Raw genomic sequence first — 144,179 nt, 5'->3', positions numbered from 1 at the left:
GGACATGATGTGGGCTTCACGACCGCTGTCTGGAACCTCATGCTGTGTATTTACGGCCTGGTACCACCGCTAGGTACCACAGCCTATTATGTCTCGCTACCTGCCTCATTGACTGCCTGCTGCCACACAATCATCCTCCTCCTGCTGCTGCTGCTGAATTTACCTCCTGCTGTCTGTGTGTTTCCACTGCCAGGGAGCACATACAATGGCGCTTCCACCATGCGCCACCAGCTATTTATTACGCTCAAAAATAGCTGCATTTCTTTAAAAAAACGAAAAAAATATATATACTTTTTAATACTTTGTGATATTATTTTTAGAGGTGTCCGGGTTGAAAACTGTGTTGTCCCAGTTGTGTATTGGACATGATGTGGGCTTCACGACCGCTGTCTGGAACCTCATGCTGTGTATTTACGGCCTGGTACCACCGCTAGGTACCACAGCCTATTATGTCTCGCTGCCTGCCTCATTGACTGCCTGCTGCCACACAATCATCCTCCTCCTGCTGCTGCTGCTGAATTTACTTCCTGCTGTCTGTGTGTTTCCACTGCCAGGAAGCGCATACAATGGCGCTTTCACCATGCGCCACCAGCTATTTATTACGCTCAAAAATAGCTGCATTTCTTTAAAAAAACAAAAACAATATATATACTTTTTAATACTTTGTGATATTATTTTTAGAGGTGTCCGGGTTGAAAACTGTGTTGTCCCAGTTGTGTATTGGACATGAAGTGGGCTTCACGACCGCTGTCTGGAACCTCATGCTGTGTATTTACGGCCTGGTACCACCGCTAGGTCGCTAGGTACCACAGCCTATTATGTCTCGCTGCCTGCCTCATTGACTGCCTGCTGCCACACAATCATCCTGCTGCTGCTGCTGAATTTACCTCCTGCTGTCTGTGTGTTTCCACTGCCAGGGAGCACATACAATGGCGCTTCCACCATGCGCCACCAGCTATTTATTACGCTCAAAAATAGCTGCATTTCTTTAAAAAAAAAATATAGAAGAGAAATAAGTGAAGAAGAAGAAGACGATATAGAAGAAGAAGAAGATATAGAAAAAGAAGAAGGAGAAGAAGATATAGAAAAAGAAGAAGAAGAAGAAGAAATAGAAAAATAATAATAAGAAGAAGATATAGAAAAAGAAGAAGAAGAAATAGAAAAAGAAGAAGATATAGAAAAAGAAGAAGAAGATATAGAAAAAGAAGATATAGAAGAAGAAGAAGAAGAAGATATAGAAGATAAAGAAGAAGAAGTATATACAGTACTGAACAGAATTTTGGACACAACTTCTCTTTCCACCTTTTTTTTTTTTTTTAAAGGAACATCCCCACATAATCACTTGCTGTTGTTACTTGGAAAAAAAAGATGTTTCTTGCATCATTCACCCCCAAAACAAGTGTTGGAAGCTATTTAAGGCCAATTCGAATAGTCAGCTCGAATAATGAGCTTGATTACCAACTCGAATAGTGAGCTTGAATTGCGAGGTCGAATCGAATAGTAAAAAATATTCGACTCGAATATTCGACCGAACTCGAATAATTTACTATTCAAATTCGACCTAACTTGAATAATAAAAAGGGGTATCCGAGCATCACTGGTGGAGACACAGCAATAATAGAATACGGGTGTGTTTGTTGCACAGGGTCTGTGTGGGGGGTGGTGTGCATGCACAGATCCAATGTTTTTCCTGGGACTGGGTATGCACGCGGCTCCTGCACACAGCACATATGGCTGTTTACTAATTAATTTTGTTTTACAGGGTGATGTTTATTTATATTTATAATTATGTAGATGATTTCACAGGCATGAGGCACTTTATTAAGCACATGTACATGGATTTATGATCCTCTTTTTTCCTTCGCCCTTCCTCTCCCCCTTTTTTTGCGTAGCTATCTGTACATAGTACCATTGTATATTTTGCATGAGACACCTTGCACTGGGCACTTTGCACCAGACACTTTTTTTATCTGACCTTCCTATATATTTCTGATTATTACAATACCAATGAAATATTATTTATGAGCTGGAATATAAATTACTTTTGATTTCAATCGGGAGATTTTAATTGGTTTTTAATTGTTTTATCTGGATTGTCTAATAAAGTTGAATATATTTTGCATCATACATGTGTGGAGCTGTTTTAAACATTTTGACCTAATTTCTGATCCATATTGGCACTTTTCTTAGAGTTTACTTCAATGGGGATCCCATCGGGGCCGGGAGATTTTTGAGGGGGGGGGGGGGGGGAGAGAGGATAGCGTCCAAGATTTTATCCTCTGTTATCTCTGCATCTAAGCTAATAACCACTTCTTCTTCTAGAGAGGGTAGCTTTATGTTCGCAAGTAGCTCAGAAAGCTCAGAGGTGGTACCCCGAAATTGAGAAGTATATACCGTATATACTCGCAAGCAAGCCGACCCGCATGTAAGCCGACCCCCCAACTTTCACCTGAAAAAGCAGGGAAAAATGATTGACCCCCATATAAGCCGGGGGTAGGAAATGCTGGCCGCCTTATTCCCCTAGTGTGTCCCAGTATAGCTAGTATAGTGCCCAGTATCGCTAGTATAGTGCCCAGTATCGCTAGTATAGTGCTCAGTATAGCTAGTAAAGTGCCCCAGTTTAGCTAGTATAGTGCTCAGTATAGCTAGTATAGTGCCCCAGTTTAGCTAGTATAGTGCTCAGTATAGCTAGTATAGTGCTCTGTATAGCTAGTATAGTGCTCTGTATAGCTAGTGAAGTGCCCCAGTTAGGCTAGTGAAGTGCCCCAGTTTAGCTAGTATAGTGCCCAGTATAGCTAGTATAGTGCCCAATATAGCTAGCATAGTGCCCCAGTTTAGCTAGTATAGTGCTCAGTATAGCTAGTATAGTGCTCTGTATAGCTAGTATAGTGCTCAGTATAGCTAGTGAAGTACCCCAGTTTAGCTAGTGAAGTGCCCCAGTTTAGTTAGTATAGTGCTCAGTATAGCTAGTATAGTGCCCAGTATAGCTAGCATAGTGCCCCAGTATAGCTAGTATAGTGCTCTGTATAGCTAGTATAGTGCTCAGTATAGCTAGTGAAGTGCCCCAGTTTAGCTAGTATAGTGCCCAGTATAGCTAGTATAGTGCTCAGTATAGCTAGTATAGTGCCCCAGTATAGCTAGCATAGTGCCCCAGTATGGGTGGGTAGGTGGTGCCCCTCCCCGCTCCCCCCGCGGCATCGCCGCTACAGGAAGCCGCTCTCTATGGTTTCCTCCATCATCACAGCAGCGAGGGGCGCGCTGCTGTGAATTAGTTAGATATCGGAGCAGGACGGGGATAGAGGAAGCGGCGCCGCCTAAGGTAATAGCGGCGGCCGCGGGGGGGGGAGGGGCACCACCTACCCACCCACCTACCCGTGACTCGCAAGCAAGCCGACCCCCCAACTTTTGGGCCACTTTTGGGGGGTGAAAAATTCGGCTTGCTTGCGAGTATATACGGTACATTTTTATAGTACTCATGAAATCTAGCCAGTATATCTTTAGGGGCTGAAATGATATCTCCAGTGTGTGATTTTATTTCGGGGATGTTGGACTGCTCAAGTGGGTCTCGCGCTATATTAGCCAGCAATTTGCCATTTTTGTCCACTTTTTCAAAGGTGGTTTGTTGCCATTCTATAAGGGATGTTTTAGTAAGGTCCGTCATGTGCAGGTTGAGAGATCTTTTAGCTTGCATCATAGCAGAGTATGTATAGTCAGTGGGGGTTAGGGCAAAGCTCTGTGTCGCTTTCTCCTCATCTTCTGTCAATGTCTTTAGAGTAGCATTATATTCTTTTCCACATATACTAATTTGATTTATATAGTCCCTCTTATTGTAGCCTTAAAGGCATCCCAAGTATTTTGCACAGTGGCTGAGTCTAGGTTTACTTCCCAATATTGGTTTATGGCAGAGGTGATGTTTTGGGAGATTTTATCATCATTTATCCACTTAGGGCTAAGTCTCCAGAGTGATTGGTTAATGGTGGCAGATAGCGAGCAGGTAATTTCTAATGGGGCATGATCAGACAGACCCCTGGGGAGGTATTTAGCGGCTACAGAAGAAACTAGCTCATTGTTCCCAAATGCTAGGTCTATACGCGAGGCAGATTTGTGTGTGGCAGAGAAGTGAGAGAAAGCTAGTTTCTGAGAGTTTTTCCATCTCCATACCTCTGTCAGGGCCATTGAATCAGCCCAAGCAATAAGTTCTGCATTGGCATTATGGGATTTATTTGTAGTATCTAAGTGTGCAGAGATAATGTCATTAACCTTCCTGGCGGTAACCCCAAACGTAGTTCGGGGTAAGCCGCGCAGGAGGTTTTCTCAGGCCCTGCTGGGCCGATTTGCGTAATTTTTTTTTTTTTGCTGGACGCAGCTAGCACTTTGCTAGCTGCGCCAGCACACCGATCGCCGCCGCCCCGCGCCGATTCGCCGATATCCGCGCCCCCGTAGAGCCCCCCCCCCCCCCTAGACCCCTGTGCTGCCTGCCCTATCAGCGCCAGGCAGTGCTAAGGGGTGGATCAGGACTCCCTTAGACGTCATGACGTCGGTGACGTCATCCCGCCCCGTCGCCATGGGAAGCCCTCCAGGAAATCCCGTTCTTTGAATGGGGTTTCCTGATCGCCTATCGCCGTAGGCGATCGGAGGGGCTGGGGGGATGCCGCTGAGCAGCGGCTATCATGTAGCGAGCCCTAGGCTCGCTACATGATTTAAAAAAAAAAAAACCGGCAGTGCTGCCCCCTGGCGGTTTTTAATAGACCGCCAGGGAGGTTAAAATCTCCTATTATAAGCAATTTGGCCGGCAAGTATTTCTGCAGCTTAACTGTTATTTCGTTCAGTAAGGTTAATTGAAGGGGGGGGTGGAGCATATAGGCCAACAATACAGTATATTGTCCCTTGAATTGAAAGTTGTAGAATAATGCATCTTCCCTCAGGGTCAGGGAGCGCGTGCAGAAACTTGTATGTTAAAGATTTATTAGTCAATATCGTAACTCCCCTGGCAAAAGTTGAGTACATGGAGTGCAGGCATGGTCGGAATTGATGATTACCGTTTCCGCGGTAATTCCGTGTTCCGTCGACCCGAAAATTCCGCTACCGGGTCATTCCGGCGGTATACGGAGCTGTTCCGCGGAATTCCGACAGTATACGGACTTTAACGCATGTATATTATGCGGACTTCCGTAATTTACGTAAGCGTAACTCAATCCGGTTTTTTTCTCATTTACTGATTGTTTTTGGTTTCTTCTGCCTTTTATGATGATATGGAGATTGTGTTTAAGAGTGTATAGTCAATAAAATTGTTGTATATAGTCTCAAATGTGTTAACAGCATACTTCCGTAAAAAAAATTCCGGAATTCCGCCCACGTGCGCTGGGGGCGGAGGTACCGTTGCGGAAGTTTGTCATTCTTTACTTCTGTGGCCCAGTGAGTGACCTCACCTGAGAGACTGCAAACTGTTTTTGTGGTAAGTGAGTAGTATACTTTTACATATATGTTTATGATGTGATGAATGCAATTAGTCCATTTTGTTTTAGTTAGAAAAATGTTACCATTTTTGTGTTTGATCCTCCCTGACCTGTACATCATTTGTATATGGCCCTGTTTCCACCATAGCGAATCCGCATGCGGTGTCGACATGCAGATTCGCTTAGTGTATTGAGGTGGCTGGGGCTGTTTGCACGTGTGCGGCGTGTGGGCGCGATTTGGCGGAGGGCCAAATCTGCACGACGGGATTGCAGATTTCGCGTGCGTCGGGAATCCGTGCGAATCGCCGCTAATGTATTTAATAGGAAAAACACATGCGTTTTTTGCATGCGTTTTCCCCCGCGATTTCGCGTGCGATTTCACACCTTTTCTAATCTTAAACTACCCTGGCAGTGTCATGGTTAATGTCGCATGGCACTGTGCCATGAAATTGCACCCGAAATCCCGGGTAAAACGCATGCAAAATCGCATCCGCATGCGTTTTTACCTGCGGGGGAATGCCGGCAAAATTGTGACGCAACAGTGGAAACTTAGCCTATAGGATATTATCATGTTGCATTTGATGGCGATTTGTGGCATGCACTTTCACGGAATGAAGTTCCCTTCGCGGGCAAGCTGGGCATGTTGGGCCTTTTTTATTTTTCCAGAGCACATGGTGGAGGAGGGCCGGCAGACCGACACAACCACCCCCACAGAGTACAACCAGATTGGCAGCAGATTTGCCCACAAGTGCACTCAGATTGGTCGCAGATGTGTCCAAAAAAATGCAGTCAGATTGATTGAAACCTGTGCCCACAAGTGCATTCAGATTGGTTGAAAAACATGTGCCCAAAGAGCAGTAAGATTGATCCTTGATGTTCCCACAAAGTGCAGTCAGATTGGTCGTAATGTGCCCACAAGTGCAGTCCGATTGGTTGAAACATGTGCCCACAAAATGCAGTAAGATTGGTCGCTGATCTTCCCACAAAGTGCAGTGCTATTTTTGTATGTGCAGATAGGCCGGTTTCCTCCCGGGTTCAGTGGTGCACTAGGATCTGAGTAGATCATAAAATAACAAACAATACTAGCTAAGCTATGTGCAGATAGGCCGTTTTCCTCCCGTTTTTACTCCACTGCACTATGATCTGACTACTAGGTCTGAGTGCTACGTGTGCATTCGCAACAGTAGACTATTGGCAACTGTGAGCGGCGGCCTTATATGTCAGAGGATATTTACAATCCCCGACCATGATCTCCCAGCCAATCTCCGTTATCAGACAGGCATGTCCCGAAGTCAGCTGACCGTCTTGTCAGCTGATATTCCTTCTCAACGCATAAAGAAGACAGCTGCGTTGATCGTGCGCGTGTGCATGCCGAGTCCTCCTATGCAGTGTGGACAAGGCAGAACACCGCACGTCGCCAGCTCCAGATGACACCAACTCTCCCTCCGCGTCCCCAGAGGAGAAAGCAGCGGCAGTGCTGTATTCCGCCACAACGGTAATTTTCTTATTTATTACAGATCCCTAGCCACGTCCGTAATTTCTAGCACTGTAGAAGCATATGAAAGTAGTAGATAATAGATATCCGTAGTACTGATTTGTAATTAGATAAGTAGAGATGTCGCGAACCACCGATTTTCGGTCCGCGAACTTCCGCGTAAGGTTCGATTCGCGCAAACTTCCACAAACCGCAAAACACTTCAATGGGGAGGCGAACTGCAAAATGTAAAAAACATTACTATGGCCATAAAAGTGATGCTAAACATCTTTCAAAGGGTCTAACACCTACAACCCCAGGTGGAGGAGCGGGATACATGCCAAAAGTCCCCGGGAAAAATCTGGAATTGACGCAAAGCAGGTTTGTAAGGGCAGAAATCACCTTGAGTGCTAAATGACAGGCCTAAAGTGTTTTAAAACATATTGCATGTGTATACATCAATCAGGTAGTATAATTAATTAGTGTACTGCTTCACACTGACAGTTCAAACTCACTGTATAACACACTGCAAACAGCTGTTTGTGTATGCAGTATGAATTGCAACGGCTGTCGCATCAACACAAGTGCAGTAATAATGGGTATTACACTGCTGATACAGTTAGTAACTGGATGTGGTGGGCCTGGCAGTGGCAGCCAGTATGAGTATTTGCAGCGGCTGTCAGCAGTAGACAAGTGCACTGATAAGGTTGTTACACTGCTAATAGTCACTGGGATGTGTGTGGTGGGCCTAACAGTGGCAGCAGGCAGTATAAATTGCAACAGCTTTGGCAGCCAGCAGCAACACAAGTGCAGTAATATATACAGTTCAATTCAAATCAACATATAAAAAAATAAAAAAAGAGGATTAGTTCTCAAAAGAACTGTTGTGGGGGGCTGTTAGAGCGACAGCAATTAGCCAGGAGCAACTTAACAAGCAAGGAGCCTAACTAATCTTTTCCTATGCGAGACAGTCTGCAGCAGCTCGCCCTACACTCACTAAAGCAGGCACACGAGTCAGCGTAATGGCCGCCGCTGCCTGCTTTTTATTAGGGGGGGATTGGCTCCAGGGGATAGCGTAGCCTGATTGGCTACATTGGGCCTGCTGACTGTGATGTAGAGGGTCAAAGTTGACCGTAATGGAGCATTTTGGGGCGAATCGAACTTCCGGGATAGTTCGCGGTCCGCCGCAATGCCGAACACCCGGAAGTTCGGCTTGAACCGTTCGCCGGCGAACCGTTCGGGGCATCTCTATAGATAAGCATTTATACAATAGTCATTGTACAGACTATATTATATAATGCTATGTTGCTGTCTTTGTCTCTAAACAGAAAACTCATTGCAATTATACATGTTTTGATCAGAAAAATGTTTTCGTATGTGCAAAAACATATTATATTTTTCAATGTTATTTTTCATTGACTTCTAGATAGCTGCTGCTGCTGAAGCCGTTGATGGAGGGAGGAGCAGGGCGTCTGCTGCTGCTGCTGAAGACGCCGCTGATGATGGGAGGAGCAGGGCGTCTGCAGCGGAAGCCGCTGATGGTGGGAGGAGCAGGGCGTCCAACAATCGCCGACTAAAAAAGAAGGAGAAAACCATCATTAAAGTAATTTTTTTTATATATTTTTCCTCACTGTATTAATCCATGACTTGCAATTTAATTAGCTGGACTGCAATGCATGTTGCATCTGTAGCTAATTTACTACAGCGAGTGCAGAATTATTCGGCAACTTGTATTTTTGAGGAATTATTTTATTTTTGAACAACAACCATGTTCTCAATGAACCCAAAAACTCATTAATATCAAAGCTGAATATTTTTGGAAGTAGTTTTTTTTTTTTTCCGCTATTTTAGGGGGATAGCTGTGTGTGCAGATGACTCTTACTGTGCACAATTATTAGGCAACTTAACAAAAACAAATATATACCCATTTCAATTATTTAATTTTACCTGTGAAACCAATATAACATCTCTCTCCAGTGATACCAGCCCAAACCAGTACTCCACCTCCACTCTGCTGGCATCTGAGTCGGACTGGAGCTCTCTGGCCTTTACCAATCCAGCCACAGGCCCATCCATCTGGCCCTGTGGCCCATCAAGAAGACTCACTCTGATTTCATCAGTCTATAAAACCTTAGGAAAATGAGTCTTGAGATATTTCTTGGCCCAGCCTTGATTTTTCCACACGCTTCTTGTGACCCTGTTGACTATTTTGAATGAAATGCTTGATTGTTCGATGATCACGCTTCAGAAGCTTTGTAATTTTACGAGTGCTGCATCCCTCTGCAAGATATCTCATCTATTTTTGACATTTCTGAGCCTGTCAAGTCCTTCTTTTGACCCATTTTGACAAAGGAAAGGCAGTTGCCTAATAATTATGCACACCTGATACAGGGTGTTGATGTCATTAGACCACACCCCTTCTCATTACAGAGATGCACATCACCTAATATGCTTAATTGGTAGTAGGCTTTCGAACATATACAGCTTGGAGTAAGACAACATGCATGAGGCCTCTTTTCCACGAACTGTTGATAGGCAGTGAAATGCCTTTCAAACTCTCACAACCGCTCGCTGACGCTTGGTAAGTGCTCCCTGCTGGCTGCTGCCTGGCAACTGCTCACTGCTGCCTGGTAACTGCTTGCTGAGCACACAGCTCAACAGTTCGTGGAAAAGAGGTCTAAGGATGATGTGGTCAGAATACTCATTTGCCTAATAATTCTGCACTCCCTGTAGTACCCCGAAGATTTGCAATGGATGGGCTTAATGTTCAGACTACACAACTACGCCCCACACACACTCAAGTCAACTCAACAGCGGTCTTTTAGGCTCTCATAACTTTGATTTAGAATTCACTTACAGATAATCTCCTTGTATTGTTCACACAGTTGATAATACTGATAATAAGTCAATTTAACATTTAATTTACTTTCATCAGTGTTATCATTTGTTAGTACCATAGCAAGAGATGTATGTATTGTAAAGGTTATTTTTGGCTGATCATTAATGTATTTTTTTTTATGTTGCAGGCTATGTTACGGGAGGGCGGTGAAGAGGGAGGTGATGGACCGGCTGCTGCGGGACCTGGAGACTACTTACCACCGCACGTGGTCGGTTAAGAAAACTCAGACGATGTGGTCGGACTTTAAGTCCAAGACCCCACGTGCGGTGGAGAAAATAAAGTCTGACCTTGAGTGTAAGTAATAAATGGTTTTTTCATATATGTAGCGGGATGTGTAAGTTTTTTTCAACCTTGTTAATCCTCACGATTTTCAAATGTATCAGTGGCTTTATACTCTTATTGTTATGCAATGCACTGTTTAACCTTAGGTAATATCTTCTTCCATCTGTATTTTTAAAACAATCTCTCTTTTTTTTTTAGTGGATCGGTCTCAGCGATGCAGGCGGTCCCGTCGTGCCTCTGCTCCTCCCTCTTCCAGACAGGGATTGGATCCTGCCTCCCCTGAAGATGATGATGAGGAGGCTGGACCCAGCACCAGCCACAGGTCCAGAAGCCGTCAGCGCCGTGGGCAAAGGCGTGCCCGTGGCCGGAGCCTGTCTGTAGCATGTAAGTATTTTATAACAAAGTTGTAACATTAATCAAATGAAAGTGGTACGTCTGTAAGGAAGATTAGTACATAATGTAATGTTGCACAGAACTGTATTTTTTTTTTCTCTCCAAAAAAAAAAAAAAAAGTTGCATGATACCATGTTTTCTTTTTATCGTAGCCTCTATCTCTGCGCGACTTCGCAGGCGCGGAAGCTGACAGCAGTCTTCCGGCAGGCCAGAATCTGGTCAAAGTGGCACAGCTGTGTGTAAGTAAAATGTACTGTTGTACAAAGAAGTACACGCAAGACGGAATGTATCCACATATTTATAACAGTACTAACTTAACCCTTTTTTGTGTGTGTGTGGGGGGGGGGGGGGGGAAATAAAAGTTGTTCCGAGTGTTTAATGTGAAAAAAATTCCACTTTCAAATCATCTGCTGGCCAGTGACCAGTTGGTTTTCTGTACACGGTTTTTGTTAAAAGTCAATATTGATTACAAATGTTGTTTGCCACTACCAGGCCCAGGGAACTAACATGCGATGTAGTAAATTTGATAGTTACAATGATATAGTAGAGGTTCTTTGAGAAGTGTTATTAGCGTTATTGCTAATGTTCATTATGTATATAGCGCCAACATCTTCCTCTGCGATGCACAGAGTATATTGTGTTGTCAGTTATCTGACAAAGACTGTACGTGCACACAATGTACATCATACAAAAGTCCTATGTCTGTAGTGCCCTCTATTCAACTACCTTTATCAAACAGTGTACAAAGTTTCTCATAATTTACCACATCAAATTTTGCTTTTGATAAAGTCTTATCGATGTGTATAACATTGCATCTAGAAAACATTCAATAAATATGTAACACCTTACTGAATGCAAAATTAGATTTTGCTTGTGCGTTACATTATTAAACCTTTTACATGGTATTTGATGCAGCGTATTGATTTGCGGCCGTTGTGTAGTGCATGTATCGTATGGTAGTCTAGAAGAATGAGTTATAGGAGGAAAACAATACAGACAGAAGGAAGAAATTAAAGGAACACTATCTTGAAAAAAGTAGGCAGTTAACATGTGACAGATGACAGGTTTTGTGCCAGTCTACCTGTTTTTAGGGGTGATTCTCAAGGCTTTATTTGTTTTCAACAGCATTTACTGAACAACAGTTAACAAATGTAACTGACATCATTGTGTGCAAGTGAGTAGGGAGACCGGCTGGTATCTTGCTATTTTGGCAGTTCAACTGCTGTTCATGAAATGCTTTTAAAAGCAAAGAAAACCATGAGAATCACCCCATGACGGTGATGGATTGTGCCAAAAGCCGTCGGTTCTGTCAGATGTTTACTGCCTACTTATTTCAAGATAGTGGTCCTTGAAGAACTCCAGCCCGAAGTTGAATGGATTGGAATCGTAGCAAAGTAAGAGCACTAACCCACCACCACATTACCCTGCTTCCAGATTAGAATACCTCATCCAGCCAGTGATTATGTCCATCCATAGTAAAACTAGTGTATCATCCCTAAATATTATGTAAGCCCATGCTTTAATTTCACAATGAAACTTTATTCCAAAGTGGCCATAAATAAATTGTACATACTGGGCCAACATATCACTTGAAGAAATGTTGACAAGCTTCAGTACTATGCATGTGTGGAATGGTAGTTGAAAGGTATTCCTCATCCACTAGCCACAACAATTTCTTCCACATTTATGTGTCTTTTTCAGATTGTGATTTTGCGATACACTAATTTTGGCAATCATATTTCATTACTCATACTTTTGGAAAAACAATGAGTTTGTATTTTGAATCTGGATGATATCATTCATTGGCAAACTTAGACATGAGTAAACAGTGAGCTTTCGGTTTATAAAAAGCCTTCATCGGAGTGGTTCCTGACTAAAAATGAAAAACACACTTTCTGTACACTGACATACAGTTGAACAATTTTTCTGCAAACATACATGTAATTATACATGACTTAAATGTTACTCAGTCAGAGAACACTTTTCCTGCTATCCTAGCTGAGTTGATAAGATCAACATTGCCCTCAATGTAACGTAACGTACACTCTGGTGACTGGCTAGCCATTGTAAATTCCAAGTTCAAATTGAAACTGGGCTAGTCACATCACATCACATGCACCATTAATTCTAAGCTAAAGAGAATTGTGGCATTTCAAACCAGCGTATGCATGGGGAAAAAAAAGAATAGTGCCAGTAAACACCATCTTACACAGCATATGACACAAACAATGAATGAAAAAAAATTAAAGAAATCAATCATTTTTGGCATTGATAAACCCATTGTACCAGCATGAGAGGTTCTTAACAAGAGTCCTGGTTTAAACCAGGTTGTACAGATTTCATGAAATGTGTACATTTTGATTCTTGTTTACATATAATTTTTTCCTTTTGAAGCCACCCATGAATACAGTGAATGTCAATGTATAAGTTGTGTTTTCAATGTGTTTGTCAGGGAATAGTACGACAAAAGTATTTATAATCTGAAAAATCACTGTTTACTTTTCTCGAATGTAGCCTAGCCAATAAATGCTATCACTGGGTTTCAAAATGCCTTGCTTTTACTGATGGCTGATACGGTACCACACTCTACTGTTTATTCTTTTATTATAAGTTATTGTTCATGCGTAGTGTAATATTTTAGTTTTCTACATCTTTTTCTTTACAGCTTCTTCTCATTCCGACATTCTGGCCGGCCAAGTCGCAACCCTGCAGCAGGAAGTGGTGGTTCTGACTTCCACTGTTCAACAATTAGAACAGTGGAAGTCAGAACTACAAACGACTCTTCAACAGCAGCAGGCGGACTTTGAGGAGCGCCTTCGGCAGCAAGAGGCAGCTTTCCGACAACAACTGCTGCAACAAAGGCAGGAGATGGAGGGCCAAATTGAGGAGCAAAGGCAACGTATCCTCGCTTTCCCGGGAGGAGGCAGGACAGCTTCATGACTACTTTGGCCAACTTGCGGGTACAAGGAGGAAGTAATGCTGGTCCTGACTCCTCCTGGTTTTCGAATTATATCCAGTGGCTTGCAAAAGTATTCTGCCCCCTTGAAGTCTTCCACATTATATCATCTTACTGCCACAAACATGAATCCATTTTATTGGAATTCCACGTGAAAGACCAATACAAAGTGGTAGACATACATATTATTTCTGTAAATATGAGCTACAAGGTGTAGAAAAGGGCACCCGAGTTTTGATATAGGCTACAAGCGCTGGAAGCCGAAATATTTCATTCCCCACTATCCATGGCGGCCTGGAGGGGGAATAGTAATTAACACGGCCCTGGGCTTTTTTTGTAGCCAAAGTTTTTATATGGGTACACGTGAGAAGTGGACTTAAAATCATACATGATTACAAACATTTTTTAAAAAGAAATAACTAAGTGGGGTGTGCGTAATTATTCGGTCACCTGAGTCAATACTTTGTAGAACCACCTTTTTCTGCAATTACAGCTGCCAGTCTTTTAGGGTATGTCTCTACCAGCTTTGCACATCGAGAGCCTGAAATCCTTGCCCATTCTTCTTTGCAAAACAGCTCCAGCTCAGTTAGATTAAATGGACAGCGTTTGTGAACAGCAGTTTTCAGATGTTGCCACAGATTCTCGATTGGATTTAGATCTGGACTTTGACTGGGCCATTCTAACACATAGATATGTTTTGTTTTAAACCATTCCATTGTTGCCCTGGCTTTATGTTTAGGGTCATTGTCCTGCTGGAAGGTGAACCTCCACCCCAGTCTCAAGTCTTTTGCAGTCTCCAAGAGGTTTTCTTCCAAGTTTGCCCTGTATTTGGCTCCATCCATCTTCCCATCAACTTTGACCAGCTTCCCTGTCCCTGCTGAAGAGATGCACGAGCATGATGCTGCCACCACCATATTTGACAGTGGGGATGGTGTGTTCAGAGTGATGTGCAGTGTTAGTTTTCCGCCACACATAGCGTTTTGCATTTTGTCCAAAAAGTTCAATTTTGGTCTCATCTGACCAGAGCACCTTCTTCCACATGGTTGCTGTGTCCCCCACATGGCTTGTGGCAAACTGCAAATGGGACTTCTTATGCTTTCTGTTAACAATGGCTTTCTTCTTGCCACTCTTCCATAAAGGCCAACGTTGTACAGTGCATGACTAATAGTTGTCCTATGGACAGAGTCTCCCACCTGAGCTGTAGATCTCTGCAGACCAGAGTCACCATGGGCCTCTTGACTGCATTTCTGATCAGTGCTCTCCTTGTCGGGCTGTGAGTTTAGGTGTACGTCCTTGTCTTGGTAGGCGAACCGTTGTGCCATACGCCTTCCATTTCTGAAAGATCGTTTGAACATTGCTCTGTGGAACTTTCAAGGCTTTGGAAATCTTTTTGTAGCCTAAGCCTGCTTTAAATTTCTCAATAACGTTATCCCTGACCTGTCTTGTGTGTTCTTTGCACTTCAGGGTGTTGTTGCTCCCAATATTCTCAGAGACAAACTCTTGAGGCTGTCACAGAGCAGCTATTGACACTGACACTGAGCTACTGACATTACATTACACACAGGTGCACTCTATTTAGTCATTAGCACTCAGACATCAGGTAATGTCTATGGGCAAATAACTGCACTCAGATAATTTTTTTCTGTTTTAAGAAACAAAAGTTTAAATTTTGTTTTATGTTTTTTATATTTGTTCACTTTTTAAAAAAAAAGTTTAACGAAGTTGTTGCAAATTGCAATACATTTTTTATTAAAAAATGTTCCTTGTTGGATTCTATGTATTGAACAATGTACAGGATCTTCTCAAAAAAGTAGCATATTGTGATAAAGTTCATTATTTTTTGTAATGTACTGATGAACTTTAGACTTTCATATATTTTAGATTCATTACACACAACTGAAGTAGTTCAAAGCATTTTATTGTTTTAATATTGATGATTTTGGCATACAGCTCATGAAAACCCAAAATTCCTATCTCAAAAAATTAGCATATCATATAAAGGTTCTCTAAACGAGCTATTAACCTAATCATCTGAATCAACTAATTAACTGTAAACACCTGCAAAAGATTCCTGAGGCTTTTAAAAACTCCCAGCCTGTTTCATTACTCAAAACCGCAATCATGGGTAAGACTGCCGACCTGACTGCTGTCCAGAAGGCCATCATTGACACCCTCAAGCAAGAGGGTAAGACACAGAAAGAAATTTCTGAATGAATAGGCTGTTCCCAGAGTGCTGTATCAAGGCACCTCAGTGGGAAGTCTGTGGGAAGGAAAAAGTGTGGCAGAAAATGCTGCACAACGAGAAGAGGTGACCGGACTCTAAGGAAGATTGTAGAGAAGGACCGATTCCAGACCTTTGGGGACCTGCAAAAGCAGTGGACTGAGTCTGGAGTAGAAACATCCAGAGCCACCGTGTACAGGCATGTACAGGAAATAGGCTACAGGTGCCTCATTCCCCAGATAAAGCCACTTTTGAACCAGTAACAGCGGCAGAAATGCCTGACCTGTACTTGACACTGGACTTCAGGCATTTTGGCATTTCCCTCTCCCCAGTCTTCCTCCAGACTCTGACACCTTGATTTCTGAATGACGTGCAAATGTTGCTTTCATCTGAAAAAAGTAGTTTGTACCACTGAGCAACAGTCCAGTGCTGCTTCTCTGTAGCCCAGGTCATGCGCTTCTGCCGCTGTTTCTGGTTCAAAAGTGGCTTGACCTGGGGAATGTGGCACCTGTAGCCCATTTCCTGCACACACCTGTATACGGTGGCTCTGGATGTTTCTACTCCAGACTCAGTCCACTGCTTCCGCAGGTCCCCCAAGGTCTGGAATAGGTCCTTCTCCACAATCTTCCTCAGGGTCCGGTCACCTCTTCTCGTTGTGCAGCATTTGCTGCCACACTTTTTCCTTCCCACAGACTTCCCACTGAGGTGCCTTGATACAGCACTCTTGGAACAGCCTATTCGTTCAGAAATTTCTTTCTGTGTCTTACCCTCTTGCTTGAGGGTGTCAATGATGGCCTTCTGGACAGCAGTCAGGTCGGCAGTCTTACCCATGATTGCGGTTTTGAGTAATGAACCATGCTGGGAGTTTTAAAAGCCTCAGGAATCTTTTGCAGGTGTTTAGAGTTAATTAGTTGATTCAGATGATTAGGTTAATAGCTTGTTTAGAGAACCTTTTCGTGATATGCTAATTTTTTGAGATAGGAATTTTAGGTTTTCATAAGCTGTATGCCAAAATCATCAATATTAAAACAATAAAAGGCTTTGACCTACTTCACTTGTGTGTTATGAATCTAAAATATATGAAAGTCTAATGTTTATCAGTACATTACCAAAAATAATGAACTTTATCACAATATGCTAATTTTTTGAGAAGATCCTGTATGTATAACTAGCTGGTGATGATTGATAACCATCAGGCTCTTGCTTGCCTGGGATATTTTTATGTCGGTTGTATGCACCACAAAATATATTTACTGTAAGACACAAATGTTCATTTGACAAGGTTTAGAGATTTGCAATATTTTTCAGGCATAATTTGCTTGTTGCCTTACATCAAATTTGATGATATGGGGGTCAAACACCTCTCCTAGTTATTAACAAAGAATTCACGGTATCGGTTGAAAAGGGCACCTGGGCTACATCTATGAAAAGGGCGCCGCCATAGAGATCAATGTTATTTCTGGAAATATGGGCTACAAGGTGTATAAAAGGGCGCCTGGGGTTTGATATAGGCTACAAGCCCAAATTAATTCATTCCCCGCTATCCATGGCGGCCTGGAGGGGGAATAGCAATTAACACGTCCCGGACTTTTTTGGTAGTAGAAGTTTTTATATGGTTTACAAGTGGGGGAAGCCGAATTATTTCATTCCCCGCTATCCATGGCCAGAGCCGAAGTTGTTATATGGGCTACACCTGGTGCCTTATTTGTAGCCGAAGTTGGTATATACAGTGGAGGAAATAATTATTTGACCCCTCACTGATTTTGTAAGTTTGTCCAATGACAAAGAAATGAAAAGTCTCAGAACAGTATCATTCCAATGGTAGGTTTATTTTAACAGTGGCAGATAGCACATCAAAAGGAAAATCGAAAAAATAACCTTAAATAAAAGATAGCAACTGATTTGCATTTCATTGAGTGAAATAAGTTTTTGAACCCTCTAACAATAAAAGACATAATACTTAGTGGAAAAACCCTTGTTTGCAAGCACAGAGGTCAAACGTTTCTTGTAATTGATGACCAAGTTTGCACACATTTTAGGAGGAATGTTGGTCCACTCCTCTTTGCAGATCATCTCTAAATCCCTAAGGTTTCGAGGCTGTCTCTGTGCAACTCTGAGCTTAAGCTCCCTCCATAGGTTTTCTATTGGATTAAGGTCCGGAGACTGACTAGGCCACTCCATGACCTTAATGTGCTTCTTCTTGAGCCACTCCTTTGTTGCCTTTTCTGTATGTTTTGGGTCATTGTCGTGCTGGAACACCCATCCACGACCCATTTTCAGTTTCCTGGCAGAGGGAAGTAGGTTGTCGTTCAGGATTTCACGATACATGGCTCCGTCCATTTTCCCGTTAATGCGATTAAGTTGTCCTGTGCCCTTAGCAGAAAAACACCCCCAAAGCAAAATGTTTCCACCCCCATGCTTGATGGTGGGGACGGTGTTTTGGGGGTCATAGGCAGCATTTTTCATCCTCCAAACACAGCGAGTTGAGTTAATGTCAAAGAGCTCTATTTTGGTCTCATCAGACCACAGCACCTTCTCCCAGTCACTCACAGAATCATTCAGGTGTTCATTGGCAAACTTCAGACGGGCTTGCACATGTGCCTTCTTGAGCAGGGGGACCTTGCGAGCCCTGCAGGATTTTAATCCATTGCGGTGTAATGTGTTTTCAATGGTTTTCTTGGTGACTGTGGTCCCTGCTAATTTGAGGTCATTCACTAACTCCTGCCGTGTAGTTCTAGGATGCTTTTTCACCTTTCTCAGAACCATTGACACCCCACGAGGTGAGATCTTGTGTGGAGCCCCAGAGCGAGGTCGATTGATGGTCATTTTGTGCTCCTTCCATTTTCGAACAATCGCACCAACAGTTGTCACCTTCTCTCCCAGCTTCTTGCTAATGGTTTTGTAGCCCATTCCAGCCTTGTGCAGGTCTACAATTTTGTCTCTGACATCCTTGGACAGCTCTTTGGTCTTTCCCATGTTGGAGAGTTTGGAGTCTGCTTGATTGATTGATTCTGTGGACAGGTGTCTTTTATACAGGTGACTAGTTAAGACATGTGTCCTTAATGAGGGTGACTAATTGAGTAGAAGTGTCTAACCACTCTGTGGGAGCCAGAACTCTTAATGGTTGGTAGGGGTTCAAAAACTTATTTCACTCAATGAAATGCAAATCAGTTGCTATCTTTTATTTAAGGTTATTTTTTTCGCTTTTCCTTTTGATGTGCTATCTGCCACTGTTAAAATAAACCTACCATTGAAATGATACTGTTCTGAGACTTTTCATTTCTTTGTCATTGGACAAACTTACAAAATCAGTGAGGGGTCAAATAATTATTTCCTCCACTGTATGTGCTCCACCAGGCGCCCTATCCTTTTCAAGAAGATCCAAATTCACCCTTTGAGCAATTGTAGTACCTCTTAAAATTCTACAAGTAACATTGTCAAAATGGCAGCTGTTTACATTTCACAATTCTCCATTCTTTGTCAGGGGTGGATACAATAATAAGTAGCCAAGATGTAATGTCTTTGTTCAGATTTTTGAACAAAATCTTTCGTGCCATATTATATGATCTTGTTTAAAGCGGATCCGATATGAAAAAGTAAATATAATAACAAGTCACTTGTCTATGTATCTTGTCTAAAGTTTAGATAGTTTACACAGCAAATCTAGCTGCAAACAGCTTCAACAGTGTATTTTTCTACAGTACTATTTTTTCCTGTGATACAATGGGATCAACCATGTTTTCTGCTTGTCAGTCACTATTACACAATTACACTCAAGGCAAGCTTATCTAGGCATGCTATTCTGCATATCTGCATATTCTGTGAAAAAAACACTCCTATCTCCTCTATTACACAGAACACTGATCTGTATCTGCACTGCAACTCTCAGATTGTGATTACTCTGCCTCTGAAATCTATAGCTAGCAACACCATTTTCACCTGCCCAGACTGAAATCACACAATCCCTTGCAAACGCCAAGGCGTTCTCGAGAAGCTGTGGGCATGGCTTGCTTAGTTTATAGGAAATTAGGGTATTAAAAAACACAAGTATTTGCCTTAAGGAATGCCCTATAAACTATATGTAAGGAATACAATTATGCAATGAGTAAAAGTTCATCTCGGATCCACTTTAATAAATCTCTGACATCACTCGTTGTTAGAAGCACAGGGTATAACGTCCATAAAATGGCTTGGCAGTAGCGTAAGTAAATATTGGTTTTGAGGCAGCAGGTAACGGCTGCAGGGTAGACAGGCTCTTGCCCCCTAGAGACCTGGGTGAAAGCCCGGAAGGATATAAAGTCCAGAACTTGAAGTTGTCAAAGCAGCAGAAGTAGGTATCATAAGGTTTGACACAGAAGCAGGTAATAATGGCAGCAGCGGTACAGGCCCTCGGCCCCTAGAGAGACCTGGATTGAAGGATATAAAGTCCAGAAGTTGAAGTTGTCACAGCAGCAGAGGTAGGTGGCATGATGATGTTTGACACAGCAGCAGGTAATATTAAATAATGGCAGCAGTGGTACAGGCCCTCGGCCCCTAGAGAGACCTGGATTGAAGGATATAAAGTCCAGCAGTTGAAGTTGTCACAGCAGCAGAGGTAGGTGTCATGATGAGGTTTGACACAGCAGCAGGAAATAATAAATAATGGCAGCAGCGGTACAGGCCCTCGGCCCCTAGAGAGACCTGGATTGAAGGATATGAAGTCCAGAAGTTGAAGTTGTCACAGCAGCAGTGGTAGGTATCATGAGGTTTGACACAGCAGGTAATAAGAAATAATGGCAGCAGTGGTACAGGACCTCGGCCCCTAGAGAGACCTGGATTGAAGGATATAAAGTCCAGAAGTTGAAGTTGTTACAGCAGCAGAGGTAGGTGTCATGATGAGGTTTGACAAAGCAGGTAATAAGAAATAATGGCAGCAGCGGTACAGGCCCTCGGCCCCTAAAGAGACCTGGATTGAAGGATATAAAGTCCAGCAGTTGAAGTTGTCACAGCAGCAGAGGTAGGTGTCATGATGAGGTTTGACAAAGCAGGTAATAAGAAATAATGGCAGCAGTGGTACAGGCCCTCGGCCCCTAGAGAGACCTGGATTGAAGGATATAAAGTCCAGAAGTTGAAGTTGTCACAGCAGCAGTGGTAGGTATCATGAGGTTTGACACAGCAGGTGATAAGAAATAATGGCAGCAGCGGTACAGGCCCTCGGCCCCTAGAGAGACCTGGATTGAAGGATATAAAGTCCAGAAGTTGAAGTTGTCACAGCAGCAGAGGTAGGTGTCATGATGAGGTTTGACACAGCAACAGGTAATAATAAATAATGGCAGCAGCGGTACAGGCCCTCGGCCCCTAGAGAGACCTGTATTGAAGGATATAAAGTCCAGAAGTTGAAGTTGTCACAGCAGCAGTGGTAGGTATCATGAGGTTTGACACAGCAGGTAATAAGAAATAATGGCAGCAGCGGTACAGGCCCTCGGCCCCTAGAGAGACCTGGATTGAAGGACATAAAGTCCAGCAGTTGAAGTTGTCACAGCAGCAGAGGTAGGTGTCATGATGAGGTTTGACACAGCAGCAGGTAATATTAAATAATGGCGGCAGCGGTACAGGCCCTCGGCCCCTAGAGAGACCCGGATTGAAGGATATAAAGTCCAGAAGTTGAAGTTGTCACACCAGCAGAGGTAGGTATCATGAGGTTTGACACAGCATGTAATAGCAGCAGTACAGGCCCTCACACACTAGAGACCTGGCAGAAAAGTATAACGTCAGGTAGCTGAGTTGGCGGCAGCAAAAGTAATTTTGTTTTGGTTAGAGGCAGCAGAAATTATTTTTAAATAAAATACATTAGTTCCAGCCAGGCAGCGGTTGGGAAGCCGCAGTTGGACCCTCGCCACAGCTCGGACATCACTATTTTTCAACCCGGACAACACTCAGAGTTATGAATTTTTTTTTTACAAAAATGCAGCAGCAGTCAACAGACAGTGTTGGAGTAGTATCAGCAGGCCGTGAACCCTCACTGTGGTACCACGGCACTTATTTTTATAACAAAATAATTGGGTTCAGCAGGAGTAATTTTTTTGGGCAGCTGAGTATGTATTGTAGCACCCAAGCCTTTTTTTTTTATTTTTTTTACTTTTAATTGGTTACAGCCAGTTGGGCCCTTGCCACAGGTGGGACATCACTATTTTTCTGCCCGGACACCACATAGAGTTATGAATTTTTTTTAAATAAATGCTGCAATAGATGTTTTTTGGATGAAAGTGGATCCGAGATGAACTTTTTCTCGTTGCATAATTGTGTTTGTTACATATAGTTTAAAGGGCATTCCTTAAGGCAAATACTTGTTTTCCCGTATCTTGCAAAAAATTGCGAGCAGGTCGAAAAATTATGCACTACTCCTAAGGAGGAGAGCTTGCCCAGTAGTACAGTCTATGGAAATATTAGAAACCTGGACGGCTCTTCATGTGCTATAGAATTTTATTGTACAAAATTGCGACAGACAACACAGCAACTGGGTTTCCCCTTTAAAACCAATTAAAATATTATAACAGAACTGGAGGGAGCGCTCCTTCCCCTATTTTTCCACCCCTCACTGTCCGGTTATTGCAGAACGCCGGTCGCCCAGCCTAGGCCTATGCAAACCGCGTCTGCCACCTATACAGTGAGTGTGTAGGTGGACCCACCACCGACGCACACCTTGAGGCCTCTATGCAGCTGCAACTATCACCCCCGTAAAGTTCACAATTTTCAAGTGTCCTGGGAATAAGTCCTTTACCTCCACTACACTGATTCACAAGTCCACCTTATAATGCAGTTGCACTGACTTCACTATGATGTTAACCAGCGGTATGAACTTAGATTAGTGCTTTATTCCCTCAGGCATCAGTATGACATGTCTATTCCATCACAGCGTGTGTTGCAACTCACGGCTCCCTTGGTCAGGATTTTCCAGAATTCAGAACTCAGCCTCTTTACTGCTGTTACCTCCGGCGTGCTGTGCTATTCAGTCTACCGTGCTCAAGCTCTTGCAAGCGAGCCTCAGTTTCTGCCGTTATGGCACCTCCGCGTCTTTGCACCTCCGTTTACAGCTCCCAGTCAAGGCCTTGACCGTGTTCCGTGTTGGCGTCCGGGGGTCACGTGAGCGCTCACTGCAGTTCTGATTCCTCCCGCTGACGCGTTTCGCCCCGCCCACGGGGCTTTCTCAAAGCGAAGGAGAGTTACACTGCTTGTCATGGACGGTCCTCTTATTCAGATTTCCAAGGGGCCGGACAGCATGATAGGGAGGGACTATCCTCTATTGACATCACTGCCAATCTTTTTGATATATAATCAACAGCAAGGCATCTTCAACTTGCGCAAAGCTCATGGAGTCTAACTTTCAATGAGTTCACACTCATGACTCATTATTCCTCTGCTCCTAATGATAAGTATTGCAGTCACTAGGACTTTTTTGCCTATCCATCATGTTCAGCTTAGACGGAAACCGTTCCTTTGTTACGGAATTTAGTGCACATTGTTTCAAAGGTGGAAATAACACAATCACATTGGCTTGTCTTTCAATTGACGATATTGTAATACTTGTTTTGTTTAAATACCCTAATTTCCTATAAACTAAACAAGGCACACCCACAGCTTCTCCAGAGAACCTTGGCGCTTGCAAGGGATTGTGGAATTTCAGTCTGGGCAGGTGAAAAAGGTGTTAAGGTAGCCATACACTGGTCGATTTGCCATCAGATTCGACCAACAGACAGATCCCTATCTGATCGAATCTGATCAGAGAGGGATCGTATGGCTACCTTTACTGCAAACAGATTGTGAACCGATTTCAGCCTGAAACCGTTCACAATCTGTTGTGGTGGTGGTGGTGCTGCTGCCGCCGCTCCCCCCCGCCGCATACATTACCTGCTCCGCCGGCGCGACTCCCGGGTCTCTCTCCGCTCTTCTTCTCCGCTCTGGTCTCCGGCTCCAGCATGCTTCACTTCTTCCTGCCCGGCAGGAAGTTTAAACAGTAGAGCGCCCTCTACTGTTTAAACTTCCTGCCGGGCAGGAATAAGTGAAGGCATGCCGGACCCGGAGACCAGAGCGGAGACGAGCGGGGGCAGTCGCGCCGGCGGAGCAGGTAATGTATGCGGCTCTATTGCGTCGGTCGTCGGGCACTCGAACGCCGCTAGTGATGCGCTCTTTACCCGCGGGCGATCGACGGTTATTTTCCGCACGGCGCGGTTGACGGGATCGGATGAAATGGATCGAAATTCGGCGTGTAGCGTGAACGATTGGCAGCAGATTCGATCCCAGTGATCGAATCTGCTGTCGAAACGGCGGTAAATCGGGCCAGTGTATGGCCAGCTTTACTATCTATAGATTTCAGAGGCAGAGTTTTCACAATCTGAGAGCTGAAGTGCAGATACAGATCAGTTGCCTTTGTAATGGAGGAGATAGGAGTGCAGTTTTCTCACAATATGCAGATTTGCATGCCTAGACACAGATAAGCGTGCCTGTGTGTGTAATTGTGTAATAGTGACAAGCAGAAAACATGTCTGCTCCCATTGTATCACAGGAAAAAATAATATTGTTGAAAAATATACCGTTGAAGCTGTTTACAGCTAGATTTGCTGTGTAAACCATCTAAACTTTAGACAAGATACAGTATATAGACAAGTGACTTGTTAAATTTAGTTTTTCATCTCGGATCCGCTTTACATTAAAAAATTTTGGGAGATTGTATCCAATTAATATATAATTTTGCGGGAGAGCGTGCGAGGGATTATGACCGGACCCTTTTACTCACTCTCTGGAATCAGTGACAGGGCCTTTGAACTGGTCACTGATCCAGGACTCATTAATTTTAATAAATGTGAGTCTGTCCACATTTTCTGCGGACAGACGGGTCCGGTAGTCGGTGACCACCCCACCTGCGGCACTGAATACCCGCTCAGAAAGCACACTGGAGGCGGGGCATGATAGAACCTCCAGTGCGTACTGAGCGAGCTCAGGCCAGGTGTCCAGCTTCTTCACCCAATACTCCATGGGGTCATCTGTATCCATATTGTCTGTTGCACTGGATGACCCCAAGTAGTCATTCACCATGCGAACCAGCCGTTGGTGGTGATGACTACTGCTGCCGATAGTGCTGCTGCTGGTGGGAGTATTGGGTGATTGGGGCGTGTAAAATCCCCTCATCACAGCCAGCAGATTAACAGGTCGGGTGGGGTTGCTGCTCGTATTACCGCCACCACACCTCTGCTGGCTGTGACTAGCTGGCTGTCGCTGAGTATGGGAAAGCGGAGGTTCAGGTGGTGGTGGAAAGGCCTGCTCCACTCGCCTGATTAAATCCTGCCGGATCGCTGACATTCGGGAGCTAGATTGTTGGGTACATCCCATTAACTCCCCCACTTTCCCCTTGCAGCGTGGGTCCAATATGGTGGCCACCCACAGATCATCCCTCGCTTTCAGTCGGATGATCCGGGGGTCCTTCCTGAGGCAGAGGAGCATGTGAGCAGCCATGTGGGAGAGATGACCGCTTTCCACCTCTTCCTGGCTGTCAGAAAGGGCATTTTCTGCTTCATGCTCCTGCTGCTCATTAAGGTCGTCCCACCCCCGGACGATTAGCTCTCCCGCATGTTCAGGCCCTGACTCTGTCACCACCACCTCCTCCTCCTCCTCCTCCTCCTCCTCCTGGGCCTGAGCATCCTGGGGCTCTCCCCCACTTGCCCCAGCATGGCCTTCCTCCGCCAATTCTATCAGGTGGCCCAGTGTCCTGTCCAGCATTAGCACAAGGGGGAGCACTTCGGAAATGTTGCAGTGCTCCATGCTGACCACCTTGGTAACCTCATCAAAAGGCGCCAAAACATTGCAGACCTCCCTGATCTGCCGCCACTGGTCCCCAGTCAGATTCTCCGGAGGTGGTCTTGACGAATGGGAGGAGGAGGCTGAAGACAGGTAATGAATGACCACCATTTTTTGCTCCAACAACCTTCTCAACATGTACAGTGTGGAGTTCCACCGCGTCTGGCAGTCAACCATCAGCTTGTGCTGCGGCAAGCTGTGGACGCGCTGCAGTTTGGCCAAGGACGGGGTGGCGGTTGCGGAGCGTCTAATGTGGCCACACACTTTACGTGCCAAAAGCACCACGTCACTCAAACCCTCATAGGTTTGCAGAAACCGTTGCACGATGAGGTTGAGGACATGTGCGAGGCAAGGCAGGTGTGTGTAGCCACCAGTACGAATGGCAGCCAGAATGTTGGTGCCATTGTCTGACACCACATTACCTGTCAACAGATCTCGGGGGGTCAGCCACTGCTGGATCTGCTCCTGTAGGACAGACAGGATCACATCTCCCGTGAGACTCCTGTGTTGCACTGGCTCCATCCTCAGCACAGCTTAACAGCGCTTGTGCTGAAGATTAGCGTAACAGCGTGGCCGCTTGCTGGGAGGCTCAGCAGCGGCCTGACCTGCTACAGGAGAAGTGGCAGAAGGGAGGGAGACGGGCCTCCCCTTGACCCCCCGGGGCGGCACCACCAGATCCCCACAGCTCATACCCTCCCCAGCGCCATGAAGGGTGACCCAGTGAGCTGTCACGGTCAAATAGCGTCCCTGCCCATCGGTAGTGAGGTGCACCCTTCCACAAACCGTGTGGTCCAACGAAAGGGATACACGCCCAGCTACATCCAGGTGTAGGGCAGGGATAGCAACTCGGGAAAAGTAGTGGCGGCTGGAGACCCGCCATTGTGGAGCCAAACAGCTCCTCAGTTGGCGGAAGGGGGCACTTTCCACAAACTGATAGGGCAAGAGCTGTTGGGCCAACAGCTTTGCCACGAGCCCATTGTTGCGGAGCGCTATGGGATCATTAGGGGGGAGAGGCCTCCTCCGTGCAACCATCTCAGTGAGAGTGGCCTGGCGCTGGACGGCAACATTTTGTGGGGAGGAGACAGCTGGTGATGAGCACACCGCCAAGGTCTGGTTGCCGCCACCAGCCTGGCGTGCAGAGGGAACAGCCATGCAGTGGGACTGTGCTGGTTGCACAGGACGCACAGAGGAACGGCTGAGAGGAACTGCTGCATCTCCTGCCGCACTCTGTGCACTGCTGCCTTTACCTTGGCTGGTATTTTTTTTTTATTAAGTCCCACTGCACAATATGACTCGTTTTAAGGTGGGAACGCAAACCTGATGTCCAAAACCCAGATGCTGCTTTCCCTCTGCTCACCGTCACACTGCACAGGTTACACACTGCACGGGAAAGATCCTGTGAGTGATCAGTGAAATAGTCCCATGCTTGGGAGGTCCGGCCCTTTCTCTTGGTGTTGACCGGTCGCTGACCAGCATGGGACTGGGTGCTCACAGATGGTGCTGCAGGCTTCTGGACAAGCTGCTGCTGCTGCTGTGTTTGGCCCTGCTGATTACGCATGCTGCTGCTGCCTATCACACCACCAGCGGAGTCCATGCCCCCCCTAGACTCCACCTGATGCACCCTCTTGACCGATGGACGCCTAACTGGTTCACTTTCACTGCTGCTGTTCGGTGAATTAGTTGGCGTCCAATTTTTGTCGGTCACCTCATCATCACCCACACAAGACAAATCGTCCTCAAAATGGGGACTTGACAATTCACGACGAGTGACTGGGGCCTTTCTTGGTGGAGGAGTGGATGGAGAAAAAACTGGAGCCACTTCATTCACCACATCCTCCACCAAATTTTGTGAATTGGGTCCCATTGTCTCATGCAGGGCTTCTCCCTACACTTGTCCAATATTATCATCGTCCAAAAGATTGGGGGAGAAGCCAGACTCTGCAACATGACCAGCTGCCACAGAGTCTTCCCTGCTATTTGCACTGCTGCCACTGCACATCAGCTCTTCGGATTGGGTGGAGGGCTCTGCACCGATCCAGTCAACCACTGAGGCCACATGCTGCTTGCCAATGATGCGGCGCCCAGTGGTTGGGAACATACAACTGATCCGGGGAGTTCCCCTGCTACGCCCAGGAAGAACCTCCACCTGATCAGTTTCTTCTACATTGCTGGGCCCTGCCTGTTGCTGGCGTCCTGATGAGGAGGACCCACCCCGTCCACCAACACTCTTCTTGATGTGCCTCATTTTTATATTTTTTTTGGTAGGGGTCGGGGACAGTAATGAAATTAAATTTTATTTAAGAAGAGGGGAGGGGACTTACAGGCTGATACAAACACAAACAAATAATAACAATAACAGTACTATGTAAAGTGTACAGTGTACCTCTTCTAGTTCTGAACAATAAAATGTAAAAAAAATTTAAATCACAAATCAAATAAAATATAAAAAAAAGTGTAATAAATGAAATGAGAAACTAAATTATAGTTAAAAAAGAAAAAAAAATCAAAAAAAGAGTTAAAGTTGAAAGAAAATACAAAATGAATTAAAATGAACACACCAGAATAAAGTGAAATCAATGAAGAAAAAAAGTATCAAAGAAAAACTGACACTATGAAAAAGAAATAAAATACACTACACTATCTAGCTTTGTCTAACCACTCTCACTGACTTACTAATTTCAAACTACTCTCAGTCACTTGTCACTCAATACTATATCTATCACACTAAATCTGTCTCTCACTCACACTACTAATACCGGCCTGATCTAACTTCAAACTGCTCTCACACTGTCTACAATCACACTACAATCTAATCCAGGCTTTTTCAACCAGGGTTCCCTGGAACCCCAGGGTTCCTTGAGGACTCTGCAGGGGTTCCTTGGCATTTTACCCCATCGTGGGGGAAGTATAATAAAGCACACTATAATAGGTGGTACTGTAAGAAGAAGCACTAAATTGGGGGTTCAGGAGACATTATAATGAGTGGCAGTGTAATAGAAGATAGTGAAATTAGCAGCCTAACCTATTTAAAGACCATGCCTCCTGAAAAATAAATGTAGGGGTTCCTCGAGACCCAAAAATTGTTTGCAGGGGTTCCTTGAGATCCAAAAGTTATTTACAGGGTTCCTCCAAGGTAAAAAGGTTGAGAAAGGCTGATCTAATCTATCTCTCACTTCTACTAGTTCTACTAATTCTACTAGTATCTATCTAATATATATAGCAATAATAGCAAATAGCAATCACAGTGAAAAAAAATGTCTCAACAGCACACAATATAATACTGCAGCTCTCTCTTTCACAATTCTCCTCTAACTAAAACCCACACATGACATCAGCATAAGCCTGTCTTATATACTAGATGGGTGGGATAGACTCTGATAGGTAGCTAGGATGTGGTTGCTAGGGCCTGTGATTGGTGTAAATTTATGAGGACAGCTATATTGGACAGTACTTTTCCGTTTACATCAAATTTTCCGTATATTTATACGGATTTCCACATTAAATACACGGAATTACGCATTTTTTTTTACCGCGCTAAATTTCCTCTGATCATGATTGGTCAACTCATTCCGCATCTCCTCATTGATCAATTCATTCCGGTTCCGTTTTGCCGGAATTCCGCATTCCGGATTGTAAATTCCGGATTCCGCGTAACGACTCAGAAACCCAAATTCCAACGGAATTCGGAATTTTAGCTTCCGCGGAATTCCGGAAGCTCATGCCTGATGGAGTGGAAGGACCCGTGGACCCACGGTCTGGATAGAGATTTAACCGATGCCCCATCCATATGCGTCTCCTAAAGGATTAAAATATGGGGCTTGTTTTTAGCAAGATATTGAAACATCAGCGACCTTTTAAAGGGGGATCGTAATCCTCTAATATTCCAAGAGGTTATTTTTAAGGAGGCCCCATTTCCTAATATGTTTATTCAAAGCACCCAGGATTCTAGAGTCATATATAAAGTTGAGTAGGATACGGATCTTATACCAAGACCAACAGTAAGCCATTATCGATTGTGACCGACATATCAGAATTGTTACAGTTGAAAGGAACCTTCTTGTAACTGAAAGGAAAACAAAAAACCCTTGCTGCAGTAATACAAACATTAACATAAACACTTACCACAGCTTATTCCCTAAACAATAACTGAGACCTGGATCTCTTCTATGACCCAGACAGAACTAAATATAGGGATATTCCCTAAAGAGGGGTGGCAGCTACCAGGAGTGAGGGATCCGCTGCCCAGCTACACCCGAGACTGGGAGGAAACATTGCTTAAACAGAAAATTCCATGAACAATACACTTGCAACGATTGTGGAATTATTTCCGTGGTCAGCGCACAGCATGCGCGCTGACACTGTGGAAATCCTCCACAAATGTATAATCTGAGAGAACCCAGCAATGGTGCTATGCACCTGTAGAGGGGAATTCCTGCCAGCAGATGGAGCTGTGGAGAACCAAGGAACAACCCCTCTGTAGATGCCAGATAGGAATTGTCAGATGCCAGATAGGAATAGTACGAGGGGAAGCAACGCAGGGCAAGATAGCCCTAAAAGAGAGAGAGCACAGAGACAGGATGTGTGTGTGACCTCCAATCTAGTCGCCACCCAGCGACGGCAAACACACAACAGCGGAAACCAAGTGAGAACGCAATCGCAAGAGATGACGATTGCTAACAGCGAAACAAGACTGAGTAAGCACAGAGAAGGAATGTATGTATGTCCACCAATCTAGTCGCCACCCAACGACGGCGAACATACATATTGGGTGGCCTCATAGAGCAACTAGTAGTGATCATGAGATAGTTTTGTATGCATAGCATATATAATTTTCTGCCTATTCCAATATGGAATGTACTGTGCAGTGTAGAAAAGCATGCATGTAGTATCCTTGGATTGATAGAGCCTTCACTAACTTGAGAAGATTTGGAGTTGGAGATATTAGATAGCTCAGTACCTGTAAGGTGTGTGTGGGTATTCCATCAAGTTGTATTCCCTCTAAATGGCTGTTTTATCAGGAGCTAAGGACTCTCGCCTCCCCCTTTCACGATCCTGATTGTTTTAACACATCAGGAAGTGAGAGAGAGATGCAGGGATTGGGGAACTCTGGATTTCAGCTATTAGTGCAGAGCTGGGCACTGGATGGCTGCGCTGCGGGACCAGAAGAGATGATTTACTTTGACATATGACCTCTTCTCTCTCCAAGTCATGCCCCCCTTCTTATCTTATCTAATTTTATCGCCCTAGGCCGCGGCCTTCCCAGAAATCCGGCCCTGTGCCCTCACCACCATACTTCACAGTTGGGATGAGGTTTTCATGTTGGTGTGCTGTGTCTCTTTTTCTTCACACATGGGCCCATATGCAATTCACTTTTCCTCCTTAGTTTTCTCCTAGGATATAATTTTTCATCTTCTATTTATAATAACTTTTAAGCACTTTGCAATTGAAAAAGTACCAAAAATTTGGTGTACAACTACTAGCAAAATCTACCCCCCCCCCCCCCCCACGCTTTGCTGACGCTGCCGTTCGCGGTTGTACCCCCCTGCCACGCTTACTGCCGAGACCCACAGGGCTGTGATTGGGGAAAGGGAAGAAGCCTTCCCTAAAGCAATCGGAGTGGCCGTAAGCAAAGCTCATTGCTTCAACGAGATTTGCTCTTACAACACCCTGTTTCATAGAGATCAGTGTGAGGACATCTAGTAGTCAAAAAAATGTGAAAATAATAAAACACATTTTACACTAAAATTTACATTTAGTAAATGAAATAAAAGTAAATTTATACCTCCATCCCTCTCCCTGAACTCCCCCACCCCCATAGTTACCAAAATAAATGCAAAAAATGACAGCATTTAAAAAAACAAAACAAAATTGTTACGTTAGGGACTCTGCTTTTCTACTATGTATGTCATGAGGGTATATTACTGTTATATTTGCATATATGGGCTTGTAATTTGCGACGGATGCAAAACTGAACAAATGCATCTTTATTTCCAAATAAAATATTTTTGCCATACATTGGCCTCAATTCACTAAGGCCCGGTTCACACTTGCGGTTCTCTGCCAAACGGACCGGATGACCTGACCGGATCCGGACCGGATCCGGATCGGAACCGTACGGTTCTGATCCGGATCCGGTCAGTTTGCATCAGGTGTTCATCAGGATGCGATCCGGATCCGTTTGGCAAAAGATAGTAGAAAAGGAATAAAAATGTTGGGGTCTGGGAGGTCAGCAGAAGGTGGACCTGTGGAATCAGGCCCTCCGCTGTTTAGCACTCACCTCCACCTCCGACATACTGCCAACATCTCCAGCACGTTAAAAATCACTGCTGCTCCACTCCAAAATGCTTGCCCATGTGTCCCCATCCAAAATCGCCGCTTCAATACGCATAGGAAGTGGGGTAGAACATCCGGATTTTTAGCCAGTGTGTTGTGCGCTCTCCGGTTCTCATAGCTTTGTATTGGCCGGATGGTGCAGTCCGGCTCCGCCCCGGATACGGCTGCCGGAGGAGCCGGACCAAAAAATAGCGCATGTTGGAACGGACGCCGGAGTCCGGATCCGGTCCGGCTCCGGTCCGGCTCCGGTCCGGCAGAACGGACGCATGTGAACGGACGCATAGGCTTTCATTGCTATGCCGTGCGTCCGTTCCGTCCGTTCTGCAAGCGGTCCGGCTCCGGCACGGCGATTCCGGACGGCCACCGCTAATGTGAACCGGGCCTAAGATCATGCTGGAGATAAGGCAAGAGTAAACTTGCTACGACACAGTGAGAGAGTTATCTTATCTCTTAATTCTTTAAGTTACCTCCTCTGTAGTTAAGTTACCTCTTCTGTAGTTATTTTCACACGCAGTTAAATAACAGCCTCTCTTTAACTTTAGAGTTATTTTAAGGATTGAAGAGTTAACTTAAGGACAGAAGTGTTAACTTTAGGTTTGCCTGAGGTAAAATGTTTCATGAATACTACATGCCTTATCACCATGGTGATAACTTTAGAAACATTATTAAAGACAGGAGATAAGCATAGTGAATTGAGGCCATTGTACAAGGGATATAATTTAAATGTTGCAATTACCAGGACAAATGGGCAAATAAAATATTTGGGTTTTATTCACTGTAGAACATTTTATTTTAAAACTATAATGGCCAAAAAGTGAGAAATAATGAATTTTTTCAATTTTATTCCATTAAAATGTATTTAGAATATAATAATTCTTAGCATAATTTACCACCCAAAGAAAGTGTAATTGGTGGCAAAAAAACAAGGTACAGGGTGGAGCCTGGCAGGACCGTAGATGCTGAGATTGTCCATTGCAACTCAATTTTATGCACATTTTAAACTACAATTGTAAGTGTACTACTTTTTTATGGATTTGTAATAAATGGTTTTACGCTATGGAAGCTGTTTTTTTTTTTAGTTAAAGGCTGCTTATCAGTGGAGAGAAGCTAAACATTGCATTTGAAGCGAATTTGCCTGGTCTGAAGTTGGGTCAGCAAGTGTTTGGTGAGAGGCTTAATATTTGTTCGGTGAAGGTTCCCACTACTGCTGTTGAGGTGGATGGGTGCACCTGTGGTGACTTATTTATCCGGAAATACTGCACCAGAGATGTGTGTGTTTTATAGCCCCATGTGCTGGAGTCTACGAGGAGAGCATTGAAGTTAAGGCGTTTGCTGGCTGGGCCAAAAGCGGTTTTGCTGATCTTGACCAGATTAGCCACAACATCTGGTGAGCGCACTCTGTGTATGTGAGGACGGGAGGTGCACACGCATTAGACATTCTACACCATTTTTGTGTGTTTTCTTTGTTTCTTTAGAGCCATTGAAGATACGATCCAGGATCAAGTACACGGGCTGGGCCACAAGCGTATGAGCTGATCTGCAATCGGTTCGCAATTGAATCTGGTGAGCGTATTGTAAGACTATTTTGCACTGAAGATTATTTCTGTAATATGAGAAGTAAACTGTACCTTGTGGAAATATAGACTGTTGACATTTGGGACTTGTTGAGCGCTAAGCTACCTGCTGTATAAATACCGTATTTTTCGGACCATAAGACGCACTTTTTTCCTCCTATAAAGAGGGGGAAAATGTTGGTGCGTCTTATGGTCCGAATGTTGTGTCACAGAACATGTTTCCTCTAAATCCCCGGCACTCTTATGATCAGAGATACTCATCGCAGCTGCAGAACTCGCCCTTTAGCCGATCGCCCTTTTGTACCCGCCAGGACCCCAATCATTACCCCTTTAAGGTCCTTGCAGCGCTCTCTTTCCCTGTAAACCACTCATCGGCTTCCGGAAGTGTCTTGAAATTTCACCGCGACCCTCTCTAGCCTCCATTACCACGAGCCGCTCTTCCAGAGTAGCGGTACGTACCTCCGCAAAGCCCAGACTGATCCCAGTTGTTGCATGACCTCGGCAATGCAGCGTAAAACTGCGTGAGACGCTCGTCACCTGCCAGCTTCCGGTATAATCCAGTCTGGACTTTGCGGAAGTTCGTACCGCTACTCTGGATGGAAGATCGGCTTGTGCTAATGGAGGCTAGAGAGGGGCGCGTTGGAATTTTAAGACACTTCCGGAAGCCGACTGAGTGCCGGGGATGATCATCGTGATGAGTGGTTTACAGGGAAAGAGAGTGCTGCAAGGACATCAAAGGGGTAATGATTGGGGTCCTGGTGGGTGCAAAAGGGCGATCGGCTTACAGAGTGTCAGGGTGATCATCGGGTGATGAGCGGCTTACAGGGAAGGAAAAGACGCTGCCGGAAGCTGACAGAGTGCCGGGGGTGATCGGCGTAACGAGCGGCTTACAGGGAAAGAAAGCACTGTAAGGATTACCATACGTCAAAGAAGTGATGATCGGGGGTCCTGGCGGGTACCGAGGACGAACGGCTTACTAGGAAGGACACATGCCGCACTGCAAGGATTACCATACTATACATCAGAGGGGTGATTAGGGAAGTCCTGGCTGCACCAGAGGATGAGTGGCTTACAGGGAAGGATACATGCTTCACTGCATATTACATCTGCAAGTAAGGTACAATAAGTATCTGAGTTTTGCTACTCACGTACCCTATGTATTTTCCCTGAGCTATAATATATATATATATATATATATATATATATATATATATATATATATATATATATATATATATATATATATATATATATATATATATATATATTAAAAAAGTACTGTAGCCACTGCTGTTTGGCAGAGTTCAAGTATTGCTCCACTCCATACAGCCCTTTAAATGGATTTGAAAGGCATCATATACAGAGCATGGGTCAAAACTACTGGGGACCATCTTTTAAGCCACTTGTCACCAACTACTTAGGTACTATTCCTTTACATTTACACTGGGACTGTTTATCTTATTGTAAGCACCCATGCCTCACAGCACTGACCTCAGGAGCCTGGGGGAGATGCACCACAAGATGCTCCTGCACCATGGATGCATCAGGTTTAGTATTTTTTTTTCTCTCTACTTTTTGTCCTCTAAACTTAGGTGCGTCTTATGGTCCGGAGCGTCTTATGGTCCGAAAAATACGGTAGATTGTTTTGTTGTGACAATAGTGATAAATTTATTGGCGAATGAAAGCGAGGAGCGCTGACAGGTGAACATTTCTCTGGTCCGTTAGGTTAAAAATCTTTGGGTGTGAACATAAACCATTAAACCTACATCACCGGCATACATACAGTGGAGGAAATAATTATTTGACCCCTCACTGATTTTGTAAGTTTGTCCAATGACAAAGAAATGAAAAGTCTCAGAACAGTATCATTTCAATGGTAGGTTTATTTTAACAGTGGCAGATAGCACATCAAAAGGAAAATCGAAAAAATAACCTTAAATAAAAGATAGCAACTGATTTGCATTTCATTGAGTGAAATAAGTTTTTGAACCCTCTAACAATAAAAGACTTAATACTTAGTGCAAAAACCCTTGTTTGCAAGCACAGAGGTCAAATGTTTCTTGTAATTGATGACCAAGTTTGCACACGTTTTAGGAGAAATGTTGGTCCACTCCTCTTTGCAGATCATCTCTAAATCCCTAAGGTTTCGAGGCTGTCTCTGTGCAACTCTGAGCTTGAGCTCCCTCCATAGGTTTTCTATTGGATTAAGGTCCGGAGACTGACTAGGCCACTCCATGACCTTAATGTGCTTCTTCTTGAGCCACTCCTTTGTTGCCTTTGCTGTATGTTTTGGGTCATTGTCGTGCTGGAACACCCATCCACGACCCATTTTCAGTTTCCTGGCAGAGGGAAGGAGGTTGTCGTTCAGGATTTCACGATACATGGCTCCGTCCATTTTCCCGTTAATGCGATTAAGTTGTCCTGTGCCCTTAGCAGAAAAACACCCCCAAAGCAAAATGTTTCCACCCCCATGCTTGACGGAGGGGACGGTGTTTTGGGGGTCATAGGCAGCATTTTTCTTCCTCCAAACACAGCGAGTTGAGTTAATGCCAAAGAGCTCTATTTTGGTCTCATCAGACCACAGCACCTTCTCCCAGTCACTCACAGAATCATTCAGGTGGTCATTGGCAAACTTCAGACGGGCCTGCACATGTGCCTTCTTGAGCAGGGGGACCTTGCGAGCCCTGCAGGATTTTAATCCATTGTGGTGTAATGTGTTTCCAATGGTTTTCTTGGTGACTGTGGTCCCTGCTAATTTGAGGTCATTCACTAACTCCTCCCGTGTAGTTCTAGGATGCTTTTTCACCTTTCTCAGAACCATTGACACCCCACGAGGTGAGATCTTGCGTGGAGCCCCAGAGCGAGGTCGACTGATGGTCATTTTGTGCTCCTTCCATTTTCGAACAATCGCACCAACAGTTGTCACCTTCTCTCCCAGCTTCTTGTTAATGGTTTTGTAGTCCATTCCAGCCTTGTGCAGGTCTACAATTTTGTCTCTGACATCCTTGGACAGCTCTTTGGTCTTTCCCATGTTGGAGAGTTTGGAGTCTGCTTGATTGATTGATTCTGTGGACAGGTGTCTTTTATACAGGTGACTAGTTAAGACAGGTGTCCTTAATGAGGGTGACTGAGTAGAAGTGTCTAACCACTCTGTGGGAGCCAGAACTCTTAATGGTTGGTAGGGGTTCAAAAACTTATTTCACTCAATGAAATGCAAATCAGTTGCTATCTTTTATTTAAGGTCATTTTTTCGATTTTCCTTTTGATGTGCTATCTGCCACTGTTAAAATAAACCTACCATTGAAATGATACTGTTCTGAGACTTTTCATTTCTTTGTCATTGGACAAACTTACAAAATCAGTGAGGGGTCAAATAATTATTTCCTCCACTGTACATACAATATAGGAGTCCTTGAATTCTGATGCCATTGCTGAGTTGATCCTGCACAGCCACAGACTCACCATGGCAAACTCCTAAGGTAACCTGATACTGGAATTGAAGAACTGGGAGTCAATAATCCAGTGGATTAATAGGCATTAAGAGTAAAAAAAAAAAAAAAAGGGAAAATAGTTTCAAAACATCAGAATGATGATAGGCAAGTGTACAACACATAGCTGTGATAAATCGTGTCTAACACAATCAGTTGCAGAACTACAATAAGATTGATTATCTGATACTGCTTTCCACAAGGCATGTGGATCTGTGGCTGTAGTTGTAAAAGATGACAACAGGTGACACGATTAACCACAGTTATCAGTTATATGATTGTCTATCACTGAGTTTTGTAATTAACGTTTTAGTAGTTAAACACTGACATTTTTACAGTATTGTACACTCTTGTTAATAATGGTGCCAGACCATAATAATATATAATAATAATAATAATCCGAACATTTGTATAGCGCTTTTCTCCTTTCGGACTCAAAGCGCTCAAGAGCTGCAGCCACTGGGACGCGCTCAGGAGGCCACCCTGTAGTGTTAGGGAGTCTTGCCTTGAACTCCTTACTGAATAGGTACTTGACCTAGCCAGGATTCGAACCCTGGTCTCCCATGTCAAAGGCAGAGCCCTTAACCAGTACACTATCCAGCCAGCCACCAACAACGGTTCAATTCATAACCCCAATTATGTTGGTAGGTGGCCAGGGTGAGTGCGGGCACAGTATGGAGTTGATAATGATTTAGAGAGATACATAATGATTATGTTTGTCTCTCTCATTTGTGCATAAAGTAATGATTAGCATTTTCTATGATGGGACACTCTGTCCCATATGTAATTCACTTTTTCTCCGGAGTTTTCTCCTAGGTGATATTTTCATACTTTGTCAATAAAATGTCTTTTAAACAACCAGCAAGCAAAATAATACTCAAAATAATTTTAATAGTTCTTTTTCACCTACTTTTTGGTACTTTTTTCCACTGCAAAGTCCTGAAAAGTTATTCTAAATCAAAGATAAAAAAATTTCTCCTAAGAGAAAAATCAGGAGAAAAAGTGAATCACAAGTGGCCCCCTGTATCCTTGGCTTACGTAGCTGATCCTTGGCTTACGTAGCTGATTAAAGGGAATGTCCAAGCACCTGAAAAATAAAAAATCTACTTGCCTCAGGCTTCCTCCAGCCCCTGGCAGCTGTCCTGTGCCCTTGCCGCAGCTCCCGTGGCTCCCAGTCCCCTCCGGTGCAGATGCTGACCTCGCCAGGTCAGGGAAACCTTTGGATTATTCAGAATCTTCTCCCTACTATCGTATGTTCATAACTTTTGTGTGGTTTTTTGTTTGTTTTTGTTTTTTTCAAAGACCTAAGAATATTTTAATCTTTTTTTTTAAAATTTAACTTTTTATTGATGCTTGTTAGAATACAATTACAACATAGGCATTATATTGTACCAGTAGAATTTTCTTTACATCAAACATTCAGTGAAAATATATACTACAACTGTTGTTTTTAAAGTTACACGTTTACTTTTATATTTCGAGCATTTAGTAATACCAACACTAGATGGCGGCAACATGTCATATGTGACATCTCTGGTGTGTAGGACTGTAAACAGCAGAAGTTGTGTGAGTGGGAGTAGAACTCTGATCACCATTTACTCCACGTGCTGCCTGCAAGAGGGGGGCTTCACTTTATTCCACTGACCAGTGATGATGATGGCTCAGTTTATTGGAGCGAGAGCTGAATGCCACTGCTAATTCTGGATCTCCATACTGCTATACACTAAGTGGCAGACCCTGCCTATGGAGCACCTGCCTGCAGGGCTACAGGACGGAGCATAGAAACACGTAGGAGCAGATCCAGCAGGAAAGGGTGTGTGTGAAGGGAAGGGAAGACACCGTGGAATGAGTCCAGGAGCAGCAGCCGTCTATGAGGACTCTTGTCAGATGTGATCTGCAGCTCCTGGGGACATGAGTGCCCTCCCAGCACAGGCTGGATAGAGGTCGGATCATGTGAGTTCCCAGGCTGGTTCTCCACATCATGATCAAGCCAGATGGCTATGAAGGGAGACAGGTGGAGCCAGCGACCCTGAGCAGCATCCTCTACTGCATCCTCCTGCTGTGGACCACACAGGTCTCTGGTCTAGCTGACTTCTCAGGTAAGAGCAGGAATAGTGCTGGGACAGCTGAGGGTGACCTTAATGTACGATCGCTGATCTGTCTGCTGACTGAGACTTTCTGCTGCTTGTCCAACTTTTAATGTGACATTAATTTGTAGAACTTTTTATGACTTTTCAGCTTGAATGATATGTATTGCCTGGGATGTCGTAGCAATATATATATATATATATATTTATATATATATATATATATATATATATATATATATATATATATATATATATATATTGTGTTTCCCCAAAAATAAGACACTGTCATATTAATTTCAGCCCCAAATAACATGCTAGGTCTTATTTTCAGGGAGGACTTACAGTTTTGTTCCCCAGTGGCAGCCCCAGCCCAGTAAAGCCCTTCCCTCCCTCCCTGATGTGCTGCCCTGTAGTGCTCTGGTCCAGGACGGCAGCCCCAGCCCAGTAAAAACCCTTCCTTCCCTCCCTCCCTCTGCAGAGTTGCGAGTGGAGCATTACAGCAGAGGATACTCACTGGCTTCCGACGTAGCAACAATAACTTCTCTCTGTACATACAGTATATATATATATATATATATATATATATATATATATATATATATATATATCTCAAGGCTAGGAAAACACTCTAGGCAGAGACACTGTTTTACATTGTGTGTTTTTGAAAACTGCATATCTTCTAAAATGCACATAATGTATCTCAATGGTGACGCAAAGGTATCCATTTTTTGAACAGCGAGGAGAACGCCAGCGCATACCTCTAAGGCTGCATCTGAAATGACCACCAGCTCATGTGTGCAGCACCTAAATAGACTTTCTGCACACTTCGCATTCAATTCAGATGCAAATCATATGCAAATCTGCTACTACTTATCATGCAAACAGGAAACTCAGGAGGAGGGGCTGGGAGCAGCTAACCTGATAGTTACATACACAGAGTCAAAAAACAGCGGGGGAAAGGCTGCGCATCCCTAAACACATGCTGCAATTGAATGGTTAATCGCACAGTCATACTCTGCTAGACTGAAAAATGCATGCCCTGCATCCAAAACAAGTGCTAACATTTATTACGCTAGGAGGAACTTTAGCTTCCAATATGGTTTGCATGCAAAGTATAATGTACTAGACACTTGCGCCACGGTGAGGCAAACCTCCTGGCAAGTGACCTAACCTAAGTTTAAAACCTTGGGAGCGGCTAAGCAAAAAAAATGTGTAACTTACATTTTGTTGAACAGCGAGAAGAACACCAGCGCATACCAATAAGGCTGCATCTGAAATGACCACCATTTTATGTAAAAAAAATAAATAAATAAATATATATATATATATATATATATATATCTGTCATTTATTCCACTGATTAGGAAAATTAATAGAAATGCAAATGCGGAATGCACAGAAAAAGCATGAAATATGCATTAGAAACACACAGAGCAGAACACACGTGTTTTTTTTTTGCACTGCCTGGTGCTCCCAGCCTCACTTATCTGAAAAATTGGCATCCTAGTAGCATTGGAGCTAGAGGTGGTTATCTTGCCTAGGGTAACAAAATGGCCAGAAACGGCCCTGTCTCCATGGGTCAGACTTGATTTTCCAGCATATTTCACAAATAATTGCATTCAGATTCGGGTCATTTGGTAACTAAAGAAAACCTGATTCATCGGACCAAGCCATCTTTTTTTCCCCATTTCTCCATGCTCCAGTTCTACCACTTTTATGTATGTTTGGCATTGGACTGGAATCATAATGGACGCCCTGTGGAGTATTGTGTGTTTTGACACCTTTCTTTCATAGTTGGCTTTTTTAGCGAATTGTACTATAGTAGTTCTATGGGATCAGACCAAATACACTAGCAGCGGCGTAGCAATAGGGGGTGCAGAGGTTGCGACCGCATCGGGGCCCTTGGGATAGAGGGGCCCCGAGGGACCTTCCCTCAACTGCAGTATTAGCTTTTTATTGGTTTTGTGCTCATAATAATCACTTCTATGAATATTTTGAATAGTGGTAAACATTAACAAACTGTTACCCAGCCCATTCTTGCACTGACACTGTAATTGCCATTGGCCCACAGCTCCTTAGCTACGCCACTGTACACATATCCTTGATTTCCATTCTCTTCAGTGAGTCTTGGTAATCCATGACACTGGGGACGGTTAATCTGTTATCCTTCGCTGGACCACTTTTGGTAGTTACCAAGCATTACATGCCAGGCGCCCACCCATTAAAGTGTACCCGAAGTGACAGTTTCTCTCTTGCCAGACCCATGGCGGATTTAAGGATACCTCTCACTGATGAGGAATTGCAGCTATAAAATTGTTTCCGAAAGAGCAGCTGAGTGCAGGGGATAGATTTAAAAAAAAGGTCAATCATTCATGTATTTTAGCTTTGGGACACTTAATAGGCTGCCATTGAGCTGAGCCAATGAAATGTTAAATCTACTTTGTAAATGTTTAAACATAAAAAATCTTTAAAGAGAATCTGTACACTAAAATTCTTACAACAAAAAGCATACCATTCTATTCATTATGTTCTCCTGGGCCGCTCTGTGCTGTTTCTGCCACTCCTTGCTGCAATCCTGGTTTGTAATTAACAGTTTTAGGCAGTGTTTACAAACAAACTAACAGCTAGTGATAGGCTCACATAAGCAGAGTGTGTGAGTCATACAGAGCCTGCAGGGGGCCTGGAGAGGGTGTGTATAGCTTCTATCCAATCACAAGCAGCCCTGCACATTCCAGTCTGACTGCCTCAGCCCGACAGAGCCAACAGAGGAGAGAAGATTAGATCATATAACAGAGATAATACAGTCACTGTGCAAGTAGGAAAGGCTGCAGTAAGCCAGACCACATTAGAACATGTATAGGAACTTATAGGAACTTATAGGATAGAAGAAATAAGGATGAAAATTTTGTTACAGAGTCTCTTTAAAAAAAAAAAGTCATTTTAGGAGAAGAACGATAGATGCAACTGTTTATCTCATCAGTTCAGTTTCACCTTAGGTTTACTTTAAAGTGGTATGAAACTCTGACATAACATTCAATAAAAAATGTGTTTTCCTACTTTTTATTACTCATACAGTTATCATATTTGCTTTTGTGCATAAGTAATATTGTCTGAGTACAAATTACAAGTTTACAAAGTGTAATTTATCTTGCCATGAAAGCTGCCATTGCATTTTATTCAAACTGCTTTTTATTATATATCAACATCTTTTAATAAGCTTTTCTGAACTGTGTGTTTGTCTGAAGCACAGAGCTTCACAGAGAGCTCCTTTTCACTTGTTACACTGTGTTTACACACATTGGGTATCATTCATGAAGCATTACCGCATGCGGTAATGCTGAAAACAGCAGACTTTCCCGAGCACTTAACAAAGTGTACATTCATAAAAGGTGTTTCCGCATGAAAAGCTGACATTCCCGAGCAGGGAGATAAATTACTGCCTTGTGTGGTGAACACCTCCAGCACATGTCGTAAAATGTCATAAGTGTCAATTCATAAACATAAGAGCAGCCGGTATTGACACGAAGAAATGCCGCCTGCTTTGAAGTGATAAGCCAGCTGAAGAAGCGATAAGCCAGAAAGTTAATGGGGACAGATCTCCCCCAGGCAGCAGCAGTGTGAGCAGAACAAACAAGGCATCCCGGAATACCCAGGCTATGTTTTTACCTTTTGGGTACCTGTTTTCAAATATATTTCACTTCAGAAAGCCAGCATGTATAATGTTTCTTGAAGTTTTTCCAAGTTGTGGCAATTACATAGATTGTTTAGAAAGTCTAACAGACAAATTCAGAGAAGATTCAGGGCTGTCAAGAGAGGCAGTCAAAAAAATTTTTTTTTTTAAAAATGCACATCTGAAGGGATGCTGGGGCTGCCTTTTATTGTAACGCTGTCTCTGCACGGAGACCAGGAATGTCACAAATCAACCAGCCGCTCATTAATGTAACAACTCCCGACAGCTCAGTTCGGAAAATTCCCGCATCTCTACCGCAGCTGTTAAAATGTTTAAGAATTAGCACACAGAAATCTATAATACAGAATGCGGTATTTTCCCTCCCAGATTTTTTTATTGCACTGCCTTTATGAATGATAGCCATTGTAACAACATTGGAATGTAAACAAAGATACTGTTATCACCAGTTTAGTTGCAAATTTGAAGCTGAATAGCAGGACAAAGTGCTTTGTTTATCCATTTTAGTGATGTTCTGCACAAAAAAAAAAAATCTGAGATAGTAGCTTTCAAGCTGTGAGGAATCTTTTACAGCAAATTAGAAATGCTGACTTTCAGACCGTTGGACGGAGCCAGTGTGCCTGACATCAGTGAGGAAGTGATACTGCCGAGATGTGTCAAAGGAGGAGGCAGCGTGAGGAGTGTGGTGGTTGTGTACGGAATGCCATGGCCTACTTTAGACACCAATGCGGGTGCATATGATATGCAAGATTACCTTCTGGAGACATGAGTGCGCACTGAAGCACAGGGAATGAGCAGTGCAAAAACTATGGGAAGATGCATATCATTTTAAAGCTCTCTTTCTCCTCTTTCCAATGATATATAAACCGCTGCCCTACACCTTTTAGTTTTCGCTATTTTCGCGATTGAAATTGTCGCGGCCGCGATTTTGATTGCGAAAATAGAGAAAACTAAAAGGCGTAGGGCGATGATTTAGGGGTCGTCAGAAAGAGGAGAAAGAGAGCTTTAAAATGATATCCATCTTTGCATAGTTATATTGTATTACACAGGACTACTTTTTCTCAAAGTCAGCAGCTCCATTCAGCAGAAAAAGTCACCCTGTGTAATACAATGTAACTATGGAAAGATGGATATCATTTTAAAGCTCTCTTTATCCTCTTTCTGGTGACACCTAAATCGTCACCCTACGCCTTTTAGTTTTATCTATTTTCGCAATCGAAATCGCGTCCGCGGCAAATTTCAATCGCGAAAATAGCGAAAACTAAAAGGTGTAGGGTGGCAGTTTATATATCATTGGAAAGAAGAGAAAGAGAGCTTTAAAATGATATGCATCTTTCCATAGTTTTTGCACTGCTCGGAGTCCCTTTAAGGATTTTATGCTGTTTATTTGTATTTTATTCATGTTACTGGATGCTGATTTAAAGTATTTTTGGAGAAGATTGAGACCACATAGCCTGAATTTGAGTACTGAGCGCTAGACCAACCTGGATTTGAGGTGGCCCTCATTTGGTGAGCATTATACCGAAGGGTGTGCAGTGCTGGGAAGCACCGGATTGGTGGACAGTGTGTGGAGTTTGTGCACAGGTGGAGAAGTCAAATGGAACAGTAATGCACTACGGATAGTGTGTTTCTTTACTTTTAGATCTCAGTGGAGTGCACAGTCAAGCATCTTTAGTCTTTCAAATAAAGCCAAAGATGTTGCAACTGGCAGTTACACTTTAAGCGGTGGAGTTGACACGCTGTATCATGCTGCTTTTTCAGTCGGTCCAATAGTTGAAGCTAGAGCACCCTCTACATTTTCCAGCTGCTGCAAGCGATTCCATTGTGTGAACACACCTAATTATTAGACACTCTTCTGGGAAAAATACTCAACTCTGTGAGGAAGTCTTTAGAACCTGACACTGCCGCTGGAAACTGAAGACATTTGGCACCTATTCTGGGGAAATAACAATTCATGTCTTTTGTTAGCTGAGCAGGTCGGCCTTGCTTTGAAGCGTGTCTCTCCTTCACCTAGCTGCAGGTCCCACAGTGGCGCAGAATGAAACCGTTTCCCGGAGACTTGTGATTGGCAGGGGAATTATTGAGGGGAATTCTTTGCTGGGTCATTTGGTTTTCCGCTTGGTGTAATCTGCATGGTCAGATCTGTGATTTAGCTGCCCCTGTGTCGGCGTGCTGCTGATCTCTCCCCTGCACACTCTGTGCCTCGCTCTAATCTCCTGCAGGCCTGCTGGGAGAGAATGCATAGAACAACATCACGTTTGCCCTCCTTGGCCTGTCCTCCCCTGAGCATTTTCCAGTTCTCACACTACCAGCCAGGAAGTTAGCTTACAACCGGGCCATCACTTATTTCTTGTTATTATTTTTCTTGTGCCACCAGTTTGAACAGTAGGGGCAAGTTTGCCAGATTTTCCTACCGTAAAATAGCATCATACAAATAAATAAAAACTATGATTCATAGAGCCTGAAAGCGCGATAATACTGCCGCGCACAGACATCGCACGGCAATATTACCGGCGCTGTGTACCGCGAGGAAGCCTATTAGCGCCACTCTCTAATAGCGGTTGTTTCTAACAATGTTGCTGCCGTTCACATTAAAGCCGCGGTAGATCCAGTCATTGTGTCCAGAATCGGCTATGTTTAGTGTTTCCACCTCCCCCTGTCAGGGCCTGTTTTTGCCCCCCCACCCCACCCCCGCAGCAAAAGTAGCACTGGGGTTCCCTACTCTGCTCTCCCACCAAATTCAGCATTTGAGTGCTGCCAGGCCTGCATGCTGCCATATTCCCCCCTCCTCTATGCCCCGCCTCAACTCTATCAGGTCTATGCATGATCTGCATTGCAACTCATCTGTCCTGGGATGGATCCAGCAGAGCGGGGGGGGGGGAGGGCATCAACGCTTAGGGGTCCTGGGGCTATTGCCCCCTTTTACCCAATGGTAGCGCCGCTCAACACAATGGCTGAACAATGGGAATCGATGCCAAAGGTTGCCAAATGTAAATTAGCCACGGCCGCTGCTGCTCCCTGACATCCGCATGAACTAGGCCTTACTTTCCTCCATAACTGCATTAATGCGAATCAAGATTTTTGAGGCTTAAAAAAAAACTCAACAACAATCCTGTTTTGGTGTCCAAAGTGCATCCCAAAATCACAATTGCATGGCCTCATTAGGGTTCAGAAAACATCTGTGTTGGTGTCTATTCTTCTCCTCCCATCCCAATAGCTGTGCTTTTTTTTTGTAAGCTCAAAAGACTTATCACAGACGCAGCAGATAAGAGACAGAGAGAGTAAAGGCTAGTACACACTAGCAATTTTGATTGACCAATGATTGCTCAATTTTACCACCTCCATGTAGTATGACCATTTACCTATATAATCTGCATAGAATTGAAAATCTGTTTGGCCCTCATACTACATGGAGGTGGTAAAATTGAGCAATCATTGGTCAATCAAAATTGCTAGTGTGTACTAGCCTTTAGTACACATTTGACATTCCTGTCTCCCGAAATGATCATTTATGAACGCCATGCATCGTATTTGCGCTGGGTATACAGGGGGAAGATCTGCAGCTGTGACAGCCATGTTTTCCTTCTAATCACCAGTAAAAGTATAGGTGAGCATTGCATATGCTATGCCCCTTCCTAGATGTCACTATGAAACGCTGAGTCTTTGTGATGTCACAGCAGCCCACCTCCAACACTCATTGATGGTGGCCATACATGGTACAATTTTTTCATACAATCTTACCATTTCTATGTAGTATAAGGGTAAATTAAGTGAATATACTGAAAGGATAATTTAGGCAGTTCCCTTATATTACATAGAAATGGTAAGATTGTATAAAAAAATTGTACCATGTATGGCCACCATTAGAACGATCTTCAGTGCAAAGAAAAACAAGGAGCCCTGGCCTGAATGCATTGGTAATCTCTAGGAATTTTAGGTCCAGGATAGGAAAATACTGTTGTTTTGGATAAAGTGGTTAGAACGTCTTTTGGGCGTTTACTGCTTTCTGTCTCTCCATTAAGAAGATTTTTTTTCACTTTCTGTCTTTGTGGTAATAATTTAAGGCCCAGACCGGAAATGAAGAATAACAATAAAACCTGATGAGGAATGAAAATCTTTCCAACGTTACGAAAACAAAGGTCTCTGTCCCTGTTGGATACATTTAACTTCCTGTCAGGACAGGAAATGAGGGAAATTCTCTTACATGAGGACACAGATGGCAATAAAAGATACAACAGGGGTTTTACCTGATTTTCACACTATCTGAAGCTAAAACTTGAATGGCACTTAGGTCCATATTAAAGAGCACTTAAATTAAAGAATACCAGATGTGAAAATAAAAATAGTTGTATTACTTGTATGTCCCTTGCCACCCTTCTGGTCCTCCTCCTCGCTCAGCTGTTCATCCCGCTCCTGCAACTGAATCGCCCAAGTTGCGCAGTACTGCGCATTCCTTTGTCCGGCAGCATGCGCCCTTGATAGCGGTTCCATGGTCGGGAACGCTCTGCACATGTGCAGCTACGAGACTTGACATGCACAAAACGCTCCTGGCCATAGGAGCGTGATCAAAGACGCACACTGCTGGGCCAATGCATGTGCAGTTCTGCACGACTCGGACGGGAGCAGGATGAACAGCTGACACACAAAGCCTATGGGGGCTGTAAGAAGCCCCAGGTGAGTAAAATAAAACATTTCATCCTCACCTCTGGTGTCCTTTAACAACTGAAAAAGTACTAAAAAAAGTACATAAAGTAGTATCAAACTTATTTTGTGTAATTCCTTGCTTCGTGGGAATCTTAAATTAATATCTCCTTAGAGAAAAACGCAAGAAAAAACAGGATATGGAACTGTATTTTGTTGTCTGCTTACAAGAGAACTTTGAGGTTTTCTAAAGAAACCTTCGTCATGCCAAATTCCTGATATCTCACCGAGTCAAAAGAAAAGAAAAATACCCAGGTGAAAAATAAAGCCTACAAATTGGCCTCAGCAGGTCACGGCAACCCGATCCTTAAAAGCATCCAGTCAAGTAATAACAATTTGTTGTAGCTAATTGAGTGAGGTTAATGGCTTTCTATAAGGAAATGTTAACAGGAGACAGATTAATGTCGGGCTGAATTGATGGCATACCAGGCGAAACATGGCTGCACTCCCAGCCAAGAGATAAAGCAGGATGGACCCGGGATCTGTACAATGGTCTGTCTGTACATAATACAGGATTCTCCATTACAAGCTCACTCACCATTGAACAGAGGGAAGGTGATTGGAATTTAGGAAAGGAAAAAAATTGTCTTGAGGCTGCTTTCACAGTAAGACGTTACAGGTGCACGTTAGTGCAGCCTGTAACGCAGCCCCACCGCACAGTAATGAAAAATCAATGGGCTGCTCACAGTGCCCACGTTGTGTTACATTGTAACGCAGGACATCCGTTGAGAGTGCTGCATGCTGTGCGTTATGCGCGGCTAAGCCGCGTTAGACTGTGCGCACATGCTCTGTAGTGTTGGGGAGGAGTGGAAAGCGGCCAGGCACATGGCTAATTAATATTCACTGCACGGTGTGACGTGCAGTGTTTACTTCCTGGAGCGGCCGCTCTGTGCGGCGATTGGCCGGGCTGGACCACGTGATGCTGCATGCGTCCAAGAGTACGCATCACAGCATCACGGACGCCATAGTGAGCTGCACAACGCGTTTAATCCCAGTACAAAATTGGAATTGAAATGAGAGATCATTAACTAGTAAACGACCGCCTAACCTCCGCTCCGTCATCATCTCCCAGTGGCGATCGCCGATAGGAGACTGTTAGACGGCAAAACCACATCTATTTACATTGTACAGCGCTGCGATCTACGGCAGCGCTGTACGTCAGCTGTGTGACACGACTGTCCCCCTGGCAGGCTCAGGAGTGATTGGCTGTCATAGGCTGATGCCTATAACCGCCGATCATGGTGATTGGCTGGCGAGCCTAGTAGGAAAAAAAAAATAGAGCAATTTATTTAAAAAAAATAAACAAAAGTAAATAAATAAAAAAAAAAATAAACATGCCGGTGGGGATCAGACCCCACCAACAGAAAGCTCTGTTGGTGGGCAGTAAAGGTGGTGGGGAATCACTTGTGTACTGAGTTGTACAGCCCTGCAGCGAGGCCTTAAGCTGCAGTGGCCTATTTTGTAAAAAATGGCCTGGTCACTAGGAGGGTTTAAAAAATAAACAAAATTGGTACTTACCTAGGGGGGCTTTCTGCAGCCCACCATAGGTCGGGAGGTCCCCCGGCGTGGTCCTGGCTCCTCTCCCGGTCCCTCCACCGCATACCGTGATTTAACCGCGCATGCGCAGTACTGTCACACCGGGCGCCGTGATGACGCGCAGCAGCAAACGTGGTGACAAAGAGCATCCTGGTTCAGGAAGTGGGAGCCCGACACCTGGCCCGGGTGTCGGCGGTGCGGTATGCGGCGGAGGGACCGGGAGAGGAGCCAGGACCACGCCGTGGGAACTCCCAACCTACGGTGGGCTGCAGAAAGCCCCAGGTAAGTACCAATTTTGTTTATTTTTTGAACTCGGAGTTCCTTTAAGCCTATGGTCCTCAAGAGGTTAAGAAAAAGTAATCGATTTACCACCTTACACCACTTGATCTTTGTCAGGTTTCATCTGAAATCTTATCCAGACTTAATAGACTTATTGTACTTTTGCTTCTGCTATTGTTGTACAATGTAAAAACTATGTACTGGTAGATTTTTTTTTATTTTTTTTTAAATGTTCCTACCCCACCCTGTAGACAAGAGCTTCCTGCTGTATCTAATTTTACTTCTGAACATACATTTTCAGAAATCAATTGAAGCTTCTCGTTTGGACTTACAGGGTGAGTTGTCAGAACCTCGAACCTGTACATAGTCACTTTAAACCAAACTTCACTATATTTTTGGTGCTAAAACTAATGCTTTGCTCCCACAAAACCCACTTAGATGTTCAAAGATCCAGTGAGGATATTAAATTGAAACTCCCAGCTTGGTGTCTGTTATCTTCTGAAGGTGGGCAACCATGTCATCACAGTAGTATGGCTTCCTACTGTCACTGTTTGTAGGGAGCGTGCCACTTGTGCCACTCACCAACTCTCTTCACATATGACTGGAGGGGTAATGAAGCTTGACAGCTACTATCACCCAATATATCTTTTGGTCAAAGGCATTGCTTTGCTTTACATCTGACATTACACATCATGGGGGAGGGGTTGTAGTGTATTGCAGAGGCTCCTAATATGCAACGGGGGGGGGGGGGGTGGCGTATTTTGGGAAGGAATGAGGGGGAAGAGTCCGTACGGCACCAATCGGAGCTGAAGTGGCTCAGTGTGACTAATGCCAGTTAGAATATCTTTTCTGCAAAGCACTGTTGTGAACAATGATCAGTGCAATTGTACCTTCCCAAAACAAAAAAATTCAAAAGCATTACCTTCACACCATCACATAAGCGAGACAAAATGTCCATTATACATCATTTTAGGAATGTAGATAGAAAATGAAAATAATGTCGTCATATCATTGTTAACCACTTCAGCCTGCAACTCTCACCTCCCATTCATTTGCCAATAACTTTATCACTACTCGGCACAATGAATGGATCTATATCTTGTTTTTTCTGTGGGTGATACATTTTGCCGAAAATTAATTTATTCTAAATCAATTTTAACAGGAATAATAACCTTCCTGGCGGTAAGCCCGAGCTGAGCTCGGGCTATGCCGCGCAGGAGGATATCTCAGTTCCTTGTGGGGCGATTCGCCCCATTTAAAGTGCTGTGCGCGCAGCTAGCACTTTGCTAGCCGCGCGCACAGCTTGAGCGCCGCCTCTCTGCGGCGATCGCCCGATCGCTCGCACGCAGCGGCGGAAGAGGGCCCCCCCCACCAGAGCCCTGCGCTGCCCGGACCAATGAGTTCCAGGCAGCGCTATGGGCTAGAACGTCCATGACGTCATTCCGATCGTCGCCATGGCGACAGGAGAAGCCAAACAGGGGAACACGTTATATACGCGTTCCCCTGTTTTCTATTGATGCCGGCGACGATCGCACTAGAGGGACACATGCGCCCTCTAGTGGTGTTTCATGTAGCTACCACTCTGGTAGCTTTACATGAAACAAAAAAAAAAATTAAAAAAAAAACGGATTTCTGCCTATTTGGCAGAAAAAATCAACCGCCAGGAGGGTTAAGAAAGAAATGGAAAAAAATTATTATTTCTCAGCTTTTGGCCATTATAGTTTGAAATTCATACATGCTACCATGATTAACCACTTGAGGACCGCCCCCAGCCGATGGGCGGCGGCAAAGACTGGGCCTAAACGACCGCAATACGCCCATCGGCGGCGGCGGGCGTGGTTATGTGCGATCGCATCATTCGTGACGTGATCAGCCGCCGGCGACTGGCTCCGCCCCCCTCGCGCTGTAACCCGCCGGCCGTTCGGAAGCGGCGGCGGGTTACTAGCACCCGGATCGCCGCATGACACGCATATAATAGGCTTTGTAATGTATACAAAGCCTATTATACAGGCTGCCTCCTGCCCTGGTGGTCCCAGTGTCCGAAGGGACCACCAGGGCAGGCTGCAGCCACCCTAGTCTGCACCCAAGCACACTGATTTTCCCCCCCCCCTGTCCCCTGATCGCCCACAGCACCCCTCAGACCCCCCCCCTGCCCACCCCCCAGACCACTGTTTGCACCCAGTCACCCCCCTAATCACCCATCAATCACTCCCTGTCACTATCTGTCAACGCTATTTTTTTTAACCCTAAACTGCCCCTGCTCCCTCCTGATCACCCCCCCACCCCTTAGATTCTCCCCAGAATCCCCCCCCCCCCCCCGTGTACTGTATGCCTCTATCCCCCCTGTAATAACCCACTGATCACCTGTCAATCACCCCCTGTCACTGCCACCCATCAATCAGCCCCTAACCTGCCCCTTGCGGGCAATCTGATCACCCACCCACACCAATAGATCGCCTGCAGATCCAACATCAGATCACCTGATGTGATTACATCTGTTGTCTCCTCTAAACACCCACTAATTACCCATCAATCACCCCCTATCACCACCTGTCACTGTTACCCATCAGATTAGACCCTAATCTGCCCCTTGCGGGCACCCAATCACCCACCCACACGCTCAGATTGCCCTCAGACCCCCCCTTATCAATTCGCCAGTGCATTATTTACATCTGTTCTTCCCTGTAATAACCCACTGATCACCTGTCAATCACCCATCAATCACCCCGTCACTGCCACCCATCAATCAGCCCCTAACCTGCCCCTTGCGGGCAATCTGATCACCCACCCACACCAATAGATCGCCCGCAGATCCGACGTCAGATCACCTCCCAAGTGCAGTGTTTACATCTGTTCTCTACCCTAAGCACCCACTAATTACCCATCAGTCACCCCCTATCACCACCTGTCACTGTTACCCATCAGATTAGACCCTAATCTGCCCCTAGGGCACCCAATCACCCGCCCACACCCTCAGAACGCCCTCAGACCCCAGCCCTGATCACCTCGCCAGTGCATTGCTTGCATCTATTTCCTCCCTCTAATCACACCTTGAGACACCCATCAATCACCTCCTGTCACCACCTGTCACCCCCTAGCACACCTACCCATCAGATCAGGCCCTAATTTGCCCCGTGTGGGCTCCTGATCACTCGGCCAAACCCTCAGATCCCCTATCACCACCTGTCACTGTTACCCATCAGATTAGACCCTAATCTGCCCCTAGGGCACCCAATCACCCGCCCACACCCTCAGAACGCCCTCAGACCCCAGCCCTGATCACCTCGCCAGTGCATTGATTGCATCTACTGTATTTTCCCCTCTAACCACCCCCTGAGACACCTATCAATCACCTCCTGTCACCCCCCTAGCACTTCTATCCATCAGTTCAGGCCCAATACAACCTGTCATCTAAGAGGCCACCCTGCTTATGACCGGTTCCACAAAATTTGCCCCCTCATAGACTACCTGTCATCAAAATTTGCAGATGCTTATACCCCTGAACAGTCATTTTGAGAAATTTTGTTTCCAGACTACTCACGGGTTTGGGCCCGTAAAATGCCAGGGCAGTATAGGAACCCCACAAGTGACCCCATTTTAGAAAAAAGACACCCTAAGGTATTCTGTTAGGTGTATGACGAGTTCATAGAAGATTTTATTTTTTGTCAAAAGTTAGCGGAAATTGATTTTTTATTGTTTTTTTCACAAAGTGTCATTTTTCACTAACTTGTGACAAAAAATAAAATCTTGGCGTGTCTTCTTTCTAAAATGGGGTCACTTGTGGGGTTCCTATACTGCCCTGGAATTTTAGGGGCCCTAAACCGCGAGGAGTAGTCTAGAAAACAAATGCCTCAAAATGACCTGTGAATAGGACGTTGGCCCTTAGCGCACCTAGGCTTCAAAAAAGTGTCACACATGTGGTATCGCCGTACTCAGGGGAAGTAGTATAATGTGTTTTGTGGTGTATTTTTATACATACCCATGCTGGGTGGGAGATATCTCTCTGTAAATGGACAATTGTGTGTAAAAAAAAATCAAAAATGTGTCATTTACAGAGATATTTCTCCCACCCAGCATGGTTATATGTAAAAATACACCACAAAACACATTATACTACTTCTCCTGAGTACGGCGATACCACATGTGTGACACTTTTTTGCACCCTAAGTGCGCTAAGGGTCCCAAAGTCCAATGAGTACCTTTAGGATTTCACAGGTCATTTTGCGACATTTGGTTTCAAGACTACTCCTCACGGTTTAGGGCCCCTAAAATGCCAGGGCAGTATAGGAACCCCACAAATGACCCCATTTTAGAAAGAAGACACCCAAAGGTATTCCGTCACAAGTTAGCGGAAAATGACACTTTGTGAAAAAAAACAATTAAAATCAATTTCCGCTAACTTGTGACAAAAAAAAATCTTTAATGAACTCACCATACTCCTAACGGAATACCTTGGGGTGTCTTCTTTCTAAAATGGGGTCATTTGTGGGGTTCCTATACTGCCCTGGCATTTTAGGGGCCCTAAACCGTGAGGAGTAGTACTCATTGGACTTTGGGCCCCTTAGCGCAGTTAGGGTGCAAAAAAGTGCCACACATGTGAGATCGCTGTACTCAGGAGAAGTAGTATAATGTGTTTTGGGGTGTATTTTTACACATACCCATGCTGAGTGGGAGAAATATCTCTGTAAATGGACAATTGTGTGTAAAAAAAATAAATCAAAAAATTGTCATTTACGGAGATATTTCTCCCACCCAGCATGGGTATGTGTAAAAATACACCCCAAAACACATTATACTACTTCTCCTGAGTACGGCAATACCACATGTGTGGCACTTTTTTGCAGCCTAACTGCGCTAAGGGGCCCAAAGTCCAATGAGCATCTTTAGGCTTTACAGGGGTGCTTACAATTAGGCACCCCCTAAAATGCCAGGACAGTGAACACACCCCACAAATGACCCCATTTTGGGAAGTAGACACTTCAAGGTATTCAGAGAGGAGCATAGTGAGTCCGTGGCAGATTTCATTTTTTTTTTTTGTCGCAAGTTAGAAGAAATGGAAACTTTTTTTTTTTGTCACAAAGTGTCATTTTCCTCTAACTTGTGACAAAAAATAAAATCTTCTATGAACTCACCATGCCTCTCACTGAATACTTTGGGATGTCTTCTTTCCAAAATGGGGTCATTTGGGGGGTATTTATACTATCCTGGAATTTTAGCACCCCAAGAAACATGACAGGTGGTCAGAAAAGTCAGAGATGCTTCCAAATGGGAAAATTCACTTTTGGCACCATAGTTTGTAAACGCTATAACTTTTACCCAAACCAATAAATATACACTGAATGTTTTTTTTTTTATCAAAGACATGTAGCAGAATAACTTTTGCGCTCAAATGTATAGGAAATTTTACTTTATTTGAAAAATGTCAGCACAGAAAGTTAAAAAAGTCATTTTTTGACAAAATTCATGTCTTTTTTGATGAATATAATAAAAACTAAAACTCGCAGCAGCAATCAAATAGCACCAAAAGAGAGCTGTATTAGTGACAAGAAAAGGAGGTAAAATTCATTTAGGTGGTAGGTTGTATGACCGAGCAATAAACCGTGAAAGCTGCAGTGGTCTGAATGGAAAAAAAGGCTCTGGTCCTTAAGGGGCGTAAAGACTGTGGTCCTCAAGTGGTTAAAACCCATGTACTTTATTGGCCAATTTGTCCTGCTTATTACACCATTTAAATTATGTCCCTATTACAATGTATGGCACCGATATTTTATTAGGAAGTAAAGGTGCAATTTTTCAATTTGCGTCCATTACTATTTACAAGCCCATAATTTTTAAAAAAATATATTAATACTCTCCTTTGACATGCAGACCCTTAGGTAACTATTTGTTTGTTTTTATTATTATTATTAATATTATTATTGTAAAAAAAATTTTTTATTAAAAATTGTATGTGGGAGGTAAACAGTTATTTTTTAATGTAAAAAAGTGTATTTGTGTAATGTAAAACGTATGTGAGTGTAGATTTACTATTTGGCCACAAGATGGCCACAGTCAAATAGTCCTGGGAGCGATCGAGCTCGCACCCAGGAAGAAAATTGAAGCAGGGGAACTTTTTGGAACGCAGAAAATCTGCAGCGTCTGGAGAGACGCTGTCGGCTTTTCTCCGGCGGGGGGGGAGGGGGTCCGATCAGTGAAAGGGATCTATAATCCCTTTCACTGTTCGCTGGGCTAACGGCCGGTAGCGGGAGCGTGCACGGGGGGCCCGCGGGAGCGCGCGCGACCCGCAGGAGTGCACGCAGCCTAACTGGATGAAAAATTTCGTCCAGTTAGGCTGAAGTGGTTAAAGAAAAACATAAACCAAGGTTTGAACTTTATCAGTAGCTGACACCCCCTTTCCCATGGGAAATATTTTCCTTTTCTCAAACGGATCACCAGGGGGCTCTGTATGGCTGATATTGTGGTGAAACCCCTCCCACAGTGTGATGTCAGCACCAGGGTGCTGACATCACACTGTGGGTGCCTTGTTGCATTGCGGGAAATAACAGCTGTTTCCAACTGCCAAAAAAGCAGCATCTCCTTCCACAGGGGACATCAACTGTCAGCAGTAAAAATGTCGCCATGTGATAAATGTCAGAATGTATATAAGGGAGAGGAAAGATTTTACAATGGGAAAATATTGACTAAATCATTTACAAATAATTATTGTAAATATTAAGCACTTTTTTTCATTTCGTTTTTTTCATTACGTTATACATCCAAAATTGTGGAGCACAAGAATAGCTATGACTTAATACTTTAGCAAAGTTTGGTAATCCCGCTTGCATACAGCTGTTTTAGGCCATTTTGATGACTGTTCACCAGTGCAAGGTCTAGATTAGATTTAGCTCTATGGGTAGGGTAAGTTAGAGTGGTGTTACAGAGACCCCAATTACATTATGTTTCAACCTGCTGCCTGGAATCATAGGCAGCAGGTTGAAACACTTAAAACACAGATATACATAAAGGACAACTATCGCAAAAAACGTAGGCAGTTGTTAAAATCTGACAGAACTGACAGGTTTTGGGCCAGTCCATCTCCTCATGGAGGATTCTCAGGGTTTTCTTTGTTTTCAACAGCATTTCCTGAACAGCAGTTTCAAAGTCTAACTGACAAAATAGTGTACAAGTTAGTAGGGAGGCTGGCTGGTATCTTACTATTTTGGCAGTTAAAGTGGATCTGAGATGAAAAACTAACTATAACAAGTAACTTATCTATATATATCTTTTCTAAAGTTAGTTTACACAGCAAATCTAGCTGCAAACAGCTTTAACAGTTTATGATTATTTATTCCTGTGAAACAATGAGGGCAGCCATGTTCTGTTTGTCACATTACACACAGACAAGCTGATAGCATCTCCAGCCCTCAGCCTGTGACAAACTCACTCCCCCTCTCCTCCTCCCTCCGCCTCGGAAATCTCTGGCTAGTAATCTCCTCCTGCCCAGAGTGAGCTCCCATAAGCCCTTGCTACATGGGCCTTGGCACTGGAGGAGCTGTGAGCGAGGCTTGTTTAGTTTATAGGGAATTAGAGTATTAAAACAAAAAAAGTATTTGGCTTGAGGAATGCCCTATAAACTATATGAAAGGAGCACAATTATGCAAAGAGTAAATGTTTATCTCGGATCCACTTTAAACTCCTTTTCAGGAAATGCTGTTGAAAACAAAGACAACAAATAACATTTAACCACTCAGAGCATTTTCAGACCTATAATGAAGTCTGCCTGGCCTCAACATACCTGTTTCAATACTCAGACCTACCCCTCTCCCACCCACCTGACTTGCCTAAAAACAAGGTGAGCACCAACCCCACCACAACCCTCGTAATACAATTCTAAAATCATAAGCTAAACTAAAGTCCAACCCAATGTCTGAAAGGCGCTCTGCATCTCCCCTGTACAAACCATGGACCACTCCCTTCAAGTCCACATGCCTGTAAGAAAACCTGTTAATCAGTGGCATGAAGCGCATTAATTGGATATTTACCTTCTTGCTCATTATCTCTTTAAATGTTAGTTGTGGCTGGGCCAGCCACAGCAACCTGGTACCAATCTCAGCAATTACAGTGCACTCAGCGGGGCAAAATGCACGAAACTGTGCTAAATATCTTTTTATGTTGTATATCAAATCCCAAGGTTTGCAGCGAACCCACATGGTTGCCTTCCAACTGTACCTCTAGCACATCCGGGGTAGGCTACAAATCAAACATTTCACAAAGCTTCACCATAAAGTTGCAACATCGTAAGCCCTGCACAACTCCCCGAAAAACGGAACCCAGAAGACGCCTCCTCTGCCCTGGCTCCCTCCAACTGCGGGAAACCTCTGAAGGCAAGTAGGAGCAGGACCTCTGCAAGCGTGCTGAAAACTGCTCTCCAGCCATGGGGACACTAAACTCATGACCAGGAACCACCACAGAGGAGAAGGATGACCCTGGCTGGGCTCCAGCTAACAAATGGGGCACTTGGGCTAGGCAATCCCTCAACCAGCATTCTCAAGCAGCCTCCTGGGCAGGACACAGTTCAAAACTTCAAAGCAGGACACCGCTCAAAAGTTTTATCTCTGCTGTGACTAAACAAAATGCCATTCCTCAGGTAGACAGGTGTTTTTATGCTCTAAACTGACATCCAATTCATTAACCTCGCTGGCCACTGACGTAACCCTTGACTTGTCATTGGTTACTTGATTGAAAACTTCCCCAGCAACCTGTCTATTTCCTATTACCTCACAGTAACATTCCTAACCCTAGCAGTTCTAAGCTCCCATGTGTCACAGCCCCAATGGTGCTTGTTCCATTACATTCCATTGCCCCCCCCCCCCCCCATGAAAAATCTGGTATTCGGAGTACCCCGTAACCGGTCTCATGCATCTTACCCTCAGAGCCATATTCAGTCTATATCCTGCACTGATAAAGAGCATTTTCAGTCCTAGGGCTCACTACCACAGTTTCTGGTGGCTCTGGTTCTGATACCCTATTTATCACTCTTGATTTGTAATGTGCTTGACTTCAGTTGAAGCGCAAAGTAAGTTATATTGTTTGCAAGAGATTTTGCTGCTTGATATAAACTCTCACAGATAATGTTAAATTTACCACCACATAATAACATCTAGTAATAAAAGCACAATGGCTGGTATGCAGGTTATGTTATTACTGAGGCGGGGAGCCATGCAGGTTATTTTCTGTGAGACTATGTTGGCGCCTTTCTAGATGCAAACCTGATAAAGGAAAAAAAAGATACAGGCTCCACAAACATGCTTCTGGCTGACACCTCCTCCTCCTTTCTTCATCCCAGCGCTGGACCAGTGTGCTCTCATCTCATGTCTCTATACTAACTACTTCTATTACCCTATTGGTAGAAACAGGTGCAGAAAATTAAAACCCAAATCCAAGCAGAAACAGAACTTCCAAGGTGACTAAACAAATACAGTTTTACTTACCTGGGGCTTCTTCAAGGCCTATAGGAGTCATTTGGGTCCCTCCCCGCTGCTCCAATCCTCTCCAGTGTCCCATTCCCAGCCTCTAAGGATTGTCAACCCCAGATGGGTTGGTGTCTTCTGCACATGCACGGCACATAGGCCCACGTCATCTGTAGCGTACTGTGCCTGCACAGTACTACTGCACAGACGCAGTATGCTCCCGGTGACGTGGGCACTTTCTTGTGCGGGAGCTCGTTCGGGTCCACGCGTGCACAGAAGACGTTGGCGATCCTTAGAGGACTGGAGCGGCGGCAAGCCCCAGGTATGTAAAACTTCATTTCTTTAGTCGTCTTGGAAGTCCTTTAAAGATGGAATTTTCATATGTTGATCTATGGGCCAGGCTTTTGTTTTATACAAATTGTGTGGCATGTATCATAATTTGCAGTTTTTGTGGGCAAGAACCTGAATTTCAGAAGAGACGGTATCGGCACCAGTAAACATTTTTTTTTTGCTAAAATTAAGACTTTTTTTTCCTCAATCCTAGAAATAAGACTTGGAGGGCAGGACTTCTGCAGGTAAAGCGTAAGTGGATTTGTATGCAGTGGCCCTTTGATTTTAATTTTGATTTTTTTAGTCAACTGTTTCCATCCTGCTGCCCAGCCTGTAAAACCATTTTTTGCCTTTAGTTTTAATTAACTTTTTACCCATTATAGTCTGTACACTGTATGACCCTGATATAAATGGAACTGTATCCAAGCACCTTTCTATATTGAGTAATAAGAGGGTTAATGGCCACCCTCCCCAAAAGAGTAAAGAGGAGATAGATGGTGAGTGGTGTGTATGCGCTGGTAATTACAGTCGCAACTCACGAGATGATGGTGAAGAGTTTACTCACCACTCTATGCCAGGACCTCTCTTCGGCCATGTTGTAAAGTTCCCTCGCTGTGACTCCTCCTGCAGCATCTGTCATTTTATGACGCTGCTAGAAGAATCATGGGGGGGGGGGGGGGGATGCTGCGAGGCGGCTGAAGACCGCTCCCTGCCCAGAGAGGTGAGTAACCTGTCTATCACATTCTGCTTGCGACTCTGCATGTTGGATGGGCTGCCTGTGCTGTGGGGGGAGGGGGGACATACCCAATACTGGTATCTGCTATTTATTTAGACAGCAGGGAGAGAAGGCAGCGCTTCCCAAAGCAGGCTGCATCTGAATGCCTGCCTATAATTAGGCTCTGCACACCTACGCTGGTAATCATTCAGATGCAGCCTGCTTTGGGAAGCACTGCCACCTCCCCCTGCTGTCTAAAAAAAAAAAGTAAGTTTACCCTATGTAAGTTTACCTTTGGTATTTATGTTTGCATTCCGTTTTATTCAGAGGTTAGGGTCTTAGTGCATAATTGTAGCATCTGTTGTGAATACAAGGTGTGTATGTTGCCTCTAGATGGCTCTGCATGCCTCTTTTGGTAGTCATTCAGATGCAGCCTGGTCTTATGATGCGCTGCCATTTCTACCCTGTACATCTGCTATCTATACCGAGCAGGGGGGGGGGGGGGGGGGGCTATCTGATACTAGGGACACATCTGGCTACCAAAACTGTAGGGAACCTACATAATACTGGGGGCACATTTGGCAACCTATAGTTGATGGAGAGGAACATCTGGCTACCTACAGTGGGGGAGGGGGGACCTACTTAATTTTGGGGAAACACCAGCTACCCATTGGGGCAGGCACAATTTGGGGGAGGAGGCACACTTTGGAAATCTCTGTCTTCAGCTTCTGTGTAATGTTCTCACTAGACCTACGGGAACATGAATTTACAAAGTATGTGTTTTTTTTGGTGGGAATGGGTATTTAGTATTGGGAAGAGGGGACCTGAGGAGATGACCAGGTTAATATAGCTTCCCGACCATCAGCTTTATTATATCCCTTCTTGTATTTTGTGTGACCTCTCCACGAATGCCAGGCATTTTTCAGGAGTGATGAGAGTATATTGCAGCTTTGGTTCGGGAATGAGATACTGCTTACATTCAGACAGTACGTCTTAGTAGCGGTGTAACCCATCTGTTCCTTGACTGGAGTTTACATGATGTAAAGGAGATTATAGCGGGCCAGAGGGGCTGCCAAGAATGGCAGATACAATCATTAGTAGACATTTGGAAGGGAAACAGAGGAATTCCTCTCTCAGAGCTCCTCATTGTACCGATGACATTTCTCTATCAGATAAACGCTGCTGGCACAATCCCCACCCTCCATTTGATGTATGCTCTAAATGGCCGTTTCAGTATAGACGTCGAATGCGAACAATCTGACAAATAACATGTTTGAGGGCGTCTGGATTTCACTGTTCTCCTCCGGGGTCTGAGCAGAGCGTTAGGGGTTATTAGAGGCACAATGGCCATGGACTGTTACTTCATTATAATCAATGACAGGCGTTCCCTAATGACTGTGCTAGAAGTTATGCAAAAAGATGCAAAGCATGTTCTATGCATGGAAGCTTTCTTCTCCGATACTCCAATGCGATAAATTCTCCCTAGAGTATATATGTTATAAACTGTTGGACATTATAATGGCTGCACCGTTATGGGGACCGTGGTGGCTACACTGTTATGAGGGGACCAAAGTGGCTGAACTGTTATGGGGGGACCATGGTGGCTGCACTGTTATGAGGGGACCAAAGTGGCTGCACTGTTATGGGGGACCGTGGTGGCTGCACTGTTATAGAGCGGCCATGATGGCTGCACTGTTATGGGGGGTCATGATGGCTGCACTGTTATGTGGGGATCATGGTGGCTGCACTGTTATGGGGGCCCATGGTACCTGCACTGTTATGGTGGGACCATGGTACCTGCACTGTTATGGTGGGACCATGGTACCTGCACTGTTATGGTGGGACCATGGTACCTGCACTGCTATGGGGTCACCATTATGGCTGCACTGTTATGGGGGGACCATGGTGGCTGCACTGTTATTGGGTTACCATGGTGGCTGCACTGTTATTGGGTTACCATGGTGGCTGCACTGCTATGGGAGGGACCGTGGTGGCTTCACTGTTATGGGAGGGACCATGGTGGCTGCACTGATATTGGGGGACCATGGTAGCTGCACTGTTATAAGAGGACTGTGGTGGCTGCACTGTTATTGAGGGAACGTGGTGGCTGAACTGTTATGTGAGGACCATGGTACCTGCACTGTTACAGGGGGCTCAGGGTGCTTCACTGTTATGGAGGGCTGAACTGTTATGGGGGACCATGGTGACTGCAGTGTTATTAGGGAATCCCTCAGTCAGCATTCTCCACAGACAAACAGGACATCCTCAAACTGTGGTGGCTGCACTGTTATAGAGCAGCCATGGTGGCTGCACTGCTATAGGAGGACCATGGTGGCTGCACTGTTATGGAGGGACCATGGTGGCTGCACTGTTATGGGGTCACCATGATGGCTGCACTGTTATTGGAGGACCATTATGGTTGCACTATTATGGGAGGACCATAAGTGCTGCACTGTTATTGGAGGACTATGATGGCTGCACTGTTATGGGGGGACCATGGTGGCTGCACTGTTATGGGGGGACCATGGTGGCTGCACTGTTATGGAGGGACCATGGTGGCTGCACTGTTATGGGGTCACCATGATGGCTGCACTGTTATTGGAGGACCATTATGGTTGCACTATTATGGGAGGACCATAAGGGCTGCACTGTTATTGGAGGACTATGATGGCTGCACTGTTATGGGGGGACCATGGTGGCTGCACTGTTATGGGGGGACCATGGTGGCTGCACTGCTATGAAGGGACTGTGGTGACTGCAGTGTAATGGGGGACCATGGTGGCTGCACTGATATTGAGGGACCGTGGTAGTTGCACTGTTATAGGAGGACCATGGTGCTGCACTGTTATGGGATGACCATGGTACCTGCACTGTTACAGGAGGCTAAGGGTGCTTCACTGTTATGGAGGGCTGCACTGTTATGGGGGACCATGGTGACTGCACTGTTATGGAGGGGCCATGGTGGCTGTATTGTTAGGAAGAAGTGATGGTGGCTGCACTGTTATTTGGGGACCCCGGTGGCTGCACTGTTATGGGAGGACCGTGGTGGCTGTACTGTTATAGGAGGACCATGGTGGCTGCATTATTATAGGAGGACCTTGGTGACTGCACTGTTATGGGGGGACAATGGTACCTGCACTGTTATGGGGGGCTCAGGGTTCCTGCACTGTTATGGGGGGACCATAATAGTTGCACTGTTATGTGGGGATAATGATGGCTGCACTGTTGTGGGGCTTATAGTGGCTGCACTGTTATGTGGGGACCATGGGGAATGCATTGTTATGGGGGACCATGATGGCTGCAATGCTATGGGGGACTGTGGTGGCTCCACTGTTATGGGGGGACTGGTGGCTCCACTGTTATGGGGGGACTAGGTTGGCTGCACTTAAGTGACCTCTGATAGATGAGACCCCAGGCCATGGGGGTCAACAAAGGGGCATCAACGTTTTCTGCAGGGCCCCATGATTTGTTATCGCGTCCCTTCATGACAGGACTGGAGCCAGGGATTGTGTGACCACGGTAATGGGAAAATGGATGGTAATGGCTGAAATGACCATCCAGGAAGCAAGCGCCAAGTGCAGTTTTCACTGCAGGTGAGCAGTTATGTGTGACTGTATTGTACTTTTAAACATAACTTTATCCCTGAGCCCAATCAAACCCAGAGCTGAAAAGGACAAATTCTAATAGCAGTTAGGTTGATAACTGAATGCAAATGAAGTGGCTACAAATACCCCTTATTTCAAAGTAACCCAGGCCAACAGTGACATAGAGTGCTGTAACAAAGCAGAGTTGCTTATATAAGGAACACTCAGCTTCAGACTACGTAGTTATCATGGAAGTTAAAGTCAAAATGGGTAAGTCTTTAAGTTACTTAGAACGAGGGATGATCGTCTGTGCAAAAAGAGCTGAGTGCTAGTAGCATCTCTGAAAGGATGACTCTTCTAGGATTTTCTTACCCACAGGACCCGGATTTACCATAAGGCACATGCCTACAGGCGCCTGATGATGGAGGGGCAGCTCACTCCCCTCCTCTATCATCTCTTTCCTTCCCTATGCCGAGTCCCGAGCAGAGCGTATATGAAAGGCTCTCGGCATTCCACTAACAAGCTCTCCCTTCAGTCAGGGGAACAACTATCTACGTAATACTGAGGGTACCTCAGGCTACCTAATGCTAAGGGACACCTGTACCTACTCATGATGGGTAAGAGAGAAGTGACAGCTGGGTCAGCCAGCACACTTGCGGTGCGGTTCAGCAGGGGTTTGTGGGTTCCTGGAGGGTGTAGTCTAAGCTGCCAGGACATCTGTGCCTATAGGCTTCTGTGATGTATATCCAGGCCTGCTTACCCAACAGCATATTGGGTGTTACAATTAAAGGACAACTGTAGGGAGAGGTATAAGGAGGCTGCCATATTTATTCCTCCTTAAGCAATACCAGTTTCCTGGCAGCCCTGCTAATTTGTTTGGATGCAATAGTGTCTGAATAACACCAGAAACAAGCATGCAGCTAATCTTGTCAGTTCCGACATTAATTTCTGAAACACCTGATATGCTGCAAGCCTGTTCCGGGTCTATGGCTAAAAGTATTAGAGACAGAGGATCAGCAGGACAGCCAGGCAACTGGTATTGCACAAAAGGAAAAAAAAACATGGCCGCCTCCCTACAGTTGTCCTTTAAGGCGAAAAACGTCAAATGATTAGGACTATCCTGGTCAAAAAATCTGATGTCCGAGAGAGGTGAAAGGCAAGTAGCACGCATACAGACTGATTCATCAGGCTAGGCTGAGTCATAGACACTTGTTGCTGTATGCTCCACCCCCTATTGCCTAATGAAGCGGGGCCACACCTGCAAAACGCGTTGCTTTGACCCTTTGGAGTGTATGTATAAATAAATTTGCTTGTTGCAATAATATCAACCTGATTTTGTGTCTGCTTGGAGGAGGTAAGTCCATCACTGCCTCCCCCGTTTTTTTTTTGCTACTTTTATCCTTTTGGTGCCTCTGTTCAATTCCAAATCATTGCTTTTAGAATTCACCATATCTAACTTTGGGTTTAGTTGGGCTATAAACATGGTAACTGCTGTGACTTTGCTACATGCTGGGTAGAATTTTTTATTATTATTATTTGACTTTAGTTTTTTCTTTAAAGTTATGGGTTTCCCACAGCAGTGGTAACTACAAGTTCCAGCATGCTCTCTGGTGTTGCAGTGATTTGCAGCAGAATGACAATCACAATCCGTTCAGAGTCTCAGATATGCAGAATGTCAGCAGATAATGATAAACTGCCATTTAAGCTTGCTTTGAAGGCAGAGCCCTGACACTGATTTCACATGTCCGCATCTCTGTCTGGGCGGCAGATTCAGGGAGTCGTCCAACATTCCCGGATGTCACCACTTCACTTATCGCTGGCTCCCAGCTGCGGACACAGCTTCCAGCGCTATTTATAACTGTCATACTCGCAGGGCTTACGCAGTGCATGAAAATAGCCCGGCTGCTGTTGTGTACTGGGAACAATGATGCCCATTAGATCCTGACTCTGTGACTAACTACAGACCTGTGGCGAACTTACCATTCCTATCAAAAGTTATCGAGAAAACAGTCACCAACCAGCTAGAAGCCAGGCTTGCAGATAACATTTTTGATATTTTTCAGTCAGGATTCAGGTAAAGACACAGCACTGAAATGGCATTAGTCCGAGTGATGAATGATCTACCTACTGCAAGGGACAAGGGTGTTTGCTCAATTCTGATTCTTCTTGACTTGTCAGCAGCATTTGATACTGTGGATCATGAAATACTAATCCAGCGACTGAAGAATTACTGTGGCCTAAGGTGTGCTGTTTTTAGCTGGTTTCAGACTTTCTTATCTGGCAGGTCACAGCAAGTATGTCTGGGCACACACTACTCTAATCCAGTGCCACTTGCCTATAGCGTTCCACAGGGTTCTGTGCTATCACCATTACTTTTTGCAGTCTACATGCTCCCAGTGGACAAAATAGTCCAGAACTATGGCCTTGGATACCATTGTTATGCAAATGACACACAACTGTATCTGTCCTTCAAGCCTGGCACCCGAGACCCATCAGCATCCATAAACGCGTGTCTAGTGGATTTACAAAATTGGATGAACACCAGCTCGTTAAGGCTGAACTCTGACAAAATAGAGGTGTTGGTGGTAGGTGGTCCACACATGATGGATAAAGTTCAAAACGCTCACCACCCCAAACTAGCAATTGGGGAGATACCGTACAGTATAAAGACTCTGTGCGAAACCTTGGGGTGATCCTGGATGGAAATCTAAAACTCAGACAGCAGGTATCAGCTGTCGTCAAGTCTTCCTTCTTCCATCTAAGAAATATAGCGAAAATCAAACACCTTATTCCAGCTGAAGACCTACCTGCCCTGGTTCATGCATTTGTATCCTCCCGAATAGACTTCTGCAACACCCTGTTCATCAGATCTACAGATAAGGTTCTGCTCCCCTTACAGCTAGTACAGAATGCTGCAGCCAGACTCCTAGCCAATGCCCCCCCCCCCCGCAGCTCACACATCACCCCAGTACTGCAAACTCTGCACTGGTTGCCAGTAAAATGGAGAATCCATTTTAAGATCTGCCTGCTGACATTCAAGGCTCTAAACCATATGGGACCCAAATACATAGCGGATCTATTGGAACTTTATGCCCCTCCATGCACCCTTCCCTCTGCCAACAAGATGAAGCTGGTTATTCCCAGGACACACTTAACATTTGGTGCTCGGGCCTTTTCCTATGCAGCCCCTACTCTATGGAACTCACTTCTCCAATCAGTACAAGAGGCTCCTTCTCTGGACAGCTTTAAAAAAAGGCTAAAAACTCACCTCTTTTCCCTAACCTTTGAGACTGCATAATGCAGGGTCACAGAGCTTTGAGTCCCCAGGGAGAAAAGCGCTATATAAATATTATTGTTGTTGTTATTAACAGTACAATACCGTGGACAATCGATCATATCCGATCGCCAAGGTAACCGATCGGAAACGATCAGTCGTACCCATTAATGGCCGAATTCCCACTAGCCAATCCGAACAAACCAATGGGATAGATACGTTTTTTAGACTCCTCCGATTGGTTAGTAGGAATTTGGCCGTTAATGGGCACAACCAATTGTTTCCGTTGGATTACCATGGCAATTGGAAATGCTCGATTGGCCACGGGATTGTACTGGTAATCGGCACCCAAACGTATCTATCCCGTGGGTTTGATCGCATCAACTAGGGGGAATTTGGTTGTTAATGGGTATGACTGATCATTGATGATCGATTACCAGGGTGATCAGATATGATCGATTGTCCACGGGATTGAACTGTTAATGGCCACCTTTAGTCATAAGGTATGATCTGAACGAGCATGCAGATCAGATGTACAGAAGTCTGTACACCTCTCTCACATTTTTGAGAATAATTTATTTTATCTTTTCATGGCACAACACTGAAGATATGAGGTACAATACAGTCAGTGTACACCGTGTATAACAACAGCAATATCTGACTAAAGTCTGACTGGATTATCAGCATGCTTGTTTCAGGTGTGTGATCCAGATACTACTGCAGCCCAAGAGATCAGCAGGACTGCCAGGCAACTGGTATGTATTAAAAAGGGAATAAATATGGCATCCTCCATATACGTCTCAGTTCAGGTGTCCTTTAAAAATACGAGAAAGAAAGGTTTGCAGTCGATAGACATTCTCACTGCCTCCCAGGTGGCACAGGTGAGATTTTCATCAGCATTCCATGGACTATTTGGTAACTTCGATAGAAAAGCAACAGACTGAATAAAGTGGATGTTGATGGCTGTTGCTGGGATATCAAACCTCAGGAATCTGTGACCTGATACATGGAGTTGTAAAAAGAAAACAAAAATAGTGCAGTCTCGTTAGAATAGCCACTCAGCCTGGATTCACTATTGTTTCAGCGCGTTACGTCGATAAGCATGCAATCGTTAATATACTGCATCAGTCAGAAATAACAATTGTGCTATATATAGTAAGTAACAACAGCAGCTTTTCCCACTACGTGTTGAAGTACAGAACGTAAAACTGCGTCAAGACATTTCTTATCCTCCCCGATCTGTCTAGACACGAAGGCATCTCGGCATCAAGAGGCGGAACTTGCCAGCGTTTTGGTTGTGTTGATAATTGTATTGAAAAGGAATCTGCAAAGGGTAGTTCTAAATAACAACAGAGAATAATAAAGTTAAATTCTGAATGCCTGTTAGCCAGCTGCCCTTTATTTGGAGAAATGACAGGTTTTTAAAAGTGTAATAAAGGCAGAACAATTATAGCTTGGTCACGCCCACTGCACCAAATCACTTATGTACAAAATCCCATTTAATAAACAATACATAGCCATGTGACCTCAGAGGCTTGTACTTCCTGTGGCCTGCAGGTGACCAGTGAGGCTTGTACTTCCTGTGGCCTGGATTAGTGAGATGGTATCCCCTGCCAAAGTGGTTGCTGTGACCAAGAAATGCTGAGAGCATCTTCTACATCATAAGGACTGTGACTCTGGGCCACTGCATTTGGTAGATCCTCAGAAAATCTTTTTGGCTTCTTGCATGCTGTGTCGCACCACGTTACTTTTCCCTGCCGCATCCCCGCCGCAAGGACCAGGCATGTCTATGGAGACTCACACACGTCATGTGATACAACACGGTGCGCCGGAAGTATCCAAATCAATGCAATGCCACTGCAAAGGCTGCAGCATGTTAATGCATGACCTGTACCAACCAAAAGGATTAGGATGCAGGTCAATGGGCGATGCGGTAAGTGTGCACGATGGGAGCGTGGTACGACGCGGCACACATGTATGGACCGTCAGGAAAACCTAGTGACGTACTTTCTGCCCAGTAAGCTGCTTTACACATGCCTGTTACGGCCCTAATAGCCACCTCGGCTGGGAACAGTCTAGTTTGTTTATGGATCTTTAGTCACCAAAAGAATCCATAGAGATATTTTGTGAACCCCATACAAAGTCCACTTCATAGACACTCTTGGACCCACCATGCAAATCCAGATTTTGGTCCTGTGATGAATAGCGGAAAAGCCGCCGCATGTTCTGACAGTAAGGCGGCTGATTCCGCGTTTGATGCGGTGGTTTGTCCGCGTCGGCATGCGCCTGGGTTGTCTGGAACTGGTGGTGCACATGGGAGGAATGGCATGGGGGCCGCTGCGTGTTCTGACGGTAAGGCGGCGGATTCCGCGACCAGTGCGGCGGTTTCCCCGCAGCAACATGTGTCTGGGCTGTCTGGACCTAGTAGTGCACACAAATGGAGAGCTACGCGCGCTGCAAGGCAAGCTCTTTATACCAATAGGAGGAAGATCAGCTGATCAGGGCGGTCAGCTGATCCCTGATCAGTCAGTGATTGGTTGATGGGAGCTGGGCGGCGCTGTGGATCGCTTTACTATATATATCTCCTGCTGTTCAGTTGCTGGTTGTCTGGCGTTGCGAATGCCTATGTGTTAGCACTCAGACCTTAGTCAGATCCTTCAGTGTGGTGGAACCAGGAGGCCCTGGGAATCCACACTTAGCCAGTTACTGTATATCATCTGTGTTATTCTCTAGCATAGTTCCAGGGTGTTGAGATCACGGCCCTCACACCCCAGACTAGGAATACTGTATGTCATCTGTGTTATTCTCTAGCATAGTTCCAGGGTGTTGAGATCACGGCCCTCACACCCCAGACTAGGAATACTGTATATCATCTGTGTTATTCTCTAGCATAGTTCCAGGGTGTTGAGATCACGGCCCTCACACCCCAGACTAGGAATACTGTATATCATCTGTGTTATTCTCTAGCATAGTTCCAGGGTGTTGAGATCATGGACCTCACACCTCAGACTAGGCCTTGTTCTGATATCTGTTATGACCTGTAGCTTTCCTGACTATTCTTCTGATCTCTGATTTGGTACTTTCCAACAGCAAATGGATATACTGCGCTCCAATGGATTATTTACTCCTTTCAGTACTCAGGGGTTCGCAGATAAAAACAGCAGGTCACTTCACCACACTTTACAAACAATCCAATCGATTTACTGCGCTTCTCAAACCCTGTAAAATCAATTAAAAAACGCACATAGTGCAAAGTATTGTCTAAAAAAGGCTACAACTTGCACCCCGTGCTCGCACTCCTGGGGGTAGTGCCTCCACCGGATAAGGGAAAAAACTGCGTCACTCTCCCCCTCGTGAATGCACTTACCAGAAGTGCATCTTGAATGTCAGCATATCACAATCATCCAGTAGTCAGCCAAGAAGGACCAGATTGTAAAAGTAGCATCCAGCTTTAATATAGCACTTATGCAGGATAACAGCGGGTACATACGCTCCTTACCATGGATACAATGGAGCCACACGCCACCACACTGCCTTTCCTGCTCGTAACTTCGTGACGTCAGCGCGCACACCTCCGACTCAGCCCTACGCGTTTCGTCACAATGCGTGACTCATTCAGGGGCTGGAGATCGCCGCTTGACGTTGTTCTGATATCTGTTATGACCTGTAGCTTTCCTGACTATTCTTCTGATCTCTGATTTGGTACTTTGCATATCTGATACTCTGTTGCCGACCCGGCCTGTCTGACCTTCTGGCTGTCACCCCCCGCAGGGTGTCCAGCCTTTCCGCAAGGGTCCCCTGCTCTACAGAGGGGACACTGCTCCTTATCAGTCAGGGACTCCCCCTCCAGGTGTCCTTGACTTCAGTAGGGTCTTCTCTACTTATTGGACCACCTGCTACCCCGGTGGTCCAAAGGTTACTGTTGCACCAAAACACTCACACACTCAGGTGTCTAGAGGTTAGACATATTTGATTATTGGCGATTCTGCAGATCCCCAATAATCAGGTATATCTGTATTCTTGGGGATACTGCAGATCGCCAAGAATCGGATTCTCTCTCTGGTTGCTGACACCTATCGTTACAGAACGCCAGACCAAAACAATATGGACGCACTTAGCACTCGTCTGGACACACTCACCACCTCGGTGGAAAATCTCATCAGAGTGATGGACGGTCAGCAGGCCCAGATCTCTGCTTTATCTGGGTCACTACAAGTCCTACAGACGACTGTCAATTCAGTGCGATCCCCTCCAGTCACAGACTTGAGAATGTCTGTACCGGAAAAGTTTTCTTGCCATAGATCTGACTTTCAGAATTTTAAGAATCGTGTGATGTCATATTTTGAATTGAGGCCTAATCTGTCAGGGACAGAGGCACAGAGAATTACCTTTATCAAAACCTTACTCTCAGGGGATGCTCAAACCTGGGCGTATAATTTACCAACAGGGCATGAAGCACTTAGGTCAGTTGAAGAATTCTTCAAGTCCATGGCCATAATTTATGTCGACCCAGACATTGCATCTACCTCTGAGCGGAAGCTAAAAACCTTGCGTCAAGGCAAGGATCCAGTGGAGGTCTATGCGGCTGAGTTCAGGAAGTGGTCAGTGTCGGCTAGGTGGGAGGCTTTTGCACTACTAGATTGTTTTTTATCGGGGTTGTCAGACGCAGTTTCTGGGCTGATGTTGGGATACCCTGAACCTAAGACACTTGAGGAAGCAATCTCTCTGGCAGTGCGTGTGGATCGTCGGTTACGATACCAAAAACAAACCCGTGGTAAAGACAGGGTTAGATATGTCTCTTATGCCACGTCTCCCCCTACCTCACCACCACCTGAGCCAATGCAAATTGGTCACTCCAAATTAACTCGTTCAGAGAAGAATCGTAGGAAGACGGAGCAGCCTTGTCTATACTGTGCAGAGGAGGGTCATATAGTGCGGAACTGTCCCAAGAAGTCGGGAAACGCTGCCGCCTAGGTGTAGTCAGAGGTAATACCCTGGGCGCGCAGTCTTTACCTCTACATAATGATCGTCTGTTACTCCCTTGTTCGGTCACATGGGAGGGTCAGACTGCTTCTACGGAAGCCTTTATTGATTCCGGTTCAGCAGCTAATTTTATCGATTACGAGTTTGCAAAAAGAATGGGTATACCCATGCTTCCCTTGAATCAACCAATCTTGGTCACTGCGGTAGATGACTCTCCTCTGCAGAGTAACCACCCTTTGTCCCAGACTCCTAATGTGCATCTCAAGGTGGGGGTTTTACATGGGGAGAGTCTGCAATTTCTGGTCTTGCATATGGCAACCTCTACCGTCATTCTTGGCATGCCCTGGTTACAAATCCACTTACCTCAGATAGACTGGGTTACGGGTCAGCTAACGAGCTGGTCGTCCTACTGTGATCATCATTGTTTAGCAAAAGTAATCCTGGGTAATACCAACGTTCAGGTTGAACCAAGACAATACGCAGAATTTGCTGATGTCTTTTGCCCAAAGTCAGCAGACAAACTCCCCCCCCCCCCCCCATCGCGCCTTTGATTGTCCTATCGATCTGAGATCTGGTTGTATGCCGCCCAGAGGTCATCTTTATAATCTATCTGGGCCAGAGAAACTAGCTATGCAGGAATACATCAGGGAAAACTTGGTTGAAAGGGTTCATACGTCCCTCTCGGTCTCCAGCAGGGGCAGGGGTTTTTTTTCGTGAAGAAAAAAGACGGAGGTCTCCGCCCCTGTATTGATTACAGAGGACTGAATAAGATCACTGTGAAAAATCGCTACCCTTTACCATTGATTGACGATTTATTCACACAGGTGACCAACGCCAAGATTTTTTCTAAGCTAGATCTCAGGAGTGCATACAATCTGGTTCGCATCAGAGATGGGGATGAATGGAAGACGGCCTTTAACATACCCGATGGGCATTACGAATACCTGGTGATGCCCTTCGGGTTGTGCAATACGCCAGCCGTCTTCCAGGAGTTAATCAATGAAGTTTTAAGGGAAGTGTTGGGGAAGTTTGTTCTGGTTTATTTGGAAGATATACTAATCTTTTCGTCCAACCTCGCTGAACACCGCATGTCAGATGGGTATTAGAGAGGTTACGACACAATCAGCTGTATGCCAAACTAGAGAAATGCCTATTTGAGGTAGAGTCGGTAGCCTTCCTAGGTTACATCATCTCCACTTCTGGTCTCTCGATGGACCCAGGGAAGGTTTCTGCTGTCCTGGACTGGCCTCAGCCCGTGGGGCTGAAGGCACTCCAGAGGTTCCTGGGGTTTGCCAATTACTACAGAAGGTTTATTGAGGGGTACTCTACCATCATCTCTCCTCTCACCAGTCTCACCAAGAAGGGGGCTGATACTCATCATTGGTCACCTGAGGCTCATACGGCCTTCTCAACTTTAAAGAAGCTGTTCTGTTCTGCCCCAATACTGAGGCATGTTGACATCGCCTTTCCCTTCATTGTAGAGGTTGATGCCTCAGAGGTGGGGGTAGGAGCGGTGTTGTCACAGAGGTCAGGATTGCAGGGCAAGCTACATCCATGCGCTTACTTTTCTCGCAGATTTTCACCTGCCGAGAAAAATTATGACATCGGCAACCGGGAGCTCCTAGCCATTAAATTAGCTTTTGAGGAATGGCGACACTGGCTGGAGGGTGCAGAACATGTTATCACGGTTTACACAGTCCATAAGAATTTGGAGTATATCGAGGGGGCTAAGAGACTTAGCCCCCGTCAGGCCCGGTGGTCCCTGTTTTTTGCTAGATTTAGATTTATAATCACGTATACTCCCGGAAGTAAGAATATCAAGGCCGATGCACTCTCTAGGTGTTTTAAGCCCGAGTCAGTGCAGTCTACTGATCTGGAGACTATCCTGCCTCCAAAGGTAGTCCTGGCAGCCACTGAGACTTGGAGAGATTGGTCAACCACTTTGAGTCCCTATCAACAGAATGTTCCAGAGGGGAAGCCAGAGGGGGTCATGTTTGTGCCACTGCCCTTTCGGTTACAAATTCTACAGTTTTTTCACTCTCACAAGAATGCCGGTCATCCTGGAGCCACCAGAACTCAGGATCTACTGGCTAGATGTGCCTGGTGGCCTAGTTTGGCGTCTGATTGTAAGGAATTTGTAAGGGAGTGCACGATCTGTGCGAGGAGTAAGCCCTCTCGTCAGGCCCCCGTGGGCACGTTACAGTCTTTTCCAGTCCCCAATGAACCTTGGACTCATATTTCCATGTATTTTGTGGGTGAACTCCCTCGGTCTGAAGGCAAGTCGGTCATTTGGGTGGTAGTAGATCGTTTCAGTAAGATGGCGCACTTTGTCCCTCTGAAGGGACTCCCCTCGGCCCAGGAACTGGCTGATCTCTTCATCCAGCACATCTTCCGGCTGCATGGCATTCCGGAAAATGTAGTGTCAGATCGGGGAGTCCAATTTGTTTTGAAATTTTGGAGGGCCTTTTGCCATCAATTAGACATGGAACTCGCATTCTCATCAGGCTACCACCCTCAGACCAACGGCCAGACTGAGAGAGTTAACCAATCCCTGGAACAATTTCTCAGGTGCTATGTTGCTGATGCGCAAACAGATTGGGTAAAGTTTTTGCCGTTTGCAGAGTTTGCGCACAACAATCTGAAAAGCTCTTCTTCTGGGTATTCCCCATTTCAAGTGGTGTCAGGTAGATCACCTAAGTTTGCTCCTTTGTCAGTCGCACCAACTCCTTTTCCAGCTCTGGAGGACTGGCAGAGGGCCTTGAAAGAGATTTGGGGAATGGTTAAGAGGAACCTAGGGAAAGCTTTCCAAACCCAGAAGAAGCAGGCAGATAAACATCGGTCGGTAGAGTGGAGATTCTCCCCTGGAGATCTGGTGTGGGTATCCACTCGTCATTTGGCCTTGAAACAATTGTCACCCAAGCTGGGTCCTAAATTTATAGGACCATTTCCAGTGGCCAAGAAGATTAATAATGTCACATATGCTATTGATCTCCCACCCAGCATGAAAGGTGTGAGATCGTTCCATGTGTCCCTGTTGAAACCAGCTGTACCCCCGTGTTGGTGGATGACCAACCAGAGTATTAGATTGAAAAGATTCTGGATTCTCGCCTGGTGCAGAATTCCGTGCAGTATCTGGTCCACTGGAAAGGATATGGCATAGAGGAGAGATCTTGGGTGCCAGATTGCCGCATGCATGCAGAGGATTTGAAGAAAGAGTTCCATGTTTTACATCCTGGAAAGCCTGGTGGAAAGTGTCCGGAGTCCACTCCTCGGGGGGTACTGTGATGAATAGCGGAAAAGCCGCCACATGTTCTGACAGTAAGGCAGTTGATTCCGCGTCTGATGCGGCAGTTTGTCCGCGTCAGCATGCGTCTGGGTTGTCTGGAAAAGGTGGTGCACATGGGAGGAATGGCATGGGGGCCGCCGCGTGTTCTGACGGTAAGGCGGCGAATTCCGCGTCCAGTGCGGCGGTTTCCCCGCAGCAACATGTGTCTGGGCTGTCTGGACCTAGTAGTGCACACAGATGGAGAGCTGCGCGTGCGCGCTGCAAGACAAGCTCTTCATACCAATAGGAGGAAGATCAGCTGATCAGGGCGGTCAGCTGATCCCTGATCAGTCAGTGATTGGTTGATGGGAGCTGGGCAGCGCTGTGGTGCACTTTACTATATATATATCTCCTGCTGTTCAGTTGCTGGTTGTCTGGCATTGCGAATGCCTATGTGTTAGCACTCAGACCTTAGTCAGATCCTTCAGTGTGGTGGAACCAGGAGGCCCTGGGAATCCACACTTAGCCAGTTACTGTATATCATCTGTGTTCTCTAGCATAGTTCCAGGGTGTTGAGATCACGGCCCTCACACCCCAGACTAGGAATACTGTATATCATCTGTGCTATTCTCTAGCATAGTTCCAGGGTGTTGAGATCACAGCCCTCACACCCCAGACTAGGAATACTGTATATCATCTGTGTTATTCTCTAGCATAGTTCCAGGGTGTTGAGATCACGGACCTCACACCTCAGACTAGGCCTTGTTCTGATATCTGTTATGACCTGTAGCTTTCCTGACTATTCTTCTGATCTTTGATTTGGTACTTTGCATATCTGATACTCTGTTGTCGACCCGGCCTGTCTGACCTTCTGGCTGTCACCCCCCGCAGGGTGTCCAGCCTTTCCGCAGGGGTCCTCTGCTCTACAGAGGGGACACTGCTCCTCAGTGCAGTTTCTAGGTGAAAATTTTCCCAGGGCGAGTGTCAAAAAATACGCCCCCCCCCCCCCCCTACCCTCCTAACACCCGCCCGGTTCGAATCCAAGCCAGGGCACTATTTGTATGTTCTCCCTGTGTCTGTGGGTTTCCTCTGGGCACTCCAGTTTCCACCAATCTCAAAAACATACAGATAAGTTAATCGGCTTCCTCCTACAATTGGCCCTAGATTACAATACAAACACTTCACTAAATACATAGACGTAACTATGGCAGGGATTAGATTGTGAGGTCCTATGAGGACAGTCAGTGACATGACTCTGTACAGTGCTGCAGAAGATGTCATTGCTGTATAAAAACATATTAATATGGGCGGACAGTAGACTATGACTATGGAAGGATTCGATTGTGAGCTCCTGAGGACAGTCAGTACTCTGTAAAGTGCTGCAGAATATATTAGTGCTTTATAAATACATAATAATCAGATAGGGCACACTACGGAGAGGGTGGACAGGCACACTATATAGAGAGAGGGGACAGGGCACACTACGGAGAGGGCGGACAGGGCACACTATGGAGAGGGCAGACAGGGCACAGTACAAAGAGGGCGGACAGGGCACACTATGGAGAGGGCGGACAGGGCACAGTACAGAGAGGGCGGACAGGGCACACTATGGAGAGGGCAGACAGAGTAGGTGATGGGAAAGGGTAAGTAGAAAAAAAGAAAGGGCTAAAGCCATATGAAGTTATATAAAGTACGTGTAGGTTTTGTAATACAGAACAATATGCAGCTAAGTACTAAACTTAAATGTACACACATTTTATCCCCATATATCTATTCCAATGCAATCATATAATTGAGCTACTGCCCCTATTGACTTATTGTGAAAAACGATCAAAGCCTGCATCCCCCACTCACTGTGTCCATTTGTCACCATAATTATCTATTCAGGGAGATGTGCAGCTTGATCATAGGAAGAGCAGAGTAGGGAGGATCATACTGTCAGTCAGGCATTCACAGTGCCTGGCATTCCAGCAGAGCACATGCTGTCTGTAAAGTCTTTCTGAACAAAACCATTTCCTGTGTGCAGCACTTTCAGATACTATTACTAAATGCTTATTGGCAGCCCAAAATGTTCAAGATGCCATACTTTTACTTTTTACAAGTAGATGCCAGTACACATGTATTTGGCATAAGCCTTATATGCCCCCTCTCCCCTGATGTGCGGAGCTGCAGCTTACATGCACTACAGCAGTTACTTGGTGCTGCTGGCTTCATTCTTTGTCCTCCGGCTCCGAGTCTTGTGTACTAACTCAGCTTACGTCTTCTCTGCTCTCAATACCTCCGTGCAGCTGAGGGAGGGGTGGAGCTAGAGAACAGCTGACAGACACGGAGAAGAGGAAGAGAAACAGGCTGCAGTGAGTCAGTTTGTGACATGAACAGCCGCCCTGCCCGACTTCTATGAACAGAGGGAGATAGTGGAGTAGCATGGGGCTACGTGAAGTGCACATCAGCAGGAAAAGAAAGCCAGGACTCCTCTATTTGTGCTGCGCCCTCTGTATACTATCAGCCTGCACTGTGCGTCAGGCTCCCTCTAGCAGTCACAGTATCTCTATCCTGCGCCCTCCTTCCTTCACCTGCCGACCTGCGCTCAGTGCAGTCGCACTGCTCGCACGGTGGTAGAAACGGCCATGCTGCTCCTTATCAGTCAGGGACTCCCCCTCCAGGTGTCCTTGACTGCAGTAGGGTCTTCTCTACTTATTGGACCACCTGCTACCCCGGTGGTCCAAAGGTTACTGTTGCACCAAAACACTCACACACTCAGGTGTCTAGAGGTTAGACATATTTGATTATTGGCGATTCTGCAGATCCCCAATAATCAGGTATATCTGTATTCTTGGGGATACTGCAGATCGCCAAGAATCGGGTTCTCTGGTTGCTGACACCTATCGTTACAGGTCCATCCATATAAGTTTCTGTGCAGGAATCAGGGGCGTAACTACAAATAATGAGGCCCCAAAATGTTCAAACTCTTTTCATTCAGGGCCGAGGCAGAGGCGAGAGAGGCTTCAGCCTCAGGACACAGTGTAGGAGGGGGCGTACAACTCACCCAGAGATCATTCCCCTATTGTGTTTGAAGGAGAGAGAAATAATAAAAGGGGATACATGGCAGTGACTGCAAGCCAGATAACTAGAGATTAAGGTGTTGTGGGCTCTGGGGTGCCTCTTAGTCTAATAGCAATTAGTGTGTGACGACTAGGGTGGGAGGGATGGAGGGGCGCACTTTGGTGTCTCAGCCTTGGGTGCTGGAGGACCTTGTCCCGGTGTTGGGCCCATCTACCCACAAGTGTAGCCACAAAAAAAACGCCTGATCTGAAGGATGGACCCCATTAATGCAGGGAGTGAAGAAATATTTACAGCTCTGGGCCCCCCTGCAGTCGAAGGGCCAGTCCCCTATAGTTATGTCCCTGGCAGAAATACAACCTGTACTGGTCTAATGGCCCTGAAAGTAAGGCTGTTGGTAAATGTCGTCTGACATCTATTTTTCTCTCTGCTTTGAGTGTCACATAATCACATTTGCTTGATCCACCCAGAAGCTAAATCCAAATGGGAGAGGAAGTAAGCTGCATTGCAGTTCTAAGCACCTTTGGCCAATAAAAAAAGCTATTCTGTCAACCACATTGCTCCTGTACACTCTTTGTGTTTATCTGAATCCTGACTGCCTTCTTCAATTTGTGGTTACGTTGGGCTTGTCGGCAAGCATTACCTTTACACTTGTGCCGGCTGTTTCCAGTAAGGACTATGAGCCATGTGAGAAGAGATTTTATAGTACAGATAAGTGCAAGTGGGAACACAATGTGAGGAAATAAAAATAATAATAGCAAGTCATCAGAATGCAGAGCTGAGGAAGCTGTATGTGTTGAGCTGGCAGGGAGCGCGTGTGGAGAGGTTCCTGTAATGTAGGAATCAGAGGGATGAAGGTGAGAAGACGGAAGCCGGGTCAGGAGTAGTCGCGGAAACCGGGGCAGCAGTGATGAGGGCGTGTATGTGAACAACCAATGCAGTGGGAGAGAGGAAGGGAGGAAGACGTAGCCTTATGTTTATTAATGCAGGGGAAACTGGGATCATTAGTGCAGAAGTGGATGATTTCATAATTCTATCCGATAGCCGTAGACATACGTGCAGACACAGTACAGCTGCCGGTGGGTATCCGCAGAGGGTCATGGGTAGCGCCACCTGCCTCCAGAACTGGATGCCTGCAATGTCCACGTAGGCAGAACCTATGGGGGCAACACAGTAACAACTTGCTCTACCTAAAGACACTCTAAATGAAATTTCTATGGGACAGCTACATCAAATATGAAAATTGTGTCATTAAAACCATAGCCTCTTATTCGCTTTTACTAACAATGAAAAATCTGGGAGGACGAAGTGGTTATTACTCCTTTGCATCAGAAATTCCTGGGCTTGCAAGTGGGGTCATTCAGTGTCTTACAATTTTACAGCGGTCACTACATCTTGTAACCTGGCAGTGGTCACTCATTGTCTCCAGTACCACAGCAGCAGACAACAGTCATCCAGTCTCCTGTAAGCAGGCCGCTACCTCCCGATTGGAAAGCTGAACATTTGATCATGGCATCAAATGAACTGCTGTTCCCACTTGTACTGTTAGATGATGTCAAACGGATGTCAATCCCGGCTGCTTGCTACATGAAAAGCTACTATTCCACCCAACCACACTTTCAACTGATAACATGTCCAAAACCAGTGGAAAGTTCATTGACTGGTTATGTAGGAGTCAGTAGATCAGGTCAAGTGTTGGCGACCTTAACGTTTGAGAACAATGGTAAAGATACTGTAAACGGTCCTTGAAACCTAGTCTGAATTCTCTGCGGTTGGATGGCAAAAATGTCCCTTTTGCTTGAGTCATAGCAAGACCATAGTGAGGTCTGATCATAGGTGAATGTTTTTTTGCCTTACAGCAACTCTGAAGTGAGAAATTCACTTCAGGTTTCATACATACCTAAGTAGAAGCCAGGGCTGTTTCTAAGCCAAATAGCCCAGGGTGAGGGTGTAAAAATTGCCTCCGGTACAGGTAGCCAGGTATAAGTGCCAGCAGTATATGCAGCCAGGTATAAGTGCCTCCAGTACAGGTATAGCACATGACACAGCCGCTGGGAGGGGGGCCGACTCCTCCGTCCCTCTCCTTGGGCTACTCCTCCATTGCATCACAGCGGGCTCGGGCAGGGAACACTAACTCACCTCTTCTGGCCTCCATGCAATAGAGCTCCATGTGCCACCGATCTTATCTGTCTCCAGTGCCGCTAACTCTACTTCCTGATTAGAGGAGATTAGCAGACACCTGCTAAAGTGGGTATAGCCAGAAAAATAGCAAAAATCAGAATGTCCTAACTAGAGGCGATGTGCCTGGATTTATGTGTTTTTTTCTTGTTACAGACCCTTGTGGCCAGGGTTTTAATCTTGTGCACTCCCTCCCTTCCCCTGTTTGTGTTTTTTGTCAGCATGCACACAGCTTATGCTGGTGTATGGGCATTGTGCGCATGGATACATTACGTTTGCTCCCTTGTGCGATTGGTAAGATGCGCTATCTGTCCCAGGAGAGGACGTCAGGATGTTTGCTCCTAATCCCTAGATAGGTTTGATGCAATTAATGTTTGCATGTCTGCACTATGCATGTTACAGGGCCAGAGTTAGGACACCTACGTTTACCTGGGTACTTCTGTGCAGTGTAGGGGACTAAGCAAGAGAATGCATTCCTTTGTGAACTTAGACCCCGGATCTTAACTTAGCTGTAGGGATAACAGTGGTGCCTGGATGAGTGAATCTGTGAGTTGCATTTTTGAGTTGCAATTTGCATGCGAGTGTGCGAAGGGTTACTGATTTTTATTAGCAGACACCTGCCTCGCCCAACCCTAGAAACGAGGCTGGTAGAGGGAAGGCCCTGCATACGATAAAGCCTTCTTGGTTCTCGGTTCATCCTGTCATTCCACCACCCTCCCTGGTTGAATTTACTCGACTTGCGAGGTCGAATAGCTCTTTGGCACTCCACTCTGCATAGCTATTTATAACACCCTAAGTGAGTTTCTTACTTGATATTCCCGCTAATAAGCAGAGGTCATTTAGCTTCTTGGCGGTTTTATAAAGTTTCAGGTATAAAGCCTATGTTTTGGTTTAGTAGAAATAATATGCTGCCCTCTGGTGGGAGTGGGGGAAAACACACTTTCACATCTCATTGGGATGTAGAAGACTATTATACCAAAGTTATTCATGGATCTCCCAAGATCTTCAGGCATCTCCGATGGGGATATTATAATAAGTGGACCCACAAACCTGTATTAAAAAATTATAATTATTCCATTCCAGGTTTAGTGGATCACTCTTTATATCCTCTCGTGCATGAAAAAAGGGCCCAGTGAAAAAAGGGCTTGGCTTGATAACGAAATGGCGGGGTGGATAACAAAATCTAATAACGACAAACATCAGTGTCAACCTTGGTTAACGATAAATACAATTGTAATTACAGACGGGAAATAATAATGAAAAGATATTAACGTTAAAAATCGTTACGTAAGTCAACAATACAGCTTAACCCAACCCTAGCCTCACACAGAACCCTCCCCTAGTGGTGCCTAAAACTAACCACTCCCCTGGTGGCGCCTAACCCTAACCACCCCTCCGGTGTGCCTAACCCTAACCACCCTGGTGGTGCCTAATCCCCCCTCCCCCGATGGTGCCTTACCCTACCCACCCCCCTGGTGGTGCCTAACCCCCCCGATGGTGCCTTACCTTAACCACCCCCCTGGTGGCGCCTAATCCTAACCACCCCTCCGGTGTGCCTAACCCCCTCGGTGGTCCCTAACCCCCCCCCCCGATGGTGCCTTACCCTAACCACCCCCTGGTGGTGCCTAACCCTAACCCCCCCCCCCCCCCGATGGTGCCTTACCCTAACCACCCCCCTGGTGGCACCTAACCCTAACCACCCCTCCGTTGTGTCTAACCCCCTCGGTGGTCCCTAAAATGGTGCCTTACCCTAACCACCCCCCTGGTGGTGCCTAACCCTAACCACTCCCTCTGCAGAAACACCCTTTTACACATAGAAACGATAGTATTTTTGATAACATAAAATCTGTACATATAAACAAAATAGTATGAAAAAAACTATAACATTGCAAGCTTCTAAAACGATAACTACTTCAAAAACTATAATGTTCTAATGTTGTTAACGATATTTTTCGCAGCGCTTTTTTCTGGGTTTTTTTTTTTTTTGCCGTATTAACAATAATTGCATCAAAGTCTATGGCGGCGCCCGTTTCGTCCACCCTTGTCCTGCGCCCATTTTTCCTGGTACCATATCCTCACTATAGATGCTTATAGATCTTAGATGACTTTAGTATATCAGGCCTCTTGAGTCGAATTTAGGTGTATTTTACAGGAAACCTTTACTTAGCGCAAGCTTCAAATAAATAATTACTAATGTAAAAAGTATCAAATATTTATTTCCCATAAGCCAAAATGTTATATTATTGGTGTTTAAATGGAACACTCCAAATTCACAAACATTATTATTATTACTATTATTATTAAGTATTTATATAGCGCTGATTTCCTCCGCAGCACTGTACAGAGTATATTGTCGTGTCACTTAACTGTCCCTCAGAGGGGCTCACAATCTAATCCCTACCTACTATGTCTATGTGTGTATCGTGTAGTGTACATGGTCTACGGACAATTTTAGGGGGAAGACAATTAGCTTATGTGTATGTTTTTGGGATGTGGGAGGAAACTGGAGTGCCCAGAGGAAACCCACACAGACACAAGGAGAACATACAAACTCAGTGCTACAGGGCAAGAGCGCTAACCACTATGTCACCGTGCCGCCCAAAGATCTTGAATAAAGTCATGTTTATTGTATCATTAAATGTCAATATTCTTGTTTTCATATGACAATGCTGACTGTGCATAACTCCATGAGCAGTGTCCTGCCAACGCCTGACACATGCCTCAGTTGTGTTGCAGAATAATTCTCCATGTCAACTCAATGCCCATACAATTATATGGGGCTGTTCACATCTCTTTGTTGTAATGGACTGCGTCATTCTAACTGGCTGCATACAGACTTTCAGTTACCATGTATGGTGTTAAGGTGGCCACACACATGATACAATAAAATGATCCGATTTTACAGTAATTCAATAAAAACGATCGTATCTCCCGAAAAATTCAAAAGTTTTATTTTCATTCGACTTAAAAATCCGATCAGATTTCCCGTTTTTTCGATTTAAAATAATACGGAATGCCAGATATTTCTCTTCAATTTCTACTAAAGATTGTATGGTGTGTGTTGGATTGTTAATTTATTAATATACACGCCCTAGCAATTTTCTCTGAGTTTCCAATCATTTTTATCATAATTGAGGAAAACATTTCACATAGGTGTGTGGTACATTGGTCATAGTTTTGAAATGTTACAATCAGTCAGAAAAATTGATTGCAATTCTTAAATTGAACAGATATTTAAAAAAATGTATGGTGTGTGGCCACCTTTAGACCCATCCTGGGTAAACTCCTCCCCTACAGAAACAGACAGCATCATTCAACCTGGATTGAAGATTAAACTAGAATTAGACCCCACAAAAAGGGGAAGGACCATTTTATTTCCAATTCCACAGATGGAATATGGGTTATCCTAAAGGTATAACGTCCATGTACAGTAAAACAGCACCAAGTGTGGAAATAAAATGTTTTCCTGCTCTTGTGCTGTAAAAACTGATGAGAACAGATGTCACATTTCCCAGTTGTGTTTACTTGTGGGTTTATGTTATCAAACAGAGCCTCTATTTCCAGCAAATAGTTTCCATGATCTATGAGGCTTCTCAGTGGTGGGATGTGGGCAGTTTAGTACTGTCTTGGGAGCCATATAGGACATTGTTACAGCTCTCCCCACTGAGAAACATTCTGTTCCATCTCTCTTCATGTCCTCTGGGGACTGTTTACAGTACATAGTCGGAAGTGGCAAATCAACAAGAGAGAAATGTGAGTATTATACAAAAATATATCCTTTGTATCTCAGCGTCTTCCTCCAGTGCATCCTTCAGGCTCCGCCTCCAGAGTTTGTTTCTGAACTTACTCTACCCAATCTGAGAGGCAGGAGGATGCAAACTCTGCACCATACAGGTGGGGCTTTTGAACTTGATTTTTAAAAGTGTTCCATTTTGTACTTACTGTTTAGCAACAATATTGTTGACCTCTTACAAAGATACAGTTTTGTGGAAATTAAACTATAGTCAAAATATACTCTAATAGGATAGCCACATCATAAGAACCGCTATAAACAATTACCGGTATTTGATAGTTACTGAAAAGGTTATTAGACTGTGTTTCACTTTGCTCAAAATCTTATTAGTTGTGTGAAGCACAGTGGATCAGTCGAAACCAGTCTTATCAGCTTGTACTCATGTGCAACTGTCATCAGAACGACTGCCCCGCGGGCGGGTCTGACGACCGGTAGTTTAAAAAAGTCCGGTGTGTGTACACGCCTTTAATAAGGGTGAATGAATATACCAAAAAGGTTGGGTTTTTTTTTTCAGCATTCAGTGTGACTGTAAGCAGAGGAGAGAAATTTTCCTTAATTAAGAGTTTTCTGAATTAATTTGAAATAATACCTCAATTGAAATGGCAGTTCTTAGCCTTGCTGTAATTTATGCATAGAGGACTTGTGAGTTTTACACAGAGTTCGGTAACAAGTAGGATAACTGTGTGGGAAATAAAGATTAGGGAGACAAGTATTTATGGAATGTTATACCACACTGTAATCTATTTTGTGATTTTTATTTTACAAAAATCTAAACCTTTTTGACATGTGTACAAGACCGCTCCACCACCACACCACACACATTTTGGCATCACATGACAACACAAGCCCCAGCTGGACACCCATGTCAGCTCTAATGGGCACTGTCCGAACTCTTTCCCCTCCCACAAACCCATTCCAAAGGCTTTTTCGACAATATAATGATAATTCTAACATTTGTATAGTAATTTTCTCCTGTCGGACACAAAGCACTGGAGAGCTGCAGCCATAAGGGGTTGCGCTCATTAGCCCATCCTGCAGTTTTAGGGAGTCTTGCCCATTGAGTCCTTATTAAATAGGTATGCAACAGGGGCCGAGTAGTGGAATGAGGGGAATCGGAGGGTGGGGGGGGTTTCAAGTATCCTTTGAGGGTGCTGGAAAGGCTTACATCAAATAAGGGTGCCAGGACAAAAAGGCTGCGGGGTATAGCCAAAACTTTAGAATATTGTCTATAACAATATTTTCATTTTTTCTTCATCTTTATCTGAGATAGAATAATAAATGTTAAAATAATGGTAAAAAAAAGTCACAAAATATTGTCTATAACAATGAAAACGAAAATATATTTAGTCATAATAAGGATAGTGAAACATTGGTATATATTACCAATATGTTACTACAACCAAATCTAACCCTACTCTCACACAGAACCCTCCCTCTACCGATGCCTAACCCTAAGAGCCACCCTGGTAGGGTGCCTAACTCTAAAACCTCCCTTCCTGATACCTAACCCTAAAACCTTCTTCTCAGCAGCAAATAAAGTTAATACAAAAAGTGATACATTTCTATGATAAAACAATTATTTACGATATTATAATTCCACCCCTGCACACTCGCGTTGTCCTCGCCATTCGTGCCGCTGTTCCGTCACTGCTTTTGGAGGCGGACAATGGAGAAATGGAGCAGCGCGGAATGATGGCGAGGGACCAAGAGGACTTCAGGGGGCGGGAAGAAGCCCCAGGTAAGTGACTCGCCACATTACTTTTCACTTAACACTCCCTTTAACATGCAGCATAAAAGGAGACGAGTAATAGGAGGATTCCTTCCTCTTCATGCACACACCATATAAACAAAGGCACTTAGAACCCAGACAAATAAAGCTGGGACATTGTTTCATGTGGCGTTTCCGTATGACGTTGGAGCACAAGCAGCTGTTTACACACTGACTGCCCCTCCCGCCACTCATCTCAGACCTTCAGTACTCGTCTGGAGCTTTGTTGTGACTCAATGAAAGCAAAAAATATATGCTCAAAATAATAACATATTTAAAAGGAGACGACTTTGTTCCTTTAAACCGGTAAATTCCCACCACATTTCAGGTTGTTTGCCCTACAGAAGGCACGTTATTGAATTTCCAAAAGTTTTTTTTGTATCCCTGAAAAAGGAAAACATTGTGTTGTGGCACCCTACAGCAGTGAAGTAACTAAAATGTTCTGACCGGCCCTATCCCACCCACAGAGATCTGTCAGTTCGCCCAGTGGCGGATCTAGAGGGGTGCAGGCATGGCTAGTGCCATGGGCGCCAGCACACCATGGGCGCCATGCCTGCCCCCATGCTGCCTGCCACCTCTGCATCCTTGCCGCTCTTCTACTATGCCTCCGGTCCCCCGCGCCCCCTCCCCCGTTCCTTCCCACCTCCGCATCTTGCGCTTCCCTCCCATGCTGCCTCCGGTCTTCCGCGCCCCCGCCCGCCGGCTCTCTGTCCCTGCTGTCAGACTTTACTTTAGCGGCAAGAGGCGAGACAGAGAGGGCACACTCCATACACCGTCGCGTCACATGCGGAAGTGACGTCATCAACCACTTCCTGCATTTGAAGCGCACCGGACGGGAAGTGTGCGCCCTCTCTGTCTCGCCTCTTGCTGCTAAACTAAAGTTAGACAGCAGGGACAGAGAGCCGGCGGGCGGGGGCGCGGAAGACCGGCCACCGGAGGCATCTAGCATGGGAGGAACGCACAAGATGCGGAGGTGGCGAACATCTAACTCTAAGCCAGGTCCAGGAACAGAGAGCCGGGAATGTCAGTGGTAGAGGTGAGCACTTCACCCCTCCTCCTTATAATCTAACCCCTGCTGCATTCTGCTGTATGTCACCACAGGGCCTCTTTACTGCATTCTGCTATATGTCACCACAGGGCCTCTTTACTGCATTCTGCTATATGTCACTACAGGGCCTCTTTACTGCATTCTGCTATATGTCACCACAGGGCCTCTTTACTGCATTCTGCTATATGTCACTACAGGGCCTCTTTACTGCATTCTGCTATATGTCACCACAGGGCCTCTTTACTGCATTCTGCTATATGTCACCACAGGGCCTCTTTACTGCATTCTGCTATATGTCACCACAGGGCCTCTTTACTGCATTCTACTGTATGTCACTACAGGGCCTCTTTACTGCATTCTGCTATATGTCACCACAGGGCCTCTTTACTGCATTCTGCTATATGTCACTACAGGGCCTCTTTACTGCATTCTGCTATATGTCACCACAGGGCCTCTTTACTGCATTCTGCTATATGTCACTACAGGGCCTCTTTACTGCATTCTACTATATGTCACCACAGGGCCTCTTTACTGCATTCTGTTATATGTCACTACAGGGCCTCTTTACTGCATTCTACTATATGTCACCACAGGGCCTCTTTACTGCATTCTGCTATATGTCACTACAGGGCCTCCTTACTGCATTCTACTATATGTCACCACAGGGCCTCTTTACTGCATTCTGCTATATGTCACTACAGGGCCTCTTTACTGCATTCTACTGTATGTCACTACAGGGCCTCTTTACTGCATTCTGCTATATGTCACTACAGGGCCTCTTTACTGCATTCTGCTATATGTCACTACAGGTCCTCTTTACTGCATTCTACTATAGGTCACTACAGGGCCTCTTTACTGCATTCTGCTATATGTCACTACAGGGTCTCTTTACTGCATTCTGCTATATTTCACTACAGGGCCTCTTTACTGCATTCTGCTATATGTCACTACAGGGCCTCTTTACTGCATTCTACTATATGTCACTATAGGACCTCTTTACTGCATTCTGCTATATGTCACTACAGGGCCTCTTTACTGCATTCTGCTATATGTCACTACAGGGCCTCTTTACTGCATTCTGCTATATGTCACTACAGGACCTCTTTACTGCATCCTGCTATATGTCACCACAGGGCCTCTTTACTGCATTCTGCTATATGTCACTACAGGGCCTCTTTACTGCATTCTGCTATACGTCACTACAGGGCCTCTTTACTGCATTCTGCTATATGTCACTACAGGTCCTCTTTACTGCATTCTACTATAGGTCACTACAGGGCCTCTTTACTGCATTCTGCTATATGTCACTACAGGGTCTCTTTACTGCATTATGCTATATTTCACTACAGGGCCTCTTTACTGCATTCGGCTATATGTCACTACAGGGCCTCTTTACTGCATTCGGCTATATGTCCCTACAGGGCCTCTTTACTGCATTCGGCTATATGTCACTACAGGGCCTCTTTACTGCATTCTGCTATATGTCACTACAGGTCCTCTTTACTGCATTCTGCTATATGTCACTACAGGGCCTCTTTACTGCATTCTGCTATATGTCACTACAGAGCCTCTTTACTGCATTCTGCTATATGTCACTACAGGGCCTATTTACTGCATTCTTCTATATGTCACTACAGGGCCTCTTTACTGCATTCTGCTATATGTCACTACAGGGCCTCTTTACTGCACTCTGCTATATGTCACTACAGGGCCTCTTTAATGCATTCTGCTATATGTCTCTATACGGACCCATTTACTGCATTCTGCTATATGTCACTACAGGACCTCTTTACTGCATTCTGCTATGTCACTACAGGACCTCTTTACTGCATTCTTCTATGTCACTACAGGGCCTTTTTACTGCATTCTTCTATGTCACTACAGGGCCTCTTTACTGCATTCTGCTATATGTCACTACAGAGCCCTTTTTACTGCATTCTGCTATATGTCACTACAGGGCCTCTTTACTGCATTCTTCTATGTCACTACAGGGCCTCTTTACTGCATTCTTCTATGTCACTACAGGGCCTCTTTACTGCATTCTGCTATATGTCACTACAGGGCCCTTTTTACTGCTTTCTACTCTGTCACTACAGGGCCTCTTTACTGCATTCTGCTGTATGTCACTACAGGACCTCTTTACTGCATTCTACTATATGTCACTACAGGGCCTCTTGTTTTCCTTGTAATTTGCTTGTGTGATTCCATCCACACTTTTGGTGGTATAATAACAATGTATAATATTACAGAATCACGTTTTATTATTCACAGTTCACTATTCTGCTCAATATAGGCAGGTTTCCTTTACATCACAGGAGGCTGATTTCTGGGACTCTTGTATGAAGCAATGCTTGGCATTAGTGGAGTGACGATGTTAGAGTAGCAGGATTTCCAGAATTAGATGCTGTTAGACTCTGTTGTCTCATCTAATTTACCATCACAGGGATATCATTTAGTTGTGATTTTTCATCGGAATCATTTGTCATCTGCAACGCATTTGCTAATTCTGTTACAGGGGTGCAGGTATACCTTGTGTGGGGAGAGGGGAGAGGGGGGGGGATTGGGCTGGCTGTGCAAGAGGAGCTTACAATCTAACTTCTGCCGCACTTGGCTACCTAATTATTTGATCTTGATGCCCCTGACTGTAATGCTTATTGTCAGGCACCTGGTTACTGAATTATTGCATCTGGAGGTGTGTAACTACTTAATAAAAACTACTACTAATCTGGAGGCATGTGACTACTTGGTTGGGGGGCGCAATCTCAGTGTTTGCCATGGGCGCTATATTGCCTAGATACGCCTCTGAGTTCGCCCCTCCACATCCATCACAGGAGGGAAGGGAAGGTGGTCCGGGAGCTAAGGGGGTCCTGTTTGTAATTAATGCAGAGCAGATAATAGAGGGCTATACATAGTTAGCACGATACAGGTCCTCTCCAAGTGCTGTGCAGCCAGCCAATCACCATGTGGGACTGATGCCGCATGGTGATTGGCCGGCTGCATGGCACTTATAAACTGAACAGGAAGTGGAGGAGACCTATTGTGCCAGTAGCAGGTATGTATACTGTTGGAGGGGGGGGGGGCATAGTTACACCCCTGCACTACAGGCAGCTTTGTATTTCTTCACTTCATTTGCACTAACCACATTGCTTATAGTAAAGGTGAAACATTTTCCATAAGCTGTTGTACAGGAAAAGCAATGGTCCGAAACATTTAGCCCTGAGCGGAGGTCCTTATATAGGAATATGAGACTGCAACGGAAGTTCTATACTAATTATAATGTTATACTAATTAATTATCTCATAGTTTTATTTTCGGTTTGATTTAAAGTAGATCTGAATTGTTTTACATATTTTAAATATAAACATGATACCTTGATCGGCATGTTGCTGCTATTCCATTGCACCCTATTTCTCCCCTACCCTCCAGACACATTCAATTTCTATTTTAAAATCTCACATAAATCCCTAAGATGTACTTCCAGGGCATTACGAGGTACACACTCCTTGTGCACTTATCACAGACATGCACGAGAGGACATCAGCCTTGGGCATGCGCTGTGTGCCCTCTCGTGCACAGCACGGTGGTATTGGGTGTCACCGAAGTGAAATGTGACAAGTGCCATGTGCCGACTATGGCAGCTCTCTCGTTGTCTTGCCTGCGAGACACACACAGGGACGAGCCTTGTGAATTACTAGCGTTCACATGGGGGCAATGATGTCAGGGATGACATGCATTCTGTGGGCATAACCGGGCAGAGCGGGGGCGGAACAACGGCAATAGCTATGCCTCATCCTTTAGACTGAATATTCGACTTTTAGAATGGAAAATTAACGGAGAGGAGAACACCTGAACATATCAGTATATCTTAATTAAAGCAACATACCTAAATAGCAGTTTTTAATTAAGAATTTTTGATTCAGAAACCACAGATTACCACATTGGGCTATAGCAACCAATCAAAGCAATAATCACTAACACCCAAATCTGATGGCCTTTTTATAAATCCAAAAACAAAAGGGGAAAATCAAGAGCCTGTTACGGTGTAGTAAGTATGTAGGCACCAGAGTCTAAAAATGTTGAGAGATATTTACAAAATGAGATTGCCTGTGAGACAACTAAACACAAGGTGGATGAGCTCCAAAGGCTTTATTCGTTGCTTGTCTACATTATTTCTTGAGCAGTTTGTTCACTTCCTGTTAGGTCAGGAAGTATGGGCAATAATTACTGCAGCAGGGCCAGTGCTTCTGTAGGGACAAAATGGACAATTACCCCTGGGCCCCTGAGCGCTGCCTGGCCCACTTAGGTCTCCTCTCTACTCTTTTTTTTTGTGCCCAGGGCACTCGCAGAGTTGCCAGCAGCGTTGCGACTCACCTGTCCAGTGGGCATGCTCCTCCATTAGTCCATGCACCCTCATCTTCATCCTTGCCGGGGAGCCTCTCCTCCATGACCCGGTGCATGTTATTACATAAAAGGACTGGTGTGGTGCAATGCTGCTGAAAACTCTGTAGGGGTCCCCATGGATAAAAATAAACAGCCAGCTGTGGTTCCCTGCGGGATCTACAGTATTTGCAAAGAGAACCCTAATGCCGTGTATGGAGAGGGGGAGTGCGGTGTCAGGGGCCCCAAGTTTTTTGCCCACCGGACCCCATTGTGACTAGAACTGACCTTATACCCCATGTGCAGACACAGATATCAGTGATAATCACTGTAAAAAGTCCTTCTAACCTCTTGCTGCAGCATAGAAAACTGAAACCTATTTATTTCCTCTAGTTGGGCTTTAACAAGTCCAGGAATGTGACTTGTGTGATGCTGTCATCTGCTAGTAAGCGGCTCAGCCCGGAATTCCACTTACACAAGATTGCTTAATATTTTTTATCCAGTCATCCATAGACCTGCATGCCGGCTATTGTGAGAAGTGAAACTGTTAATTTGCACTGGACAGGGGGATACTGGCTCCACCATGAGGAGCTACTTCCAGCACAATAGTGAAATCACCTCCTGTTATGACAGCTTGAAATACATCATAGAAGGTTGGTGTGAAGGAAACTGGGCCGTAGCATAACATGAAACACCAGAGTGAGGGCTGGCTGGAGACAGAAGAGATAGGATCGGGGCCTGTAGACAGGGAGGACACATAATCACACATCGTCTTTGGTAATAATATGTTTTATAATATCTTTACAGCATAGTGATGTCACCCTATCTGTATGTGATAAAACACCAGGTGACTGTATCTATCTCGGGGCTTCTAAATTACCTCTGTCTACATCATCTTTATAAAGGACACCCGAGGCAAAGCCTTTTGTACAGAGGGAGCAGGCATGTGTGGGCAGCATTCCTCATTACCCCATTTTCCACTCCCCCCCCCCCCCCCCTCCATTCCCTAGTAAATGCCCCTGTAAGTCGTGGCCAGGTTGGCCAGCTCATGCACTATTGTGCAAGCCCTGAGCTGGCGGCACGCGTCCTAGTACATGCTCCTCTGGCCAGGAGCACTCTGCGCATGCGCACTACTTATCGACTCATAGGCCCATATGCAATTCACTTTTTCTACTGAGTTTTCTCCTAGGAGATAATTTTTCGTCTTCAGTTTAGATTAACTTTTTAGCAATTTGCAGTGGAAATAATGCCAAAAAGTAGGTGAAAAGGTACTATCAAAATTATTTTGTGTATTTTCTTGCTTGTTGGTGGTTTAAAATGTATTTTATTGACAATTTTGAAAATATCACCTAGGAGAAAACTAAGGAGAAAAAGTGAATTGCATATTGGGCCATAGTGTGCATGCCCAGAGCGCTCTCGCCCATGGGAGCATGATCAAGGACATGCACTACCAGGCCAGTGGTTGTGCAGTAGTGTGCAGCCTGCCCAGCTTGGCTTACTTATGGGGACATTTACAAGAGATGAGAGGTCGATGGAGCAGAACGAGTGGAGTGGTGGGCATGAGGACTGCTGCCCATACATGCCTGCTGCCTCCACTTTTTACAAAAGACTTTGCCTCAGGTATCCTTGAAAGCAAACCTGCTGTGAGGAGAAAAAGTTTCAACTTTCCATACTTAAAGAGACCCTGTAACAAAAAAAAGTGTCCTTGAGGGTACTTACCTCAGGAAGGGGAAGCCTCTGGATCCTTTTGAGGCTTCCCCCATCCTCCTCCATCCCACGGTGGTCTCGCTGGGCCCGTCTGAAGCCACAGCCGACAATTTGTAAGGCTTCACCTTCCCAGGCTCCAGCACAGGCACAGTATCGTCTCTCGGCTCAGGATAAGGCGGAAGTTGAACTTACCTGGTGCTTCTACTGGCCCCCTGCTATATCCTGTGCCCACGCCAGGACAAAATGATCCTCCGGTCACTTTGACGGGGACCAGAGGATTGTTTTGTCCCGGCACGGGCACAAGATGTCTTTTTTTTTTTTTAAATAACATAGTTATCCTTTAACTAAGTACTATGGAGCCTCTGGATGCTCCAGATGTTTCTCAGATCCTCCGTGAGCACGCCTCTGCTGGCCAGGATCCTCTTCATCCTGTTCATGTACAAGCATGACCTTACTGTGTATGTTGTGATTATGGTCTCTGCATGCCCAGTAGCACAAAGTTATGCAGAAGCAGCTTTGTGCTACTGGGCAAGTGTTGATCGTACTCATGCATGCACAATGCGTTCTATATATATTTTTATTATAGGCACTGTATTTACCTGAAGAAGCAGGCCAGCACCCATGAAATCTGGTGTCCCTTTTAGTGCTTAAAATAATTAATGAATTTTTTTCCAATAATATTGGTTCATCAATCAAGAGAGGCAAGATGTATGCTGCCTCTCATATGCACAGTTGTTTATCAAACATATATACTGGGCACCTCCATCAGTGTTTTTGCCTAATCACATCAGGGCCGTTACTTGGGCAGGGCGACTGCTCTGGGCGCAGAACGGCAAGTAGAAGAAAGGGGGCACAGGAAGATTGACATAACCAATAGGGAGCTGGTGACACGGTGCAGCCAAATGGAAGAAGATTACCATCTCGATCACATTCCTTGACTCCTTTTAGGCTGTCTGCGCCAGACGTCAAGTCATCATAATGTCACCACCGCGTGACGACACCTGATGTCCTGTAGCGGTATTTCTGGCTGTTAGTGCTCGGCGCCCATGGAGGACTCAGCTTGCCGGAGCTCTATTTGCCTGTGTGTTGTCCTGGTCCCAGCTTCCTCCTAGATGAGTGGCTGGTCACTAGTAAGTAGGCAGATCTACTTGTGACCTGTGGCAGTGTGATTGTCCTTAATGCTGGGGATACACGGTACGTTTCTGTACCGTGTATCGAGCAGCTGATCCGGCCAGCTGATAATATTCAGCTGGTCCGATCAAGCTGCTCGACCCCCGCCGGCGGACAATGGCAGGGAATCAAGCGGCTGATAAGGAGCGCCGGCGGGGACGAGCGGTACTCGGCACACGCGGACGAGCGAGGACGCGGCTGTGGTCGATCCGGTGGCTAATCGGCCGCCGGATCGACCCGTGTATTCCCAGCATAAAGAGTAAGGGTTCACAAGCCGACGGGAGTTGGGGGGGAAGGGGGCACAATTTTTACACCCTCGCCCTGGGTGCAATTTAGCCTAGAAACTGACCTGGCTCACATACCCTTGAAAGGGTATTCCCCTGAACAACTCAGAGGAGAAGTGACCATCCAACATCTGCACCGCAGACCTGGAAAACCAAGCGTGGACGGTTATCTCCTGCAGGCTCTGACGGCGGTTGCAAGTTATTGCGTCCCCTTCTTTGTGAGTACATACTTTCTTACATTACACCGTCCAACCACCTACAATACTACACCATTGAGATCTTAGTCGTTCTCATTAGCTAGATTCTCAGAGGTTACTGGTAATCACCAAGAACAACTCCCTTATTTCTTTTAATTAATACTTGACCTTTTTGTGTTTTTCTCTGGTCTAGGTTATCTGACAAAACTCCTGCAGAATCACACTGTGTCCGCCTGTGACGGGGAACACCTAACCCTGCAGTGCCCTCGCCATTCCACCATCAGCGTCCAGTCTGCATTCTATGGGCATCCCCTGCATGGTTCACCAAAGTGTGCCTCACTGCCACCAGAGACCATGCCTAGTCCTCACCACCGGTGCCTTGCCCAGACTGCATTGCAGGTAGGCGCTCTGCTCCTTACTCACACCTATATGAGAAATGTATTTAAATCGTAAGGGACAACTGAAGTAAGAGGGATATGGAAGCTGCCATATTTATTTCCTTTTAACCAGAACCAGTTGACTGGCTATCCTACTGACCTTTCTGGTATAATAGTGTCTAAATCACACACCGGAATCAAGCATGTGGCTAATCCAGTCAGACTTTAGTCAGAAACTCCTGATCTGCATGCTTGTTCATTGTCTATAACAGTATTGGGCCCATTCACACCTAAGTGATTAGCAGGCGACTCCCGCTAATCGATAAAGCGCTAGCACTTTTTAAAGCGCTAGTGCTTTGTTACCCTATGGCAGTGTTCTCACTGCAGTGATTGGCACAGATCGCGGGCGTTTTGTGATTAACGCCAATCGAAAACACGCTACATGCAGCAGTTTTGAGGTGATTCAGTAGCGATTGTGGTACAGTGCACAGTGTACTGAAATCACATCCAGTGATTTTTACCGCACTAATTGCGGTAAAATCACTTGCGCAAAACGATTTTAAGTGTGAATGAGCCCTTAGAGGCAGAGGATCGGCAGGGCAGTCAAGCAATGTGCATTGTTTAAAAGGTAATAAATATGTCATTCCTCACTTCAGATGTGATTTAAAGTGAATTTCAGGCAAAATATAGATCCATATATCCAACGGAGAAAAAGTTTTGAACCCCTTTCCACATCATCCAAGGGGCATATGCACAGAACCTCAGTAAAGTTGCTGTGCACAAAGAGCACATGGTAATTTTACTGTTCATTAAGCTGAAAGGGTAGCATGCATTTTGCAGTTAATGCAACCCCTGTTACCAAGGTAATGGGAGCGCTGTTAGAGTAACACACAAGTAGCAATGCTCACATTAACTAGGTAACAGGGGTCACACTAATAGCACGATGTATTACCTTGTCAGCATAATTAATGCTTAAATTGCTATGTGCTTTTTGTGCACAGCACCTTTACTGAAGTTTTGTGCATCCCCTTTTGAATCTTGTATCTCCTGGTGAAGTGCATGGAAAGTGCTTAGAAAGTTTTTCCTCACTGAATTTTTCTTCACTTCTGTTCCTCGGACCTCCATGGCTTTAATGAGAAAATAGTGGTCAGAAAACAGTGAACAGAAAATGAAAAGGTGTTTTATTTTTTATTTTTTTTAAGATTATTTATTAAAGGATACCTCAACTGAAATGTGACATAATGAGATAGACATGTGTATGTACAGTGCCTAGCACACAGATAACTATGCTGTGTTCCTTTTTTTCTTTCTCTGCATGAAAGCGTTAAATATCAGGTATGTAAGTGGCTGACTCAGTCCTGACTCAGACAGGAAGTGACGACAGTGTGACCCTCACTGATAATAAATTCCCCTCTTTTACCTCTTACTTGCTCTCAGAAGCCATTTTCTGCTAGGAAAGTGTTTTATAGTTGGAATTTCTTATCAGTGAGGGTCACACTGTAGTCACTTCCTGTCTGAGTCAGGACTGAGTCAGCCACTTACATACCTGATATTTAACGCTTCCAGGCAGAGAAAGAAAAAAATGAACACAGCATAGTTATCTGTGTGCTAGGCACTGTACATACACATGTCTATCTCATTATGTCACATTTCAGTTGGGGTATCCTTTAAGGAAATTTTTCAGTACATCATAACACAAACAAATACTGCATTGTAACACGCTATAATGAGAACATCGGTCAGCCAGCAGTGCCGACTCATAATAGCCAAAATACAGCATGAGGAAATATGACTAATAAATAGAGACCAGATGTGAGCAGGAAAACTCAAACACCAAGGGCTAGTACCCACATGGGTACCGTGTGTACAATAGTCAGATCCCTTTGCACTCCCTTAAAAATGGAGAAAAGTTCTCAGGGAGGGGTCTAGGGCCCAGGGGGATCATACACCCAGACCCCACAACCAATTACGACCAATCAAGGGTCTGGCCAATGTTGGTGAAAGAGAAAGGAAAAGAGTTATCTGGCAGAAGGTAGAAACTGAAGGTCAACCTCCAGTAGAAAGAAAACATGGAAAAAGAAATGGAATAAAAACATTGAATAAGAAGATTAGAAGAGTGAGAGAATAGAAGATACGAGTGTTAAAACTGGTTTAGCAATAGTGCCCAGTAAGGTGAAAGGAGAACTGGTCCGCAAAAGAACTATAGAGAACATCAAGGGGGTGAAATGAACGTCCTAGGGAGAAGAATCCACAGGCTCCATCAGTGTCTTGTATTCGTCCGAAGCCTCAAACTCAAACCATGGTCTCCAGGTATGCAAATATTGTTTGTATCATATAGGGAGGGTGTAAGGTCCTCCATCAGACCCACAGATTTGACTTTCCGTAACCACTCAGAAACTGTAGGGGCTTGACTTGACTTCCAATGATGTGCAATCGCCAGTCAAGCAGCATTAATCTGGTGTTTGGAGAGGGACTTTTTATATTTCCCAATGCTCTTGGGAGTATTGTGCAGGAGGTAACAGGCAGGGTCATCAGAAGGGTCCACACCTGTTACTTGAGACATAATAGACTTCACTGAATCCCAAAAAAGCACCAAGAAGAGGACAGCTCCAAAAGATATGTAATAGAGTGCCCCTGTGTGAGGAACATCTCCAGCATAGTGGGCTCGAATTTGGGAACATTCTATGAAGCCTGTCAGGTGTATGGTACCATTGAGTTAGCATTTTGTAGCCCGATTCCTGTATGCGTGCTGAGATAGAAGATTTATGGGCGAAGAGAACAATCTTCTGCCATTGAGTGTCAGAAAAAGTCATATTGAGATCTTTTTCCTAACTATCACGCAGAGAGGAGCCTAGACTAGGGTTTAGAATAAGAAGAGAGTAAGTTTGAGAAAGTCCCCTAGTGACATATCCCTCTCCATGGCACGGTTGTTCGAAGGGAGTAGCGTCTCGAGAAAAGCTGAGTTTTTACCCCTGGATGGCAAAAAATGATGAAACTGTAGGAGAGACCAAAGGCTTTTTTTTGTTTGTTTGCTTGTTTGTTTTTTCCTGTCTTAGATAAATTGCCCCATTTCCTGTCTGGACAGCAAGTGGTTCAAATTAAAATATGTTGCAAATGCGTGTATGTTGTGTCAGTACAGGAAGGGACTCAAATCCTTTTAGATTTGCACTCAAGACAGCAGAGTTACTAAAATAGTTATTAACGCACTACCACAATATCTAAACTATTATATTTTTTCTATAGAATTTGGGTTTAATCTTTGTGAAATACAGAACAAAACTTTTTTTTTTTCTTTTAAATTTGCTTATTTAATGTTTATTTGCTTTTTTTATTGTATGTTCTTATTATTGAAAGGATTTTTTATGGCCTTTTGATCTTTCCTATTACAGATATTATAGCTCTCTGAGAATGTGTATTTGTTCTGGGTAGTGAAGATAAATAAAGATTATTATGGCTTTTTATTGGTCCTGTCCCCTGAGTGGGGAGCTATTGTTTGGAAAGGAAATTATTTCATTTATAGTATTTGCTTACACAGATAGGGATACTATAAGTAAGTTCCTAGATAAGATTCAGAAGGGAAAGTCTCAGCGGACAGCATTTCCCTTTGTGTTGTATATAATGCAAGGTACATGAGGAGATAAGATTAGCTGATTGGCTCATGCACAGCCTGCAGAAGTGAATGGGAATGTGAGAGCCCATTGTCTGTACATGTGTACAGTACAGCACAAGCCATAAACGTATACATTGCTACTGGGTGTGATCTGTTCTCAAGCTCCATGTCTGTCCTCATTGTTTCAGAAAGTCCTGGATGAATGCCAGAATCTCAGGTCCTGTCAGCTGCCTGTGAACAGCCGTGTGTTTGGGTCGGACCCATGTCCCGGGGCCACCAAATACCTCCTGGTGTCTTACAAGTGCAAACCTAGTAAGTGCATTGTTAGCAGGCTTGTACCGTGAATGTGGAAATGACTCACGTGTTTATTTTTGAAGATAATTGTTATGTCAATAAAGTTTGTCTAAATACATTTTATTTAATATGCTTGTTAAAGCGCTACGTCAACTTAAAGAATGCAGCGCTGCATAAATTCACAGTAGTTTGATATCATTTTGGACCTGTTCACACAGGCAGCTGGCGGTCTGGTGCAAGCTGCCTGTGTGAACCAGGAGCATTTTATACACAGCACTGCACTGACTGTGGTGCGAATGGCACTGGCGTAGCAATAATGGATGCAGAGGTTGTGGCTGCCCCAAAAGAACAAGGAGATCACCGCCTTCTGTTTTTGTTTTGTTTTTTTAAAGCGGATCCGAGATGAAAAACTAACTATGACAAGTAACTTGTCTATATATCTTATCTAAAGTTTAGATAGTTTAGATAGTTTACAAAGCAAATCTAGCTGCAAACAGCTTTAATAGAATATGATTATTTCTTCCTGTGATACAATGACAGCAGCCATGTTGTTTGTAAACATTACATAGAGGCAGGCTTATCTGTATCTTGAGCACTCAGCCTGTGAAAAAAACCTAATCCCCCCTCCTCCCTCCTCCCCTCTGCCTCTGAAATCAATGGCTAGTAACACCTCCCCCTCCTCCTGCCCATACTGAGCTCCCATGAGCCCTTGCTACTGCCAAGGCTCTCTGACAACCTGTGGGCGTGGTTTATTTAGTTTATAGGGAATTAGAGTATTAAAACAAAAACAAAAAAGTATTTGGCTAGAGAAATACCCTATAAACAATAGGAAAGGAACACAATTATGCAATGAGTAAAAGTTCACCTCAGATCCACTTTAAGTTTGCATGAAACACAAAAGACATCACATTTATTGGTTTACAAATTCGTCCAGCTTCATACAGCATGAAAAATAGTATGTAGATCCATATGCAGAGTTCAAAGTTTGCCTGACACGTATTTATCGGGCAGAAGCCGCTTCTTCAGAGGTATATTAAATAATGCATACAATGAGTACAGAAAGCATGCCTCCATATAGACATAACTTGGGTCAGAATACTGTAGAAAAAATAAACATACACATATATTTAAAATGGGTGGAGGCGCCCAATGCATAAAGGTAATAAGCTGTTGATCTAATTAACAGATAAGTAATCTTACATCTCTTGAATAATCTGGACCAGTATTGAAAAAAAGGTCTTTTATTTGGCCTCATAAAATTGACAACGCGATTTGCAGATGTTTGCCCGCTTCCTCAGGTCAGTGAAAAAACAGGTGCCTTAACTGCTATGGCTGCGTATCAAGCATAAGTGCCTCTAAGGCTAATTTCATTAGTTCCTGAGCCCTGATTACTGTGAGCCAATCACAGCAATCACATCACTTAAAAGGGCTTGAATGGCTCTGGTCCGCAAAGGCACACTAGCTGAGTATATTCCTTTTTTTTCCCTCTTAAGCTTCAAACACACGTAAAAGGCACGTCACCTGGCAGGGATCGGAATCCAATCCCTCATGTGACGTTGCAGGGTTGAGGCTTGTACAGAGGCCTCACTAGCCTGTAGACTAGCGAGATGTTCTATTGTTAACTTAAGACCATACATACTGTGCTTGTCAGCTTATTTTAACTTCAGATTTGCTTTAATGCCTAATACAATGACGCTTAGTGGCATTCTCCTTCATGCACAATATTATTTGCAAATGACATTAACCATGTTTTTGTAAAATATGTGAAACATACTTTAGTACATTCAATGAGGCAACATTAGGCCTGCATGACTAATGTTAGAACTAAGAGACGTAATGGGAAATGTTTCAGGGAATTAGAAAGCAAATAGTTGTGAGAGAATTCTTCCGCTTCTCATTGGTGCAGAAGAAAACCGTGAGATTGTTCTGCTGCTATTTACTTCAGTGATTGACTGAGAGGGATAAATCTGCTCTGACGGGAATCAGGATAATCTTGATAGGCTCCAGTTTTCAGTTATTCGCTGCTAATTAACTTGTTATTTATAAATTTGTTAAAGTGAATGTCAAGTGGATAAAAAAATATCAGACTATACTTACCTAAGGAGGGGGGAGGCTCTGGTTCCTGCAGAGCCTTCCCGTTCCTCACACGGCCCCCTTGTTCCAGGAATGTCTCCCCCGATAGCAGTATCTGGCTGACTGCGAGCATTCACTAATGCGCAGTATGGAGCCGCTCGTCTTCAGGAGCACTCAAGCTCCCAAAGACTTCTGAAGCCTCCCATGGTGGGAGATTCAAACTGGGGTGACATTGCTGGAATGAGGGAACTGTGAGAGGAGCAAGAAGACTCTATAGGACCCAGAGCCTTCCCCCTCCTTAGGTGAGCATCTATTTTCAATTCACATTAGCTTTAAAGTGGACCCAAACTAAACATACAAGATTTCAGAAATAAAATCTATTTTTTAATTTATAATAATAAATAGCAGCCTTTTTTGCAGTTGCATGATGACAAATAAAAAATATTTTACATTTATTGGAGGAACCCCTCCCTTCCTTTAATATTGCCTGGACAGAATCCGGCAGACTGGTGGAGGAGATAAAAAACAAAACACAGGCTGCTACTGATGATGTCACAGGGGAGGTGATCTCAGCTTGTGTAAGGTTTCACATAGATGACGCCCCTGTGAGGGAGGGTAGCTGATGACAAACACACCCATGATCGAAAACCTCCTACTAAGCTCAGAAGTAATGTCTGCCACCTTTATAACCCTAGTTATGAAAAGAGAAGAGTGAAAAGCATGTACTGAAATGTTCATAGGCTTGAAGGAGAGTTTATTTATCTTTGTATGTGTCAGAGTGGTGCAACTAAATATTTTGAATTAAAAAAATGTTTGGTTTGGGTCCGCTTTAAATATTTTTATATCTCCCATTCATCTTCTTTGATAGAAAAGGTGGTAGAATACTTGATGGATATAAAAGATCACATTCTGTAGACAGAAGGGAGTCCGCACTCGCCAAAGTGTGTCCGTCAGGTCCAAAACTGCAAACTCACAGTACAGCAGAATCAAAGAAAGATGGCACTACTCATGTACAGAAATCACTCAAATGAGTCAAAACTTTATTAGTAATGATGCAAAATAAAAATAACAATTGGTAAAACTCCATGAGAGATACAGATAAAGTATGCAAACAATATTCATAGTACAGCAGAGTCCCCGTTATCTGGAATTCAGGCAACTGGAAGTCTCAACTAACCGGCTTGCCTGAGGTATAAAGGGGACCTATGTCTGGGGGCTTTTTGGGGGTGCTGGAAGGCAGGAAAATCTTACTAATCCTCCAGCGATGTGTAGCAGCCTCCCTGTACCTCCTCACAGGCTCCTTGCAGCTTCCGTTGATTGTGTCCGGACCCGGCATGTCACATGACTTGATGCAATGTCAGCTGACACTGCTGCTTCCATGCACTGGGGAAGCCGGAAAGCCGCTTGGAGTGGGGAGATACAGGAAGCCTGCTGCACATCGCTGGAGGCTCAGTAAGGATTTTACGCGGGGGGGTGGGGGGTAGGGGTAGTGTTATTTCGGCCTGCTTCTCAAGCAACCGAAAAGCAGAGGTATCCGGCATCAGGCGATCCCCGCCAGTGCCGGATACTGGGGACTGTGCTGTATATTCATAGTAATCATGAAAATTATTCTTTAGAAAATGGAGAAAAAGTGATTTTTATAAATAGGCCCAAAATGAACGGAGCGCTGTCTCAGTAATATTACACCAAAATGAACTTTGTCAGTTCCCCAATCATTTACGTCACATTTCACCTGTAATAAAAGAGTTGTTTACCTACGTTAATTGATAACAGGAGAGACAGTATTGAAATGTTAATGTAACAACTATTTTGAACTTTGACAACAACAGAGAACATTTCATATTATACATTTTGCTTGTACCTGTACTTGGGCTTACAGGATACTTTCACAATTGGTGCGGTGCGATCCGCACCATGTCCCCTTTCACATTACCCTGTGCCAGAGTGCGCTGACAGGGTAATATTCTTATGCTGGAAAGGAAGTGTTATAAACTGTTCTAATCACCTTGCTTCGACACCATCGTCTCACAGACTGTGAGATCACTTGACTCTCCACACCGCAAACAGGATATAGACTTTCTCAGGCTTCTTCAATGTTTACGTTATTTATTCAGGAAACAGGAATACAGATAGATACATACATCATATCCTAGCCATGCCAATCTTCATGTTGCATTACCAGCTCGTGATTAGACTCCCTGCTGGAGTCTATCAGGTACCTTCTTCCTAACTACGTTACACTAAACTACCTATGTACAGCATACATTATATCAGATTACAGAAAGGAATAACATGCTTAGAAGTCGTCCCAGTCAGCCTTGCTAGCTAGTGCAGAAGGAAGAATCAGAAGTAGAAGTGAGCTATCATAGCTCCCTCAGCCCTTAATACTGACTAGGAAAGAGTTAAATATGACATCTTCGCCACCCCCTAGACCAGATTATTGGTGGACTCACTCGTGGTGTCATCATACACACCTACTTGATTAATAATCAATGAGGCATTTGGCCTATATGCAGGACCGTGGATGTTTAGTAAACATGGCCAATGTTTTCTGTTCCTGTGGTTGAGGTCAGAGTAGTCCGATGGCCTTCTTTTAGGAACATGTTCTCAGTATCTGCGTGTATCCTCTGCTACACGCAGACCCTGAGATGCCTCTGCCTGCATCACAAAACCTCTATTTATTTTAAAGGCATACACTGCGGACAAGCCTTTTACATAAAACTCAGGCCAAGTAACTGAGGCCTACTTAAATTATAACAGGAAGTACATCACTGGTTTGGTCACTCTGCATGCTGCACTGCTACGGCGATCACTCATACACACTTACCGCATTGACATGAGTTGCCATAGACTTGCCATAGACTTGCATTGCTGCATAATCCGTGTGGTAGGCATGGATCATGTGGCAACACACTGCAGAGTGTCAATCATCGATTTAGCTACTTCCACCACATCGCATCGCACCATGGGTCGTGTGAACAGTCTCACTGAGACTAATGCCCATTGCGATGGGTGAGCGCCATGGGAGCAGTTTGCAATGCAGATTGACGCGGTAAGTGTGAAAGGGGCCTAAATGGCTTATCTTTTACTTCTTAGTATCAGTCTGTATTAAAGCGGACCTGAACTCTTGCACAGGGGATTAGGAGAACACAACAGAAATCCACCCTGTGTGTGTTTATAGAGAACAGCCTGTCTAGATAATTCTCTCTTCTCAGTAAGTAATGAGCCAGTGTAAATTGAGCTCCCAAGTTGAACGCTAATAAGTAAACACAGTTTAACCCTTTCGGTGCTCCCAGCAAACCAGGAAGTAACTACACTGCAGCATCTCAGTAGGAGCTGAAGGTGCTCTATAAGGTGTAACAAGGAAATGTTTTTTTAAACGTTACTATGCAGTTGCTTATCTTTTACAGCAGAGAGGAAGCTCTGAGTTCAGGTCCGCTTTAAGATTGAGAAGTACTGATCTACTCCAGTAAATCTCGGGACACATGCTCGGAAAGGAAGAATGATGGCAGAATTAAATGATGCATTAAAAGATGATTAAAGCTAACTTCTACCCTACGAGAGCCCATTCCTGGCTGCCCCGTCCCCTGTTATGTCACACACAAAACTGTTCGCCTTGTGTGGATACAGAGAGACTCAAGATGTTTTCAGGAGCATTGTGCTGATTACCCTACATGAAAAAGGACTTTGTCTTCCGCCTGAATGGAGAGAATAATCCTATTAAACGAGTGTGTACTCTCTGCCAGTGCTGAAAAGGCTTATTTTACAGCAGTAGAAAGAGGTTTTCTTCTTCTTTTTCAGAAACTGTCCTTGGCATGCGACCAGGGACTTGTTTCTCTGCATCTGTTCCAAAGGGGAATAGCCTGTAACAGTTCATGGAGCACCTGGGCTGGCTCACCGTACACAGCTACTGCAGGCTTAAAGGCAAACTCCGCTTTCAGTGGGCGTCTTTTTGTGAGCCACCTTGGCAGGCACGCGCAAGTCAGCATCATTACACAGTATTAGCGCACAGCTTCATTTTGTTTAATTGGGCTACCCAAGCCAACTCCCCACACTGTTTGTGAAATAACTGGGTGGGGCATTTTTACAGCGTATGGACGGTTTCCCAGATTTTTCTGCCTCAGCCGCCCTCCCCACTACATGAGACAAATGGAAACTATTTAAAAGCAGTTTTGGAGGTGAAACAGGAAACTTGGGCACCTGTGATCGGTAGAAGTTTGGACGCCCCCATGGGTGCCCCTTTTAAATATCGGCAATGTATTTATAGCCTTATCTTACATTGTGGACAGCCCTGGCACCAGGTATTTAAATATGCACCTATGGTGTTTTTTTTTCCCAGCGGATTGGCGGCGGAGGGGGGAGAGGACGGTTAAGGTTAGGCTTGCAGAGGGGATGGCTGATTGGCCAGGGATCGCCGTCCTCTCGTAGGCTGATGCCTATGAGAGGCGAAACAGGACAGATCACAGTCCTGTTCTAATTCAGAGCACGGAGGGGAGGGGGGAAGGGGAGGGAGGGAGAGAGAGCCTACAGGCTAGAAAAAAATAAATAAATAAACGGCCACAGCGATCGGACACCTCCGGCGGCATGTCCCCTTAGGGACAAAAAAAGGAGGTGAGTCCGATCACCGGCACCATAGCTGGGCTGTGCAGGAGGCTGAGAGAACAGCCTGGTCGTTAGGGGGGGGTTGACACTGTGGTCGTCAAGTGGTTAACCTCTTAAGGACCGTAGGCTTAAACCCCCCAAGTGACCAGGCCATTTTTTTTCAAATTGGTGCTCTGCAGCTTTATTTGCTAGCTGCAGAGCCATCCAACTTATCACACAAATGATCCCCCCCCCTTTTCTGCCCACCAAAAGAGATTTCTGTCGGTGGGCTCTGATCGCTGCTACTGCGTTTGTTTGTTTTTAAATTAATTTCATTATGATTATTTTTAATTAAAAATTGTAATTTTTCTTAAAGAAAAGGTTCAGGGAGGGTGCGTAAAAAATCAAAAAGGCGCAGAACTACTGCGCATGCGCAGTAGAGCCCGGAGAACGTCCGATGACGTCAGAGCGCCGGTGTGGGACGCAGAAGTTCCGGGCCTTGGAGCGCAGAAGAGCCTGACCTGGCAGCCGGCCTGGCCAGGTCGGGCACGCCACCGGAGACCACCGGGAGCCTGCGGAGCGGCGGCGAGGGCACCTCCTGCCTGCCACGGGCTGGAGGAAGCCCCAGGTAAGTGGAAATTGATTTAGATTTTTTTACCCACCCTCCCTGAACCTTCCCTTTAAAGAGACACTGAAGCGAAAAAAAAATATGATATAATGAATTGATTGTGTACTATGAATAATTACTAGAAGATTAGCAGCAAAGACAATACTCTCATATTTTTATTTTCAGGTATATAGTGTGTTTTCTAACATTGCATCATTCTCTAATATGTGCAGATTACACAACACTCAGCCTTCAAAATGATTCTTTCAGAGCAGTCTATGAACTAATGACCTCTCCACTGGCAGATAAAAAGAAAACTGTTCACTTACAGTTGAGATAATAAAAGTCAGAAGACAGCCCTCTCCACGACTTTGAAAGTCATAGAGGTTAATGGCTTTTTGCATAGAGATAACTGGAGTTTCTTAACTCTTCCTGTACTGGAAACAATTACACTGATGTATCTGATCTTAATGTTTTATTTCTTAGCTGTGCTACACATACAAATCATAATATCATAAAAAAAAATTCGCTTCAGTGTCTCTTTAAAATCTATTTACCCACTCTCCCTCCCTAGAGCCAATCAGTGTGACAGGTTCTCGTAGGCATCAGCCTATGAGAGCCAATCCTTGTTAGAGACAATGCAGGGGATAGCTCAGTGTCAGAGCTGTCCCCGTACAGTGCTGCACTAGATTGCAGCGCTGTCGCCCTGTCTAACAGTCTCTTAGCGGCGATCGCCACTGGGAGACTGATGACGAAGCGGAGCTCTGTCATTCAAGCGGGGATGCACGTGCGATCCCCGGCAAAATACTCCCCCAGGACCGCCTAACGCCAATTGGGGTCAAGTCCTGGGGGAGTATTTAGCCACCTTGTTCACGCCCATCGGCGTGACGCGGTCATTAGGAGGTTAATGATTAGCACTATTTAAATCACTTAGAGGTAAGCATTACCAGCACAGCTCCAAAGAACTAATACAGTGGTTAAAGAAGGGCCCCTGCTGTGCCCCTGTGGTCCGGGAGCCCCGGTGCAGTCACAACATCTGCTACACCACTGGCAATAAGCAGATCTAACCTACAGCCAGATAAATGAACTATGCTGTGCTCAGTCATGTCATTCAGTAGCTGATGTACAGAGTATGTAGTGTTTATAGCTCCAGTTCCTCTCCCCGATACTTTTATAGAGAGTCATGCGTCATCTCCATCCATCCATCTCCACTGTTACTCCGTAGAGCAGATGTGAGGCTGGCGAATGTGTTTGTACTGAAAATAATAATTCATGGAGCATAAAGAGAATGTGATCTGCCCTTTCTTTCATTCCAGACACTGGATTCTTTATATGAGAGTTTGTCAGTTCCATATTCCCAACAACAAACTTCCCTGCGGAACATGAAAGTTCTGACTGCCTTGATTTCCTGTGTGTACAGAGCGGGCTTCAGAAAGCCTGTCACTGGGAACTGTGTTGCTTTATGTTGTGATGACAGCTCTGCAGCAATGAAACGGAGGATGTTTGCTGGGTGAGGGCAGATGTCTGACAGTTATTGGATCGATGTGTCATGTGACGATCCTCCTGGCCTGCAGTTTATTGTCTTATGTTTTGAGCTGCATATAGACTGCTTGTCTTTGCACAGACTATTTATTTAGCATTTGCCTCTTCTGTTTATAGCTGAATATAAGTCCCTGTCTGTCTGTGAGAACCGCGAGCTGAAGCTTCATTGTAAGGAGCCCAAGTTACTCAACATCTACTCAGCAGTCTATGGCCATTTCGCCCATGAGAAGAACTCGTGTACGACAGACTCGGAGCGGGGGGTGCCGTATGGTGAGTTCAGCTCATGCAAATCCCTGCTGTTGTATCTAGTACTGTCTGAACATCCGGCACTCAGTGTAGGCTGCTGTGTGGTTGGGGAAGGATGTGAGCTTGTAGACCAGCTGTTTGATCAGTAAGTAATAATCTGCTCTGGGCTCCATCTGTAGATTTAAAGAACAAGCTGTCAACTGTAAAGTCCTTAAAGGGTACCCAAGTTTAAAATAAAGAGTTTTTTCATTTCTTCCAGCTCCCGTAGTCTTGTAGGTCCCTCGCTGTCCTACCGGTCCTCTTCATCGATCTACTGTACAGCCCTGTAAATTGCGCAACTTAGCTAAGTCACACACTACTGTGCATGCGTGCTCGCGTAGCCAAGAGTGTTCAGCGCATGTGCAGTATATTAAGACTCATAACCACGCATGCACAAAATGCTCCAGGCCAGGGGAGCATGATCAAGGAGGCGCACAGCTGGGGCAACGCATACGCAGTAGTGCGCAACTTAGCTAATGTAGAAAAGGAACCGCACACCTTATTGTACAAGTGTTGGTGCAGGACTCCTAGGCAGCATAAACAAGTAACCACAGGAGGGGTCCGCACACAGTCTTAGTGAAGCGAAAAGTGCAAGTTTTTATTGCTCCATTACACACATGCAATGTTCATCTGACCGTTTTGGCCAACGATCGTTTCGGGGCCTTTAGGGGTCCCCTTTGTCAAGGCATAGGCAGAAAAATCATATACGTATATGTTTTTTTCTGCCTATGCCTTGACAAAGGGGACCCCTAAAGGCCCCGAAACTATCTTCGGTCAAAACGGTCAGATGAGCATGTGTGTAATGGAGCAATAAAAACTTGCACTTTTTGCTTTACTAAGACTGTGTGCAGACCCCTTTTTATAAAATAAAATAATTCTTGGCAAAAAATACCACCCAAAGAAAGCCTAATCTGTGGTGAAAAAAGCAATGTAAATGTAATTTCGATGTGATAAGTAGTGATAAAATTATTGGTGAATGAATGGGAGGAGTGTGAAATGTGAAAATTCCTGTGGTTTTTAAAGTGGACCTGAACTCAAACTGTCCTCTCAGCTCTAAAAAGATATGCAACAGCATAATAACCTTTAAACAAAATAATTTCTTTGTTACAGATACAAATCCTAAAGTAAATCTGCACTGTTTCTACTTACTGATTTATGGAAGCAGACATATTGTTAACAGCCTGTGCTTTTAAATGAGCTTATCTGCCATCTCTGCCATGGCAGTCATGTGACACAGGGGTGAGATCAAATTACAACTTGTGATTAGACACAAATGAGAGGAAACAGGCTAAACTCTCTAAATACATACAGGGTTAATTTCTCTATGTTTTACTTCTGTCCTGTGCTAGAGTTCAGGTCCGCTTTAAGGGGAAATAACCTGTGGTGGGAAAGTGGTCAATGTATACCTAATAAAGGTTATGTCTTTATGTACAATCAGGGGATTTCTAGCTGGAATTTGTGGTGTTCTTTTTTTAAAAGAAAAAACAGCAGGAAGAGGAACTTTAACCTAGGTTTGAACTTCATCCCAATCAGTAGCCGATACCACTTTTCCCACAAGAAATCTTTACATTTTCTCGAATAGTGAGTGATGTCAGTATGGCTGGTATTGTGATGAAATCGCTCCCACAGTGCGATGTCAGGGTCATGGCACTGACAGTTTCCTGTCTGTGAACTTTGTTGCACTGTGGGAAATAATGGCTGTTTCTAACTGCCAAGCAATGCCTGGCCACGGGCGCACGATCAAGGACACGCGTCGCCGGGCAGTGCCGCTGCTCACCGACTCTCCCAACCAGGAAGTAGCTTTTGAGGGCTATTAAATCATAATAGAGGGGGCGGAGGAGAACAGGGGGAGCGCGATGGGCATGAGGAGAGCATCCTGCACATGCCTGTTCCCACTGTTTTTACATTAGTCAGAGCGCTAAGGTATCCTTTAAGGCCTCAGTCTCTTGGGAGGTATTGAAAAATCCCAGATGTTTACTTGATTGTGTGTTGTGTATAAATATATATATAATTGGAATTGGAAAAAGAGAATGGACATCTGTATTTTACATGACAGTGTGTCATTGGAAAGCTTCTTTCTCTATCGGCACATGCCTCATTTTTCCTTTCCCTCTCCCTCTCTTTCGCTCTCCTTCCCCCTCCCTCTCTCTCTTTCTCTCTATCTCTCTCTCCCTTCCTCCCTCTCTCCCGCCCCCTCTCCCCCTCCCTCCCTCTCTCTCCCGCCACCTCTCCCCTCCTCTTTCTCCCCCCCCCCTCTCTACTTCTCCCCCTCCCTCTCTCTCTCCCCCCCTCTCTCCTTCTCCCCCCCCCCTCTCTCTCTCTCTCCCTCCCTCTCCTTCTCCCCCCCCCCCCCTCTCTCTCTCTCTCTCTCTCAAGTTTTCTGCCTTAGAATAGCTACAGACTGTTGGAGGTTTTTTAAAAAATTAGACGTGATTCAATAGAAAAAAAATTATAAAGAACCAAGGCTCTTCTGATCAATATTAGGTGTAATTATAAGTCATTGCTAATAAATGCCCACTTGTTGAGTGATCAATTCCAGGGGACGGGAAGGGGAGCAGGTTCAGTAGCAAATGTCTTACTGCCCCATTGCACTCTGGGAGATCCACATATCCAGTGGCGGCTCCAGGAATTTTTTTTAGGGGGTGCTATGCAGGTGCTGGACCAATTTCCGGGGGAGCTGACGACCTGCGCGCCACGGCAAAAAATGGGTGTGGCTACAACCTGCGGCGCGGCGAAAAATTGGGCGTGGTCATGATCGGATGAAGGCGGGGCTAACTGTAATTTAAAGTGAACCCAGGGTGAGAGTGATATGGTGGCTACCATATTTATTTCCTTTTAAACAATTCTAGTTGCCTGGCAGCCCTGCTGATCTATTGGCTGCAGTAGTGAACTGAATTACACCAGAAACAAGCATGCAGCTAATCTTGTCAGTTCTGACAATATTGTCAGAAACCCCTGACCTGCTGCATGCTTGTTCAGGGTCTATGGTTGAAAGAATTAGAAGCAGAGGACCAACACGGCAGCCAGGCAGCTGGTATTAATTAAAAGGAGATAAATATGGCAGCCTCAATATTATTCTCACCTCGGGTTCCCTTTAAAAGTGCAACGCAAAGACAGAGGGCCCAAGTTTTGGTGACCCTTTCCCCAGAAAATTCACAGGTTTTCTCAAGAAAATAGACGTAATGTGAGCAGATTTGAACAAAAAACACGTTCAATGACCCCAATATGCACAATTGTTATCAGATATGACCCCAAAATGCACAATTGTTATCAGATATGACCCCAATATGCACAATTGTTATCAGATATGAGCCCAATATACACAATCGTTATCAGATATGACCCCAATATGCACAATCGTTATCAGATATGACCCCAATATGCACAACCATTATCAGATATGACCCCAATATGCACAATCATTATCAGATATGACCCCAATATGCACAACCGTTATCAGATATGACCCCAATATGCACAACCGTTATCAGATATGACCCCAATATGCACAATCGTTATCAGATATGACCCCAATATGCACAATCGTTATCAGATATGACCCCAATATGCACAACCGTTATCAGATATGACCCCAATATGCACAACCGTTATCAGATATGACCCCAATATGCACAACCGTTATCAGATATGACCCCAATATGCACAACCGTTATCAGATATGACCTCAATATGCACAACCGTTATCAGATATGACCTCAATATGCACAACCGTTATCAGATATGACCCCAATATGCACAACCGTTATCAGATATGACCCCAATATGCACAATCCTTATCAGATCTGACCCCAATATGCACAATCCTTATCAGATCTGACCCCAATATGCACAACCGTTATCAGATCTGACCCCAATATGCACAATCCTTATCAGATCTGACCACAATCAGCAGCACCACCTGAAAAAGAAAAGAAAAACCCATTTACTCGCCTAGTCAGAAGACCTCCTATTCCGACCTCCTCCTCTTCCGACCTCCTTGTGGCGCGCAGCTCAGCTCCCACGATCTTCTTCCTTCCTGCAGCAGCCTGCATCCGGCGAGCAGGGCTATGGGAAAATGCCGCCCGAAGCCCTGCACTGCAGACTCCAAGTCTGCAGAGCAGGGCTTCGGGCGGCCATCTTACCGTAGCCCTGCCTGCTGCTCCGTGCTGCTGCTGTGAACTGACTCTGCGTCTCTTAGACGCCTGAAGTCAGTTCACGCCAGGGGGTGCTTTGGGGGTGCTTGGACAAATTTAGGGGGTGCTTGAGCACCCCCAAGCACCCCCCTGGCGCCGCCACTGCACATATCTGTGGCGGCTAAAGATGGTCAATGAGATGCTAAGAACTCTGGCTTGCGTTCAAACTTGATGTAGCTTGGACTTGGGACAGTGAAATGGACTTCCTGCTGATTTTGATTGGCCCAATTCCAAACTGCATACAATGAATGTGATTAGAAGTCAGAATCTCTGGATTCTCAGTGGACATCTGTAGAGGCCGTTTTATTGCAGCACCAAAGCTTGATCTCTTACCAGTGTCTTTTGTCCCAGCAGATTGTGTATCATACGCTGCCCTGGAGGTGCTGGCACAGAGGTGTTACGGGAAACAGCGATGCCGATTGGTTGCTAGTGACAAGCATTTCGGCAGTCCGTGTCTGCCTGGAGTCGCCAAATATCTCGCTGTAAATTATTCATGCGGTAAGGAAGTTGTCACATCTCCTCATCTGTTGGGGCTAAGCCTGGCTTCTCTCCTCCTTCCTGCTGTAGATCCAATGATGAGTTATTTAGCAGGGAAAAATTATGAAATTATTCTTATTCCGCACCCGGGCCAGTGAAACATCGTGTTGGCATCCTTAAACCTGATGGTTGACTCTCTAAAAGGGAATGTAGAAACAGCACGACAGCCTGGGAATTTTAAAGGATACATCTGAGGGGAAAAACAACAAACAGATCTACTTACCCAGGGCTTCCTCCAGCCCCTGGCAGATGATATGTCCCTCACCGCAGCTCCGGTGTCCCAGGATTCCCTTCGTTGCAGATGCCAACCTCGCCAGGTCAGCATCCTCTGCACTTGCGCGAGCGCATGGCTGCGCCGCTCACAATTGCGCTCACGTGGCCTGGAGCATTCTACGCAGACGCAGTACTTCTGCCCATGCACAGAACACTCCAGTCCATGTGAGTGTGATCACGAGCAGCCGCACTCTCGTGCAGGCACAGAAGATGCAAGGTTGGCATCTGCAACGGAGGGAATTACAGGACACCGGAGTGGGACATATCGGCTGCTGGGGGCTGGAGGAAGCCCTGGGTAAGTAGATCTTCCTCGGACGTGTCCTTTAAAGGGAACCAGAGACGAAGGGTAGTTGAAAAATCAAAAAAGGTTTTATATATACCTGGGGCTTCCTCCAGCCCCATAAGCCTGCATCGCTCCCACGCTGCCATCCTCCGCTGCCTCTATCGCCGGTACCGGATCCCGTCACTTCTGCCGGACGCGACCAGTTGCACGCATGTGCAGGGGCTCCCTCCGGCTCTGTACGCATGCACCTGCGCACTGCGCTTGCGTCGACTGGCCGAAATTACGGGACCCGGTACCGGTGGACAGAGGCAGTGGAGGACGGAGGCGTGGGAGCGATCCAGGCTGATGGGGCTGGAGGAAGCCCCAGGTATGTATAAATTTAGTATCATCTTCTCTGTGGGTCTCTTTAAGCATCAGGTGCTTCATTATTCAAGACTAGAATTATGGTCCATCACTAACACATTTAAACAATACAGGAGAGTGTATAGTAATACTAATTAGCATTATTTTTTACTCTATTATGTGCAGTTGCCATGGTAGATCCATAAACCTCAGCATGAAAGAGCCAGCAGGCACTGGTGAATCACAGTCCTCATTTATAGTAGCAGAAATGAGCAGAAGAGGCTTCCAGGTGGCTGCCACAAACCCCTCTGTACTTCATTAGGCCTGACTGGTTCATATATAAACTGGACCTAAACCTGTTATACAACTCAGCCTCTGCATGTAGGGCAGCCAAAGTGAATTATAATGTTTATTTTTGATGTTAGAAAAGCTTGCTTCCTTTTTTTAATGGAACACTGTCGTGATAATGTCAACTGGTGATTTCCTATTCCATTGGCTGATGAAAAATTAAAGAGACACTGAAGCGAAAAAAAAATATGATATAATGAATTGGTTGTGTAGTGCGGATAATTACTAGAACATTAGTAGCAAAGAAAATATTCTCATATTTTTATTTTCAGTTATATAGTGTTTTTTTATAACATTGCATCATTCTCTAATATTTGCAGTTTACACACTACTCCGCATTCTAAATGATTTTACAGAGCAGGCCAGTGAACTCTTGAACTGACCTCTGGAGAGTAAAAGAAATTACAATAACTGACAGTTGAGATAACAAGCTTCAGAAGACAGAGCTCTCTGCGACTTTGAAAGTCGTGAGCTCAATGGCTCTTTTGCATAGATAACTAGAGTTTCTTAACTCTTCCTGTACTGGAAACAATATTAGACTTATGTCTCTGCTGCTAATGTTTTATTTCTTAGCTGTACTACACATACAAATCATTAGATCATAATTTTTTTCCGCTTCCGTGTCTCTTTAACTGCAGACTAGCTTCCCCTGCACACTCAAGCCTGCTGCTTCTATTTACACATAAGTCAAAGTTCAAAGCACACATGATGGAGGAAATTTGTGCAGTTTATACACCCAAAGTGGGATGTTTGCAGTTGGCTAGACCAGTGACTAAAAGCAGCAAGCTTGAATAAGCAGAGAAAGCTAGACAGCAGGTAATGTCCAATAAGCCACACATGTCAAACTCTGGCCCGCAGGCGTAATCTGGCCTGCAGAGCCATCAAATTGGTCCTGCAAGTGATTTCTCCACTTTGGATTATGTTTGGCAGACTCTAGACTAACAGGGAAGCTATAATGGAGGTGAAGCCCTAGATCACCAGGGAAATTATATGGAAGAGGGAGGGGGTCACTAGGCACCAGAGAACTGTATAGGGAAGGGAGGGGCGCCATTAGATATCAGGGAAATATAAGGGAGGGAGGGGACACTAGAAATTGAGGTTGGCCTGCGACTTGTTTCCAGTGTTCAATTTTGCACCCCTTTGTATTTTAGTTTGACACCCCACTGCAATAAGCCAACAGAGAATGCAAGCTTTCTTAGCATCAGGGTAAATGTAAATAATACATTTAATTAATAAAAATAATAATAATTCTGAGTTGATGCACCATTATGCAAATTATGTATGCACCTTGAAAATTAACCAATTAGGTCCTGCCAAGGTGGAATTCAACTGGTCTGTTTTTAAACTGCATACAACATTTGCATAATCTTGCATTTTTTACGCTGACATCGTAGTACAAGTTACGCAGTTAGCATGACTCTTGTTATTTAGATAACATAAGCATTGCTAGGGTAGCGCACATTATTCTACTTACGTAGAGTGCATTACTTTATCTTCTTTATTTATTTTGTCTTGGAGTTTTCCCTTCATCATTTGATGAGTGATTAGCAGCTCTGATTTGCTAGCAACAGTTTCCACTTCCTGGCTGACAAAATTTGCATGTAAAACAGATTTTCCTCCCAAAGATATCCATTAATAACATTCATTCATTTAATTGTTCAATGAATTCACAGATTAGAGAAGGGTGCATCTGCATGCTTCTAGGGAGCGGGACATATGAAAGGGAAATGTACAATATTCTTTTTTTCCATTTGTAGTACCCCAAATCATACTGAGTGAGGTTGACCCAAAGATTTCTAATCTAATACTCCCTACGAAACAGAATGATGGTAAATATGGTTATTATTATGTCTTGTCTTCACCTTTTTGGTTTTTTTTGTTTGTTTTTTTATAAACACATTTCTTGACCATAGGTTAGGTAGCTGGATTCTGCCCACATTTCTAAACCCTGTCCAATGTCTATGGCGGACTAGTAGGAGGACATAACCTACATTTAGCCCAATGATCTGCCTTTTCTGAGTTTCTAAAAACACACGATTGGTTCGCACGATGGCCAGGGGCCCCGGACCTCTCTCACTGGCCGGGGCCCCAAGGCCAATGCACGATACCTGGAGGGGAGTGCAGGTGGGCCTGGACCTCTCACACCCAGGCTCTGGACCTCTCACATCCAGAAAACCCACCAACACTGCCTCCATACTGAATGCTAAATTCGACACACACAAGCAATAGAACACAGCAATACATGCATGCAGCTACATTTGAGTCGTCAGCAGGTGCTCGTCAGCCAATCAGGATGCACTGTCATACACCCTTTACCTGCCATACCACATCTAGCAGCCATTAGCATTCAGGTGGGAGGCTTCAGTTGGACGCAAATCGCAAGATTGCGTCGCTAGCAGGACCGCTCCGTGCAGGCATCCCTCCCACAGGGGTCCCTCCCTAACCGCTCACCTGTCCGCCATGTCCTAGAGCTGGAAAAAAAAAACGTTTAAAAACACACGATTGGTTCGCACGATGGCCAGGGGCCCCGGACCTCTCTCACTGGCCGGGGCCCCAAGGCCAATGCACGATACCTGGAGGGGAGTGCAGGTGGGCCTGGACCTCTCACACCCAGGCTCTGGACCTCTCACATCCAGGAAACCCACCAACACTGCCTCCATACTGAATGCTAAATTCGACACACACAAGCAATAGAACACAGCAATACATGCATGCAGCTACATTTGAGTCGTCAGCAGGTGCTCGTCAGCCAATCAGGATGCACTGTCATACACCCTTTACCTGCCATACCACATCTAGCAGCCATTAGCATTCAGGTGGGAGGCTTCAGTTGGACGCAAATCGCAAGATTGCGTCGCTAGCAGGACCGCCCCGTGCAGGCATCCCTCCCACAGGGGTCCCTCCCTAACCGCTCACCTGTCCGCCATGTCCTAGAGCTGAAAAAAAAAACGTTTAAAAACACACGATTGGTTCGCACGATGGCCAGGGGCCCCGGACCTCTCTCACTGGCCGGGGCCCCAAGGCCAATGCACGAAACCTGGAGGGGAGTGCAGGTGGGCCTGGACCTCTCACACCCAGGCTCTGGACCTCTCACATCCAGAAAACCCACCAACACTGCCTCCATACTGAATGCTAAATTCGACACACACAAGCAATAGAACACAGCAATACATGCATGCAGCTACATTTGAGTCGTCAGCAGGTGCTCGTCAGCCAATCAGGATGCACTGTCATACACCCTTTACCTGCCATACCACATCTAGCAGCCATTAGCATTCAGGTGGGAGGCTTCAGTTGGACGCAAATCGCCAAGATTGTGTCGCTAGCAGGACCGCCCCGTGCAGGCATCCCTCCCACAGGGGTCCCTCCCTAACCGCTCACCTGTCCGCCATGTCCTAGAGCTGAAAAAAAACCCGTTTAAAAACACACGATTGGTTCGCACGATGGCCAGGGGCCCCGGACCGCTCTCACTGGCCGGGGCCCCAAGGCCAATGCACGATACCTGGAGGGGAGTGCAGGTGGGCCTGGACCTCTCACACCCAGGCTCTGGACCTCTCACATCCAGAAAACCCACCAACACTGCCTCCATACTGAATGCTAAATTCGACACACACAAGCAATAGAACACAGCAATACATGCATGCAGCTACATTTGAGTCGTCAGCAGGTGCTCGTCAGCCAATCAGGATGCACTGTCATACACCCTTTACCTGCCATACCACATCTAGCAGCCATTAGCATTCAGGTGGGAGGCTTCAGTTGGACGCAAATCGCAAGATTGCGTCACTAGCAGGACCGCCCCGTGCAGGCATCCCTCCCACAGGGGTCCCTCCCTAACCGCTCACCTGTCCGCCATGTCCTAGAGCTGAAAAAAAAAAACGTTTAAAAACACACGATTGGTTCGCACGATGGCCAGGGGCCCCGGACCTCTCTCACTGGCCGGGGCCCCAAGGCCAATGCACGATACCTGGAGGGGAGTGCAGGCGGGCCTGGACCTCTCACACCCAGGCTCTGGACCTCTCACATCCAGAAAACCCACCAACACTGCCTCCATACTGAATGCTAAATTCGACACACACAAGCAATAGAACACAGCAATACATGCATGCAGCTACATTTGAGTCGTCAGCAGGTGCTCGTCAGCCAATCAGGATGCACTGTCATACACCCTTTACCTGCCATACCACATCTAGCAGCCATTAGCATTCAGGTGGGAGTCTTCAGTTGGACGCAAATCGCAAGATCGCGTCGCTAGCAGGACCGCCCCGTGCAGGCATCCCTCCCACAGGGGTCCCTCCCTAACCGCTCACCTGTCCGCCATGTCCTAGAGCTGAAAAAAAAACCGTTTAAAAACACATGATTGGTTCGCACGATGGCCAGGGGCCCCGGACCTCTCTCACTGGCCGGGGCCCCAAGGCCAATGCACGATACCTGGAGGGGAGTGCAGGTGGGCCTGGACCTCTCACACCCAGGCTCTGGACCTCTCACATCCAGAAAACCCACCAACACTGCCTCCATACTGAATGCTAAATTCGACACACACAAGCAATAGAACACAGCAATACATGCATGCAGCTACATTTGAGTCGTCAGCAGGTGCTCGTCAGCCAATCAGGATGCACTGTCATACACCCTTTACCTGCCATACCACATCTAGCAGCCATTAGCATTCAGGTGGGAGGCTTCAGTTGGACGCAAATCGCAAGATTGCGTCGCTAGCAGGACCGCCCCGTGCAGGCATCCCTCCCACAGGGGTCCCTCCCTAACCGCTCACCTGTCCGCCATGTCCTAGAGCTGAAAAAAAAAACGTTTAAAAACACACGATTGGTTCGCACGATGGCCAGGGGCCCCGGACCTCTCTCACTGGCCGGGGCCCCAAGGCCAATGCACGATACCTGGAGGGGAGTGCAGGTGGGCCTGGACCTCTCACACCCAGGCTCTGGACCTCTCACATCCAGAAAACCCACCAACACTGCCTCCATACTGAATGCTAAATTCGACACACACAAGCAATAGAACACAGCAATACATGCATGCAGCTACATTTGAGTCGTCAGCAGGTGCTCGTCAGCCAATCAGGATGCACTGTCATACACCCTTTACCTGCCATACCACATCTAGCAGCCATTAGCATTCAGGTGGGAGGCTTCAGTTGGACGCAAATCGCCAAGATTGTGTCGCTAGCAGGACCGCCCCGTGCAGGCATCCCTCCCACAGGGGTCCCTCCCTAACCGCTCACCTGTCCGCCATATCCTAGAGCTGAAAAAAAACCCGTTTAAAAACACACGATTGGTTCGCACGATGGCCAGGGGCCCCGGACCGCTCTCACTGGCCGGGGCCCCAAGGCCAATGCACGATACCTGGAGGGGAGTGCAGGTGGGCCTGGACCTCTCACACCAAGGCTCTGGACCTCTCACATCCAGAAAACCCACCAACACTGCCTCCATACTGAATGCTAAATTCGACACACACAAGCAATAGAACACAGCAATACATGCATGCAGCTACATTTGAGTCATCAGCAGGTGCTCGTCAGCCAATCAGGATGCACTGTCATACACCCTTTACCTGCCATACCACATCTAGCAGCCATTAGCATTCAGGTGGGAGGCTTCAGTTGGACACAAATCGCAAGATTGCGTCGCTAGCAGGACCGCCCCGTGCAGGCATCCCTCCCACAGGGGTCCCTCCCTAACTGCTCACCTGTCCGCCATGTCCTAGAGCTGAAAAAAAAAAAATGTTTAAAAACACACGATTGGTTCGCACGATGGCCAGGGGCCCCGGACCTCTCTCACTGGCCGGGGCCCCAAGGCCAATGCACGATACCTGGAGGGGAGTGCAGGTGGGCCTGGACCTCTCACACCCAGGCTCTGGACCTCTCACATCCAGAAAACCCACCAACACTGCCTCCATACTGAATGCTAAATTCGACACACACAAGCAATAGAACACAGCAATACATGCATGCAGCTACATTTGAGTCGTCAGCAGGTGCTCGTCAGCCAATCAGGATGCACTGTCATACACCCTTTACCTGCCATACCACATCTAGCAGCCATTAGCATTCAGGTGGGAGGCTTCAGTTGGACGCAAATCGCAAGATTGCGTCGCTAGCAGGACCGCCCCGTGCAGGCATCCCTCCCACAGGGGTCCCTCCCTAACCGCTCACCTGTCCGCCATGTCCTAGAGCTGAAAAAAAAACGTTTAAAAACACACAATTGGTTCGCACGATGGCCAGGGGCCCCGGACCTCTCTCACTGGCCGGGGCCCCAAGGCCAATGCACGATACCTGGAGGGGAGTGCAGGTGGGCCTGGACCTCTCACACCCAGGCTCTGGACCTCTCACATCCAGAAAACCCACCAACACTGCCTCCATACTGAATGCTAAATTCGACACACACAAGCAATAGAACACAGCAATACATGCATGCAGCTACATTTGAGTCGTCAGCAGGTCCTCGTCAGCCAATCAGGATGCACTGTCATACACCCTTTACCTGCCATACCACATCTAGCAGCCATTAGCATTCAGGTGGGAGGCTTCAGTTGGACGCAAATCGCAAGATTGCGTCGCTAGCAGGACCGCCCCGTGCAGGCATCCCTCCCACAGTGGTCCCTCCCTAACCGCTCACCTGTCCGCCATGTCCTAGAGCTGAAAAAAAAAAAGTTTAAAAACACACGATTGGTTCGCACGATGGCCAGGGGCCCCGGACCTCTCTCACTGGCCGGGGCCCCAAGGCCAATGCACGATACCTGGAGAGGAGTGCAGGTGGGCCTGGACCTCTCACACCCAGGCTCTGGACCTCTCACATCCAGAAAACCCACCAACACTGCCTCAAATGTAGCTGCATGCATGTATTGCTGTGTTCTATTGCTTGTGTGTGTCGAATTTAGCATTCAGTATGGAGGCAGTGTTGGTGGGTTTTCTGGATGTGAGAGGTCCAGAGCCTGGGTGTGAGAGGTCCAGGCCCACCTGCACTCCCCTCCAGGTATCGTGCATTGGCCTTGGGGCCCCGGCCAGTGAGAGAGGTCCGGGGCCCCTGGCCATCGTGCGAACCAATCGTGTGTTTTTAAACGTTTTTTTTTCAGCTCTAGGACATGGCGGACAGGTGAGCGGTTAGGGAGGGACCCCTGTGGGAGGGATGCCTGCACGGGGCGGTCCTGCTAGCGACGCAATCTTGCGATTTGCGTCCAACTGAAGCCTCCCACCTGAATGCTAATGGCTGCTAGATGTGGTATGGCAGGTAAAGGGTGTATGACAGTGCATCCTGATTGGCTGACGAGCACCTGCTGACGACTCAAATGTAGCTGCATGCATGTATTGCTGTGTTCTATTGCTTGTGTGTGTCGAATTTTCTGAGTTTCTGGCAGTATTGTTACTTTCACCTCCATCCATGGTGCCAGGTATTCTTGCTGTAGGCTGGTGATGTTTACTCAGCCACAAATCACATTTTAATATAAAGACCATGTGCTTTCCACCAGTAGATTAAGTTGTTTACCTGATAAGTACGTACACACATGCCAACCAACTAAACAACTAGCAAACTGCACAACATGTCTGCATTCAAAAACAAAGTTGTTCAAAAGCCTTGCACACACACCCCAACCTGCCTGATAGTTGGTCCACTGGTTGGATCTGGCAAACAACCTGTTATCAGTTGCTCATCTGATTCTTTGTCAGTTGTACACACACCCAACTCATCTTCCAACAGACAAGTTTGGAAGATAGTTGGACAGATTGTTGTTAGGTATGTATGAGCCTAGACATTAGTCACATCACTCTGTGATGACAAAACAAATAGGTTGTCGCAATGAGGGGTTAATTGAAGTGATCCTGGTGCTCGGCAGGCTTGATCCACCAAGAGGATCACTTGCCGACTTGTTGAGATGCATCAAGTGCCACTGTACTTGCACTACATTCTCAGTAGAGGCAGACAGCATTGGCTGTTTAACCACTTGCCGACCGCACGCTTATACCGTGCGTCGGCAAAGTGGCAGCTGCAGGACCAGCGACGCAGTACTGCGTCGCCAGCTGCAGGCTGATTAATCAGGAAGCAGCCGCTCGCGTGAGCGGCTGCTTCCTGTCAAATCACGGCGGGGGGCTCCGTGAATAGCCTGCGGGCCGCCGTTGGCGGCTCGCAGGCTAAATGTAAACACAAGCGGAAATAATCCGCTTTGTTTACATTGTACGGCGCTGCTGCGCAGCAGCGCCGTAAGGCAGATCGGCGATCCCCGGCCAATCAGCGGCCGGGGATCGCCGCCATGTGACAGGGGACGTCCTGTCACTGGCTGCACAGGACGGATAGCGTCCTGTGCAGCCCGGATCTCCGGGGAAGGGAGGTAGGAGAGGGAGGGGGAGAATGTCGCCGCGGAGGGGGGCTTTGAGGTGCCCCACCCCCCCGCAACATGCCTGCACGCAGACGCGATCAGACCCCCCCTGCACATCATCCCCTTAGGGGGGGAAAAAGGGGGGCGATCTGATCGCTCTGCGTGCACCCTGATCTGTGCTGGGGGTTGCAGAGCCCACCCAGCACAGATCACATAATACAGCGCTGGTCCTTAAGGGGGGGTAAAGGGTGGGTCCTCAAGTGGTTAAGCTGAGTTTAAAGGACAACTCAAGCCAATGGGATGTGGAGGCTGCCATGTTTACTTTTTTTTAAGCAATACCAATTGCCAGTCTATCCTGCTGATCCTACTTTCAGCCATAGACCCTGAAAAAGCATGCAACAGTTCAGGTGTTTCTGACATTATTGTCAGGTCTGACTAGACAAACTACATGCTTGTTTCTGGTGTTATTCAGACACTGCTGCAGCCAAAGAGATCAGCAGGGCTGCCAGGCAACTGGTATTTTTTAGAGGGAAATACCGTATTTTCCTGACTATAAGACACACCTAGGTTTAGAGGACAAAAACCAGGGGAGGGGGGGGGATATATACTTAAAAGGGCTTCTTGTGGATTATGCCCCCTTTGTACCTCATGCCACCTTGTACCTTACTTTTGGGGGAGAAAAAGTGAGTCTCATAGTCCAAAAAATACAGTAAATATGGCAGCCTCCATATTCTCACTTCAGTTGTCCTTTAATCACTTAAGTACCAGCGGTCTCTGCCCCCTTAAGGACCAGAGACCGCTGGTACAGAAACGTCGGAATACCGTTGAATCGCCGCACATGCTCGCCACAACCTCCATCACCGCCGCACATCGGGAACCTGGGCCACCCACTCTGCCGTCTCTATGACGGCAGAGGTCCTGTGAGCTGGTCAGGAGCAGCTTTCATTGGCTCCTGACCCTGTCTTTCAATGTAAGCCAATGGGAGCATCATAGAGACAGACAGAGACAGTGAGCTGCGGCCACAAACGGCAGGGATTAAACGGTGAGATCGGCGGAAGCGACGGAAACGGCGGATGCGCACAGTGGGGGCTAATTGAAATCTATGCCCTGCCAGCCATTTGACCACCAAAACAGGGCATAGAGTTCAATTAGCTCGGTCCTTAAGTAGTTAAAGTGGAAAAAAATCAAATTTTCTGTATTCTCCAGACTACTGCCCATGATGCTCCTGCACATCGCAACCACAACCATGCGGTGAAGAGCCAGGGGCAAGGGCGAAAGCAGAGCAAAGTAACAAGATATTCACTGTTCAGTGGATAACATCAGTAAAAATTCCAGATAGGAAGAAGCTTAGGAAATCATGTCCTAGCCTAGGTATAAACATTGCCACAATTCAGCATGTTTAGGAGGTCATTAGTAAAGCTGTGTACAGATAGTTCACATTTTATGCACGTTTTATGGAAGAGTCTTATGGATCACATCTTTGCAGTACATCTGCACGGCATGTAGTTATCCATGAATGATATCAAATAATGTGGACAACAAAAGAACATCTAGGCTCTACAATCTATGGTCAAGAATTGTGCTTGATTCTCTTCTGGCTCCATTTGCTGTAGATGTGCATCGTCAGCTCACAGCGCTGAATTAATGCTACTTTTTTGTAGAATCTGCATGATGGCACTGACATCACTTCCTATTTACCATAATGCTTTGCAGGAATGACCGAACTTAGCACTACCATCTGCTATAACCTGCATGTGTATTTAGAGATCAGTTGCTCTTGAAACTTCTTGTATGGCATGTTACATATTTAAACTAGCATGCTCCACATTTTATGTATCATTTACATTTTATTGATATGGTTCTCTGATTATTTTAATGAGCATAATTTAAATCCTTAGTACTGTAATTTTATTATTGCTTTTTGACCTATAAATGGGTAATTGAGTCACTTGACGAAGGGTAATTTCCAATGGCGATCATTTCTTACCAGTATGGGATTCTGGCTCAGGTACTGGCCACCCGGAGAGAACAATTAATTCAGTCAAATTGATCTGCCAGGCTGATTGAGGCATTGAGGTCATTACAGGGTGTCTCGGCCGAGTTTGGTCTGGTCTCTACAAGAAGCTACCTTTAAAGTCTAAATTTTAGCTTTGGGTGGTCTGGTAATAGTTTAAAATGCCTTTTGGAGTTTTATTTCTGTCTTTTCCCCAATTTATGAGAATTTCCATCACTTCCTGTCCAAACAGGAAGTGATGGAAATGCTCACTTCAGGACCAAACAGGAAATGGGAACACCTCATCAATAGTGATGGTCATGTCTAGGAGAAGTCATGGAGAAGCACATCTATCACCTGACAAAACTGATCACATGCTTCTCCATGAGTTCTTATAGATGCGACCATCACTGTTCATCAAGAGTCAGCAACAAATAGAACACATTTTGTAGAGTGGCGAAGGTCTGAAATCACTAACTACATTTTAGTGCTATCCTTTTACCTTCTGTCCCCCATATTAAAATAGACCTAAACTCTGTATCATGAAGAGAAGTAAACCACTGTTTGCAAAAAAAAAGCTTGTTTTCCAGGTACACGAACTGGGCCGTACCTGAGCAGGCGGGTGGGTAAGGGAGGGTTAAAACTTACCCAGGCTTCCGTCTTCTTCATTGCAGCCGGGCGGACGGGAGAGTTTCTTCCAGGCTTCCGTCTTCTTCCGCCTTCAATTGCATCCCACGTCATGTCACGTGACTACGCTTCCTTCTTCCACGTAAGTCCTTTATGGAGGTTCAAGGAACATAAAATGAGGGAAAAATCCCTCCAGTGGGGATACAGAGAGGCTGCAAATCTGACTACATTCAGGCAGCGTAGGCTTCAGTGTAACATAAAGGAAGCATGTCCCACAAATAATATATAAGCACCATGGTACCCAGTTTGACTTATAGAAAGCATGTCCTACAAAATACTTTTAGACAGTATGACCCATAAATATTATATATAGGCAGCATAGCCACCACATAACCTAAAAGCACCACATACTCCACATAACTTATAGGAAGCAAGGCCATCAACATCACATAAAGGCACAAAGTGAGTGTGCTCTGCAGGTGGTGATTGGCTGATAGATTTGTAAGGTTCTGATTGGCTGTGATGACTTCCTGGTTTAACACATGATAGTGACTAGTGATGGAAATTTCGGCTCTTCTCAGAGAATTGGATCTTCTGAATCGGCACCCATTAAAGAGCCGGCTCTTACGGCTCTGAATCGGCTCTTCATTAAATATCACTACACACCACTCAGAATCGGAGTAAAAGCCCCGCCCCTGTCTCCATGACAACTCCAGGCTGCTTCTCTGAGTGGGGCAATCCCTCCTGCTACTGCTCTGCTCCGCCCCATACATTCCTACAAGCTGAAAGAGGAGGACTACATCTCCCAGCATGCCTCAGCGCCCTTTATTACAGAGCAAAGCAGAGCTCCGTGGGGTGGCTGAGGCATCGGCTCTTTTAAAACTGAGAACCTGCTCTTGTCGTTCGCAGCAAAGTTCACGAACAACCCATCACTAATAGTGACAAGCAAATTAGAGCCTTACAAATCTATCAGTTGATCAAATTGATCACATGCTTCTCTATGAGTTCTCCTAAGTATTGCCATCCCTAGTGGAGGGACTGGAAGGCCAATCAGTTTCTTACTTAGACTTGCTCTGTTGGTGTCTCTTGTGTCCTCCTTCCTCTGTGTCCCGCTGTAGCGTGATCCGCCCACTTGCACTTTCTCCCAGCAGGCTCTGTTTCTGGTTCTCCTCCTCCCTCTCCCAGCCACTGCTTCAGCCACAGAATGGGAAGGAGAGGGAGGAAGACAAAGGAGTTAGCGTGACTACTTGTCTTCACCAGAATTATAATTCATTGCTCATATGTTATAGAAATGGCCCAAGAAAACATATCTGCCTGCTTCTGAGCTTTAATATAACATCCAAGTCTTCCTTTAGATTGGGGTTCTCCTTTAACTATGGCCCGACTTCTCTGGCATGATAGGAACGCTGTGGTGCCAGGCTTAGAGTGCCACTGGTGGAACGCCTCTCGTCTAGTGCCCGGCGAGGTTGTCACTGGAACTCACAGCCTCTCCCATATTTACCTTCTCCTTGCTGCTGAAGAATGATCAGAATGTGCTTGTCATTCCATCGTCCTCTGTGTGATACGCCTCATTGCATGGCTTATGTATAACGAGCAATACGCAATATCCTCCTCTGTACATTGCACACACTGTATCTGATGGGACACCTTCATTATGTCTGTGCAATTCTCTCTTACCACAGATGTCAAACTGCACTCCTCTGAGTCGCGGCTTCCCAGCAGAGACGGGCTTCTCCTCACTAACGTCCTGGCAGCTTATGCTTACATCAGAGGTAGGATACTGGTACTCACTGATATCATGCGGGACTCGGGGGAACATTACACTTAAAATGGACCTGAACTCTTGCACAGGACTGAAGGAAAACATAGAGAAATGTACCCTGTATGTAATTAGAGAGTTTAGCCTGCCCAAATTGAACATATGTACTCCTGGCGAAGGTAACTTTTCTGCTTGGAGTTATAGTCTAACGCATAGAATTTTCTTTCCTCAGATAATAGGATGGTCACAGGGCCACCGCTACCATAGAACCAAAGGGAGCAATTGGCCCAGGACCCCAGAGGCTGTAGGGGCCCCCAAGGTGCCCCCCCCCCCTTGTAAAGTGTTCGGCAGCATCTGACCAGCCCCAGCGGGCGCACTCCTTCCAGTCTGTGGCTCCTTGCACTCCTGTCTTCATCCACCAATGGCTGCATCTTCTCTCTGCCCTGCGGCATGTTATTGCGTTATAACTTGTGCCGGGTCACGGAGAGGGCACCCTTGTGAGGATGAAGTTGGGGAGTGCATGGAGCCACACACTGACAGAGTAGGGCGCCCGCTAGCACAGATAAGATGCTACTCTGCCAAAGACTCTGCAGGAGCCTCAGGGAGCACAATTATGTTAGGGGGTGATTGGGGGTTGTCAGCACCCAGCTCAGGGGTCCTGGGGGGAAATTTGACTACTGCTTTTTTTGGTTGGGGGGTGTCTATTGGGGGTTACGAGGATCATTTTGCCTGGGTTCCCCATTATTAGTAGAACCGACCCTGGGTGGTCATGTATGTGAGTGTAATCCAATCCCTGACTGGCTACACTGAAGGAATGCTGGGCCTGATAGTGGGTGGATGTGTGTTTGCTTGTTTGTTTTTAAAGTGTACCTGAGATGACTAATATGGGGGTATTTATACCTGGGGCTTCCTCCGTCCCCATGAGGTACGTGGGCTCCCTCGCTAACCTCTTCGTTGTGTAGTAATCCCCTTCGGTAATTTGGCTAGTCGCGGCCAGTCGTGCTCGTCTGTGCATGTGTGGCCTGGCCATGAGCCGTCTGTGCCTGAGAGCGTTCTGCACCTGTGATAGGTGGTGCACACAAGGCCGACCCGCGCATGTGCAGGAGAGAATGGTCAGACAGATTACTGTGGAATTACTACACAACAGAGAGGACAGCAATGGAATCCATGCATCTCATAGGGCTGGAGGAAGCCCCAGGTAAGCATAAATACCCCCATATTAGCTGTCTCAGGTTCCCTTTACGTTAATTAGATTTAGTAAGGCTTTTAGAAAAGATTTAGAGGCAATAAGCCCACAAGTAATTTGGGGAGTATCTCTATAGCATGTACACAGCTCTCTATATATCCATACACAATGTTTGACTTTATCTGTCCACCTTAATTCAGATCACCCCGAAACAGCAGCCTTGTTCTTTGTGACCAGTGTTTGCGTTGGGCTGATCATCACCTTGTTTGCACTGGTGATCCACATCTCATGGAGGAACGACTTTCACAAACCTCAGAAGATGAATGGACAGGTGGTACAGGATCGGGATCGTGAAGAGACGGAGGAGTACAGCAGCGACGAGGAAGAGGAGGACCAGGCCTCGGAGAAGTCTAACTTTTCAGAGGAGTTCCGTGCTCTTTGCAAAACTCGCCCCCTGTACAACAGCGAGGACGCCGCTGACCTCGCTGAGAGGATAGAACGACGAGAACAGATCATTCACGAAATCTGGCTAAACAGCGGCTTGGACCTCCCGCCCAGCAGACTCACCATTCCATTCTTTTAACAAGAATGCGTTTCTAAGGCCAATGTCAATGAGTATTCACTTTGCCTACAGTAACCAATCAAATTATTTTCCCTCAGTGCACTGGAAACTTAAAAAGGGAGATGAATTAGTTGCTCTGGGCAACACAGACAGTTCTTCTTTCAGACGATTTCATTTAAGATGTCCGGAGAGACACAGTTGATATGTCTGAGTTGAATTTGGCAATCCTTACATGCCAGGAGAAGAACCTTTCCCATGATGCCTTGCAGCATTCTGATTGTCATCTTTAAAAATAATCATGACTGAGCTTGTGCAAGGATTGTGCAAGCTTACTCAGGAAACAGTCACACTTTTCCTATCGTTAGCTTCACTTGCTTGTCTCAAGATGACTCTGGACCATAAAGTTAATGGGAATCAGATTTTAAAAAATACACCAGATACTCAGCTAAGGAGTGGGAAGGCTCTTGGTCCTATAGAGCTTCCCTCAACTCTCCTGGTCCCCTCGTTACGGAGGCAGCTCCTCCGCTTGAATCCCCCACCGCAGGGGACTTTGGAAGTCTTCGGGAGCCAAGTCCTCCCGACGAAAGGCGGCTCCACACTGTGCAGTATGGAGCGGTCCGTCTTAGGGAGCACTCAAGTTTACAAACTCAAGCTTACAAGCTGACTTTGGAAGCCTCCTTTCGGCGGTGGAGATAGCATTTGACCAAATTGGTTGAATACTGCTACGGGAGAGTCAGCGCAGGAACCGGGACTGGGAGAGGAGAGGGAAGGCTCTATAGGACCCAGAGCCTTCCCTCTCCTTTAATCATGATTCTCATTCACTTAAAGAGTAACTGTCAGGCTGCAGAAGCTAATTTAAACCTCTATTATCCTGTGTTAAACAGTTTAGAAGGAAGCCCAAAAGCAATTAGTGAAGATAAAAATCTCAGTTACCTTTGATGTGTGCTTATCAGCAAGTCTGTTATTCTTAAGAAGACGCAAGCTGCATACCATACTGCAAAGCATTCTGGGGCTCTCCCCTCGGCTGCTAATGAGACGTTACAGCAGCTTGTAATCGCGTAGCACTGATAAATCTCGGGCAGAGTACACTGCAGGAGTCAGCTATTGTTCCTAGCCACATGGCTCATTAATATTCACTGCACAGTGTGTTGTTCAAGTACAAGCTTATCTGTGATCAGGAAGCAGGCAGGACATGACGACACATTTGACAGAAAAACATGGAACCTGCCATGAGCTGTCAGGAGCATCAATCTCTGCATATACTATATACAAATTCTGTGAAATCCAAACGTGGACAGTGAAATGCATATGTAATGTAAGTACAGCCAATCTTTAGCTACTGATATATGTGTTTATTTTCTCTGAGACCTTATACCTAACAGCTCCTCTTTAAAAGTCACCCTGAAGTGAGAGGGATGCAGATGCTGCTATATTTACTTCTTTTTCTCGACAAAATGCTTGGTCATCCCTCTGATCTTTTTGATACCGGTTAACTCTGAACCACACACCTGAAACAAGCATGCCTCGCCTGTGGTCACTCTTCAGTCAGTCCACCTGATGTGCAAAATTGTTCCTGGTCAGCAGCTTAAAGTATAAAAGACAAGATCAGCAGGGCAGCCAGGAAATTTCCATTGTTTACAATGAAATAAATATGGCTGCTTAAGTCTTCGACTCGAAAGACTCCTGGATGAGAGACTCATGCCCAACATTAAATTATGGGGAAGCAGTTGTCCTTTCTTACATGACTGTGTGTTCCAGAGTCATCTGCAGCCAAAGCAAGTAATCCAGAACAAAACTATACTGATATATATCTGAATATTGACATTCCCGATAAGCATAATCAAAATTGGTTTTCTTTTACTCCTGTGGTGATGAAAAGACCAATTCACTGTAGTAACCAATCAGATGCCCCTTCTTATTTTTAACCTTTACTAAACAATAACATCTGTAATCTGATTGGTTGCTATGGACCAATAAGGCGTATACCTTTCTGCCGACATTTGGACCTGAGGCCTCACCTTACGGCACAGCTGGTGAGATGGTTTGCCTGTTTCTGCTTTAAAACCTTCTGTGAAGGGAGAATTATTTTTTTTTTTGTTTTACTAAAGGAAAAAAAAAATGAAATTTTAAGTATGACAACATATTTGCATAATGTTAAGAGCTTCTTCTATTTTTGTATGGAGTTATATTTATCTATGTAAAGTTATTCAGAGACCTATGAAATAGGCATTGCCTATAGGAAATACATATATCTAGTATGCATATCAGTGATTTTATGTCATTGGTCTTATAGGTAAACTCATGGAGAATAAAACAGGAAGCATAAGTAACACATGATCACATTATTGGGAGCAGCCAATCAGAAACGTACTAATTTGTCACATGATCATGTGTCACGTCTGCCCTAAAGAGTGAATGGAGATGATGAAATGATTCTGGAGAATTCACAGCCAACCACGGAAGAGTGAAAGAATTTCAGTTGAATAAATTGATGATCTTTCATAGTGATACATGATTGTGACAGGCCAATGAAATACTTAAAGTGCACCCCAGATGGCGAGATGTGATGAGATAGACATTTGTATACACAGTGGCAAGCATACAGATACTTATGCTGTGCTCCTTTTTCTTTTACCCCTGCCTGAAAGAGTTAATATTCAGCAATGCAATTGACAGTTTTTCTCCAGTCAGGACACAGTGGAGCTATAGCGGGACACAGTCAGGCTATATAGTTCCTCACTGATAACACATCAAAGCTATAAAACACTTTCCTAAGCAGATAACTGGGCTTCAGACAGCAAGGGATATATAAATATAAAAAGGTCAATAGTTCATGTATTTTCACTCTGGGACTCTTGAGACACTGCAATTGAGCAGAGACAATCAAACGTTGAATTTACTTTCTAAATGTTTATACATAAAATAAAACCATGATATATATTTTAGGAGTAGGAGGGCAGATCCAATTGTTTATTTCATTATTTTATTTTCACCTCGGGTTAATTTTAAAAACTGCTAATGTCAGGGCCGGCCCGCCCATGAGGCGGGGTGAGGCGGGTTCCTCAGGCGGCAGGAAGTGGAGGGGCGGCACCAGATGAAGTGGCTGTGACTGAGCGGGGGGAGCCAGAGCCGCGGTGAGGGCAGCCCGACCTCTCCCTCCCTCTCCCCGGGCCGCCCTCCATGCTCCCCCCTCGGACTTTAGGCAGCAGAGTTAGCGCGCAGGGAAGCGCTGCTGTACACAGCCTGTTACTCACCTCCCTGGATCCGATCGCCGCTCCCGCCCTGCTGGTCTCCTCTCTGCCTAGCCGCTGATACACACGCGGCTGCTTCCTGTGTAAACAGGAAGCAGCGTGTGTAATGTATCAGCGGCTACATTGCAGAGAGGAGACCAGCAGGGCGGGAGCGGCGATCGGATCCAGGGAGGTGAGTAACAGGCTGTGTACAGCAGCGCTTCCCTGCGCGCTAACTCTGCTGCCTAAAGTCCGAGGGGGGAGCATGGAGGGCGGCCCGGGGAGAAGGAGGGAGAGGTCGGGCTGCCCATCCCGCGGCTCCGGCTCCCCCCTCCGCCATTATGAGGGGGCACCTACCTGGGCAAGCTACCTATCTATCCTATACTGGGGGGCACCTACCTAATCTAACCTGTTTTGGGGGCAGCTACCTATCTATCCTATACTGGGGGGCACCTACCTAATCTAACCTGTTTTGGGGGCAGCTACCTATCTATCCTATACTGGGGGGCACCTACCTAATCTAATCTGTTTTGGGGGCAGCTACCTATCTATCCTATACTGGGGGGCACCTACCTAATCTAACCTGTTTTGGGGGCAGCTACCTATCTATCCTATACTGGGGGGCACCTACCTAATCTAACCTGTTTTGGGGGCAGCTACCTATCTATCCTATACTGGGGGGCACCTACCTAATCTAACCTGTACTAGGGGCAGCTACCTATCTATCCTATACTGGGGGGCACCTACCTAATCTAACCTATACTGGGGGCCAGCTACCTATCTATCCTATACTGGGGGGCAGCTACCTATCTAACCTATACTGGGGGGCAGCTACCTATCTAACCTATACTGGGGGGCAGCTACCTATCTAACCTATACTGGGGGGCAGCTACCTATCTATCCTATACTGGGGGGCAGCTACCTATCTAACCTACACTGGGGGGCAGCTACCTATCTAACCTACACTGGGGGGCAGCTACCTATCTAACCTATACTGGGGGCAGCTACCTATCTATCTTATACTGGGGGGCACCTACCTAATCTAACCTGTACTGGGGGCAGCTACCTATCTATCCTATACTGGGGGGCACCTACCTAATCTAACCTGTACTGGGGGGCAGCTACCTATCTAACCTATACTGGGGGGCAGCTACCTATCTAACCTATACTGGGGGCAGCTACCTGTCTATCCTATACTGGGGGGCACCTACCTAATCTAACCTGTACTGGGGGCAGCTACCTATCTATCCTATACTGGGGGGCACCTACCTAATCTAACCTGTACTGGGGGGCAGCTACCTATCTAACCTATACTGGGGGGCAGCTACCTATCTAACCTATGCTGGGGGGCAGCTACCTGTCTAACCTATGCTGGGGGCAGCTACCTATCTAATCTATACTAGGGGCACCTACCTAATCTAACCTGTACTGGGGGCAGCTACCTATCTATCCTATACTGGGGGGCACCTACTTAATCTAACCTGTACTGGGGGGCAGCTTCCTATCTAACCTATACTGGGGAGCAGCTACCTATCTAACCTATACTGGGGGCAGCTACCTATCTATCCTATACTGGGGGGCACCTACCTAATCTAACCTGTACTGGGGGCAGCTACCTATCTATCCTATACTGGGGGGCACCTACCTAATCTAACCTGTACTGGGGGGCAGCTACCTATCTAACCTATACTGGGGGGCAGCTACCTATCTAACCTATGCTGGGGGGCAGCTACCTGTCTAACCTATGCTGGAGGCAGCTACCTATCTAATCTATACTGGGGCACCTACCTAATCTAACCTGTACTGGGGGCACCTACCTAATCTAACCTATACTGAAGGGCAGCGACCTAATCTAACCTATACTGGGGGGAAGCTACCTATCTAACCTATACTGGGGGCACTTATCTAACCTGTATTGGGGGCACCTACCTACCTAGCTAGCCTATACAGGTGACAACTATACTGGCTACCTATACTGGGGGCACCTACCTAACTAACCTATACTGGGGGTACCTACCTATCTAACCTATGCTGGGGGCAACTATACTGGCTACCTATATTGGAGGCACCTACCTAGCTAACCTGTACTGGGGCACCTACTTATCTAACTTATACCGGGGGGGGGGGGTGCCTGCCTATCTAACATACTGGGGGCAACTATACTGGCTACCTATACTGGAGGCAACTACCTGGCTAACCTATACTGGGGGCAACTTTACTGGCTCACCCATGCCTGGCCACCTATACTCGGGGGGGACCTATAGCTGGTTACCTATACCGGGGGGGGGGCGCAATTTTTACACCCTCGCCCTGGGTGCATTTTAGCCTAGAAACTGCACTGTTGCCGCCGGCCTCCGAGTCCGATGACTCTGAGCTCTGCGGCCTCTCCTGTCTCCTCCAAGGCTGCATGCTGGTGACGCTGCCTAGTGCCTAAGCCTGCTGATTCGATGGCGGCGGCTGCCGCCCGCTCTGCTGCCCTGGCTGCGGCTGATTGTCACGGTCAGTCACTGAGCAGCGAGCGCCGCCGACGTGACGATGATGATAAGGCTGGCTGGCTGCCGCCGGCCGCCGCTCATGTTATGTAGAAATATTGGGGGGGGGGGCGCCTTTACGATCTTTGCCTCAGGCAGCAGAAAGTCCAGGACCGGCCCTGGCTAATGTGAATGATCATCTTTTACTTCTTTCTGTTGTATATTGCCTACGGGAGAAATTATGTAGGAAGAATTGATTATCTTTATACATGATCAATCTCTCCCACATAGATTCTCCTAATGGCAAAGTTATGGGACAACGTGATCCTTCTGATCATGTGATCAGATGGAAAATCTTGGATTGGTTGGTCATGGTGGAGTAAAAAATTAGATTTCACTGATTGTGATGTAACTTAAACAATCTTATTTGTCTAACTGCTCTTCCTCCCCCTTAAGTAACCTATCACTGTAGAGCCACCTTCCAGCAGGCACCCTATACTCACCTTTGAGGGTTTTCACCTTCAAGGCCACATGACCCCAGCATCTGCCCAGCTGTGCCCTGGAGGCGAAACACCTCTGAGTTATTTGACTCCTGTTGATGCTCTGTCCTGACTCCTCCTGCCCACAAGAACCCCAGCAGATCTCCCACATTGCAGCCCCACTGATACCACATCTAATGTCACTTAACATACATTACTAGGGGCGAGGTCTGTGTAACAACCACACCAACCCTAAAATGGAGAGGGTGACTGGTAGGCACTATGTCCCCTCCCAGCTGTCATTGTAAGAAGCTAGTCAGCTGTATAGATGTGGTGGCCAATGGGGGTCGGACAGAAGCCCCAGTGCGGGAACTCTTGCTGGTTCCGGTGAATACTGGTAAGGTTTGAGAGGAGGAGCCACATTTTTGTTAATTGTGGGATTAAAGGAGGGTGTCAGAAAATATTCTTGTACATTGGTTATAAATCGAGGAGCAGAAGTAACATATGATCGCAGTCAGCCAATCAGTAACATACCAGCCGATCACAAGCTGCTCCATAGTTTTACCATGAGGAGAATTTATGTAGGAGAAGCTGACAATCTAGCATGTCCAGTATCTCACACTATAAAGGCCATAGAGCGGTATTTACTAATACTGCATTTAGGGAAACATTTGCACTACAACAATGCAGCCAATGTTTTGTTTTGTTTTGTTTTTTATTTTTGCTAATTTACTTGTGAAAAATGAAAGCTAATATTGTATTGGTTCATTTGGAATAATGCAAATGTACAGTATGTGTACTGTATAAATGCAATGTTAGTTAAAGGAGGCATCTACTTAAATGAGATGTTTTAGCTGAGGGTGGATGTTGGTTGGTTATATCTCTGTAGAGAGAAAATGTCCCTGCTTTTGGTCCAGCCTGTGACTGTCTCACACCAGGGTCTCTATCCTACTGCTGCACTCTGTAACATGCAAGCGGCATTCATCAGGACATGAGATGCTGTAGCAGTCATCACAGCAGGTTGCTGCACATAGAGGTCCTGAAGTTCTCTTGTGTCCTCACCTGTCTTCAGCATTTGGTCTTCTAATCTAGACTACCGTATAGTGGCTCATATACTATTAACTTTTCTCTGAACTTTCTCCAAGGAGATAAAATCAAACCTTACCAATAAAATAGTTTAAAGCTCCCACAATTGAAGAATAAAGTTTGGTATTACTTTTTAACCTACTTTTTAGAACTTTATCCCGTAAGTTCTGTTAAGGTGGCCATACATCAGGCGTCTTGGCGAACAATCGACCATCTGGATTAAAATTGGTACCGCCAAGAGCATGCCTGATTGACAGTGCAACCAATTGGTTGCATGTATCAATTGGCCATGCTGCAAGATGTAGTGCTGACATGCTCGACCGGGTGGTGCGGTGGTAACGGTTTGGATGAGCGACGAATAAGAGGGTAATTCAGCGCTGTCCCCTCTATCGTAAAATGTGCCCCCCCCCCCCCCCCCGGTGCCCTTGAATGAATACTTTACTTGTCGTGTCAGCCACTGGCTCCATGCTCCGTCCTCCATCCACATAGACGCACTCCACGTAGTTGCTGGTGTATACATGGGCGTATGTATGTGGACGGAGCCACCGGCGGACACCAACAGGTATAGTATATATAGCATGGGGCAGTATGTTTGGGCACCTTTATTCTTTGGATAAGATGAAAATTATCTCCTGGGAGAAAACTCAGGAGAAAAAGTGAATTGAATCAGGGCCAATGTGTTCTTCAGTACTTAGTTATGGAGGAGTTTAGGTCCCATGTTGTGTTTTTTTCCCGAAAGCCACTAAGAACTGTATTAAATCATTTTCAATTCAAAGCATTTTAAATGGCTAGCATCTGTATAATATTTGCGGCCGTGTGTTATATTTGTACTTTATTCACGCCATTTCCCTGTACTATGACAAGGTATTGTAGAGAGGGATTGCCAATAGCTAAACTTTATGTGCTAATATCGAATACCCAGGTATTTCTGGCTGTGTGAGTATCGGAACGAGGGGGGGGGGGTAATGAAGAGGCTGCCACCTCTATTTATATTTACAGAAATGTCCGGCTAACGTGCTGATGTAGTCTCAGAGCTACACGTGTGGGTCAAGCATATGCAGCCAGCAAAGGAAGAACACCTAATCTGCACAAACATTCTGGGTCTGGATCTGATTCAGAACCTATTTGTGGTTGGGGGATTACCATACCGCCAGCAATTTCAAAATCTGTCAAGTTGGCAGAACCATCTCTCCACATGCTGCATGCTCATGTAAGTGAAGGGAAGTGGCTTGGACTAACTGGGCAGAGTAAGCATGCAGCTGCAAAGCTTAAAGGTCTGTACCCACAACGTGATTTTTTTGTCCACAATGAGGCACCTTTTTCGCGATGAATGATAATTTTTCGTGATATCGTGTAACATTGTTTAACTAAAATTGGTTAAACGATGTTTAGCAACATATGGTAGTCGCGGCCATCATGTTGGATCATTGAATGACGATTGTTCAGATCCCCAGTGACCACCGCAGACATTGTACTGGGATTGTTTAAAAAAATTGTTTAAATAGTCATTCACGCCCTCAAAATCACGGTAGTGAAGATGGATCAGGGAACGATCGCTGGTCGCTGCCAATCTTCATGTGGGTACTTAGCTTAATACACACTGGAAGATAGTTATTATTTTAAACAGCCAATGAAAGACCATTTTACGATCAAGTACAAGAAATGCAACCGAATGCCAAACGATTGTTATTGTTAAATGATGCAGGATGTGATGTCACAGAAAAAGACCACGGGGAAACTGCCACAGACTTTGCGGACACGTCCTTTAAAAATCTGACAAACTCTGTACACACTGCTGATGATGAACGATTATCTGCCGAAGTGATCCTGCAGGCTAGACGTTCAAAATGCCCAAGCACCGTCAATAATCTGTTGATTATCATTCCCTTAAAGTGTAGCTGAGATGAATGTAAAGCAAAAATGTATGCATACTGGGGGCTTCCTGCAGTCCCCTTCGGCCTGATCGCTCCCTTGCCATCCTCCCCGCCTACTCGTTCGTCCACAATCCTCCCGGTAAGTTCAGCCAGTTGGTGCAGTACTACTGCACAGGCGCAAAACGCTCCCAGCAACGGGAGCGTGATTGGGTATGCCAGGCCGTGCATGCCCAGTAAGCCCCGACTCCCAAAGTTACCGGTAGACATGATGGAAAATGCAGGAGGCAAAGGACGGCAGCGTGGGATGGATCAGCGGGGGATGGATTTGCTGCCATCTTAGGCTGTCATCATCCAGCCGATACTTAGATGATGGGTCATTATCAGACGTTTCCAAAAATTTTAATTTACTGTGTGTAGGTAGCTTTTGTCACTGAGTAGATGAAAATCTGTGTATTATTGCAATAGGTATTTTATCTTTATATGTTGCAAAAACTTTTTAAGTTTAATTAATTTAAAATATTTTGTAAATAAATGCACATGCTCGATTGCCTAAATTATGGCTATCAAAAAGTGAAAAAGCAAAAGCACAACTGGCATTTTTTAATGTAAGAAAGTAACTCCGCCGATCCCGCTCACTTCACATTTCCTTGAACAGGTGGAGCCACTGTTGGACTGTTTATTTTGAAATCTCTGTACTACTGATCAAAATAATATATGAGAAATAAATGCAGTATTTATATATAACATATATATCGGCAGTACAGTTTATTTGATTGGACACAACTTTGTCTTCCTGTCACAAAATATTGCATCAGTGCATAAAAATTGATGAACATGGTCTTCATGTATACCGTATTTTTCGGCATACAAGATGCACTTTTTCTCCACAAAACAATGGGGAGAAAAAGTCCCTGCATCTTATACGCCAAGTACAGTGAGTCCCTGACTTACTAACGCCCGCCAGTACAAACTGCTGACCTGCCGCAATGTCGGGGACTTCCTGCATTGTCCCCCGTGTGTCTCCCACTCCCCCTGTTTCTACCACTCCCCTATTTATCCTTCTCTGCCAATGAGAGCCATGGATTAGGTGAGCCAAGCTGTTGATTTTAATAGTTATACACGGGGCAGAGGAGGATACACAACGGAGCAGAGGACAAACAGGGGACAGAAGAGGACACACTGTGGACAGAAGGGAATACACTGGGGACAGAAAGGGACACACTGGGGACAGAAGGCGACACACTGGGGACAGAAGGTGACACATTGGGGATACATGGGGGTCAGAAGTGGACACACTAAGGAAAGAAGGTGACACACTGGGGACAGAAGAGGACACACTGGGAACAGAAGGGGGCAAGCAGGGGACCGAAGCAGACACACTGGGGGCAGAAGAGGACATGATGGGTACAGAAGGGGACACAGGAGGACACAATAATAGCAGGAGAACCCTCCTGGACCATGGACGCACCAGTATTAGAATATTTGGTATATATTTTTTCCCTGGTTTTTGCCCTCTAAACCTAGATGCTTCTTATATTCTGTGGGGTCTTTTACACCAAAAAATAGGGTAATTGCATCTGTAGGTCTTGCTATGCCCATGCAGAGATACTGTCTGTACTCCAGGACTGGAGGCCTTATGTAAAAGTGAGGACCCCATGAGATAAAGGCACTTTTACAGTAGGGGGATCAGGGAGGGCCTCTTTCGTTTTCAGTCTTCTTGGGGTTTCAGCAATATGGCATGCCATGGCTCTGGCAGATACCAATGAAGGTGTAGGTGGGGAACAGGATTGAGGACTGTCAAGAACCTTGGAATAATGATGAGTTACACCATCGTTGAGTACTGTGGAATAACACTCCAAATTTCTCCCCCCTCCTGCTCCAGTGAAATAGCCTCATCATTTACTTACATTTTATTTATTTATTTATTTATTTATGTATTTGGATGATCCCTGCAGTTTCCATTTTCTTCAGTCACTTGATGCAGTGAGTTAAAGCTTGATTTCACAAAGCTAACAGATAGGAGCATGACCTGATCTGGACACTACAAAGTTATGGAAAATGGCCAATTCCAGAACTAAAAACTATAAATTAGGACAAAGTTAGGTAGAATAATAAACAATAAGGAGTTGGGAAACAGGTTATGTTATACAAGACTGTAATTCCACTTTAAGTGTGTTCTCCAAAGTATGTTGATTATTGCAGTTCAGGCCCTAGTGAAAGAGCTGTCGATATTGTCAGCTTTTGGTATTATGTTCCTGAAATTATGTAACAAACAACATTCCTAAAGGTACATAAATGTTAAATACAAACACTGCTCTTGTACAGTGCCAAACACAATGAAACTTCATGGAGTAAAATTATCTAAACCCATGATGGCAAACTACACTGGCTGCCTTCAGAAAAAACTGCATGAGAATAATATTTTTTGTTGCAGAGTTATCCTCAGGAGAATAATATGAAAATGATGTCAGTATTCTACCCATTTCTGAGAGGGTAAAGTGATGTGGAGATCATGCTTATTCACAAGGAAATATATTAAAAATACTCTGTTAAGACCAGCACAAGTACCTGGATCTCTCTTCTCATATAACCAGGGCCCGGGCCTTGGGCGGCTACTAGTAAAGGGCAGCTGGATGTGGAAGAGGAGTTGCTCATGTAAAAGAAGAGACTGGAAATGAACAACGGAGGCTGGAAATGGGGAGCAATACATGGAAGAGGAAGACTGCTGCCCAAAGGAGCTGTACATGTAGGACAATGCATTATGATGTGTCTCTAGTCAGTGATGGAGAAGAGGAGCACACAGCACTTCATCTCCACCTGAGGAGAGCATTTCCAGATTACATGGATTCCGAACACAGAGATGAGGAGATGAGCAAGCATGATCACTGGAGCTCACTCATCATCCTTAACACCACCCCTGAATGCTGCTCCGCTCATGCTTAATATGTAAGCCAGCAGGAGTAAGGAAGGGGGAGCAGAGATATGGACAATGAAAAAGCAATGGGTGTAAGAGGGGTTGACAAGGGCATCAGTTCAAAGGGGTGATCAGGCAACTTGAGGGCCACCCAGATCATCACCCCAAAACATTGATAAAGGCAGCCCTATATTCTGAAAAAAAGCTTGCAGGAGCTGATGCTTCCATCCCTTCTATATCCATGACAATATGAATGTTGCCAATGTCTGTCAATGAAAGGTACAGGCATTCTAGGATGAACCTCATCAATGGCTGTCATTGGGCTAAAGATGTGAATTATAAGAAAAAAAAATAATTTCTCTGTCCACTTTTCCGGTGGGTGACCATGACATCCTTGGCAATGTATCCCATGAATACACACGTGTGCATTGTGTACTATCCTGTGAGCAATGTGTTCTGCACAGAAGGTTCTGTTACAATACACAGGTTAAAGGGAATGTCCAAGCAAAATAAAAAAAATGAGTTTCACTTACCTGGAGCTTCCACCAGCCCCATGCAGCCATCCTGTGCCCTCGTAGTCACTCACTGCTGCTCCAGTCCCCCGCTGGCAGCTTGCCGACCTCGGAGGTCGGCGGGACGCATTGCGTACATTTTTACGCATTCCCGCTAGTGCAGGAACATTAACACATACATTTTTACGCGTTACTGGTTCAATGCGTAAATTTTTACGCATTGAACCAGCAATGCGTAAAAATGTATGTGTTAATGTTCCTGCACTAGCGGGAATGCGTAAAAATGTACGCAATGCGTCCTGCCGACCTCCGAGGTCGGCAAGCTGCCAGCGGGGGACTGGAGCAGCAGTGAGTGACTACGAGGGCACAGGATGGCTGCATGGGGCTGGAAGAAGCCCCAGGTAAGTGAAACTCGTTTTTTTTATTTTGCTTGAACCTTCCCTTTAAGTAAACAGGCAACTTCTACTTGGTCCACTGAGCTGGAAATGGTGCTGGAGAAGTTCCTCCCTCGTGAGGTGGAATCGCTCATCCCGACTCTGTGCCCCTTGTTGAGATCTCGTTACCAGCAACAGAACATGTAAAAATACGACACACTTAACTCCTTGTTCAAGCAGAAGAGGTTCTTTCAAACAAATAGACAGCAGAGTGCTAGCTTGTTCTACACGGCCTGTGTGTCACCTGGAAGCGAGAGGGGAAATTCCTGAACAGGCTTGTTCCTAATGGCTTTCTATTTTCTTACAAAAGATGAGGGCAACACTCATCTGTGCCGGATTGTAGAAGAGCTCTGGGCAAGTGTACTGTAAATACTCCTGCAAACAAGTGTGAATACTAGGAACAGATTGTGTAGGTAAACTCTCATATTACATGGAGGTGGTAAAATTGACCAGTCATTGGATGTGTGTATACACCTTAACTTGACACAGATTTGTTGGCGTTCCCCCTTAAAGGAAATATCCAAGGGAAAAAAAAGAGGTACTTCCCCGGGTCTTCCTGCAGCCCCTGCCTGCCATCCTGTGCCCTTGTCGCAGCTCCGGTCCCAGTCGGTGGCCGGGGGGTCCACTCCGGTGCAGATGCGCCTGTGCAGTACAGTCCAGATAACGTCAGCATGACCATGAGAGCCACTCTCGCAGGGTCAGCAGATGCCATACCAGGCAAAGTTGGCATCTGCACTCGAGGGGCCAACGGCTGGGACCGGAGCTGCAACAAGGACACATGACGGCTGGCAGGGGCTGCAAGAACCCCCGGGTAAGTAGCTCTTTTTTTTTTTTTTTTTTTAGCCCTCAAATATTCTCTTTAAGCCTGGTACACCCCTTCTTGATTGGCTAATGGTTTGCCAATTATACCACCTCCATGTAGTATGAGGGTCAACAGATTTTTAATACTATGAACGGTTTGTGAAGGTATGCTCTCGTTCTACATGAAGGTGGTAACATTGGTCAGTGATTTGTAAATCATTTTCTCACTGGTACTTAAAGGGACTCCGAGCAGTGCAGAAACTATGGAAAGATGCACATCATTTTAAAGCTCTCTTTCTCCTCTTTCCAATGATATATAAACCGCCACCCTACGCCTTTTAGTTTTCGCTATTTTCGCGATTGAAATTGCCGCGGATTGATGGATATCATTTTAAAGCTCTCTTTCTCCTCTTTCTGACGACACCTAAATCGTTGCCCTACACCTTTCAGTTTTCTCTATTTTCGCAATCGAAATCGCGACCGCGGCAATTTCAATCGCGAAAATAGCGAAAACTAAAAGACGTAGGGTGGTGGTTTATATATCATTGAAAAGAGGAGAAAGAGAGCTTTAAAATGATATGCATCGTTCCATAGTTTCTGCACTGCTCGGAGTCCCTTTAAATCAAACCTATGAGAAAGAAAAGTTTAATAGTTACATACATGTATTTCGTCCACACTTAGTGGAGGGGTATTGCTCTCTTTTTGTACTACAGAGAGCAACTTCTTAAAGGGTAAGAAGTAATCTGCACTTACCTGGGGTTTTCCTTCAGCCCCCGATAGCCCGCGAGATCCCTCAATGTCCTCTGGGTCCCTTCCGTGGTCCCGCCGGTAGCCCCGTTAGCCTGGCGATTTAGTCTGAAGTCGTGCGCAACTGCGCATTATCGGCCCATCCGCGCATACCCAGCTGGATCACATGCGCATCGCTGTAAGCTTGCTGCGCATGCGTGCTTCTCGAAAGACTAAACTGCGCATGCGTAGGAGGCCTATGGTGAAACGCGCATGCTCAAGCCGGGTGCGTAGACAGAGGGAACTCAGAGGACACCTGGGGATCTTATTGGCATCAAGATCGTTAGGAAGGCCCAGGTAAGTGCAGATTTTCATTTTAAAGAGAATCTGTACTCTAAATTTTTTTCAGCAAAAAGCATACCATTCTATTCATTATGTTCTCATGGGCCCCTCTGTGCTGATTCTGCCACTCCCTGCTGCAATCCTGGCTTGTAATTGACAGTTTTAGGCAGTGTTTACAAACAAACTAACCAGCTTGTGATAGGCTCACACAAGCAGAGTGTGTGAGTCATACTGCTTTGTGCGTTTGCGATTTTAAGAATAAATACATTGTATTTATTCTTTTTCGGGTCAAAGAGTTCACTTCCTGACTTGCGTCAGGGAGTGAATTAAAAAATCGCTCTGCAAAAGCACTTTAGAAAAGCGCTTAAAAAATGCAGCGCGCAGGCTCTAAAAAATAAATTGTGCACAAAACGCTTGCGATATCGATTTTAGATGTGAAATGAGCCTCAGACAGTTTTGCAGCCCCACCAAGCCAGGACACACACACAAAAAAATAAAATCAAAAATGGTTTGTGAGCAATGAGCAAAACCTCATGCATTGCAAATCATGATGTGTTCTACACAATATGCATAAAAAAAATGATTTAGAACTTAGGTCCTTGTGCTGGTTGCCCATTATTGAAATGGGGTCAATCCAAGGGTACAAATTGTCTGGAATATTACCCGTGACACGCGATCGAGCTCTTATACAGGACAGGGCTTGCTGGGAGCAGCTGAACTCCATGAAGCAGGTTGCTAAGTATTTGGGACACAAATTCATTGTGCCTTGGCAGTAATGGAGATTGCATGATGGGCCACCTAGTGCCGCCGGTATTCAGGGCTGACTTGTGCCCATGCTGGTCTGCATTCCTTGTGTAGAAGGCTCACAGTCAGGGCTCTGGAGGAGCTGTCACTCTGCAGCAGCAGATCTCGCTGAGAGCTTCACTTAATCTGCTCTCATGGAATGTTCATGCTCTATTGACACTTGCCTGGGCTCAGCCAGACAGAAAATCCCAGCAGAAACTTATCTAAGGTGAAAGCTCACTTTTCCTGGCCGCCAGTGAAAGCTCCCTCACTATGTAACTCAAGTGTCTTGCAAAAGCAATGGAACAAAAGCAGGAAAAATGTCATTTCCCCCCACAGTGACTCAA

At 45.4% G+C, this 144,179-nt stretch overlaps 1 protein-coding gene across 3 annotated transcripts; it reads left to right on the top strand.

Annotated features, from left to right (window-relative positions):
* The first annotated feature begins 38,517 nt into the window (after positions 1-38,517).
* Positions 38,518-131,289, top strand: EVA1C (eva-1 homolog C). Of its 3 annotated transcripts, XM_068266095.1 has the most exons (8): positions 38,518-39,006; positions 94,574-94,779; positions 98,556-98,679; positions 107,582-107,734; positions 112,297-112,440; positions 115,483-115,554; positions 126,356-126,445; positions 127,819-131,289. In XM_068266095.1, the coding sequence occupies exons 1-8, from the start codon at positions 38,889-38,891 to the stop codon at positions 128,199-128,201; spliced, it is 1,290 nt and encodes a 429-aa protein (XP_068122196.1). In that variant the 5' UTR covers positions 38,518-38,888; the 3' UTR covers positions 128,202-131,289. The 3 variants fall into 3 exon arrangements, with proteins under 3 accessions (XP_068122196.1, XP_068122199.1, XP_068122197.1); XM_068266098.1 differs by lacking the exon at positions 107,582-107,734; XM_068266096.1 differs by lacking the exon at positions 115,483-115,554.
* The last annotated feature ends 12,890 nt before the right edge of the window (positions 131,290-144,179 follow it).

Source organism: Hyperolius riggenbachi, chromosome 2 (assembly GCF_040937935.1).
Source record: "Hyperolius riggenbachi isolate aHypRig1 chromosome 2, aHypRig1.pri, whole genome shotgun sequence".
Lineage (NCBI taxonomy): Eukaryota > Metazoa > Chordata > Amphibia > Anura > Hyperoliidae > Hyperolius > Hyperolius riggenbachi.
The sequence above is the reverse complement of the archived record's forward strand: the minus strand, read 5'-3'. Positions and strand labels throughout refer to the sequence as shown.

Coding starts and splice junctions, on each gene's coding strand:
- EVA1C (XM_068266095.1), top strand. CDS start 38,889: ATGATCAAGCCAGATGGCTATGAAGGGAGACAGGTGGAGCCAGCGACC. Junction 39,007..94,573: donor TGGTCTAGCTGACTTCTCAG/GTAAGAGCAGGA, acceptor TCTCTGGTCTAG/GTTATCTGACAAAACTCCTG. Junction 126,446..127,818: donor AGCTTATGCTTACATCAGAG/GTAGGATACTGG, acceptor ACCTTAATTCAG/ATCACCCCGAAACAGCAGCC.